This window comes from Chrysoperla carnea, chromosome 5 (genome assembly GCF_905475395.1).
Source record: "Chrysoperla carnea chromosome 5, inChrCarn1.1, whole genome shotgun sequence".
In the NCBI taxonomy this organism is placed as follows: domain Eukaryota; kingdom Metazoa; phylum Arthropoda; class Insecta; order Neuroptera; family Chrysopidae; genus Chrysoperla; species Chrysoperla carnea.
In genome coordinates, this window is record NC_058341.1 from 59,767,896 (window position 1) to 59,890,456 (window position 122,561).

The 122,561-nt window shown below is 29.5% G+C and overlaps 8 protein-coding genes and 1 long non-coding RNA gene across 11 annotated transcripts; 4 read left to right on the forward strand and 5 right to left on the reverse strand.

Moving 5' to 3' along the window:
• The first annotated feature begins 8,701 nt into the window (after positions 1-8,701).
• Positions 8,702-18,028, forward strand: LOC123301267 (zinc transporter 2-like). The gene is made up of 7 exons (XM_044884001.1): positions 8,702-9,004; positions 9,519-9,644; positions 10,211-10,373; positions 11,551-11,704; positions 13,324-13,501; positions 14,954-15,194; positions 17,714-18,028. The coding sequence occupies exons 1-7, from the start codon at positions 8,702-8,704 to the stop codon at positions 17,860-17,862; spliced, it is 1,314 nt and encodes a 437-aa protein (XP_044739936.1). The 3' UTR covers positions 17,863-18,028.
• A 6,146-nt stretch (positions 18,029-24,174) lies between these two features.
• On the forward strand, positions 24,175-26,877 carry LOC123301268 (protein Daple-like). The gene is made up of 2 exons (XM_044884002.1): positions 24,175-25,461; positions 25,522-26,877. The coding sequence occupies exons 1-2, from the start codon at positions 24,175-24,177 to the stop codon at positions 26,875-26,877; spliced, it is 2,643 nt and encodes an 880-aa protein (XP_044739937.1).
• A 2,752-nt stretch (positions 26,878-29,629) lies between these two features.
• Positions 29,630-34,448, reverse strand: LOC123300768 (STE20-related kinase adapter protein alpha). The gene is made up of 7 exons (XM_044883415.1): positions 34,255-34,448; positions 33,506-33,653; positions 32,233-32,317; positions 31,992-32,163; positions 31,626-31,809; positions 30,157-30,429; positions 29,630-29,747 (listed from the first exon to the last, which is right to left on the reverse strand). The coding sequence occupies exons 1-7, from the start codon at positions 34,429-34,431 to the stop codon at positions 29,674-29,676; spliced, it is 1,113 nt and encodes a 370-aa protein (XP_044739350.1). The 5' UTR covers positions 34,432-34,448; the 3' UTR covers positions 29,630-29,673.
• A 2,179-nt stretch (positions 34,449-36,627) lies between these two features.
• On the forward strand, positions 36,628-37,329 carry LOC123301269 (zinc finger protein 1-like; the record flags this gene model as incomplete). The annotated part of the gene is made up of 2 exons (XM_044884003.1): positions 36,628-36,709; positions 36,872-37,329. Coding segments are annotated over exons 1-2 (540 nt in total), but the record flags the coding sequence as incomplete, so codon positions are not given.
• Positions 37,330-45,017: 7,688 nt separating this feature from the next.
• Positions 45,018-48,695, reverse strand: LOC123300769 (protein seele). Its single transcript, XM_044883417.1, has 3 exons — positions 48,544-48,695; positions 48,159-48,472; positions 45,018-45,594 (listed from the first exon to the last, which is right to left on the reverse strand). Exons 1-3 carry the CDS (start codon positions 48,662-48,664, stop codon positions 45,427-45,429), a joined length of 603 nt encoding a protein of 200 aa, XP_044739352.1. The 5' UTR covers positions 48,665-48,695; the 3' UTR covers positions 45,018-45,426.
• Positions 48,696-57,643: 8,948 nt separating this feature from the next.
• Positions 57,644-66,411, forward strand: LOC123300140 (guanine deaminase-like). The gene is made up of 7 exons (XM_044882631.1): positions 57,644-57,792; positions 60,379-60,621; positions 61,717-61,938; positions 62,202-62,309; positions 63,052-63,159; positions 65,491-65,812; positions 66,116-66,411. Exons 1-7 carry the CDS (start codon positions 57,694-57,696, stop codon positions 66,334-66,336), a joined length of 1,323 nt encoding a protein of 440 aa, XP_044738566.1. The 5' UTR covers positions 57,644-57,693; the 3' UTR covers positions 66,337-66,411.
• A 7,861-nt stretch (positions 66,412-74,272) lies between these two features.
• LOC123299719 lies at positions 74,273-79,243 on the reverse strand. 3 transcript variants are annotated; one of them, XM_044882029.1, is made up of 7 exons: positions 79,152-79,243; positions 77,900-78,115; positions 76,849-77,583; positions 75,702-75,866; positions 75,520-75,585; positions 74,903-75,010; positions 74,273-74,836 (listed from the first exon to the last, which is right to left on the reverse strand). In XM_044882029.1, exons 1-3 carry the CDS (start codon positions 79,205-79,207, stop codon positions 77,007-77,009), a joined length of 849 nt encoding a protein of 282 aa, XP_044737964.1. In that variant the 5' UTR covers positions 79,208-79,243; the 3' UTR covers positions 74,273-74,836; positions 74,903-75,010; positions 75,520-75,585; positions 75,702-75,866; positions 76,849-77,006. The 3 variants fall into 3 exon arrangements, with proteins under 3 accessions (XP_044737964.1, XP_044737965.1, XP_044737966.1); XM_044882030.1 differs by having other exon boundaries at positions 75,505-75,585; XM_044882031.1 differs by lacking the exon at positions 79,152-79,243 and adding an exon at positions 78,187-78,252.
• A 1,503-nt stretch (positions 79,244-80,746) lies between these two features.
• On the reverse strand, positions 80,747-81,663 carry LOC123300982. The gene is made up of 3 exons (XR_006535422.1): positions 81,545-81,663; positions 81,123-81,325; positions 80,747-80,766 (listed from the first exon to the last, which is right to left on the reverse strand). It is a non-coding gene; the product is annotated as an uncharacterized LOC123300982 (long non-coding RNA).
• Positions 81,664-94,723: 13,060 nt separating this feature from the next.
• LOC123300049 (zinc transporter foi) lies at positions 94,724-117,422 on the reverse strand. The gene is made up of 8 exons (XM_044882517.1): positions 116,857-117,422; positions 115,978-116,227; positions 110,682-111,109; positions 108,231-108,363; positions 101,855-102,100; positions 101,722-101,794; positions 99,226-99,631; positions 94,724-96,302 (listed from the first exon to the last, which is right to left on the reverse strand). Exons 1-8 carry the CDS (start codon positions 117,385-117,387, stop codon positions 96,153-96,155), a joined length of 2,217 nt encoding a protein of 738 aa, XP_044738452.1. The 5' UTR covers positions 117,388-117,422; the 3' UTR covers positions 94,724-96,152.
• Between the last annotated feature and the right edge of the window lie 5,139 nt (positions 117,423-122,561).

Below are 122,561 nucleotides of genomic sequence, written 5' to 3' on the forward strand. Positions count from 1 at the left end.
TTTGAAGGCGAATATGATGAAAACAATTATGACATAAATTTTTTTATTATTGCCAAATAAAAGGTACTTCTGCATCTAAATAGTCTTTTGAATCAATTTTGAGCATAAAACTCCCTTCATTATATTTGTCCGGAAATTTGGTATAATACTCCATTTCTTCCAACATGCTCGCGTGCATTTTTGTATAAATAATTACGGGCATGTCTCACAACGTGTGGTTTTATGATTTACACAAGTTAATCAGCCACAAGTTCTTTTTCTTTTACGTTAAGGAATATAAATCCAATCCTGTTTACCGCAATACAATAATGATGGTGTTATTTCACTTGAATCCACTACAGCCGTTGCAACTGAACTAACTCAATGAGCGAGCAAACTAAGTTGATGTATTTATATTGTGCTTGTATTTTATAAAGCTCATAAATAATTCATATCAATTATCATTTGTTTATATATGCTTCTCCCTAATTTCTATCAACTTGATAACAACTATTACTCTCTTATCTTATTGGTCAATATCATAACCACAAATAAAAAATATGATATTTTTTATTTCTATTACTTTTACAACAACAAAAAGATTACAAATGGTTCCACACAAATTTCTTTTCGAAGCAAGTGTTTACATTCCAAAAAAACCGTATCCATAAATTTTGCTTCGTTAAATATCGATAAATTTTGTGTCCGATTTCGTGTTCAAATCACAGATTATAATTAATTACATAAATAAATGAAAACAAACACTTGACTGAGTTAATTGTTGAAATACCATGTATAGACAGTGTTGATTACCAGCCATACATACATGTCACACACACATGATTGATACTCCCATATAAAATATACTATACAATATTCGAACCTAATTTGTACCCTCATGGGTAAACAGTAATGTTTTCGAAAAAATGTTTCAAACTAAAGTTGTTTATTTTTTTATAAAAACATTTCTTACATTTAAACTTCTGTTCTATGTCTAACGGTTTGTAAGATGGGTTTTACAGACCCAAGACCCAATTGATCTATGTTACTCATTTACGATCCCGACCTCACTTTTTACGACCTGAGCACGCTGTAAAAATTGCAACTTGATATTTTTTTCGTTTTTGTGTTATCGTAATGACAGGCGTGCAGATTTTATGAAGACCTATACCAAAATTTTGTTCATAGCATCAATATTTTTAAGCGTTACAAACTTGGGACTAAACTTAGTATACCTTGACATATTTCATATACATGGAACCTATAATAAATAGGCAATTCTACTGTACATGAAATGTTGTCATAAAAGCCCCCTGAAGTAAGGCACTTACAGTGAACAATTTAAAAAAAATGGCGGGAATTAGGTACTATTTGAATTATTTCTAATCAGTTTATCTTTTTTTTTAATGTTTTTGTATTTATTTATCTTCTAATAAAATAAAGTGAATTTTTTTAAATAAAATAACAAGTATTTATTGCAAAATTTAAAACAAAATAGCATTTATTTTAATATTAACATTATTATTAACAATTATTTACTAGTTTAATGTAAGTTAATTGCAATGTCCAACCATTTTAATTCGTTAATAGTCCAATAACAATCACAAGTAAACACGATCTAAAGGTAATCAACACGATTAACAAGACCTAAACATTAAAATAAACTCCTAAGCTAAATTAAATAATTAGTTAATGAATAGAGACACAATGAAAACGGCCTAAACACTTAAATAAAGTCCTACACAAATGGCCCACAAAATGTTAATAAATGCAATCAATTGAGAATACACACAAAGAAACTTAACGAATTTTAACGACATACAAACGAATTTTGAAAGACGTATTGTTTATTTAGTTAAAAATATATAAAATATTGTTTCCCCAACAACCATTGAAATAGGTAAATTATTATCCAAACTAATAGATGGCCCTACACGATTACAAAGTGTGGAGCCACCTGGAGTAAAGCACCTTCAGAAAACTAAAATAGTAAAAAAATTTCAAAAAGTTGCAGATCTGTTTTAAATTTAAAATTTTTTATTTATACTTTTTAGTCAGTTTTTGCAATTCACAACTCAGCATTAAAGTCTCTGAATGAACAATAAATCACCCCTATTTCCCCACCCTTAGAGACTACTCTGTAAAAGGTTATGCGTGATCGTACATTTAAAAAAACCATACACGTTGACTTGAGAACCTCCTCTGTTTTGTTTTTTCGTCGGTTAAAAAACAGAGTTTAATTCGAGTGATTTCTTACTGGGGAAGAAGCTTTTTCATGTGAAATCTTTGAAAACAAAATTAATCACAAAGGCACTGTGAATGAAAAAGCACCGATTTTAATGAAACTTTTTTTACGTGTTTATAAGACCTCAAAGAACATTCAGCTAACTTAATCTAGTCATAACGGGGCATATATACGGGAACGGGAATTATCGGTAGTTAATGGACTTGAACAGCAGAAATAAGTCGTTTAATGCGCATTCGCTATTATACTGATGCATAATAAAAAATTACATTACGTTATTGTGTCTTTTTCTTAATTTTTCTGTTGGCACAAAATATTTTAGTGAATGCCTAAAAAAAGTGAATGCCTATTAAATCGCTTATTTTTCCTGAACAAGCCTTTATAAGCCAATAATAAGCCTTTTCGTCATATCAATAGTTTTTTATTTAACAATTCTAATAAAATATTTGTTGGAACTGATTTAATTGGATTTTTTCTGTGCCAAATTCAATTCAATTTGCTTTTTATATTGTTCACTTAAGCTAATAAAGTTATTTCGGCGTTTTTTTATTTCTTCATTAATTTTATCCTAGTTATAATTAGGAAAGTAAATTTATAAATTTATACAGAATGCTAAAAGAATACTCCAAAATTACTCAGGAAAAAAATTTAAATATAAAAGTTAGGAGGGTTCAAAAAGTTTTACTGGGGTATGTTTACATGTTTCGAAGAAAAATTTTTTTTATATTATCCTGTATACAAGAACTTTGAAAATCGACTTCAAGGTCATCCCTCAGTAAAATTATTTGATCTTTGGTCCCTTTAACTATTGCATTTAATTGTTCTTTAAAACCATTATTTCCATTTAATTTTGAGGTACCAGTATTTTCTTACACTCAAAATACCAAGGTAATATTTTCTTTTTTTCACGGTATGCTTTACTATGAGTAGAAAAGTAGCAAATAGGAAAAGATAGTTTTATAAAAATATACTAAGACTATCTTTTTCTTCTTACACTGTATTAAGCCGTGACAACCCCTGGCGGCTTCTAGTGTCAAATTTGATCACATGGTATAATTTCGATCGGATTGCCATCTACAGTGGTAAAGTAGTTTCGGAGTTTATGTGTCGGATTTAAGATGGGTTACATTTTTTAAGATACTTAACCGAAATCTGAACTTTGAACTCAACCTACTACAAATTGATAAAAAGGGCCGATTCTTAATATTTTGCCTAGCATCAGAGGGATATCTGATATAAAAAAAAACAAAATTATAAAAAAACGTTACTCAAAATATTTTTTATACCCATATACCGATTTTTTAATTTTATTTTTTAAGTTTTAGTAGTGTTATGTATTCAAATATATCAATAACTTCTATTAATTTTCAGTGTAGACCAAAATAATTAAAATATTAAAAATGCGTATTTTGGCATAAAAATCGGTATATGGATAATTTGTTTCGATATCCCTAACGCTAGGCAAAATATTAAGAATCCGCCCTATTTTTCATGTTTTAGTAGGCTAAATTTGAAGTTCAGTTAAGTATCTTAAAAATGTGACCTATTACCTTGTATGATTGTCCAAAATTTCATATCAATATTCTTATAAATAACGAAAATATGAGGATGTGTTCATCTTAAAGGTAAAAAAATGTTGATAAAAACAATTATAAAGCTGAAATTATTTGAGCTTCAATTAATTAACGCTGGTATCATTTACTTGACGATAAAAATGTTATATCGAAATCAGACAGTAGGTGCGCTTGTTAAATATTATTTAGTAATCTCTATATATTATAAATGCAAAAGTAAGCATGTTTGTTTGTTTGTTTGTTTGTTTGTTTGTTACACTTTCATTCTAAAACTAGCGAATGGTTTTTAATGAAACTGTACAGCAGTATAGCTCAAATATCAGAATAACACATGAGATATAATTTATAAAGATATATTAATAAAAAAATAAATTTAATTTGACATTACCATAAATTACAGATTTCTGTAAAAATAGTCAATATAAAATATTTCACGGCCATCTTCAACGTGATATACTCAATGAATAATTACTATTATACGTTTAAAAAAATAGAAAACCATACATATATTTTACCGGTGTAAAACAATCCTTACCATTATTTCGAGTGTTATAGAAAGGGGATAAGCGAGAGCAATTTTTATCAATCTTAAACCCAGCGAAGCGGTTGGGTATCACTCTAGTTATTTATAAAACATTATAATATAAATATTATGTTAATATAACTATACTAATATAACATATTATGTTAATATAACTATTTGTTGTTATTGTTAAATATAACCTCTTTGGTTGTTATAGATCCAAATAGGTTAGGGATTAACATAGATCGGTAAGTCACCTTGACGCTTGACGCTCAGATTTGACACTGCTTTTTATGTAGATGGCACTCTGATCGAAATTATACTGAATGTAATCAAATTTGACGCTAAAAGCTAGCGTCATCATGAAAACACACTTAAAGGAAACAAACATATACGTATATGGTATACAGAAAGTTCGATTTACATCTAGGCATATAAATATCACGAGTATGAAGGAGAATACATGCGTTAAGCAATGCATCTAAGTAAGAGGTATTATATACATGTGTTGAAGCTTCGATATGCGTTGTGATAGTTGTAAGACGTTTGGAGAGTGGGAGTTTCATAGTTGAATAGATGAACTACAACAGATAAGCCACGATACAAGTTACTTTTGAAATTTCATATAACACCCATAATACCTCTTAGATGCATTGCATAACGCATTTATTGTGTCATACTCATGATATTTATATGCCTAAATGTAAATCGAACATTCTGTATATACATTATACATTCATAGCATAGGACTGACGATTTGAGTAAAATTGAAGAATACATCTACTTAATGCTAAATATAGCTATAATCAATTTTTGCTTATCGAAAAGGACTTAAAAACTACTTGCAATTATTAAATGTTAACCTAATAAATAATATTTTTATAACATTACTTAGCTAGAGCCTGACGCAATGACTGGAAAAACATGTGCATACAGTATACTCGCTCCGTAAACAATGTGAAACAAAATTAAGAAATTTAGAAATAATTATGGAGTGTTAGAAGTAATGTTCTCTCAGTATTTTGATCACGTGATCAAATTAATCAGTGTCTGTTTTATAATAATTTTTTTCGCTGAACAGAGAACTTTTAAAAATACCGGAGGTGACAATATACTGGACTGCGTTCCGTATTAAACAGTAATCACTACATCTGGCTATAAAGAAACGGTTGCGCACTGTACAAAATTGACGATATACCTTGGCCACAGCTTAGTCGCAATGTATATCGGAACATATCCGAATAGTCGCATCAATGAACGTTTTAGTCGGGAGTCCTCAATGACAGTTCCGATTTTGATGATTTTTTTTTTCAAACTGATTCTTTTTGTATATCATTTTAAATCAGAAACATTTCAGATGGGGGAAATAATCTGGAGGGGGAATAGGCAATGTTGAGACTGATATATTCGAGAAGAAGAAGACATAAGAAAGAATTATTCGAAATTCATTTCCTAAAAGGGTGAAACAGGTAATGAAAGTTTGTATGAAAATATATATAAACCAAAACAAAAATATGAAAATATTTTTGAGTTCACTACTTAACCGATTTTAAAAGTTCTTTCACCTATAGAATGCTACATTATCAGCAAATAAAATGAGCTGTATTTTATTTTCAAAAAAATTAAGTCGCCCCGATCCAAAAGTAAAAATCTATTAAATATTGAAACCGACATTTTTGAGTTCACTACGTAACCGATTTTAAAAATTCGTTCATCTATAAAATGCTACATTATCAGCAAGTGACATGGTTGTATTTTCTTTTGAAAATTATTAGGAATTTGCACAAAAGTTGCTATCCATTAAATAGTGAACAAAAGGGAAGTTAAGAGAATTTATGGCTATAACGTGGAAAACTGCTAGTTATTTATATTGTTTAAACAATATTTGAGCAACTTATATAAAAAATTCATTCTTGCGTGACAATAAAAATTTTTTTTAACTGTTGGTGCAGAATCCTAATTCCTCTTTTTGAAAATAAAATTCAACCCATATTAATTGGTGATAATGTAGCATTCTATAGGTGAAAGAACTTTTAAAATCGGTAAAGTAGTAAACTCAAAAATGACGGTTTATTATATTTTCATGCAAATTTTCATCCCATATTTCACCGTTTTAGGGAATAAATTTCGAAAAATCCTTTCTTATGTGGCACCTGCAGTATAAAATCAATATCTTCTCGAAATTTCAGACTTACATCATTGGCGATTCAGGCTGGGTGCGATATATCAGTCGCGACATTGCCTATTCCCCCTCCAGATTATTTCCTCCATCTTAAATGTTGGACTCCCTAAGAATGGCTATTTTATGTATTCCTTTATCCGACTAGAAGTTTAATAATAATAATTATTCTTATTATTATCCGAAGTTCTATATATTGACATGTCGTATACAATTTGTGTTTTCTAATATCAAGAAACACAAAAACCACCCCGGAAAGCGCATTAAACCGAAAAAAAAATTAATATGACCTTTCTTTCTAGGGATATTCTATAAATACTCCAATCGCTGGCAATGAATTCTGTAACCATGAATGAGTTGACAATAGATTTAGATCATTTTTGATAGTTTTCCTTTATCACTTGTTCTTTTGGTTGGTACTGTTTAGAATTAACAACAAAAAAATCGTTTTATAACTTTTGGTGGACAGAATCTTGAAAATTGTTCTATTTAAGAAAAAAAATTTGGGAACTTAATTTAACTAACAGAGATGACATGTAAGAGTTCTTAGGTCAATTGGATGTAAGGTCATCATTCCCCAAAGGAGAGATAGTGGAAAACTAATCGGACAAACAAGTTTTAAACTATCAAAAATCGTTATACTAAGGAAATAAGGTTATAAAAAAGAAATAATCTAAATCTCTTATCAATCGCTTCAAGACCACAGAATCCTTGCTAGTGACTGGAATCACATAAAAAAGCACACAAACTAATCCAAATTATTAGTTACCAATTCGCGATTTTTTTTCTTCAAAAGTAGTAATTTTTCTTCATAAACTTCTTTTAATATATTCTGTTGCATTATTAAATTGGAATTTTCTTTATGAATGTTTGCTATTATTGCTTTATGCTTAGGAAAACTGTTTGACATTTCTATATTTTGTTTTTCAATTCGTTCAATTTCATTTTGTATATTTTTAATGACTAGAAAAATTAGTATATAAGGAGGTTTCGAACTCATTTACAAACAATTTGTTGATATTACCTGTTACACATTCGTTTGTACAGTTTGTACACATATTTGTTTCGTATTGTTTTTATAACCTAAATTGACCTAAATTAACACTTACTTCTAGTACCATGGAGGTTAGAGAGAAGGATAACGATCGCTACGCGCTAAAGCATGGAGGTTATAAAGAAGGAGAATGATCGCTACGCGCATTAGCGTCCGTGAAAATTTGTAGAATTTATAGTTCATTTTTCAGCCACCAGCCGTGCTGTCGTCGGTAAGTAGTATCTGCGAAGTTAACTGTTTATGAGTACAAGTAGATGAAGTTATTACCATTCAAATTTATAAAGTAGTATAGATAAATTTATAAAGTAGAATTTATAATTTATAATTTATTCATCAGTAAATAATAATAATAATTAATAATAATTTCATTATTTGCTTTTCTTTTATTTTAATTGATATTATATACACGTATATTAAACGTTGATAGATCATTTGAAATTAGCGCACAACATTTTGCCCATATTTTGGGGACAATATTTGCTATAGCGATCGTTCTCCTTCTTTATAACCTCCATTCTATGTATAATATTCTATGGTTTTATGTAAAGCATTTTGTGATTTTGTGATATGAAAATTTGACATTCAATGTATATTTTTTGATAAATGTAGAGTCCGTACAAAACAAAGTGGCACCGAGCAAGAAAGAGTGTATGATGTATATGTATCTCAATGTAAAAAAAAAATGCTCTTTTTAAAACATTCTAAGTGTTACTATTATAACATAACATATGATGAGTACGCTTAGAATGTTTTAACTATGGCACTTTTTTTGACAGTGAGTGTATGTTCACTCGTATCTACACTCTCTCTTGTTCAGTGCCACTTTGTTTTGTACGAACTCTACCTAACCTTAGATGTTAGTGCAACTCTTATACTGTACGGAAATTAGGTGATGCTCAGTCTATGTACTTAATGGTCTAAGAATATTTCCGATGTCAAGAACTCCCTCTTCAATACATATTACATTATTTGTAAATATCATACGTCAAAACCATATGTAAATTAAATGATTAAATAATTTTTTTTTTTTATAAAATACATAATGAAAGATAATAACAGAAATGATAAATATTTTTTTAAAGTATAATTAATCGATGAAGTTAATTTAATAATTTTTAATTCAAGTCAATTAATATATTATTTGAAAATGGAATGCTATTGTGATATACATTTACAAAATGATGATGAATATTTATTGGATGATAAGAATACTCAACCATTATTACAGAATTTCGAAATAAATGTTGATAAACAATGTTCGATATGTAAATATCGTTTACCATCTGAAACAATTCATACAAAACCGAATGGTCCGAAAATATGGTCAAATGAAAATGGCTTCACAAATCATACAGAAATTAATACAATTATACCAAAATATACAACAAATCATAGACCATTTACACCAAATTCATCACGAGATAGTGGTGATTCCACGTTTTTACTAAATGTATGTATTTAATTTTTAAATAATATAATGATATATTCTTTATAGAAAGAATTCTTAGGGTCCATAAAAGATAAGAGACCCTAAACTATCAACTAATAGCGCACATAAAATTGTAAACTGTTTGCATTTAATATTATATTATTTTTATTTTGAAAGATTACTTTCAGTTACTTCGCTGGGCCACTTCATTTTTAAGTACAAAGATTGTGTTAATCTTCATTTCATTTGAAGTCATTATCTCCTTATTGTTCACAATTTCGTTGGTTTTAATTTTTTGGTGTGGAGCCCTAAATTTTTTGAAAACAGCCCATGGTACTCGCTTATAATGCGTGAAATAATTTTTAAAATCGGTTAAGTAATTTTTCAGTTGATTTGTTATTGTACAGATAAACTTTCATCCTCTTTTTCTCATCACCTTTAGAGTTAAAAATTTATTATGTACTTGATGAAAATTTGGCGCACAAGTAACGCGAATATTGACTATTTTAAAGTATGTTAATATGATTTTTTTTAGGAAATAGATATTTCATCTCCGGACGATTACAAAGAGTATCATTGTCATCATACACCTAAAGAAAGATCACAAAAATGGGTGTTCAGGCGGTTATTATTAACTTCAATTTTATGCTTTGTATTTATGGTAAGTACTTGATATTTATCGTTTTGAAATCGAAAAAAATTACAAATTAAGTATTTTATTCCTAATTACGTTTAAAACTCAGTCTGTCCATAATTACTAGATATACTATCACTTCGAATGTTTCCCGAACAGATAATGAAGAAGTAGTCAGTCTTCGGCAGATTCATCTGCTGTAAGTTTTCTCTTCCGTATCCTCTTTGTGTTCTTCTCATATTCTTTGATTATTGAAAGTTCCAAACCTTGCTGTTCATTTTTATTAAAATTTTCCCTTTATGCGGAAATTATATGAATTCGACCGCATACATTTCAATAACTTTACAAATGTCAATATCAACGGACTATAATTTTTTGCATACTTACACAATTAATTTTATGTTTGTTTAAAAACTTCTACGCGCGGTCTCCTTATGCACGTGCTTCTTTGCCTTATGGATAACCCGCCTTTGCTTTGGGAGCAAGTTTTTAATAAGTAATTGCGTAATCAATCGTCCCTTTTTAATTCCAATAAGAAGATAATTCAATAACAAATACAAAAACCATCTTATCTTACAAAAATTGTATTTCAGATAGCAGAATTAGTAGGTGGCTATATTGCTGACAGTTTAGCATTAATGGTGGATTCTGCACATATGTTAATAGACGTACTTGGATGTTTTATGGCATTATCAGCCATATTTATTGGTAAAAAGAAACCTACCAAAAAATATTCATTTGGATATTATCGTGCAGGTTTGTATTGACAAAACTATATATTATCTAACAATGTTCAATTCAATAAGAGCTTTCCAAAGGATCGTTAATACATATAATTAATATTCATAAGTCATCGAAAATGCATTTTCTAAGGATCATCTTAAAGTAATGAATATAAATACTTAATGCAATTTTATTTTTTGGCTATCAAAAGAGGGTTAGTGTAAAGTTAAATCTATGTTTGCCGGGTCGCTATATCGGGCTATCTTTACAACTTTGGTTTTGTTACTTTTAGCCGTAATACCAAAAATAACAAGCCTGGCAGTAAATCTGGTGCGACCTTTGAGATCTATACGAATAACTTTCCAATATATTAAAGAGTTATAAAAAATATAAATATTTGACACATTTTTCGAAAATTTTTTGAAAACGCCTCTACCGAATGTTATGGAATTTTGTTCGGATCGCATTATCGGTAATACGCTTCGATCAACACTTCAACGAAGTCAATACGTACGTACACACACACAGATACATTTTCTCCAAATTGTTGTTAATTGCATCCTAACCATGAAACGTAAAAATATGTTGAAAAATTCGATTTCAAAAATCGCTGGCAAGTTAACAAATATTCCAAAAATAACATTCATTTATTCCCAATTGAAGTATAGAATTCGATGTTTGGGATCCACCAGCCGTTCTCAGAATTGTTTTATTAAACAAAAAATGATCCTTAGTGCACCTTTATTTTTAATTTTAAAATCTTGACTTTACCGCCACATTTCATAAATCACACCGCTATTTATAATAAATTTAATGTAAAAAATTTTAATAGAGTCGATGATAGCCACAGATATTTCAGTAGACGAGGTTTCCAGCTTACTATTCCTCAACATAAATTAAGTACAATAAAAAAAAAAGTATTCAAATTTAAATAAAAATTAAAAGCACACTTATAATGCAATTAATCTACCGAAGCCCAATGTTAAATTTGACAAAATTGCTATTAGAAAACAAAAAGTAGGTTGTTATAAAAAATTAAGCCAAAAAACATAGCGTCAATATGTTTGTCATCCGTTTCGAAGATTAGTTGGATTATTATAGATTTGTGCGTGTATAACTGTGGAATTTTTGGAAAAGTTTGAACTTTTTTAAAAGAGCCACTTCGCCTATTTCATAATTGTAAATATTATATATTTCTTTTTGTTTACAGAATTAATTGGTGCGTTAATTAGTGTTTTATTTATTTGGGGTTTAACTGGTATTTTTGTATTTTGCGCAATTAAAAGAGTTATTACCAATGAATATGAAATACAAAGTCTAACAATGCTTATTGTATCAATAATTGGTCTTATTGTTAACATATTGTAAGTAAAATAAACAATATTATTCCTTCTAAGAAGAAATTATTATAATATTTGAGCCTTTTTAGTAATCTTAAAAAGCGATTATCACCTATGTGACTTTAATATGACGAGCATGCAGTTTTTTGATAAATATATCAAAGCGCATTAATACAGTAGAATCTCGATAAGTTAAAGTCCAAGGGAAACACAAAATATTTTAAGTTATAGAGGTTTTAAGTTATCAAGTGTCTATGTTAGGTAAAGGTTAATATAGAGGTATGTACATGTTTCTATGTAGTTACTGAGGGCCTATACAGAGATTATTTATTTAAGTTATAGAGGTTGCGTCTTTTAAGTTATAGAGGTTTTGGGCTCTGATGGGAAGGGAAAATAGTATTTTTTGAAGTAACAGAGGTTTTTATGTTACAGAGGTTTAAGTTATCGAGATTCTACTGTATTAGTTTTTTGTTCTTCTTAATTGAATAAACAATTCCAGATGTCCCAAAGATATAACTAATATCAAAGAAACCCCATTGAAGTAAAAAATGACGAAAAATGATTGTATGTTACCTATCCTTTGAAGAATTGGCCATTCTTCACTTTTTTCATCGTAAAGAACATTTTTTCTTATCCAAATAGAGCCAATAAAACACAAGGGGGGTACCGCAAATGAGTCTCTCTCCCTAAAACATATATAAAATTTCTCGAACCCGTCTCCTCCATCTTACGTGAGATTCAATCTCGTTTTTCCGAATAATAAAACGTTGTTAGAAAAGGATCAGTTACACTAAAACTCATAGATAGACGTAAATTAAATATTTTTAGTCTTTAGCACAGAGACTTTAGTTCGCAATGTACATACATTATTTCTGATATTAGATTTAAACTCATAAAATCTTACGTAAGAATGGGTTTAAGCAACCCCCTCCCTACATAAGCACATGAATAGATTTTTTTAAACCCACCTCCCACATTAGCACATGAATCGATTTTTGTAACACCCCCGCCCCCCAAATGCTTGCGTAATTAATGAATGACCTCCTAGCACCTAGACCAAGAAGTCTTCAGTACCCTCCTTGAGAACATCCTGTCACCGGATGTTCCCAAGTCTGCGTATAAGAGATGCTATTTTAAGTAGATGAAGCTATAGGATTCTATCGAGGTGAGACGCCACGCAGAAAGTCCACAGCTTCTCTGTCGGAATTCCTCCCAAGATTGATGGATTTAAGGTTTCGGACTTACATTCTTAACCTGTCGCCAAATAACATTTATTGAGGTTTTATCGTCTTCCGTGTAGGCCCTGCAAGTGGAATTATCAGAGATCCCCATGTTATAAAATTGGTAGTTCAATCAACCCTTCTCAACTGTGCTCTAAATCCAAATAGAGCTACTATAGCAATAAAAATGGAACCGGAATACTTCAAATTTTCAATTAAGGTGGCAAAACATCCCTGGAAAATTTTTGAGCTTTACAGGCCCTGCTTTATAAAACATACACAAAATAAAACAAATTTTGAAATAAATATAACTAGGTGGTAAACATCTCTCAAAATACCCAGGACCCAATAATTATTACCTTTTATTAAAGTTTTTAATTTATTTGACATTTAAAAAAGTATGTGATCTGATTTCGTTTTCAGTCAAGTAATTATACTTCATGGATTATGTAGCACAACAAACGACACTTCGCATACTCATATAGAACATGGACATGGACATTCGCATAATATAAATTTAAGAGCTGCAATGTTACATGTAATTGGAGATTTTTGTCAAAGTATTGGAATTGTTGTTGCTGCAATAATTATAATGTTTTATGTAAGTTTTAACTCCTTTCAACATACCATCCATACAAATCTTGGTGATTTTTTTTGTTACTAAATATAGGGTGAGAAAGACAAGATTGTCATTTTAAAAGAGTTGTAAAAATAACACCTTCGATGTTTAGAATTTTTCTTGTATACTACCACAAACTGCATAAAAAATCATTTAAGAAAATTACGATAAAAAAAGAGTCAGTAATGGGGACTGTCGGCGGAAGTAAAAACTTAAAACTTGGGAATAACTGTTTTTTTTTTTTTTTAAATGAATTGTAGCATAAATAATTAAAAATTTATAATTTGTTAATTGAAATTATTAACGCGTGTATAAAAAACGATTATAAATAATAAAAAAGTAACCACACACATTGTTTTCAAGCGGTCACCCATCCTATCGTACCGGGTGAGAACAGTTTTTTTTCAATGTGGTATATACGAAGCGTGACACGAGTTCCATGTTTTTTGTTCACCCAAAAAATGCCCAACGTTGTCAAATGTTTCTGAGATGCAGTGCGTTAATTCTATGCTAACTTGAATTTTTTTAAATGCATTATTAAATAAAATAAGTGAAAGTAAACAATTGACAGAGTTAATTGTTGAAATACTCTGTATAGATGGTGTTGATTATACAATCGTTTGTGTTTTTGCGTCATGTAAGTAAAGAAAGGTAGCCACTCTTACACATAAAGTAATAAGAGTATCTTTTTTCTCACTTCCTCAGTGGACATAGTATATGCTATAATCAAGCAAACACATACATAATATTTGTAACGGATGAATTTGTAATATATTTACAATACCTGTATATACATACTATATGATGTTTCTAACCTAATTTTCACCCTCACGGGTAAACAGTGGTGTTTACGAAAAAAATGTTCTATCTCTAACGTTTTACAAGATGAGTCTTTCCGATCCAAGATCCAATTGACCTATGTTGCTCATTTACAAACTCAACTTCACCTTTTACGCCCTGAACACTCTATACAAATTTCAGCTTGATATATTTTTTCGTTTTTGAGTTATCGTGATCACAGACGGGTAGACAAGCAGACAGACTACCGGAAATGGACTAATTAGGTGATTTTATGAGAACCTATACCAAAATTTTGTTCGTACCATCAATATTTTTTAGTTTACAAACTTGGGTCTAATCTTAGTATACCTTGATATATTTCATATATGCATGGTATAATTACAATATTTTCTATCTAAAATTTATTAAGTTTACGGAAAAATTTTTGTGGAAAACTTTATTCTCGATGATTTCTAATATTTATTACCTGTAACTGCTTAAAAAAATGAGCTTTGGCAAAAAGTATATAAAATGTTTTCAATTTAAAAATGTTCAGGTTTATGAATGCGCTTTTAAATTTTACGCATTAATTCGACTCTGTATATCCTTGATAATCAAATAATGTAGTAATTTAAATTTTTGTTTTTTTTTCAGCCTCATTTACAAATTGTCGATCCAATTTGTACATTTATATTTTCAATAATAGTTTTATTTACAACGCGCACAGTATTTCAAGATACATTAAACGCATTAATGGAAGGTTTTCCATTAACATTAAATCATGACCAAATATTTGCATCATTAATTCGAATACCTGATGTTAAACATATACATAATTTACAAGCTTGGACATTAACTATGGGTGTGCATAATTTAGCTGTACATTTAGCTGTTGGTAAGTGAATTTATTTATAATCTTAGAGCAATTCTGGATTAGTACTAAAATTAACTTCCTTTTATAAATAGAAAGTAAACTTCTATATTTAAATATAAACTTTGCTTTTGCGAAATTATTACCACTAATATTTATCTTCTGCCTATCCTTAATAATAAAATACAAAAATTCTTTGTCTCTTGAAATGCAATCGACTCTCAATTATTCAAATTCCAGGAGGAAAGCGAGAAAAATTAGAACTACTTATTATTTACAGTTCATGCTCTAATTTCCCTGCTTCTACAAAGCGTTATTGTCTAAGATAGACTATCTGATGCATGAAAAAAGGCGACATAATCAAGGAAAATCGATGAACTGATTTTATTAATTTTTAGGACGGTATCCTTATGGTTACTGCAACGCCAAAATAAAAAAAATGCATCAGAGGTTCCATCTTATGCAATAACGCTTTGAAAAAGCGGTGAAATTAGAGCATAAACATTATCGAGTTGCGTAAATAATCGAAATCTTTTAAGCATAACAATTTTACATTCTTCAAATTAATTTCAGCTAACTTTTTTCGTATTTTGATCGGTTTCAATTTGCACAATCGAATTTTTTTCAGGCGTAGAATACCAAATTTTTATCTATGTATAAATCCTGTAGAGCTCTTTTTTCCCATTTTTTTTTTTCTTACAATTTAAAATATCTCACTAGAAACTGCAGTAAACTTATTTAGAAGAATAGATAAACTTTAATTTTCCAAGATTTCGGACACTTTTCCAAAGTTAACCGAAATCCATTTTTTTATATACGTTATTAAGTTTCCGGAAATTGTAGGTTGACGATCAACTTGCAAAAATAGATAGAATTCTTCTCTCGATGGAAAGAGGATGAATAAGAGACAAATCATTTCGTAAAAATAAAGCTTGAAGCCCCATTTACAAGAATTTTCATATATTGTTAAACTAAGCATAGGTAAGCCGTACCCCGTTCACAAAAATTTGTAGAGGTGTGCATATAAGTCAATGACAATGTATGCTGATGGACACCTAAACCGAAAGGCTTCCCAAAGTTTAAAAAAAAAACATCTCCAAACCAATGCATATAGTTCATAAAAAATTTTGTAAGAAGAGGTGCGAATTTAACGCTATATCGGGCAAAATATTCGTCGAACAGAAAATATGTAAAAAACAAATTTTGTTGAAAATTAAATTCACTAAAATTTTGGTTTGCAAATTTTAGTCGTAAAATCAGCAGTAACAAAGTTATAAAAAAAAAATTTCTTTTGGTCGTTATAACAGTTTTTCTTTCTTTCATTATAATAAAAAATGACATCACATTTTCATTCAAAATTTTAGAAAATTTTTTATTTATTTATTAGGGTTTTACAGCGCTGCGAAACTATGTAATAATTAAGTATATATTAGTATAAATGATTAGGCATTATTTTTATAAGAAACATTTTAATGATTGCCATTGCAAGTAAAAAAGCATAAAAATATGCAGCTGTCGAGCTGCCTGTCTCTTTTCGTTCACTACTATCGTATATATAGGGTGGGCCATTTTAACCCATACGTCTAAATATATCGTTTTGTACTTAACTAAATAAATAAAAATTGCAGAGTTTAATGAGGGGAGGGGAGGTATATCATGTTCTAACATCAGATTGGACCTAATTCTTCGGGTTTATTTAATAGCCAATTTAGATTCTATACGGTAAGAGATAGGAAAACATTTTAAATTAGAAAAATGAATAGATTAAAATAGCCCACCCTGTATATAAGTTGATAATAATAATTTCGTGTACTGTTAATTCAAATAATCAATAATAAAGATAATTTTATTGCAAATACGATGGTATATGACTGTGGTAAAAAATGATGCAGGTTTTCAAAGTTTTGATATTTTTAACTTGCCAGTATAGGAAGTTATTGTAACAGTATTAGAAAGTATTGTTCAAAATTAATTATTGACTACTTTCTCCACCACCTACGTGGTATAATCTGGAGGCGCGTCATAGTAATTATTGTACAGAATATCAAAATAGATTCCCTAATCTACTGTGTCTGCAGTCTTTTTGTTCAACCCCGATGCGACTCACAATCTAATTGAGCCTCCGATATTGAATTGTTGAAGAAAGATAGAGAATATGAAGTGGCGTCATTATTGGCAGTTCATCTTAAAAATCATTCTCTTCGTCAAATTTTGTTCATTAAAAACTTTGTTATTTTTTGTTATAAGACTAAAAGTTGCAGAACCAAAATTGTACAGAATTTAATTTGCAAAAAAAATTTTTTTATAAATTTTCTGTGCGAGGTTTGTCCAATATAGCGTAAAAACCATGCACACCCCTGTTTACAAGACTAGAGCCACGGGACAAGAGTTACGACCTCATAAACATGGATTTTACTTTACACTAACCTCTTGAAAACCAAGAAATAAAATTGCACCCTCTGACTTTTACATACCCAAAAAAATGTAACATTCCAGTGGACTAAAATGAAAATAAATAAATAATTTTTGTTTGTTTTGTTTAGATAAATCAGCAGATAAAGAAGCCATTTTAAAGACAGCAACAGTATTGTTAAGGACTGAATATAACATTCATCATTCAACCATACAAGTTGAAACATACAATGAACTTGTTATGTTAAACTGCCAGAATTGTCGCGTACCAGACGATTAACATTTGGCCAATGTTTTAATTTGAGTAGAATTCATTTTTATTTATAAAACTTTAAGTAGCAAAATGATTATATATAATAATCGATTACTATCCGAAGTCAACAAACTTGGTACAATTATCTTTAGTAAAAGTTACCAATTTTTTGTTAATGTGATTTTTTTCATAATCGCCGAAATTTATATGAAAATTCAGCAGAATATAAGAATACATTTATTAATTTTTTTAATTATACTATTTTATATTTTGTCACTTTGTCAAAAATTTGTATTATTCTTACCAAGGAGAAAAATACTTGATTATAGAGTGTTTTACAAACTAAAAATCATGAAGATATTAAGAAGGGGCCCTAACTTTTTGGCAATTTTAGATATAATACACCTTCCTCAATGGATTCACAATTACGTTACTATGTATAATTAAGGATGTACGAGCACCATTAATATGCATTAATATGCAAATTATTGAGATAAACAAATTTTATGAAAGTGGAACGTACTTCGAGGTCGAAATCCAAGAGAAAAGTTTAGGGCTTTATAAGTTTATGTTTTTTTTAGTTTTAGTTTTTAGTAAGAATACCCTGAAAAGGCGTAGCATTTTTCTGAGAGAAGACTAAAATCAGTGAGTATTTGATTTTTTTAAGAAATTAAGCGGGTTGTGAATGTATTTAGTTTGTGAAAAAACTTTATTGAATAACCCAAAGTTTTCTCCAAAGATAATTTTTAAGCTAAATTTTAATAATTTTGAACACTATTATAAGTAAAAAAGACGGTATAATTTCACGATTTCACTTTTTATGAAATTTTATTGATTTATAAACACTTCTATCATAGTTTTTCTATCGAAAAGTGTTTATGGCTATTTTTAATTAAATTAATTTTTTTCATGAACGGTTTTTCCAGGCAAGCCTATACAATTATATTACTTCTGATATCAATTTCGATTGGCTAACAGATCGGTGTAGATTTGTTCATGCCATATGAACAGGTAAGTCAGTATAACTAAACATACCGATCTGTAAACTAATCGAAATTGGTATCAGAAGAAAGATATTTTAATTACAAAATGGTGTTCCAAAAGCTTACCTGCAAGAACCCTTTTATAGAAAAAATTGATTAAAATTAATTTAATTAACAATAGCCATGAACACTTTTCGATAGAAAAACTATGATTGGCGTGATAATAATAATAAATTAATAAAATTATATAAAAAATTTACCTTATCTGGTTGAATCAGATCATCAGATGGATGAAGATCGACCTTATACCGTCTCTTAGACTATATTAATTGTGATTTCAATAAAATGTGTAATATTTATTTTTTTAATTAAAACAACAATTTTAGATTTAGAATTTGGTGACGATTTTAAAAAATATATAATTTTGCACAAATTTAGAAAATAATAATATTATTATTATTGTAGAAATAATAATTTATGAATCTAAACATTCCATTTAAAAAGCATTACAAGCTTTTATATATATATATATTTTTTATTAAGTACTGATTATGATAAAGATTTAATAGTAGGCCGGTATTTAGCCCAAAAAAATGAGCGATACTCTGCGATTTAATAATACTTAACGAGTAGATCAGAGTTCTGACACATTTTTCTGAATAGATACCGGTTTATAATTCTTAAATCCAAATTTTGAATTTGATTCGGTTGCAAAAATAACATCACAAAAATAAGCGAAACAAAAATAACCGCCCATCGATTTACTAGATAATGGCACTATTTTTTATTTTAAATTCTCTTAAAAAATTAATAATAATAAATAAAGTGTATAAGAATAAATGTTTGTCACTTTAAGAGATTATTCTTCTAACATGAGACCAAAAACGGGTCTGTTATAATCCAAAAACTAATCTATTTTAATTAATTTTTGTTACGACAGTGGGGATCGAACCCGAATTGAAAATTTTCCTGAACTTTTCTACAATGTTTTCTCTTCTTTCAATCAAAATCTGTTTAGCAGAATCAGCCAGTTCGATAGCCTCGCCAAGATCCTGGTTTTCTGTTTGGAGTACTCGACTCAAAGACAAAGAGAAAGAATGTACCGAGCTCAAAATATGCATGAATATCTTGAAGAACGGACAGTGAAAATGCGTTTCATAACTGCATTTACAGGACTATATTGTTAGTTCAAATTTTTGTGGAGAGTTTCTCAATGGGTGAGGATGGGGGTTAGGATTACGTTGAATAACTTTTTTTGCAGATGTGGAATCGGTTTGGACTTTTAGGATTTTAATAATGTTCCCAAGATCTGCACCAACTTTCAGCTCTATGCGATGTATTGTAAACCTACCACTATTTTTTCGATTGTTTGATCGGGTTATTAATCTGTGGTGTATTTTGTTTCGCTTATATTAATTTTAAAATTTATACAAAATCTAGTCATTTTTAATTAAATTAGTGTGTGCAATTAAATTTTAATATTGTTTTTACCAACCATCACATTTTAAAAAAAAATTATGTTTATACTTTAGAATTTTAAACTTTTATTATTTAAATTTAGGGTAGACTATAAATCTGTGGGCAGACGAACGTTGATTTAAATGCACGTTTTCTCAAAAACTCTGATTTAAACGACTGCTTTCTAAAATTACACAGTGTTAAGGCCTCTTCGACATCAATAATTCTAGGAACCTGTATTATAATAATTAAGTTAAAATAACCAATAAGTTTAGCAATTTACGCTTACAAATAACTCGAAAAAATACAAATGAATAAAAAAATGAAGACCAGATGTAGAAACTTCTGTAAAAATAAATGTATGTATATGCTAAATTTACATTGGTGATTTTAATTTTTATGTGGTAATGCAGCATATAAATGTGTATAAGAAAGATACTATTATATGTTTGTGTAAACTCTTCAATGACTTCAAATAAGTAGCAAGAAGTCCAATTGAGTTTGTGTGTATAAAATACATTATTTTATACACACATATACATACATAGAAAAGTGGGGATTTTGTGTAAATACATACGCTATTGGACTTCTATCTTTCTTATACACATTGCTTTTTGTATATGTACATATGAACTCTCCCATAATCATTGATTTAGCATCTCAAATGATGTATCAAACAATTTGTATGCGAATAATAAGTACATTAATTATAACAGCGTTCGTCTTAATTTATTTGATAACAGTCAAACTCATTGAAAATAAGTGTACGAAAAATATTGAATTGAAACAAGTTGTTTCTAAAATGAAGTACCTAATTTTTTTGTTAATTTAACAAAAAAATTATTCCGTGTTGGTATCGGCACAAGTTTCATCCACTTGCGCTGAATCATTTCAGAGAAAATATTTGAAAATAATAAAAAAGTATCGTTTTAAATCTTTTTCAATAAATATATTTTACGCTTATAAAAATGAGTAAAAGTTCCTTACTCAAATGATTTTGTTTTGTATGTATTATTGATTGAATGAAATTCAGCAATATTCTACTAGAGATTTATAATATGATATAAAACAAAATTCCATTTAAACATTTTATCTCATCATCTAGGATCTGATATCAGAAAAATATATCGTCATCTAAAAAACGTATTTTAACAATTGTCGTGGTTGGGGATACAAAAGATAACATCTAACTCGCTCTTTTAGCATCCTATATATTTTAAGTATTACCGACAATAATAAATACGAAGGATTTTTCGAATTAAATTTCGATTTTTTCCCTAATTTCATAAAACAATTTTTGTATTACATAAATGGTCTGCACTGTCACCAAATTAGTTACGAGTAACACACACTATTTATAAGAGCAATTACGATTAGCTAATTCATACCGATGATAACTACATGGTAGTCTCAATACGTATTTATCTAATACAAAAATTGTTCTAGGAAATTGGGGAAAAATTAGAAAATTAATCCTTTGTATTAATAATTTTATTTTCATAATAATTGGGATGCTAAATGAAAAAAAATAAAAAATTTAACCAAACTATAGAAAAGTAACTTCTAAGAATCTTGATTAACCATATTTTAGTATTTAGTTTGAGATTGAATGTGATAATTTCTTCTCTCCATTAAGTTTGTCTAGGTGTGAGACTTTTACAAAATATTAATAACTTCTTTCATATTACCTTATTCCAATAGATAAGGAACGGTATATTTTTCTAATATAAGAACCTAGGCTCTCATATCGTATAATAAATATTTTTACCTAATTTTTATTATTATTTTTTGTTAATCACGGTGTTATGTATTTGATTGGTTTTTTAGAAGAAATTTTTTTTAAAATATAATTTAAAATGATTTAATAAATTATTTAATAATTCTTAAGTTTTCTTAATTATGGTGAGTTTCTAATGTTTGCCTTCTTTCCAGATATTTTTGTATATTTTGATGAGTACCACCTTGCTAAAGTCTACATTATTTAAAAGCAGACGCAAATAACAGAATTTAAGTTTGAATATTCGACCATGTTCTGAAAGTATTTGAGTAAAAATTATAAGGAACAAGATGTATTACTCTGATCCGTACACCTGAGACCTTCAAGAATCCACCACTTTTTAGAGGGATACAACGACATCATTCTTCTGATTGACCTAAGGATTTGTTAACGTACCCAGGCTTTAGTAATCTACTACCTAGTGTAGTAATCTTCGAATACTTCTTTGATGAATTTTTTTATTTTATTAGGTAGATGATGAACTTTTATTTCCTATTAAAGTTTCACTCAGAATTATAATGTAAAAAATCTTCTTTTTTTAACTTTGGGGTCAAATATTTCGAAAAATACTCAATTTAAAAAAAATCTGCAGGAAACGTTTAGTCTTAACAACTATTATACAAAGGATCTTTCAACTTTTATATGCAGAAAAGGTTTCACTCGTGGAATTTCAGTTCCAAAATAATACGATTTTTGGAATACGTGGCAGAATTCGTGTAATCTGACATCGGAAACGTATTCAGTGATCAAAAATACTTGATGAAAATTGTAAGCGAAAATAAGCATTTAAAAAAAAATGGGCTACATATGCCCCCACCCTCACTGAAAGGAGCCGTATGTCCTTATGAGTATGTTAAGTTGGCTGAATGTTCATTGGGGTCCTATGAACACGTTACAAAAAGTTTCATGAAAATCGGTGCTGGTGTTTCAACTTTTCCTATACATCCTAAAGTGTCAAAGTTCAAACATACGTTACGCCATTGAAAGCAATTATCACACGTAATATTCGCATGAGGAAGATTTTGATTATATTTTTAAAGATATATATCCAAAAATAACACATATAATATGTTAATAAACTTAACGATGAAACATATAAACAATGTGGGCATGTGCAATAAAAGGTCGAAAGCGCCCGCAATTAAATATATGAAAAAGGAGGTAAAAAGTGGAAATTAATAGTAAGGGGGACTAATAACAAATTTTTAATAAATGAATAAACAACGAAGAGACAAATAATTTTAATTGCCTAACAATTAGGAACTAACTACAAGCAATTGATTCAAAAAATAAAAATTAATTAAGAAAAAATTTGAGTGGGGCCGGGTTCACTGAACCGGACCCACCTATTTTAGATGGATCGTTGTGAGCGAAAATAATGATGTCATTAGCGACGTTCTCTTTGGGGCTATCATGTGAAACGGCTGAAGAAATATTTTGAGCGTTGTGAACGCTTAGTGGAACGCACCCTCTAGTAAAAAAGACTACAGCATTTTTAAATTTAAATTAATATATTATGAAATATAAAAGTTATATTTTTGCAAAACAAAAAAAAAAAAAAAAATAATTTATTTAAACTTTAATCTTTTTAAAATCTTTATCAAATTTTCAATTTTATATATTAAAAAATAAATCAAGTCTGCATAAATAATTAAGAATTTTTATTCAATTTAAAATTCGCGGACTAAACATACATATGTTACGGAAGTATTTCCACACTTTTTGAAACTTGAAAAATATATGTGAAGAAATTGTAAATAAATATAACCTTTTGGAAAAATTCGAAAGTTTCGTTAGATTATATTATTCTACGTTCGGTAGTCGTTTCATTTTCGTTTTTCATAATAAAATATGCAACGGTAACTTAAACTGAGTGTTAATATATATTTGATATGTTCTTTCGAGCTTTTTGATTATTACATTGTGCTTATACATTGCACAAATTTCAATTTAATACTAAAAATTAAAATTAATAGATGATAGCGAATGACATTAATTAATAATCAAGATATTGTAAACAAAAATAATTAGACAATTCGATAGAAAATGTGGAATAAATGTTAGTTTGGAAGATGAGATGAAGCAAATGACAATAAAAAATTAAAAACAGGTGAATTTATAATGTCGAATAATATTGATGATGACCCTAATCAAATCTCAATATCTGAAGATGAATCATCGCAAGACGAGATATTCTTGTCTGCTGACAACAAAGAATCAAAAACATCTAAAGTTGAATCGAAAATGTTGAATAAAAAAGATGAAGATGAGCCTAATCAAATCTTAATATCTGAAGACGAATCATCGCAAGACGAGATATTCTTGTCTGCTGACAACAAAGAATCAAAAACATCTAAAGTTGAATCGAAAATGTTGAATAAAAAAGATGAAGATGAGCCTAATCAAATCTTAATATCTGAAGACGAATCAACGCAAGACGAGATATTCTTGTCTGCTGGCAACAAAGAATCAAAAACATCTAAAGTTGAATCGAAAATGTTGAATAAAAAAGATGAAGATGAGCCTAATCAAATCTTAATATCTGAAGACGAATCAACGCAAGACGAGATATTCTTGTCTGCTGGCAACAAAGAATCAAAAACATCTAAAGTTGAATCAAAAATGTTGAATAAAAAAGATGAAAATGAACCTAATAAAATCTTAATATCTGAAGACGATTCACTCCAAGAAGAGATATTTTTGTTAGGTAATAATAGAGAATCAAAAATACATGAAGATGAATCCAATGAGAAATCAAAAAATTCAACAAAAGCACCGTTAATTCAAGATGAAGCTAATAAGAGTGATTCAGATTTGCTGATATTCAAATCTTCTGGCACTAAAACACTCCAGGAGAAGTCTAATAAAATATTAATAACAAAAAATTTAACCGGCGAGTCACAGGAAATTAATGATAATACTTCGTTGAATTTTCAAGAATTATCTGGCTCGGAAGAAACCTACTATTCAACTCCATCACCAAAAGAAATCGAAGTAGAAAAAACATTCGAAGATCAGATGGTTTTAATAAACCCCACTAGTAATTACCCCATTGCACAAGATGAAAATACATTATTTGTGCCACTACTATCGAGCTCCCAAAAAATAGGAGTTGTTTGTGAAGGTACTCAGACTGAATCACCATATTTGAATCTAAGTGAAGGTTTTGGAAGTTTAGTTATCAACTTTACGCCTGAAATTGAAACTAATAACTGTAACGAATCAAATTCGCAGGAAAATCTACAAAAGAAAAATGTTGAAGATAAAAATACAGATAAACATAAGTTATTAGTCGATAACTTAGAAGCTGGCGAAGGTACTCATACTGAAGTCAACTTTAATTCACCAGAATTTGAAACTAATGATTGTAAAAAATTAAATTCGCACGAAAATCAACAAAAGAAAAAGGTTCTTAAAGAAAAAACTGATAAATATAAGTTATTAGTTGATAAAAATTATGAAAATAAGGTCAAAGAAAATGTTTTTAATACCTCTTTAGAGGAAGGAGAAGATTTAAATTATTTCCCAATTAAACGTCGAAAAACAAATACTACACCGAAAAAAAATAAAAATGAAAAAACAATTGAAGTTATTGGAGAAAAAACTGTGATAAATTTAGAAGCAACACAATCAAAAAATACAAAATTAGTTCGAGAGGAAAGTACAAATTCGAATAATATGGATAGAAATCAGTCGAAAAATAAAGAAGCAAAAACAGCTGAAGTTATTGAAGAAAAAACTCGGATAAATTTAGAACCAACGGAATCAAAAAATACAAATATAGTTCGGGAAGAAAGAACAAATTCGAATAATTTGGATAGAAATCAGCCGAAAAATAAAGAAGCAAAAACAGCTGAAGTTATTGAAGAAAAAACTCGGATAAATTTAGAACCAACGCAATCAAAAAATACAAAATTAGTCCGAGAGGAAAGTACAAATTCGAATAATATGGATAGAAATCAGTCGAAAAATAAAGAAGCAAAAACAGCTGAAGTTATTGAAGAAAAAACTCGGATAAATTTAGAACCAACGCAATCAAAAAATACAAAATTAGTTCGAGAGGAAAGTACAAATTCGAACAATTTGGATAGAAATCAGCCGAAAAATAAAGAAGCAACAACAAATAAAGTCCTTGAAGAAGAAAATGTAGTACATTTACAACAAATACAATTGAAAAATACAAAATTAGTCCGAAAAGAGAGTACAAATGCGACAAATTTGGGTCGAAATCTATCGGAAGATACACATGAGTCAAATTTGGGGCAAACAAAAGTTAAAAAATTATCAGAAAATATTCAGGAGACGAACTCGGAACAAACTCGAACCAAAAATAGAAAGAGATCTTTTGAACAGACTGAAAATTCTTGTGAGCCTTATTTTAAGAAACAACTAACAGAAAAGTCGAGGATTATTATAAAATTTAATCAGGAATCAGCAAGTGGTTTGAAGGAAATTCACTATAATTTGAACAAGGGTGATATTATCGAGCTTAAATCACTAACACAAGAAGCTTCAGCTAGTACAAGTGCATTAAATAATGACTTTAACGTGATCCAAATCCAAAAGACTATTAACAATATCGAAAATCAATTGAACAATTTCGATGAAAACGTAATGCAGGGCCCAAGTGGAGAAAATCCAAACGAGTTTGAATATCGACGTTTAAAGTTCAAATGCTTAGCTTGTCGACATTTGTGCGTACACGAGATCAAAAAACGTATTGGGAAATCTAAGCATATAGTTGTCTGTTCTAGTGAATGCAGGAACTTGATAAGATTTAACCAAGAAAATGAATTAGAATCAATTTCTAGAGTTACAAATTGAATTTCAATTTTAGATCTTAAATCCCTTTCAATTTACTTTTAATGGAGCTGTTCAAATCAGTTATATTCATTAGACCTAACTTAAACGACAACATTTCTAACGACATGCGTCTAAAAATATTTTTGCACGAAAAAGTCCAAAGATGTAGTTTTCAACGATATAAAGCTGTAAAAAATTTTTTAGCACCGTTGGCCGTCTCTGTTATTTGTTATAAATTTTCAAAGTTCGATCGATATTTAACATGTAAAGGATACCAAAAACCAATAATCAAAGATTATTTTTTGCGAATATTTAGTCTAATCCAGAACTGAGTTGTATAAGCGACAACGATGTTGAATTTACTTTGTTTGCTGTGATTATAAAATATGCTGATACACAATATAGACTAAAAATGAAATATATGTGTAAATAAATATATCGATGAAAAATATCTGAAAATCTTATATCAGTTTTGAATGTATTTATTTTAATCAAACTTTGTCCTCTTTGATGGGCCTGGTTGGTCCAAGATGTCGGCTTTTAATATGTCGGGAGGGTATTAAAGAATATACAGATGGACAACGACAATTCTTCAATTAGTTTATCTTCGTCTGGCATGTCATCTGTCGATGAGTAATCGTGTAACTTAAAAAATTGGCCATACTTAGAAAAGCTGTATCTCTGAAACTATCTAAAATGTTACAAAAGAATGAATCTCGACGGACACCGAGCTTTGTTGAATATCGATTCAAATGATTTTGTATTTATTATTCAATTTTAAGTTAATTTTTCCGGAACTTTTGAAAGAGAAATTGCCGGCTATAGAAATTTTTGAAGAACCGACCTTAATAGAAGTATCTCAAATTTCTAACCACTTTCAAATGACTATCAAATAGAACATCTTTTTCTGGACGTGTCAACTCATACATCTAGCTAAGCACACTTATTTTTTCTCAAATATGCTAAGTTAGGTTAAGCGAACATGAGCTGGTTTGAACGCCTTGAATATAATATTACTCCAGGTGCTGTCCATGAGACCCAAATTCAAATCATGCTTAACTCGAGAAGAACAGTGACTTTTTTAGTGCCCTGACCGACTTTTCGGGCCTTCTTTGGCCAAATACGACTTCCTTAAACAGTATGACTTGCATACGGGTCTAATGAATCGTACCTGAAGTATATTATCAACTAATAATTACATTATTTAAGATCTCAACGTAGGTCGACCTACCTTCATCGAGTTTCCAAATGAAATGTATATTTTATGCAAAATATGCATATTTAAACAAAACGTAACAGGGTTGCCACAAAATTGCCGTAAGTTAAATGTCGCTGTGTATGCTGTTAAAAAAATTTGGCCCGCTGGTGCCCCATCGGAGTAACTTAGCTTTAAGGCAAATTTAGCTAAATAGACCTATTTTCAGCTGAACTACATGGTAGAGCATTGTGTCTTTTGGAGCATCTTGTATAATCATGTATAAGAAAACTTGTTCAGAGTAATGAATGAATGTGAGATGGCCATCGTAGCCTGTTCTACGCCATATTTAAAATGTTACATTACATTGTACAAAATATTCATTTCATTAGAGTAGGTCTGGTAGGTCGATCTAGATCGAGATGTTTTACTGTTAATTTATGACTGATACTGAGTGATATTATCTGTTAGAATTTATTATATAATTTATTTTTGATAATTAAATTTTTGTTATAAAAACTATACTTGTTTGAGATTCTTAATTTTTAAGCTACATGAGTTATATTCCTTCATTAGTTGTATTTCCCCGAAAATATAAACTTAAGCATTGTACCGAAGGCCAGCGGGGAATGATGCCCCCTGACCATGGTGTCTAGAACATGATTTACGGAGATATCTCATCTCTTTTAAGATAATATAAAAGGAGGTATTCCAGCTTTTGACATATTGTCAACTAAATTACTTTCATGTTAACTCTCATAATGATCCGTAAGGAAATGAATTTCCCCAAGACATTATCGCGTATTTTCTGGCATTCAAGAAAAATAATGAGTGTTAAACAGCTTCCTGAATACTTTTTTTTAACAGCTCATGAACATTCTGCTGATGCAATAATGATCTTCCATAGCTAGTGAAAACTTTTTCGACTTTTTTCAGAAGTTGATGGTTTCGTAAATTTTTTTAAGTAACCTTTTTTAGTAAAAAACTCTAAATTTCACATTTATCCTTTATCTCCATTGGGGTAGAAATTTGGGGGGGGGGAGGGTGGTATTAAAAGAATGATGATATTTTACTTTTATTTATTTTTAATTGTCCCGATCTCTCAGGGGGTTCCAGTGAATAATTTTGGCGATAAAGGAGGCTTTAATGAGTAATTTTCATTTGTTTACTTGTAAATGTCAAGTTAAAATTATTTTAAAAAAAAAATAATTAGTTAAACTTGTCGCATTAGAAATTGTGAAGATTTTTTCTGAATAAATAAAACGTATTGATTTTTCAATGGATTAGTTTTATTTTCCGTGATTTGAAATCGTAGATGTTGCGATCATCGTCACAAGCCCCATTTTGAGTAATAATCAACACATATTTTGAGACAAGATAATGTAATTTTGGTCATTACTGTCTGGTCTGTTTATAGCACAATTAAGAAACAGCTAACTTTTATAAAAAGAAACAATTTTTACTTATATATAAATATTATTTATTGTAAAATAATTTATAATTTTCCATTTTAAAAATAAATGTCTTGATATGAAAAATTTTTTTAATATATTTTATAAAAGAAATAATATTGCATTATAGGTATCATTTTCTTTTATTTTAAAGTAAATTTTTTAAAGCTCTTAAAAATCCCATTCACATGTGTTTATATCCATTTCTTGCATTTTCTCAGCAGCTAATACTGCTTCCCAATCATCTAAAACAACAATTTATCTTATTAATGAACTTAAGAATGCTTATACAAACTTTTAATCTGTATAGGGAGTCCCATTTTAATATCCCCAATCCGATTTCTCGAAAACTAAGCAAGATAGTAAAAAATGTTTCAATCAAATGTTTTAAGGTTTCTAGATCTAGAAGGTCAAATAACTGAGACTCTGACTAGGACTTGGAATCCCATTTTCAAGAACAAATTGGAGACAACTTTTTTTTTCATAAAATTTTATTCTCTCCATCACTAACCTCTTCTAATGCGACAGTTTTAGGACACTCCATACAGATATCAAAGTTAGAAATTTTTAGATATTAAATTCTCATCGAGATTACTCATTTGAAAATTATAAAATTGCTACTCAATGAAGAATAATCTAAAAGTAAGACCTTACCCGTTTCACTGGAGATTTGATCATTTATTGGCATTACAGGATGCAATAAATCGGGCACAGATTCACCACGTTTACATAATTTAAAAAATGATTGATGCAACAGTTCTGTAGCACTTGGTCTGCGTGTTGGATTCTTTTCTAAACAAATTTCCGTGAATGAATGAAATGCATCGGTAAATTGTCGACTTGAGTAAATTCGTGCTTTTGATTGTAGATTCGAACTACTTGCACCATTTGAATCACCCATTTCACCATTTCTAGGTGATTGAGACACTAAAACAAAACAAACGAAGCGATAAACAAGGTTTTTTTTTTGTAACTTAATACAGGCAAATAACTTGAAAAATAAGTTTTATCTAAACAAATTTTTTCAACCAAATTAATTAATTAATTAGTATATCACAATTTTTTTCTTCGCCCACTTTTATTTTAAACAATACATGTAACAGATTTCGGTCTGTGAGTCCATTATCAAATTGTCCTATTTATCTAAACATGAAGACATGGGCATAAAAAAAATTTTAAGTAATAATTGAGAAACAAACAAGTTGTTCCCTGTTAGTGTGATCAAATTAACTTTTTGAATGATATATTAAATATATTAAAGTTACTAAAATAATTATTTTAAATGACTATTATTTTAAATTACTGTTATTTTAAATTACAACATTACCATAGAATGATGAAGTGATGTGACAGTATGTTTAAAATAATAGTAATTTAAAATAATTATTTTAGTAACTTTTACTAAAGATAAGAGGTTGCAACCTTGGTAGGTATTTCTTTACCTATTGAAGCATATGATCACGTAAAAAAAAGCGCGTTACCGCACCACAACTTTTTTAGGGCCATTTTACAAGTCCTTTTTTTTGCATTCAGCTGCGGTTTGCAAAATGTATACATTCGATCTTGCTGAAATTGTGTGTGATACTACATGGGAACAAAAGCTACAATCTATTTAAATCTCAGCTTTTAATCTTTAAAACCACAAAGTTATGAATTTTGGAAATTTCGAGCAAAATCGATTGTTTTTTGCAATTTGTGGGGACATTGATGGACCAATCAGGTTCATTCGCAGCTCTTTTTTTTTGCCTTTTTACGGTGTCTAAGCTTATTAAAAAGCTTTTTTGTTTTTAACTCAATCCGACGGTATCTGACGCGAAAGACCGGATTAGGTCACTTTACCATTTTTTTTTTGGATCCTTTCCGATCATCAAAAAATGTTCGATTTTAGTTTCTTCAATTTGTATCATAATTGTTTACTTAATTCAATTTTTTTCTCAGAACTCAGAATTATCACTATGTGCCAAAAAAGATTTCTGAAATATATATCAAGGTATACTAAGTTTAGTCCCAAGTTTGTAACACTTAAAAATATTGATGCTAAAAAAATTGTGATACTTAATAATATTTTTATAGTTATTTGATTGTGTCAACATATTTATGGTAAAATGTTCGTAGATAATTACATTCTAAATTTCCTAATCCCTGAAATGTTGAACTATCATACAATGGTGGCGGATGACCGCGTACTTTTTCTGTGAGCATTAAAGTCGTTGGCATGTCGGCAAATGGAACAATACCATTGCCAAGTTCACAGCATGTTATACCTATACTATAAATATCAGACTTTTCATTATATCCTTGTAAATTCTGGAAAGAAAAAGAATATATTAAGTTTTTAATTTTAACTCAAGTAAATTTCTACAAATATAGAATGAGGTAACATTTATTTCGCCATTATGGGCTTATTATATTCTCGGCGAACGAACGATGAGTCAATCCATAAAAGACATGGTAATATTACCGAACTAATATTAGAAGCAAAGAAATACCTGTTCCAAAACTTCTGGACTTAACCAATTTAAATTATTCGCCGTACTATTTGGAAATGAATGTATACGTTTTTGCCATTTTCCATTTTCGACAATTTGACATGCATAACGAAATCCAGTCAAACATGCTTGTCCAGTGGATGATACTAAAATATGACTTGCACGAATTGCTCTACAAATATTAAAAAAGGATTATTGATCTGTAAATACAAAATCAGAAAAATTTTATTTCTACAAATACCTATGAATGTATCCTTTTTTATGTATATAATCTAATCCTTGAATAACATCCCTAATTATAAATGCTATAGCTAATTCTGGCAAGCCTAAATTTAAACAAACAAAAAGAAAATTTTCTAAAAAAATATTGTAAACTGTAATCGTAGAATAATGAAATCTGTTTAACAGATAATGCAGTCAAATTATTAAAAGACCCTGCAAAAACATAATGGGTTTTGGATTCCGGTCAAAATCGATACATTTCAACATTCGTAAGTAATTTGTAAATATGTTATATCTCTAGACATTTTTATCGAAAGGTGACTGCATAGCGTCCAAAATTATCAAGATTCAATGCATCAAGTTCAGAAAGACTTATACAGAACACAATAAATGATAACTTTACCAATGATTTCCAGTATAATTTTCAAGAGAGAGTTGAAGCAAAATTAGCCTCCTACAAGGATTTTGACATTGTCTCTTACTATAATTTCAAGAATTGCTGTCACTTTAATTTAAAGCCTTCTGTATATGGTGGAGAGGAAAATTTTCTATGTGAAGGGCTGCAGAGAAGTCTAATTTCAATAGCGTAAGAACAGACGTCAAAAAAGTGAGATTTAAATTGGATTTGTTCTAAATATAACACTGTCTATACATGGTATTTCAACAATACTAAATTAACAATTTAAAGTTTTTAAAGTCATACGTGACTGAATGCAAAAAAGAACTCAAACATTTTTACATACAATTTATTTTATTTGGGGGAAAATGTTTAGGAACAAAAAATGTTGTTTCTTTTATAACTCACAAATTTATAACTCAAAGCGATTTTCTATCTCTTATCAATTACGAATCCGAGATGACTTTTAAATGACCATATAATTCCAAGACAAATCAAAGTCAAATTCATTTAAGATGTCCCCTTTTGAGCATAAAAATTTTGGTTTCACAAATTTTTCTCTGAGAATTATAGATTCAAAAATATTTAACGTGGTTATAGCTAGAGGTTTCCTATAAAACAAAGTTTTATCGAAAATTTTCTTTGTGTCCTCGTTTATGGTTCACTCTTTATTTTTTGGTTAATTCTACCTGACTCACTTTGTAAAATAAACTAGAAGGGCAGTATAGTTATTAGATAACAACTATATAAATAAGTTTTGAGAATATTTTCGGAGTCTTAGAGTCCCAAGTACTAGAATTTACAGTTTAAGTTTGGTTTGTATTAAAAAAATTTATTTTTTTTTAATAATTAGACTGCATTTAGAGATATATTTACAAAATATTATTTACACAACCTTCAGTAAAATGGTTCTCAATTAAATTTTTGCATGATCCAAAGGCCATTAATGGTGATATTACACAAACTTCTGGACCATTTACGTATGCAGCAAGATATGGCAATATATTTGGATGATGAAATTGTCTAGTTAAAACGATTTCATGCTAAAATTTATATCTTTTAGAACTCTTACTGATTTCAAATTCATGAAATTTGATTCAAGTCTACATCAAAACATTCATAATTAAGGATTCAAAAAATATCTCTTAAAAAATTTAACAATTTATTTTGTTAACTGTACAATAATTTTCACAAAAGCAGAAAGCTCCTTAGACTAGTGGACCAATCCACACTCCAATCATTTCTAAATTGAATCAAACGCGAAATCTCTACTTCATTTTAATTTTATTGCATGCACATATTACATTTTAATTTCTATTTTAATCAACTATAAAATCCCCAATTTTAATTACTTCATTTTATGTGGCGAATTCTGGTAAAATTCCTGGTCAAATCTCGTCGCTACAGTTATTATACTCAGTTATTTTAACTTTTAAAATATAAAAACGTGAAATAATTGAAAAAAATTAAAGATTCGAATTTACGATTACCGAGGTTTATTGTTAACAAATCATATAAATTTGTCGCTATATTTCTGTCTTAACGTTTACTAAATTATTAACAGTCCACTACACGCTGACAATATAAGAAACACTCGAATGAAATCACTTTCGTTTGATGTAGACTTGAAATAAGTATAAGTACCTCAATTAAAACTGTGTCTTCTTTTGCTTTATCCATATTAAATTTTTTAATGGCAACTAGAGTATTTGAAGGAATATGTCTTGATAAATGAATTACGGCTATACCATTACAACAATGTCCTAAGTATGATATACTCTGATAATGTGAATCATTTGTATCATAAGAAGATTCCATCATTATTTTTTTTTATAGTAGTTAATGTCTAATTATTTATTATTTGTTTATAAAAATATTATTTTTGAGTGTATTTTTTTAATACTTTTATTAATGTCAAAATGACATTTTAAAATGATACCGGGTCATAGAATTATATTTTATTAGACTACATACTACAGACTTCTAAATACTAGGACTCTACAAATGTGATTAAGATCAATCACCATTTTTGTGCTAATTCGTCCAGGGTTGCCAGAAAGTTTTCATTCAAGTCGCCCCATCTGTGATCGAAAGTCGCAAAATATTCTGAACAGTCGCCCAATAAAAGTTTGAAAATACCTTAGACATAACAGACTTGAATTTACCAGGTAATTTGAAATTGATTTTTTCTAAATAAAAATGCTGAGAAGAACTAAAATAAATTTGTGTATACTCTTTTATAATATAATAATTTTAGAGTCAATGGAAAAACTCACGAATATGAATTTGATATATTTATTCACTTATTTAAATAAGTGAAATTTATTACTTTTCACACTAAAAAATACAGAGTACAGCAGATTTTCATGCAGCTGTACTGAGGAATGAAAAGCGCCTAATTTGCGACTTGTCGCCCAAACTCAAAAAAGGAGCGTATCCATGAAAAAAAAACGTCCAATTCGCGATAAATCGCCCCATCTGGCAACCCTGAATTCGTCAACGATATTAAAAAAATTATGATAATTATAGTTTAAATAGTTTTTAATGATTTAAGGTGCGATTTTATAATGACTCTTGACCATAGAGGTTATAAATAAGGAGAACGATCGCTACGTGCATGAAGAATGTAGAACAGGAGAACGATCGCTATAGAAAATATTGTCCCCAAAATATGTATAAAATAAGTGAGGCGCTGCGATCAATATGTAGTATCAATAAAAGCGGTCTGTTGTGCGCTAATTTCAAATGATATATCAATTTGTACATTATGCTAACAACAACAGCTAACTTCACAGATACTACTTCTTGTTGACAGCGCGACTGGTGGCTGAAAAATGAACTATAAATTCTACAAATTTTTAGGGACAGGTACGCTAATGCTTTAGTACATAGCGATCTTTCTCCTGTTCTACATTCTTCATGGCTACGTGCTAAAGCGCACCCATGAAGAATGTAGAACAGGAGAACGATCGCTGTAGAAAATATTGTCCCCAAAATATGTATAAAATAAGTGAGGCGCTGCGATCAATATGTAGTATCAATAAAAGCGGTCTGTTGTGCGCTAATTTCAAATGATATATCAATTTGTACATTATGCTAACAACAACAGCTAACTTCACAGATACTACTTCTTGTTGACAGCGCGACTGGTGGCTGAAAAATGAACTATAAATTCTACAAATTTTTAGGGACAGGTACGCTAATGCTTTAGTACATAGCGATCTTTCTCCTGTTCTACATTCTTCATGGCTACGTGCTAAAGCGCACCCATGAAGAATGTAGAACAGGAGAACGATCGCTGTAGAAAATATTGTCCCCAAAATATGTATAAAATAAGTGAGGCGCTGCGATCAATATGTAGTATCAATAAAAGCGGGCTGTTGTGCGCTAATTTCAAATGATATATCAATTTGTACATTATGCTAACAACAACAGCTAACTTCACAGATACTACTTCTTGTTGACAGCGCGACTGGTGGCGAAAAATGAACTATAAATTCTACAAATTTTTAGGGACAGGTACGCTAATGCTTTAGTACATAGCGATCTTTCTCCTGTTCTACATTCTTCATGAGCGCACCTATCCCTGAAAATTGTCACTACAGCTGTCATCAAGAAGTAGTATCTGTGAAGTTAGCTGTTGTTGTTAGCATAATGTACAAATTGATATATCATTTGAAATTAGCGCACAACAGCCCGCTTTTATTGATACTACGTATTGATCGCAGCGCCTCACTTATTTTATCCATATTTCGGGGACAATATTTTCTATAGCGATCGTTCTCCTGCCCATATGCTTCATGGTTCAGGCTGTCATTGTAGGTTATGTTTACTGGAGTTGTGACTTAATGCTTGAACCTTTTGATAAATTTTGATAAGTTTTCGTGATAATAATATTAAATATTAAACAAAATGGCAAATAATTATTTGTTTATTAATAAAAATAATATTAAAGTTGAAAAAGAATTACATACAGAACTAATTATTAAAAGTGAAATATTAGATGAAACTATTTTAATGGAAGGTGGACACATTACAAATGAAGAAGAAGGCAGCAATGATAGTGATAGTGTTGTGAGTGTAAAACATGAACCTGTTAGTGATGAAAATGATAAACACTTGTACACAATTAATTATGAAAACATTAAACTTGAACAAAAATTACATACAGAACTAATTATTAAAGATGAAACTGTTTTAGAAGAAAAATCATTTGTATGTGATGTTTGTAATAAAACATTTACTTCTCAACATAATTTAGTTGTACATAAACGTATTCACACCGGAGAAAAACCATTTTCATGTGATGTTTGTAATAAAACATTTACTCAGAAAGGTGAATTAGTTAGACATAAACGTATTCACAGCGGAGAGAAACCATTTTCATGTGATGTTTGTAATAAAACATTTACTCAGAAAAGTAATTTAGTTAAACATAAACGTATTCACACCGGAGAGAAACCATTTTCATGCGATGTTTGTAATAAAACATTTACTCAGAAAGTTGAATTAGTTAAACATAAACGTATTCAGTCCGGAGAGAAACCATTTTCATGTGATGTTTGTAATAAAACATTTAATGAGAAAAGTAATTTAGTTAAACATAAACGTATTCACACCGGAGAGAAACCATTTTCATGTGATGTTTGTAATAAATCATTTACTCAACAACATCATTTAGTTTTACATAAACGTATTCACACCGGAGAGAAACCATTTTCATGTGATGTTTGTAATAAAACATTTACTCAGAAAGGTGATTTAGTTAGACATAAACGTATTCACACCGGAGAGAAACCATTTTCATGTGATATTTGTAATAAAACATTTAATGAGAAAGGTGAATTAGTTAAACATAAACGTATTCACAATCGATAAAAAGTAGAAACAAATTTGTAAAAAAAGAACATCGCCGTTATTTAATTAATGCTCTTATTGCAAAATGTTATAAAATTATTCATGAATTTTTTTTAAATATTTATATTAGGAGAACATGTTCAACAAACCCTGGTGGAAAAAATATTTGAAGAAAGAATAAGAAATTATGAAAAAGTCTTAGGAACTTTGAATTTCTCAACGTTTTCGGACTAGTCTAATTCAGAGTTATTCAGAGTTCCTAATATTTTTTTAAAGTTTCTAAGACTTTTTCAGAGTTTCCTAAGACTTATCTTTTTTTCAAATATTTTTTCCACCAAGGAAATTCAAAATAAAATTTAACAAAGAACTGTTCAAAAAAAATTCAGGATAAAATTATTGAAAATTTAGAAAAAATGAGAACGTTATCCCGAAAAATAATTTTATACTGTTTAAAATAACCATTATTATTCATTCATATTTATTTTGGGTGAAATATCCCTTGTGCAATATAAATCTGTTCTGGAAGTCAGAATATTTCTTCCGAAAGAGTCTCAATCAATTACCATTTACTGTCATTAAATGATTGATTAATAATTTATTTGATATTTTCAGACTTTTTCAGAGATATTTTTACTTTACATATTCTTTTTCTGAATTTCAAATTAAATATTCTGACTTCCAGAACAGATTTATTTCTTCAAGGAATGTACAAATAAATATATATAATAAAATATTGTTTTTATCAATTTTTCTGGTTTAATTATTAATATTCAATATTATACCTACCTTTATCTTTCATCCTTTACATTGATTTCAGGAATATCAAACAGAACCTACATTTTTAACAAAATATTACTACAATTATGCATTTATAGGTAAGTTTATTGAAAAAAAGGTAAGTAAAAAGAAATTCATGATGGGTAAGTTTAATATGAGTTAAATGAAAAAAGGTCAGTGGAAGGAAATAAGTTTATAGTAAAAAGTTGAGTAAAAGTTATTTATAGTACGTTATTGATTAACCTAATATGTCCAAAGTGGAGTAGTGGGTAGCTCAGTCGTCTCCGGTTACAAAGCACGTCGGTTCGTATCTAGGTTTGCCCCGAAATTTTTTTTATTAATTAAGTAAGAGAGTATATTTTATGTTATTTTAATTTCCACCCCTTGACAGAAGATTGATTTATGACATAAGTAGGAAGGTGGGACTAACATAATTACTTTTTTTCTTATTTTATGAAATAACAATTAATTATTCATAGGTAATAGTTTAAGAAAATAAGTTTATTAGAAAAAGGTGAGTAAAAGTTTTATATAATAACATTATTGATTTGTATAAGATGGGGTAGTGGTTAGCATAATCGGCTTTGGTTATAGAGAACCTCGGTTCGTATCTAGTATTGTGTCGAATAAATTTTTAATTAAATAAGTTATACCGATAAATTGTCACTTTTTTAGATAATTGTTGTGATGAACCATAAGCGACAAATAAGTAAGATTTATATTATTTTAATTCCCACCCCTGACAGAAGAGTGAGTTATGATATAATTAAGAAAGTGGGACTAAACTAATTCCTTTTTTTTTTGTGAAATATCATGTTCTCCTATTACAAAATCTTCTAAAATTTCATTTAACAAGAATTTTAACAAACAACAAAAAGCAAGCAAAATAAGTATTTTTTTAATATTTTGTAATAGGAGAATATGATGGAGCTATATGACATGTTCTCCTATTAAAAAGTTTCAAATTTTAGCGTAAGCAAGCTATTTTTTAATTTTAGTACTACAATTTTAATATTTTGTAATAGGAGAATATGAGTGAGATAAACCTTGTTACATGTTTTCCTATTCAAAAATGATTTATGATTTTAAAGAATATTTATGATTATTTAAGTTCCCACCCCCTGAAATAATAGTGATTTATGACATATATATAAATGACATGATTTATGACAAGAGGGCGGGTTTAACTATAAAAAGAGTGGAAAATTTAAACAACTGTAAAAATTCAATTATTTAAAAGTAAATACAGCACATCTACACCAGGATACGAACCAGGTTACTCTGGCTTCATAGGCAAGTGCTATATCCACACAGCTAACTGGATTATGTGTTATTTATAATTTTGATAATTTTGTGATTGTAATTGTGTGATAACAAAATTGATAATTTTTCTGAAATAAAAAATAGGATAGAAAATTTAAAAAATAAAAACAAAATTTAAAATTTATAAAGATTTTTATTTATTTATATTAATTTAGAAAAAAATGAAAACGTAATCCGGAAAATTGATTTTATACTGTATAAAAATGCCATTTTTATTCATTCATATTTATTTTTTATGAAATATGTACAAATATATATAATAATAAAATAACGTTTTTATCAATATTTCTGGTTTAATTATTAATATTCAATATTATACCTACCTTTATCTTTTATCCTTTACATCGATTTCAGGAATATCAAACAGAACCTACATTTTTAACAAAATATTACTACAATTATTCATTTATAGGTAAGTTTATTGATAAAAGATAAGTAAAAAGAAATATGGAATGGATAAGTTTAATAAAAAAGGTTAGTAAAAGAAAATAAAAACTAAGTTTAAGAAAACAAGTTTACTTAAAATAGGTGAGTAAAAGGTATGTGTATTACATTATTGATAATTAAAACATGTCAAAGTTGGAATAGTGGGAGAACACTAGTCTTGGGTTACACAGTCCCTCGGTTCGTATCCGGCATTGTCACGATTAATTTTTAATTAATTAAGCAATTATTATGCCAGAGAAATCAATTTTACTAACATAATTAATTTTTTTGTTTTTATGAAATAACATGTTCTCCTATTACAAAATCTTATGAAATTTCATTTAACAAGAATAAATTTTAGCATGCACAACAAAAAGGCAAGCAAAATACGTATTTTTTTTTAAATTTTGTAATAGGAGAATATGAGTGAGATAAACTATAGGACATGTTCTCTTATTAAAAAGTATCAAATTTTAACGTAACCAAGCATTTTTTTTATTTTAGAACTACAAAATTTAATATTTTGTAATAGGAGAATATGAGTGAGATCAACTATGGGACATGTTCTCCTATTAAAAAGTATCAAATTTTAGCGTACCAAAGCTATTTTTTAATTTTAGTACTACAATTTGTAATAGGAGAATATGAGTGAGATAAACCTTGTTACATGTTTTCCTATTCAAAAATGATTTATGATTTTAAAGAATATTTATGATTATTTAAGTTCCCACCCCCTGAAATAATAGTGATTTATGACATACGTATAATTAACATGATTTATGACAAGAGGGCGGGTTTAACTATAAAAAGAGTGGAAAATTTAAACAACAGGAAAAATTCAATTATTTTAATGTAAAAATTTAACCACACCAGGATACGAACCGGCGTACCTATGATTCAGACGGAAGTGATATACCCACACAGCCACCCAGCTTATGTTATACCACATAATTAACCTACTACTTACTTACCTTTACTGAATAATTAATTAATTGATAATTTTGTTCTAAAATAAAAATTAGGATAGAAAATTTTAAGAATAAAACAAAATTTAAAATATATAACGATTTTCAGAAAAATTTTATTTAATCTAAAAGTAAAAATGTTAATCCCACCAGGATACGAACTATAGCGTGTTTTAGCTTCATAGTCAAGTGCTATACTCTCTCAGCTAATCGGCTTATATGTAATCTTATAATTAACTTAATACTTTACATTATAAATATTAATATTGATAAAAATAAATAACATAATTAAACATCAGTTTAAATAGTTTAATAAAAACATAGGTTTTGTAAACCTAAAATAAGATAATTCTTTTAAAAGTTCAGAGAAAAAATTATTATTTTGTCGATAATCTCCAAAGCAGAAGTTTTTAAAATTCCATGAAGGTTATAGAACAGGAGAAAGATCGCTATGTACTAAAGCATTAGCGTACCTGTCCCTAAAAATTTGTAGAATTTATAGTTCATTTTTAAGCCACCAGCCGCACTGTCATCAAGAAGTAGTATCTGCGAAGTTAGCTGTTGTTGTTAGCATAATGTACAAATTGATATATCATTTGAAATTAGCGCACAACAGCCCGCTTTTATTGATGCTACGTATTGATCGCAGCGCCTCACTTATTTTATCCATATTTCGGGGACAATATTTTCTATAGCGATCGTTCTCCTGCCTATATGCTTCATGCTATAAACTTATACAGTATTCCTTATAGGTTCTAGAAGTCGCGAATATACAGCGTGTCTACTTAAGTTGGCTCCATATGGAAAACTTTTTATACCATGCATATATGTAATATGCAAGGTATACTAAGTTTAGTCCCAAGTTTGTAACGCTGAAAAATATTGATGCTACGAAAAAATTTTGGTATAGGTGTTCATAGAATCATCTAATTAGTCCATTTTCATTTGTCCGTCCTTCCGTCCGCCTGTGGGCACGATTACTCACAAGCAAAAGATAATAAGCTGAAATTTTTACAGCGTACTCAGGACGTAAAGACTGAGGACGAGTTCGTAAATGAGCAACATAATATGTCAATTGAGTGCAGGGTCAATATTTATAAATATATGGTATACAAAAAATATTTAAGTAGTATTTAATCGATAAGTAAGTGAAAAAACTGTGTAATAGATAAGGTCAATCGTGAATCCCAGTCTATTATGCGGTTTTTTCCCATAATTATTCATTAAATATTACTTAAATGATTATTTAATCCTTTATATTTGTAAATATTGACCCAGAACTAAAGTACGTTAAGCTGAGCGCAACACCTTCTGCGCCCTCTATTTCAAAAACGGTTCAACATACAAAAAAAAGTTTCAGGCGAAATTTGTAGATAATTTTATCCTCTACAACTTTTATAATAAATGCTAATACGATTGAACGCAAAAGAAACGAGATATTTACAAAAAACTGATTTTCGATACCTTTGACCTTGAATATGTAACGACGGGAACGCATTATCATTTGTGACTTTTGAGACAACATTTATACTATCAAAATAAAGGTTTGTACAAAAAATTAGCTTATTCCGTTAGATTCCGAGGTTGATTACTTATTTTGACTTTAAGATGATCGGGTTATACTTTTGCATGGAGACCACTATTTTTCCGAAATGAAATTCTCTGACGTTTCCAGGTTACTAATTCAAAAATTCCCTGACCATAGAAAATCACAAGCGCCATTTGTGTGATAACGAACATAAAAAATCATAATACTAAATGTGAATCATATTTACGATCACAAGCGCAATTTTTTGAAATAATTCGAATAGAAAAAAAAAGTTGTAAAAATTATTTTAGAACTTTGCTACGAAAATAATAAATATTCCTGACTTCTCTTTTTGAACAGAATTTCCTGACTTTTCTAGTATAATTTGAATTCCCTGCCATTTCCAGGTTTTCCAAAAATGGGGCCACCATGTTTTGATGACTGTCTATTTAAGACCGTATTCACAACTTAAGTTTCAGCATAAACTTAACAATTTCTTTAAAAAGTCAGCATTCTAGACGTGTTGCCTTGGGGGCATTAGACTAAATGATAATCATTAAAATAAAAAACAAACACAAATACAGTAGAGTCTCGATAATCCGAACACAAATCACTTAAAAATGATATATGTACTTACATATACACTAGTAAAGTATTTTTGACGAATGAACTTTGCGCCATCTAAACTATTCTTTCTAAAACGGTGGTTTAGCAGAAATAGTAGGAGAGCTGGTAGACATTTTTGGGTAGGTGTTTGAGGCATTCGACAGATAACTCTCCCATAATATCCTAATACAAAAATGCAGACCCGGCTGGAGGGCAGTGTTATCTTTAGAACCCCTATATTATCAAACATATACAATTTTTTGTTACCAAAAATATCTTTGAGGCAACTTACAATTTTATTTAATTAAAGTAAATTTAAATATTAAGAAAATTTAAACATTTTGGTGGGATTTTCTACCTGTCAGGTGTTCAAGAAAATTTCAAGAAAAGTAGTTTTGCAAGCATCTTGTAGGGTTAAAATCCCTCGCAAATGGCCTGGCTTGTTTATTTTCTTTATTATTCAATATTTAAAAAAAAATACAAGTTGCCTCAAAATCAGATACCTCTCTTATAATATCCTATTATATGGGAGAGGTATCTGACGAACTTTCAGAATGCCTCAAACATCTACCCAAAAATATCTACCAGTGCTCGTGCTTAAACGTCATTGTTATATGTTACAAGTGGAATTAAATAATAATTTAATATTCAATAAAATGATTAAAAAAAACGATCGAATCGAAAGTGTTCTGTTGTTAATTGTGAAAACACACACAATAATAATCCAGAATTGCAATTTTAACGTTTTCCTGGATATTCTTATGAATTAGACAGAAAAAATAAATAAATAAAACACGAGATGGCGTTCTACTTTACTAACGTATATATACACTCATTTTAATATACAATTCGAGTAATCAGAATAAATCCACTAATCCGAAGAACCCTAGTTCTTATTGAATCCCGATTATCTAGACTACTGTAATTTTTTAAAAATATTTCTGTAAATAAAATTTATTTAATAAGAATTAAGGCACACTTTTAAAATGTCATAAATTATGGATTATAACTAAACAGATGGAACACTTATTGTACATTGCATCACAGATTGTGTAACAAATATAAAAATGAAAATAATAAAACTCTTGTTCAAAGAATTGATTTTGTTGAATCATTTTTAATTAAATTATTGTCATGTAAAATTAAAACACTAACAATTAATAGGAACGCTGTCCATTTTTTCATTCATTTGACACCATCGGAATTGATCTTCAAAATTTTATATAGAAACTACCTTTTTTTACTGTTTAAATTCATACCCCAAAAGCCAAAGCAAATAAAGTAGTTTCATAATGCAATTTACTGCAGAAATTTTTTTCATATTGGAACATATTTAGGGGTATCCTCCGAGTGTAAAATCAACTTGGCGGGACGCAGGGACGTGAGCTTCAACCGCCATCTTGGAAAACACGTTTTAACAAATATCTCGTGAACCGGGCATCGTACAACAAAAATGGATTGGATCATTTTCATACAGAATAACATTATCTATAAATTTTATTCGAAATTTTTTTCTGTATAATGCATAGGTTCTTATTTATACCGCTCCAAGCTTTTCTTAATATGGTTAATGCTAAATATATAGTTAACGGTTCACGGTATATTAAAAATGGTAATAAGCAAATTTGTAGAACATATAATTCCCAATAAATTTCATCCACAACTTTTTGCCATAATATTCGTAGTTTAAGGCCAATAACCTGACATTTTTGCAGTAAATTGTAGAAAAAAAATGATTAATGGCCTATAGTTCTGAAACTACGAATGTTACGACAAAAAGTTTCAAACGAAATTTACTATACCATTTTTCATGTACGTTGAACCGTTAACGATATATTTAGTAATATCCATATTAAGAAAAGTTTGGAGCGGTATAAATAAAACACCTTGAATTATACAGAAAAAATTTCGAATAAACGTTATACAGAAAAAATTTCGAATAAACGTTATAGAAAATGTTATTCTGTATGAAAATGATCCCAATCATTTTTGTTGTACGATACCCGGTTCACGAGATATTTGATAAAACGTATTTTCCAATATGGCGGCTGAAGCTCATGCCCCTACGTCCCGCCAATTTGGATTTACACTCGGAGGAAACCCCTAAATATGTTCCAATATGAAAAAAAATTTCTGCAGTAAATTGCAGAAAAAAAATTCTCGGTTATTGGCCTATCATGTAAAAGACAAAAATTTATTTAGCTCGGAATATTTTTTTTATAAACCGAATAGTTACGAATTCGACTCCATCGAATGAACTTATAATAGAACAAAAACAGAAACTGTAGAACAAGAGTACTAGAATAAATTAAGTACATTAAAATTACATTATATTTAAAGCTCATCATTTCCAGGAAAATAATAATTTTGGTCGTCTTCGCCCTCATCACTGGAGGGACAAATTTGTGATGTTTTTACACAGACATCTGTTTTCATATCTGATTTATCTTTGATTAAATTTTCTAGTATGATCTCGTCCCATTCTTCGGTAATATTTTCACACTAAAAGATAAAAAAACATTTTCTATAAATTACAACCTTGAAAAAAAATTATATGAGGAAGTGATAATAAATATTAAAGATTGTTAAGGTGTTAAATGTGTTAAAGCTATGGTAAAATTTTTTTCGACAGAGAGTTCAGTGAGTTTTACATGTTTTGAATGGGGAAATCGCGAACTTTGCAGCTGCTTATCTCGCGATATAAACGAACATCTAACATTATTCTAAGTCGGTGAAAAAAAAACCAAATCGGTCGACAAAAGCATTCATGCTGGAAATACCTTAAGAGAATTGGGGGTAATTTTACAAACTAGTTAATTGCGAGTTGGATTCATGTAGAGAGATTTTTGCCATAAATCATCACATTACCTTTTTTGAATAACTAGTAAACCGGAGCATAGGAAAAGTGAGATAACAGCATCGATTTTAATAAAATTTTTTGTAACGTTTTTATAGGACCACAAGGAACATTCAGTCAACTTAACCTAGTCAGAAGGGGGCATAGGGCCTCAGCGGAGAGCATATAAAGCCCTATTTTTTTTGAAATGCTTATTTTGGCTTATAATTTTCATCTAGTAGGTCGCTGATACGAATCTCATGTCAGATTACACGAATTCTGTCACGCATTCCAAAAATCATGCATTTTTGACCCGAAATTCCACTTTTGGTACAAAAACGTAAAAGTATTTATCGTCGAAACTGTTATCTAGGAAATATTTTTGGCCGCTGATTAGGAATCTGATGTCAGATTAACGGATTCTGTCACGTATTTCGAAAATCGTGCCATTTTTTGCCAAAAATTTTACTTTTTTCGTACAAAACCAGGAACTAAATATTTGTCGTCCAAACTTTGCTCTAGGAGGTATTTTTGGCCACTGTTTACGAATCTGATATCCGATTACACGGATTCTATGATGTCTTACAAAAATCGTATCATTTTTTATAAGCACTCAGTTCGCCGTTTTTGTGGCAAAATAATTAAATTCTTGGACAAAAATGGCACGATTTTTGAAAGATGGACAGAATCCGTATAATCGTATAATTTTTATGCTATAAAAATTAAATTCTTGAAAAAAATGCCTCGGTTTTTGGGTTACGTCACAGCATCCGTTTATCTGATATTATATTCGTAATCAGCGACAAAAAAATACCTCCTTGATAACAGTTTGAACGATAAATACTCAGTTTTCCGTTTTCGTTTCAAAAAAATGGAATTTCGGATCAAAAATGACACCATTTTTAGAATACTTGACAGAATTAGTGTAATTTGACATCGGGTTCATATTCAGCGACCAAAAATACTTAATTTGAATAAAATTTGGGCTGCATATGGTCCCCGATGGGGCCCTATGCCTTCTTCTGACTAGGTTAAGTAAGATAAATGTACCTTGGGGTAAAACTGACTTTTGAAACTTTTTTGTAAAATTGACTTAAATTTATGGTAAGTAAAACCACGCATAGTAATGCATGATAAAGGAAATTTGTAAAATATTTTTTTCGTTGTAATACGAATATATAGGTTGTTCCTAAATAATTATAAATAATTTAAGAGCAGGCAAAATATTCTTGGACCAATTTTATGAAGAAAGTTCATATAATAGAGGAAATAAAACCGAAAAAAAAACAGTCTCATCGACTCCTCAACGGTAGATTTTTGCGGATCATACTCATAAGAACTTATGTTTTTTCGATTTGTGCCCATAGGGTGTGACAGAAGTACCCTACTTTCGGATACCACATTCTCATTATTATACCATGTATATGAAATATACATAGTATATTAAGTTTAATCCCAAGTTTGTAACGCTTAAAAATATTGATGCTACGAAAAAAATTTTGCTTTAGGTGTTCGTAGAATTACCTAATTAGTCCATTTCCGTATGTCTGTATGTCTGTCTGTCTGTCGTCTGTCATCATGATTACTCAAAAACAAAAAGAGATATCAAGCTGAAATTTTTATAGTGTGCTTAAGACGTAAAAAGTGAGGTCGAGTTCGTAAATGAGAACGTAGGCCAATTGGGTCTTTTGACCGTAGGACCCATCTTGTAGACCGTTAGAGATAGAATAAATGTTTAAATGTAAAAAATATTCCTTATAAAAAAATAAACAACTTTTGCTTGAAAGATTTTCTTGTAAACATCACTGTTTACCCACGAGGACGCTAATTATGTGTAAATTTCTTAGTATGTATTAATATAGGAATATCAGTTATATGTGTGTGGCTAAATAAGAGTGGAAATCTTTCTTTATTTACGTGACGTCAAAAAACAAACGATTGCGTCTTCAAAACTGTCTTTACATGGTATTTCAACAATTAACTCAGTCAATTGTTTGTTTTTATTTGTTTTACCTCTAAAATAACTATTGTTTGGTGAAAAATTAACAGTTTTTCTTTAATTAACAAGAATATAGTCAACAAATGTTTTAATTTTGATTTTTTTCCTGTCATTCTAGGAGCATTTTTAAGAAAAGTTCCTAAACTGAACTCGAAACGAAACGAAATCTTAAGAACTTCCGCCGGTTTGGTGTCATTAATTATAAATATTAAAAATATGACAATAACTTACGTAAAAACGTAAACTTTTATTTAAATCAGCATCTTGTATAATTGAAATTTGACTCATTTCTGGATTATATCCACCATTTGGTAATACCATTGGTATGATTGTTAACTTATTGTCTTTGGTTCCTCTAACATAATTATCAAATTCTGCACAAATTTTATCCATTAATTCAGTTAAATGTACTTCTGATTTATGTAATGGAACTGTTTTTTGATTATTATTTTTGGCATCCAGGTTATATCTACCAACTGGTACTTTAATATCTTGGTTTAATTTACCTTTTGCAAGTAATAATTCATCTACTACTGCTTCACATACTAAAAAAAAAATAAAAACAAATTTAAAACTATCCACTAAAATCAAGAAAAATGTATATTTTATTTCTTACCTAAACATTTTAATTCAGCTACATCGTATTTAACATCTTGTACAATTTTTTGAGATCGACTTATATTTGGTATAGTTGTAAAAAATATCAATAATATTAAATTTTGTAATATTCGATTCATTTTAAAAATTTGTATAAGTAAAAAAAAAATCATAAATGAATTTGAAATCGAAACGACACGTTTAATATACTTTTTCATACTCTCTAATCAACACGTTTTTAATGTTTGATTGGTGTAAATTAAAACTTGTTTAACGAATCAAATTTCAAATATTTAATTTGCATTTTAATTGTTTCAAATTTCCTACTGTGAATTATAAATAAATTATTAATTATAATATAATAAACAATATAAATTATAAACATAGAAAATGACAATAAAAATCTGTTGTAATAATATGTAATAGTAAAGGCATACAGGTTATGTTTTTGTTTTTTATATCCTGCATTTAATAGCGCCTATAATCCGAAGACGTATTGTCTTTGGGTGACAGCTCGTTCTCAAGGAGGGTACAGAGGATTCTAGATGTTTATTATGATTATCCTGCATTTATGAAATAAGTCAGAGATATTTTAAATTTAGTCCAAGGTTTGTAATGTTTGTAAGGAAATATTTATGGTACAAAAAAAATTCGGTACCTATAATTATAGGTACCGAATTTTTTTGATTATAATCAAAAAATAAATCCATTTCCGTTTTTCCGCCCATCTATCCGATAACGCATAAAGTTTTATCCGATAACGTTCCTAGTTATGGATTCTACTGACCCAACTTTTAAATCGTAGGAGATAGAAGAAAAATTTAAATAACAAAGCAAAGTTTTCTGCTTTTCTTCACCTCTCATTAGGAGGTGGTGGCTATAAATATAGTGTGCTTTTTAAATCGACATATGCGTGAAACTCGAAAAATAAGTTTAATCGAGGAAAATGCTTCAAACGAAAAATGCTATTTTCAAAGGCACACATTTTATATAGGGATATTGAATTTAATAAGTTTTCCGGTTCAATTAAAATCTCCCTATAATTCATAATTGGCAAACATTAGACAAAAACTTTAAATTAAAAAGTTGTTCTTTATAAAAAGACAAAAATTTTTTGCTTGAAACATTTGCTTGTAAACCGAATAGTTTTAGACAGTAATTGATAACAAAAATACCCTATAAGAAACTTAATATCAAGGAAACTACCCTATAGGAAACTTATCAAGGAAACTACCCTATAAGAAACTGCATATACAATCTGTATAACAATTTCCAGCTTTAAAAAATTCATTTAAATAACACGACGTTCATAACAGAATCTTATTCATTTATCTTAATCTTAATCTTAAGTACATAATAATCTTAAGTACAGAATCTTAAGTACATAAAGGCTGACTGACCAGCCCTTGTTCTAACATTTAACTAACTGACAGTCATAACTCTTATTTATATGCAATATACAATCTGTTTATCAATTTTCAGCTTTAATAAATTCATTTAAATACCACAGCAATCAAAATTTGAATCTTTTTTATTTATTGTACATACATAAGGGCTGATTCACCAGCCCTGTTCTAACACCTAGCTGATTGACAGTCATAACTGTTATTTATATAGAATATACAATCTGTATAACAATTTTCAGCTTTAGTAAATTCATTTGAATATCATACGGAAATCATAACTGTTTCGATAGCATATATTTGACTCTTGTCTATCGTTCGCTTGACTGATCGCAGTATGAGTGTGTACACAACTACTATAACCAATCCTCAAATGATCAGCTTTAGTAAATTCAACGAATTTTTATTTGGCCTGGCTCTCCCATTATAAGTAGACTAATATAAACAATAATAATGTAATATGAAAAGGCATCAACAGATAATTGTTAATATTGTATGTTTTGCCTGAAGTAGCAATAAAAATTGTAAAACGTTGCGTTAGACCAGGGCTTCTTAAACTATGGGTCGCGACCCCATTTGGGGTCGCGTAGCAAAATTCTGGGGTCGCGAGAGGTAAAAATACAATTTGACAGAAAATGTTTTTTAACTTGTAGAATTATTGTTATAAAGATAAAATAACAATTATCGTAGATAAATATATCATAAAATCTTCTAGTTCGGAAAGATTGTTAGTACCTGCATTTCTATTAAGAGTATTATAATAACTTGAATAACATTTACTATGAATTATGAAATGTTATTGGAATTAATAAAAAATATAAATTTATTTTTGTCAATCTCTAAAAGCCGAAATAATCCTGAGAAATAATTATCAACAAAATTTCTAGGTATTAATGCTGAAGAAACCGCTTTAACACATATTAAATTCCAATATCGTTCAGCGATAAAAAATGTTGAAGAGGCCTTACGTTCAGCAGTTTCAAACATTCCACCAAGATTTGTTTTGTTACATCACATCCACATCCATCTCATTAAATTTTTAACTTATACTTTAATTTAATACTTACCACGCAACTACTTGAATATATTCGAGAGAATTAAGACGGTCAGAATCCACTTTTATTTTTGAAACTATAATAAATACAATTTTATAATTTTTTGTGCAATTTTTAATTTTAGATTTTTGTATGTTTCAAAACGAATTCTAAACTTATATATTTTCATATGTATATGTATATTGTTACCTAATAAATAAATCATCAAAAAATATTAATTTATTTTTCTTTTATATTTGTATGGGGTCGTCAAGAAACTCTCAATCATAAATGGGGTCGTGAATTACAAAAGTTTAAGAAGCCCTGCGTTAGACAAAAAGTATTAACTTATTTGCCCGCTCCAACAATTATCCTCTTAATAGTTATCATTATATACTTATGAATAATTTGTTCTTCCTTCTGAGCAAGGAACTAAAATGTTTTGCGATATTAATGATACCTACGCTCTTTATTTAAAATTGATTTTCTCGCTAGGCTAAAGAATATACTTTAAAGTATTGTTACGAATAAACAATGAGGATAATCGATAAAATTCTTTCGGGTCAGAAAAAATTTTTTTTTATTTCAAATATTTGTTTAATGATAAACATTATAAAATTACGTTTAAACAAAACGAAGTAAAATTATATTTTTTTTTTTCCTAATAGAAAGTTATTGTTTTTGCTTCGAGAAACGAAATATAAAGTTTTGTCATCATAGTCATAATCAAGCTTGAAACAAGTCAAATTTACAAAATTTAAAAAACCCCCGACAAATGCGATTTAATTTTTGTAAATCGATTTTTGGAAGCTTAGCTATAAAATGTTCTTAAAAAGACGCACAGATAAACACTTTAAACTTATAACACTCCTTCTTAAATCAATATCAAAGTGATGGTCAAGGACATCAAATGAGATAAAAAGAATACTTAGGGAGCTATCATTTTTTGGGACCAATTTTTGGAAATATTTTAATTAAAATTGAGTTTGAGTTGACTTTGTTCTTTTGAATTATTGTTTTGAATTACCTAATTATTTTAACATTTCACTTTTCGAAGTGAATTGAGCCAGGATTATTTGACCATGATCTGACCATTCATATCCATAGTAATTATTTATATGTTAAAATTATGTCATGCCTTTCCTATACTGAATTGATTTTGAAGATCATCGATCAATTTTTTAGTTTTTTGTTTGTAACTTAAAGTTCGTACTTGAAACATAGCTAAGAACACTCTCCGTTAAATTACCTTTAATATGAGACCAAAAAAATTAAAATTGGTTCTTCCGTTTAGACGCTTCGATATCACAGACACACACACATAGCGGTCATACTTATAACACTCCTTTTTTTAGTTCGGAGGTTAAAAAAGCAATAATCTATGGAATATCTAGAGTCTAGACAGGGATGGCGAACCAATGACATGTGACACAATATTTTGGGCAGGCCACCGATCACAAAATTCACTATGGAATTCTATATTATTAGATTCTACGAAAAATGGTTTCCTAAGTTTATTTAAAACAGACGGGGACTTCGTCGCTTAGCTTTAACCGTTTGACAGATGACTCCAGTTTAACATGCAGTCTGCTAAAAGTAACATCTTACAATCCTAATATAAGTTTTATTCTAACGCAACACAGTATTGATGTAAATTACTATGGCTTCTTAACATCAATTTGCTTATGTATTCAATGGTTGCTAAAACCCAATATAAGTCTGTAATCATAGTTTTATTTTAAGGAAGTATAGTATTGATAAAGTTTATAGTGTGGAGATAACGAGCACAATCTCTGTGTTAAAAAAGTGACCTTAAAATTTTATTAAATTAAGATGGCATTGGTGTTCCAGAGGATCATGCATATAAATTATAGACACAGGAAAAGTAGGGACGGAGTATAAAGTTGTATAATACATTTGTATACTTAGTCGGATAAAGGAATAAATAAAATAGCCGTTCTTAGGAGGAGTCCTCAATAACAGCTCCGATTTTGATGATTGTTTTCTTTAAATGATTCTTTTTGAATATTGTTTAAAATCAAAAACCTTTCGGAGAAGGGAAATTATCTGAAGGGGAAAAATGCAATGTCTCGACTGGTATATCAACGGCCACCCTAAGGCGCTAATCGTAGAAGTTTGAAATTTCCAGAGGATATTAATTTTATACTGTAGGTGTCATTTTGTATATGCAAATATATACAAATCTTCATTTTAGAATTCTCTATTTAACCGATTTTCCTTCACCTATAGAATGCTTAGAATGCTACATTATCACAAAATAACATGGGTTTAATTTTATTTTCAAAAAATTTAGGGTTCCGTACCAAAAGTTAAAATCAATTTTTATTGTTTTTAAGTTAAAATACCTTTTTTGTGGAAAAAATCACACAAGAGTGATTTTTTTATATAAGTTGTACAAATATTGTTTTAACAATACAAATAACTAGCAGTTATTCACGTTATAGCCTTCAATTCTCTTACCTTCACATTTTTTCACTAATTAATGGATTTTAACTTTTAGTGCAAATCCCTAATTATTTTGAAAATAAAATACGGCCATGCTACTTGCTAAAAATGTAGCATTCTATAGATGATAGTATGTTTAAAATCGATTACGTAGTGAACTCAAAAATGTAGGTTTCACTATTGAATGGATTTTTACTTTTGGTGCGGAATCCTAATTAAGTGACAAGTAGGGTCGCGTGCTGTTGTTGCGAAATGGAATAGTATTCCTCAAGGATCAATTCGTAGCCCGATTTATTATATCGATGAAAGACTGTAGAAAATCAGGAATTAGAGCAAGATGTAGTAATATTAGTTTTTAAGCGGCATTTAGGTCTTTTTTGTTTTGCATTTTCTGCGAAATTTAGAGTCAAACTTTTTTTTATTCTGTTAATCGATAAAATTGACTTTTATTAATCTTAATTATAATAACATATACCAGTCTAATAAAATTAAATAGCATATCATGGTAATAGAAAAAATTAATGCATCTTTGAAATTTTCCACAGCTGTTTATTAGGTTGTAAACATTTTGTAAAAAAGTGGATCTATCAGGGGTGTACCTAACCAGATTTTTTGGAGGGTAGTTGGGGGTTTAATCAGTTTTTTTACAAATTACAAAAAAACTAAGCGTCAAATAAAAAAAGTTCAATTACAGTTCTAGCTGAAGTTTTTCTGTACATTTTCGTATTTTTTTCGACTTTCTAGCTTCAAATTGACCGAGATATAAAAAGATTTAAAATGAAATTTTTTTGCTTATCCAATCAAATGAAAATGTATGCATCTTGTAAACCGTTAGAGATAGATCAAAAATTTAAATGTAAAAGTTATTCCTTATAAAAAAATTAACAACTTTTATATGAATCATTCTTTCGTAAACAGCACTGTTTACTCTGTCCCTAACGGTTTACAAGATGGATACTTTTTCATTTGATTGAATGAGCAAAAAAATTCTATTTTAAAACTCTCGGTCAACTTTGAAGCTAGAAAGTCGAAAAAAAAGAAAATGTGCACAAATACTTCAGCCAAAACTTCTAATTGAATTTTTTTTTATTTTATACCTAGTTTTTATGCAATTTGTAAAAAAACTGATTAAAACAACTACTCCTCAAAACAGGGAGTTAGGTCCGCCCCTGAGAGGTCGACTTTTTTTTTACGAAGTGTTTACACCCTAATAAACAACTGTAGAAAATTTCAAAGATGCATTAATTTTTAACAATATTATGACTAAAGAACTCCTTTGATACATCAGGACTTCAGGAGTCAGAGGTACTTGAGTTTGCAAAATGTGTGAACTCATGTTTTTCAAATGATTGTTGTTAATTTTTTTCAGATAATTTTTTAGATTAACAATACAGATTTGGGCAGAAACCCCATTGGTCAAATGTTTATTATATTCAGACAATTTATTTTGAGAATTTGTTCTTAATTATAATAATGTTAAGAAGTCGCAATTAAATTTTATTTTAAATTGTCTGAATATTATGAAAGTTTTTTAGAAAATAAGTTACCGTAAATTAACATTATAAGTTTTTATGGGAGTTAATAAAAATGATGTTTTTTTGAAATTTTTCCTAAATAATAAATCTATAAAAAGGATCCCTAACATATTTGTTGTACGATGCCCGACGAGATATTTGGTAAAACGTGTTTTTCAAGATGGCGACTGAAGCTCATGCCCCTACGTCCCGCCAATTTGGATTTGCACTCGGAGGATATCCCTTAACATTTTCCAAGACGAAAAAAATTTCTGCAGTAAATTGCATTATGAGACTATTTTTTTTGTTCTGGCTATTGGGTAGGCCAATAATCGGTATTTTTGACCCGAATTTGCTGCAGAAATTCTTTTCATAATGGAATATGTTTAGGGGTATCCTCCGAGCGTAAAGCCAAATTGGCGGGACGGAGGGGCGTGCGCTTCAGCTGCCATCTTGGAAAACACGTTTTATCAAATATCTCGTGAACCAGGCATCGTACAACAAAAATGGTAGGGATCTTATTTATAGAGAATAACATTTTTTATGTATAATTGAAGGGGTTTTATTTATAAAGCTCCAAACTTTTCTTAATATGGTTATTAATAAATATATAGTTATCGATTCGTCGTACATGAAAAATGGTAATAAACAAATTTATAGAACATATAATTTCCAATAAATTTTGTTACAAACTTTTCGTCGTAACATTTGTAGTTTAAGTGCTATAGGCCATTAACCAGGTTTTTTTTTTTCTGCAATTTACTGCTTTACAAGAAAATGCTATTCTCTATGAAAATGATCCCCAACATTTTTGTTACACGATGCCCGGCTTACGATATATTTGACAAAACATGTTTTCCAAGATGGCGGTTGAAGCTCACGCCCCTGCGTCCCGCCAATTTGGAATTAAACTCGGAGGCTATCCCTAAATATGTTCCAAAACGAAACAAATTTCTGCAGTAAATTGCAGAAAAAAAATACCCGGTTATTGGCCTAAAATAGTTAAAGCTTAAACTATTAGCTGGAGAGCTCAGCGGCTTTTTTGAGTACCTAAATATTTGAGGCAGATTGAAAATATTAAAGTTGATAACTTGCAAATGTGTGGATGGTGAAATCGACAACCTCGCTGGAAGATTGGAGGCGTTAGTGAGCTATGCATTATTTAATTAGCAATTTTTTCTAATTAAAAAATGTTCTTGAGGCATTTTGAAACTTACAACATTTTAAAGTCTAATATTCAATTATACGAATTACCATCGCCTGGCATGATTTGGTGGGGGCTTAAATAGCCTGGCAGGTGATTAAAAGTATATTTTTTTTGCGCGTCCAGCGTTTGACATATTATATGTCAACTAGTACTTTCATGTTAACTCCCATAATAATCATAAATATTTTAATTATATTTTACAGATATCTAAAGTAATCTCAATACTGAGAATAAGTAAATTAGTAATGTAATTTAAAAAACAGGTTGTTTAATATTATAATATTATTGCAAAAATCTAAATAATTTATTTGCGAAGTCTTTGTAGAAGTACACATATATGCACTTCGAGAACTAAAAACAACAAGATTTTGATTCTCTGGTTGCACCGTTAAATCCTTAGATATTCGAATATATTATTATTATTATTATATATATTCGAATATTAGAATATACGTTTACCAATCTTATGTTAATTGTTTTAGTCGCTAAATAAGTACTAAAATAAATATTTATTATTATGGGAGTTAGTTGACAGTCAGTTAGTATGCTGGACCCACTCGTGAATCATCCCAATTTACGTAAAAATCATCAAAAAATTTATTTTTAGATAAACAATTTTTTTACTTTTCTTTATTTTCCCATGCGTAATGTAAAAGAGTTATGTTCTTCCAAAATTGAAAGGTTATAAGGAATTCAATAATTAAATTATCAAATTCGGCTCAGTAGCCGAGCAAGTAAAGGCATCTTTACTTGCTTTGAATACTGGTAGTCATGGTAGTGTGAAAAAAAATTTTCAAAATTTAAAAAATCCCCGACAAATTTTTCGGATACGGAACCCTAAACTCACACTTGAAACATATCTAAAAACATTCTCCATTAAATTTACCTTTTTCCTTAGAGCCTTCTCCAAATTGAACCCATTTTGAAGATCATCGCCTATTTTTTAAATGTTTCGAGGACGGAACTCTAAATTCGCACTTGAAACATAGCTAAGATTTAAATTACCTTTCAAACGAAACAAAAAAAAATCAAAATCGGTTCATTCGTTTAGACGTTACAATACCACAGACAGACAGACGGGCAGACAGACACACACACAAAGCGGTCAAACTTATAACATGCCTTTTTTGGTTTCGGAGTTAAAATAGTTAATGGGGCGGTAAATTGATCACACTGCCGTCGCTTGTATAAGAACGGAGTAACCAACTGCACCCACATCATAAATTTAATTGTATATTCGGATATAGTTTAACAAATTAATCAAGATTAAAAATAATGATGAGAGTGGCCTCCGTTATAGATGTAATCTGAGAAACGGAGGTTAAACCCCATTATTATTTTTAATTAAATTATCCAATAGTTATTGGTCTGGCTGCTTAAGATCATATCCACACGGCTTGTTAAAATTAATTTCCAATCTAAATTTAAAAGTTGGATTAGAAAGATTATAACTATCTTCATTAACAAAGTGATTATTGTGGCACTTGGACACAAAAAACCGCATTTTTATAATTAATAGCGCATCTGATATTTATTGAAATAAAAATGTTTAATTATTTATTTGAAGGAACAATTATTCACTGCCCCGAACGTTTAAAATTAGATGTTATTGAAAATGGATTTTTACATGTTCAGGACAGTAAGGTAAGATTTTTTAATTTTTAATACATACATTTAAAAAATAAAAACTTAGGGCTGACAAAAAATTTTGAGCCTATAACGTAACAGCATACCTAATTTTTTCAATAATTTTGTAAATAGGATGTCTCGTAATGACCTCTTAGGTACATGTGATACAAATTATAAATTCCAAGTAAAAAATTTTTAGAAGCGTTTCTATCCAATTAACCTTCAATGAGGTGGGTTTGTTAATTATCATTTTTCAATTTGGGAATTTTAAGATTGATATTAGTAAAATTGAAATTATTATGAATAACGAAAAAATTTAATTCAAGTATCTTTGAATTCATTTTGCCCACGGGAGCCTGCTTTTAACGCTCCACCTTCTTTTTCCTTAGGGGGTGAAATTTAAAAAAAATAAAATATACGTACATATTTAATCATTATACTCCGTATATATGAAATATATATCAAGGTATACTAAGTTTAGTCCCAAGTTTGAAACGCTAAAAAATTTTGAAGCTACGAACAAAATTTTGGTATAGGTGTTCATAAAATCATTTATTAGTCCATTTCCGTTTGTCTGCCCGTCTCACAGTGGAGTGTTTATACCAAATTTCCAGACAAAATATAATCAAGTGATTTTTTTGCTCAAAATTGATTCAAAAGAGCCATTCTGAGCCACTTTTTTTTTATCGATGCTTCTTTCTTTTGATTCCACGTATTTTGACTTTGGAATTAGAAGTTAAAAATTATTACTGGAAAACTGCCTGCTCCTTTTTATCACTCTCGATTTAAGCTATCTTAATCTCCGTCCTTATCTTAGTCTTAAAAGAAAAGTCGCAACTTCGCGCAAGATTTTTTTTTTCATAAAATGTATAGTGAATATTTAAACTTGCTCTCTTACCCAAAATTTTATCAAGCAAAAAGGGGCACATAAACAAAAAGCTATGAGTTTGATAAATTTAATGAAAAAAGTTACTTTTTAACAGCAAATATGAATCACAAATATTTAAGCATATTAATAGAAACGTTACCATTAAATAAATAAAGCATAAACCTTATAATATAAAAAAATCCTTACTTAATTTCACTAACAAACACAGTAAACTTAAATTGAATGATACGGTATATGGAGAGCAACAACAATAATAACATGCATTCGTAACTAGATTGCGGCTTACCAAACAGGCGGGGGCGAGTTTAAGGTAACTAAAGTGACCTGATTGTGATGAAGTGGTTATCTAATTACACCAAAAAACAATTTTCAATGCAAAACAAAAGAGTTGAGTTTTCTGACTTTTGGTATAAATATTCCACTGTGCGTCTGTCCGTAAGGATAACTCAAAAACGAAAAGAACTATCAATAATTTATCATTATTATCATAATTTATTATAAATAATGCAAGCACTGACATTCACCACTTTCTATATAAGGTATTTCAACAATTAACTCAGTCAGATGATTGTTTTCACTTTTATAATCTAGTTTATTTTAAACGGAAATAATTTTTTTGGTTTTATCATCTTAGTAGATTCAGCATCCAACTTTTAATTTTTCAAATTTTCCACTATATAAAACGGCTCCCGAAAACAACAAAAAATTGTTTGCCAAAAAATCCCTTATGTTTTTCGAAAGTTATGGCACTTTTAAATAAAAAAAATATTCAAACTTAACTCAGCTTCATGCCAAAATTACCGTATTTTGTTAAATAATCTGTCCAAACTGAGCTTTATCTACGTTTAGGCAAGCCCTAGGCCAAGACTATCACGTTCAATTTGTAGTAGGAAGAAATTTCCAAGGAAGGTAGTTGGTAAGACTACCTTCCTTCAACTTATTAGCCACCTCGGTCTCAGGACTTGACTGCAATGGGCTATTTTTTATGGGGATGTGTAAAAATACGGAATCAATAGAAGATAGCACTACAAATAAATCAAGCTTTTATAGATTTTGATGAGGCCAAATCTAAGGTTTGCTCAAGTGAGGTGGGGAGGAAAAACTCAGTTTGAACAGATACTTTTGAAAACTTTTTTTATACATAAATATAAATTTATATTTTTCTGATTTCATAGCCTCAATAATACCGGACCGGTTTTTGTGAAATTAAGCACACATATTGTTATTTGGTCTTCGTTCTGATGTCGATTTCAATGTATCTTTCGTTAAAATTTGAAAATGAGTGAGAATAGATGACAAGATCTGAAATCAAAATTAAAATCGATAAATAAACATGAAAGATATAAGCAATGAAATAATTTTATCTATCTTTTTCTGGGAAAACAACTTTTGATACGTAGTCTTTTGTGGCTGTCGCAAGTTATGACATCAGCGCGTGCAATTTTTCTCCCTTTCTATTTATACATTTAAATCCTTCATATATTCTTAGTTTATGATGCTATCAAAAAATTGATATTCACACGTTGTTTTGGCTCTATAACGAACGTCGATTGAGGCATGATAAAATTTTCGGACAAGGCCTTTTGTTTCTGTTTTTACATTTAAATACATGCCAGCGTGCTGCATCGCATGACTCAAATTTCAAGCTCGAAATTTTAAAGCATGTTTTTAGCCTGTTATTACATTGTACTAAATTTTGAGTTTTCTTTCAGGTAAAATATATTGGAAACATAAAGCCTGAGAATATACCATCAAATACGGTTTATTATAAATTGAATAGATATCAATTTTTAATACCAGGTTTTATTGATACACATATCCATGCACCACAATATCCAAATGTTGGATTAGGTTACGATGCTGAATTATTGGATTGGTTGAAAAAATATACATTTCCAACGGAAGTACATTTTAAAAATGAAAACTATGCTAAACGTATTTATACGTACATTGTGGTAAGGCATGATTTTTGTACTATATATATATGAAATATACCATTGTATACTAAGTTTAGCCCCAAGTTTGTAACGCTGCCTTGGATTAAATGTAAAAAATGTTCCTTATAAAAAATAAACAACCTTTGTTTTAAACATTTTTTCGTAAGCTCTTTATCCGTGAGAGTGTAAATTATATAGTATGTATTATATAATTTACGCTCTCACGGGAATATCAGTTAAGTGTGTGTGACATGTCTGTATGATGTATATTTGGTTATCTTTCTTTACTTGTATGACGTACAAAAACAAACGATTGCATAATCAACACTGTCTTTACATGGTATTTCAACAATTAACTCAGTCAAATGTTTGTTTTCACTTGTTTATAAAAACATTTTTTTTCCATTTTGATTATAAAATTTTCCATTATGATTTATCATAGTAAATAAGTAAACAATTGTGTCAATAATTTCTTTGTGAGTAATTTATTGATACCAGTATTTATTAATGTAATTCATTAGTTTACATATAGTACAGTATGATAAATCATAAGTAACTAAATAAATTTTCCCTTTACATTTTTTGAGATGGCCACATTATTTTACTTGTTAACCGATTTGACAGGAGACAGTTGATTTGCGTTTGGTTTGGTTTTGAGGTCAGGACTGCCGATAAATGTTTGAGCGCCCGTGTGAAATACAGATTGTGGCACCCCTTCTTCAACTTCGTCTCTACGATCATGTAAATTAAACTTACTGGCGTATTTTGCATTTGAATTTATTTTTGTTAAAATAGGGCATAAATTAGGGAAAAAAAAAGTTGCCAAATATTTTAGCTATTTTATTGCATCCCGCGTAGAAACGTTTTTGAACTTTAAAAACATCTATTCGTAAACTTTGAAAGCAAAAAATTTTGAATGAGATGTTTATGATACAAATTCGGTCAATTTTCGTAAAGTAGCAGCTTTTTAGAATTTCGAAAACAGATTGAATTTGTCGCTGTGGTGTGGATTTTTCGATGACAACTGTATTTAACTAACTAATCTTTCTTTTTATAAGTTTAGTGTTTTACGTTCAACGTTTTATAAAAATTTATAAAATTATTTGTTTATAGAGTAGAACTTTAAAAAATGGAACAACCACAGCTGCTTATTATGCAACTATACATCTAAAAAGCACCATTATTTTGGCTGATATAGCTGAGGAAAAAGGCCAACGATCATTTATTGGTTTCAATAATATAACAGATTGTGCACCACCTGAATTATTACAGGAAAGCAATGACGTATCTATAGAGGAAACAGAAAAGTTTATTCAAACAATTTTAGATAAAAATGTAAGTTTAAGTATTATAGAATGGTAATTCAATCTACCCGGTGCCAATGTTTGTCGTATGGGCAAAAAGAATGACTTTTTTTCGTATATTTATAATAAAAAAGGTTTCCATATGTAGCCAACTTAAGTACGCACCCTGTATATTGAAAGAAAATAATAAACATTTTTGTCCTCTTGTAAGCTTTGTGGGTTTTGGTTCCCAAACTTTCTTCAAAATAAATTAAATTTTAATGTTAATTATAATATTTATGTTTTAATTTTTAGAATAAACTTGTCCAACCAATAGTTACACCACGTTCGGCACTTCGCTGTAATGAAGATTTACTAAAACGTTTGGGAGATTTGGCAGAAAAATACCAACTCAATATTCAAGTAAGTATGTAATTAAGTTTAAGTTTAGACCGAATTGCCTATACTGATAGTTTTCAAATTCTTGATCGATTTTGTAAAATATTCTGTAAAATAATAGTATTACCACTCGCCAATAGATGGCAGTAAGAGTCACATTTTTCAGTTTGTTTTAGTTCTTCCGGAAAACACGGATAAAATAACATTTTTAAAAATGAAACCAAGCTAGATCGATTTTTCGCCCCAAAAAACAAACCATTGCATACTAATTTTTATGAAAATTTTTGGAGCAGTTTACGAGATGGCTGAGTAATCTGATAATTTATTATATTTTGTGATAAATTAATGGCCAAACAATTTTATAAATTTAACATAATTTTGTCATATTTAACAAACTAAATAAGTGGTAAGTCCATAACCAGGGTGGGCAGACACCTTGACCTACCCACCTTCCCCCGTACGTCCATGGTTGAAGCGGTCACACCAACTTTTAAAATTGACTGTAGCCGTAAAGAAAAATTGTTGAAAATATTGCCCCTGGTACAATCGATGGGAATGACTCAAGGTATACTAGAGTTTATTTATGATCTATACTACATTCATTTTTCGATTATCATTGCAGTTCCTCCACCCCTTCAAAATTATTTTTCTGAGAAACATTAATTAATTTTTTTTTCAAGAATATCATGTGGGCTGCTCCAATTAATAAGAATGTAGTTTTTAAGTCATGCTTATAATGAAAGCAATCTTTTTGTTTTTTTTCTAGACACATATTAGTGAAAATAAAAAAGAAGTTGAAGCGGCATTGGAAGCATATCCTGGATATAAAAATTTTGCTGACATCTTTGATAGAAACAATCTGTTAACAAAAAAGGTACTTCATATAAAAAATTTCATACAAATTTAATAAATTTCAAGTGGTCACGAATAAAAAAATACACGTTCATTTTGCAAGATGTACGTTATGTATGAATATATAATATATTACACATATAAGGAGAAAAAGTAAAGAATGTCTCAGAAGCCATGTTCACTTTTCCTGAAGCGAAACCTCGGGTGACAAACATTAAATCTGTAACATTCTTTACTTGCTCCCGTGGTATGTATACTATTTTCCTGCTCGACAGAGGCGGAAAGCACAAACTTTGTTTAGCACAGCGGAACGAAAATTAACACTTTCCGCTCGGAGGAGAGAAAAAAACATTCTCTATAGTATATTTATGGACTCTTTTTGATATATTTATTTTACACACGGGGTGCTACACCAGGACAAAGGAACAAACCTATTTGAATTCGGGATCGTACCAAGGGGATCACATTTTTAAAGAAAATAAACCAACAACGTGAAACTATCTACAAATCAAATTCAGAATCTGTAATCTCTAAGGTGCATTTGCATGCTAACGCGTGACACTGAGTTTGAGTGCCAAATTAGTTCACTTGGACAGTTTAGACAGTGCTGTCATCTCGAAATAAACTTAGCAGCGTTAGATCGTAAAGCTAAACATATTTTAGCTTTTTATTCTCAGGATTGATTTTGATAGTTTCTGAAAAAATCGAAGAAATATAAATTGAGTGCGATACGCCAGACAGAATTATTTTCTATTTTATAATTCTACGTGGTTTGAAAACAAGCATCTCGTGACAGGCTAAACTAGGATGTCGATACCAACTGTGATTTAATCAAATGTTACTAGATTTAAATTTAATATGATTTAATTTTACTTCACGTTACTCAATTGATTACGTTTATATAATATCGTTTACGATAATATTTCGCTTTCGGTAAGTGTCCCACTTTGAACGCAAGTGTTTAAAACTGCAGACCCCAACCAAATCCTCTATAGCAGACAAACTCAACCCAACCAACTCGTAATTACAACAAAAGTGATTACAACTACATATGCTAATAAATTAAAAATTAACAAAAAATGGTTTTTAAAAAAATTTAGGCTACTGCTGGATTCGAACTAAGTAATCACTAAAATAACATATTAAATAGCCACGCCTCTACTGACTGAGCTTTCCGAACTTCAAAGTGATAGTCATCCTTTCGTGCGAAGCTCTAGATTTAAATGCAATTCAATTCCTGTCATTGTAATATCTTGTCAATGAAAACGGCTACAGATAAAACTTTAAAGAAATACCAGGCAATTTTAGATGGCTTTTTTTTGGGCGGGAAATTATTATTTTTGTTACCGCGTACAATTAGTACCTAAAATTAAAATTTTGTAGACGGACTCATTCAAACTTTAATCATTAAACATGCGGTATGGATATTTCAAACTGAAATGAGACTGATCGAAAGAGAGTGCACGTTTCATTCTAAATATTTACTAGATAATAGCCTAATTAGCCGAGCGGTCTTAAGCGATAGACTTTAACTGTTTGCCTACTTAGACTTAGGTTGCGGGTTCGAATCCAGGTAGCGGCAGTGTGAGCAATTATAATAAATGGGCGGCAGAATTGATCATATTGTCGTCGCTTGGATAAGAACGAAGTAACCGACTCCACCCACATCAATGACGTGGGTTATGGGCATATATGTCAGAGAAACGGAGGATAAACCACATTATTATATTTAGATAAATACATATTGACCAAAATGGAAGCATAAAATCTGAATCACCGCCATTTAAATCCAATCAAACGGTGGCGCAGTTCGGCAATTTTTTGAAGAATTTTTTATAAGACGTCCACGGGGACACGAGTAATCGTTTATTCCAATAATATATTCGTATAGAAAATTAAAAATTAAAAAATAAAAGTGGGCTTCTCGGTGCTGTCAAATACTAGATTGATGTAGAAAAACTTGTTTGAAAAATTGAAATTTTCATTTTTGCGAATCGGGATTTAAATCTATTTTTTTTTTCCACAAGAATATACTATTGGCAGTTTCTAACCAAAAATATAAACATCTTCCCATAAAAAGTAATAGCCCGCAGCCCTGTGGACGTATTATAAAAAAAACTCCTCATTATAAAGCCGATCAGCAGCACCGTTCGATGAGGTTGAAGTGGCGGTGATTCTAATTTTCCACTACCTTTTTGGTCAGCAGCTCTTTGTCTAATTCATCCATACAGTCTATTATTGGTCGATCTCATTTAAGTTTGAATGATCTATAATTCGATTTTCCAATAACTGTCCATAAAATTCAAAATCTAAATTTTTTACATATAATTTTATGATAGGTAATGTGTTTTAGACAGTTTTAGGGCACGGTATACATTTAGATGAGAATGAAAAAAGGACAATTCTGGAACGAGGTTCCTCAATTGCCCATTGTCCAAATTCAAATGTTTGTTTACATAGTGGATTCTGTGATGTACGTGATTTGCTAAATCGTGGAATAAATGTTGGATTGGGTACTGATATATCCGGTGGTTGTAATCCAACAATACTTGATGCAATAAGATTATCCTTAATAACTTCTAACGGTGTGTCATTTTCGAAGCCAGAGGAGGATAATTATAAACCTATTAATTACGTGGAAGCATTTTATTTGGGTACTCTTGGCGGAGCTGAAGGTAAGTTTTTATGAAATAGTGACATGAAAATAAAGTAAAATTATCATAATGAAGACAAACACGATAGTAAACTGTGCAAGAAATGCGGCAAATTTTCAATTGCACATGAGTGCAATTTAGCAGGAACGAATGCTTTTACACCTTGATTATGTAAAGGACAATCCGCACGAGTTTCACAAACCATATTTTTTTGCAAATGTGGGATTAATTCTCTCTTTTTTCTCAATTTTCCGCACAGTGACAAAAATCTAATTTCCCAATGAGTGAAAAAAAAGTTATACTTACATTTCGTTTTGATTTTAGCATTAAGAATTGATGATCGTGTTGGAAATTTTAATGTGGGCAAAGAATTTGATGCGTTGCTCATCGATTTAAACAGTAAAGACTCTCCAATTGATCTTGATTTAAAATGTGAAGACGATTTTACAACGAAAGAATTATTTCAAAAATTTATTTACTTAGGTGATGATCATAACATAGATAAAGTTTTTGTAGCAGGTCGATGCGTTGTAGAAGACAGGTGACGTGTAAAAGTAGGTCCATGTAATAGAAGGCAAATATACAATTAAATGTAGTTATTTGTAGTTAAATAAATCAAAACTTTTAATTAAATAAACGAATAAATTGTATTACTAGTCTTGACTTCCCTTTACTTAGACTTAGTGTGATCAAATAAAAAAAAAATGGCGTCAATTTTTAGATAATTCTGAGTTCGGAGAAAAAAATTGAATTAAGTAGATAATTATGATACAAAATGAAGAAACTAAAATCGAACATTTTTTGATGGTCGGAAAGGGTCCAAAAAAAATGATAAAGTGGCCTAATCCGGTCTTTTGCGTCAGACACCGTCGGATTGACTTAAAAATAAAAAAGCTTTTAATAAGCTTAGGCACCGTTAAAAGGCAAAAAAAATGAGCTGCGAATGAACCCGATTGGTTCATCGATATCCCCACAAATTGCAAAAAAATCATCGATTTCGTTCGAAATTTCAAATATTCATAACTCTTGTTATTTTAAAGATTAAAAGCTGATATTTAAATAGATTGTAGCTTTTGTTCCCATGAAGTATCACACACAATTTCATCAAGATCGAATGTATACTTTTTGCAAACCGCTGCTGAATGCAAAAAAGGACTTTTGTAAAATGGCGCTAAAAAAGTTGTGGTGCGGTAACGCGGTATTTTTTTTTACGTGATCATATGCTTCAATAGTCAAAGAAATACCTACCAAAGTTCCAACCTCTTATCTTTAGTAAAAGTTACTAAAATAATTATTTTAAATTACTATTATAAGTGATATAGCTATATGCACTGTTATAGTAATATCAATTAGAATGGTAAAAACCATGCATATTTTGTGACGATGAGTATGCAGAATTGACAAAAGAAATTTACAAAATTTAAAAAACCACCGACAAATTTTTCGGCTACGGATTTCTAAACTCGCATTTGAAACATATCTAAGAACACTCTCCATTAAATTTCCCTTCAAACAAAACCAAAAAAATCAAAATCGGTTCATCCGTTCGTGTGGCGCTACGATGCTACAGGCAGACACACACACATAGCGATCAAACTTATAGCACCTCTTTTTTTTAGTTCGGGGGTTAAAAATTAGTCATAACAGCCACCTTTACGCCAAAATTATCCACTGCAAACGCCGGCGTCGATTTGATTGTCCTTAACATGACTACACACCAACGGATATATGTAAGTAAACAGTGTACATATGTAAGTTATGTACACTGAACGATAGAAAAATATTTTTACTTGTATTACAACTTCAGTGATGTACGTAGCGTACTTATACATATTATGATGATTGCAACTTTTCGAACTTTTGAATCGTTATATCTTAGAAACGATAGCTCTTAGGAAAAAAGTATTAAAACATTTTTATATTTATTTATCTGATCTACAATTTTCGCCTGAGCTAATTTTATGATAAAACTTGCCGTTTTGCTGAAAATCACGAAAAACCCGTGTTTGTGAACTCTGACCCATCGTAAACTTTTTTCCACGTCTCGGATCGATGAGGAATTTTTATAGATTTCATTTATTATGGTGTTTTGAACAATCCTACAAAATTTCAGCCGGGTGCGAATTTTTGTTCTTTCCTTCATTTTTTTAAATTTGACTGTATAAGTAATAAATGCGTTCATAAAATCAAGCAATTAGTTCATTTCCGTTTGAATATCTGTGAGCACGATAGCTCAAAAATGAAAAAAATATAGAGATGATGAAATTTTTATAGTGTATTCAAAATGAAATCAGTGGCTTTAAGTTTGTAAACGAGTAACAAACATAAGTCAATATGGGTAATGCATCCATAAAACCCATCTTTTAATTCTTAAAAAATAGAAGAAAAGTTTAAATACAAAAAATGTTTTTGATGAAAAATAGCTTTTTTTGAAACAGTTTTCGTAAAAATCATGGTTCCCCAGTGAGCTCAAATTAGGACAAAACTTTTATTCTCATTTCTCCAAAACTACACAAAATAGAAGGTTGAAAATTTGTAAAGTAGCTTCAAACAGTGAGTATATTGATTTTATTGTCATATCAAACGCATCGGATAATTTTAACGGAGACAAAATTTTTTGTTTAAAAATTATTTTGGAAACATGGATAGATTCAAAAAACGAGACAAAATTTTTATAGAAAATATTTCGAAATAAAAAATATTAAGTTTATAAAAATTCGTAATAAACAAGTACGAATAATAGGAAAAAGCTTGGGCTGAAAAAGGCGCACTGAATATGATGCGAATCTCCTATTTCCGCTGTATACTAGAGATTATATTTCCGCTGTATAATATTATATAGCGATAAAATTATTTAAAACAAGTATTGTTTTTTGCGCAAAATTTTTACTTGATTCAACTTTCTTTCTGAGTACTTCCATCATATTTCTATACTTGCATAATATTATATTGTCATTCAATCACACAGGTTCTGTAATTTTCAATTAACAAAATTAAGAACTGTACATAAAAATGAAAAACTTTTTTTGGTAAAAATACTGACTGATAGTTAATTTCTCCTAAATCGGACAGAGAATATATGAATTTTTCACAAGATGCATAAAAGTATGATTAATTGATCAATAAAATTTCAAATTTATTGGATCATTTTCCTTTGGGTATCGAAATACCACAAAAGATCTGAATCGGAAATATCAGCTCACATAAAAGCTTGTAATAATAATAATAGTTTGTACCTACCTATTTATAATTTGATGCCTTCTAGGGGTATTTTCTTGGATAGGAATGTTGTTGAGTTACATAAAATCGATGAGTAATACTGAAAAACAACCATTTTCCTGCAATATTTGAGATTAAAAAATACACTCGCAAATATTGCATGAAAATGGTCACTCTCTAATATAAATTAGTGAAGATTTCAAAATTTGAATTTCAGACTTCAAGTAATACATTGAAACTACTTTTTTGACTCTACGTTCTCTAGCTAGTGCTAATGTTTTTAATTAGTATTTAATTTGAGATATAAATTGATTTAATTTATAATTCCCACTACTATATTTTATAACGTGTAATATTTTACAAAATGTCAGACATTTCTTTATTCGGACCAGTCTATATAAATTCTCTATGGAGAACTGTTGGTTGTAGTTCTTTATAACCTTCATGGTTGTAGTTATAGTCAAACAACAAAATATAAAAATTCCCTAAAAATTATATTCATGTCTCCATCATAGACTGTAGAGTAAATTTACGTACAGGTCTCTATGTACGCCAGTTAGTCCTTTGAAAATAAACTAACTAGAATTGGCAACAGAGTGAGAATCACCTCTCCAAGATGATTGAGAAGGATAATAAATGACGAAGAATGATTAATAATGCGCATGTCTTAATATACAATATAATATCCTGGCGCGTATTTACAACATAATATTTGCCATTCAAATATTGTTTAATATTTAATCTTTAATAACCTGTGATACATGTCTACTTTACCACATTCTTTGTAAATAAAACAATATTTAACCATTTATTTAGAACTTTAACTATTTTTTAGAATTTATTAAATAAACATTAATTATTGAAGCAGCTGATACCATACTCTGCTGTTGTGTTTCTCTGTAAGCTGTTTGAATCTTTGAAAATACACTACTGGAATCGTCATCAGAATGAGAACCACATCTCCAAGTAGATTGACAAGGATAATAAATGCGGAAGCATGGTTATTAATGCGCATTAACTAAAATTAAAACAGTATATTTTGAACAAATTACTTCTAATTTTTATACCATGTATATATGAAATATACATAGTATATTAAGTTTTTATACCATGTATATATAAAAATACATAGTATATTAAGTTTAGTCCCAAGTTTATAACGCTTAAAAATAATGATGCTAGGAAAAAAATTTTGCCATAGGTGTTTACTAAATCACCTTATTAGTCCATTTCCGGTTGTCCGTCCGTCCGTCTGTGGACACAATAACTCAAAAACGAAAAAAGATATCGAGCTGAAATTTTTACAGCGTATTCAGGACCTAAAAAGTGAGGTCAAGTTCGTAAATGAGCATCATAGGTCAATTGGGTCTTGGGTCCGTAGGACCCATCTTGTAAACCGTTAGAGATATAACAAAAGTTTAAATATAAAAAATGTTCCTTATCAAAAAATAAACAATTTTTGTTTGAAACATTTTTTCGTAAACACCACTGTTTACCCGTGAAGGAGCAAATTAGGTCAAAACTTTAGTTTTCATATTCTGCAAAACTATTAAAGATAGGGAGTTGAAAATTTGCAGGTAGAATCAACTAGTAGTTTTGTATAACACTCTCAAAAAAAAAAAAAAAAAAAAAACATTAGAGAATACTATCGAAAATTTCGAAATTTTCATAATTTTTGAAAGTATCTTCTAGGCGTTTTCACAGGTAAACAGTGATGTTTACAAAAAAATATTTCAAACCAGAGTTGTTTATTTTTTTATTAGAAACATTTTTTACATTGATATTACTGTTCTATCTCTAAAGGCTTACAAGATAGGATCTTTTCCATTTGATTGAATGAGAAAAAATTTTTGAAGGTATTTTCTAGATCTGTTCACTGGTAAACGGTGATGTTTACGAAAAAATATTTCAAGCAAAAGTTGTTTAAAAATATTTCAAACAATAGTTGTTAATTTTTTTATAAGAAATAACTTTTACAATTAAACTTTTGTTCTATCTCCAACGGCTTACAAGATAGATTCTTTTTCATTTGATTGAATGAGCAGTTAATCAATTTGGAAGCTAGAAAGTCGAAAAAAAAATTTACCAAAATCAATTAAAAGGCAGGGGCCATAATTGTGTTGGTAATTTAAACATTTCTAATTTTAAACCTTAGGTTAGGTTTATCATTTAAACGTTAGTTCTACTCTTTTTTATCATTTCAACCATTTTGCAGGCTCTTTTATTAATCTATCGTTCTTTAGAAATTCCCACCTCTATATTTAGCTATAACATGTGTTCGATTATTTAAATTATTAATTCTCAAATGATATTTACGAAATTTAAAAAAAAAAAAAAACCGACAAATGTTTTGGGTACGGAACCCTAATCTCACACTTGAAACATAGCTAAGAACACTCCCTTAAATTACATGTTTCCTTATTGTTCTCTCCAAACTGAACCGATTTGGATTATAATCGCCTCTTTTCTAGTTGTTTCAGGTACGTAACCCTAACCCACACTTGAAACATAACTAAGAACGCTCTCTGTTAAATTACCTTTCAAACAAAAAAAGAAAAATCAAAATCGGTTCATCCGTTTAGGAGCTACGATGCCACAGCTAGGCACCCATAGCGGGGAAACTAATGACACGCCTCTTCGGGGGTTAAAAATCGAGAGCACAATTTTTTAAGAGGTAAACTTTTTCATATATATTAGCTAAACATTCCATATTTTTTTTACTTTTTCATTCACTGTCTCGGATTTCCGAGCTTTTCATGTTTTTAACACTCCAGGATCTGCACTAATAATAATAAGAATTAGGATTAGGGAAAATTCTAAGCGAACGGTTCGAATTCGGAACTACCGTATTTTTATACCCTGTATATATGAAATATATAAAAGGTATATTAAGTTTAGTCCCAAGTTTGTAACGCTTAAAAATATTGATGCTACAAACAAAATTTTGGTATAGGTGTTTATAAAATCACTTCATTAGCCCATTTCCGTCTGTCTGTCTGTCTGTCGTCTGTCATCACGATTACTCAAAAACGAAAAGAGATATCAAGCTGAAAATTTTATAGCGTAAATTTTCAGGGGGGTAAAATTTTTTTTTTAATTTTTTTGGCGGGATAGATTTGATAGGTGAATTTTGAAGGGGTGGGGGGATTTTCACGATTACTCAAAAACGAAAAGAGATATCAAGCTGAAATTTTTATAGCGTGCTTAGGATGTAAAGAGAGGTCAAGTTCGTAAATGAGCAACATAGGTCAATAGGGTCTTGGGTCCGTAGGACCTTGTAATAGCGTGCTAAGGGCGTAAAAAGTTAGGTCAACATTTAAGTTTCCTTAAAGATTGGATTTGTACAAAGAATTTATACAAGACGGAAATATATAAAGAATTAAGAATAAAAAATTATTGATTTTTGAATAATATTAACTTTGTATATTTCCGTCTTATATAATTGTCTGGCTCGCAAGCCGTTTTGTTAGTGTGTAGATTCTTAATTGCAAATATTTGTTTATTATCAAATTGACCAATTCTATGCGATGGTTATAAAAAATACCTTGATTAGATATGTACTGAAACACATTTTCGATTACAAAAGCTTTATCGTTTACCATTTGGAATATTTCGCTTTTGAATGTTCTTAGGTCGACGTTCGCAATTTTCACTTCTACCGATCTGTAATGTTTCTCGACCGTACGACATATTGTTTTAACATCTTTTGAAGGGATTGCTAGCCCCCTCTATTTTTTACGCTTATCAGTAATGTTTCATCGGTAGAAAAAAGCAAACTTTTGCAAAAATCACAATGTGTTTGTTTTGCAACAGTTTTACTTACAAAACTTTCCACACAGTATTTATGTAATCGAAGTCAATATTTTTTTTCTACCCCAGAAACACCTTCTTCACATAAAAGAGAGTCGGGCAAAGGCTTTTTTCCACCACTTCCTACATGGAGAATTTCAACCCCTTCAAAATGAATACAATTTCCGCGTATTGAAACTTCGATTTAATGTCGACCAATAAGTCTTCTATAAACGTTTCTGATAGTAACGTTACTGATAAACGCAGTAGGATTGTTATTAAACCCACCCCTACTGCGCAACGCACTAAAAATACTTCCAAATGATCTTGGCTAAGTTTATATGTTAAAATGTAACGAAATGTTTTGTTTTTTTAATTTAAAACTTTAAATAATTCGATTGCATTAATCAAGCAGATGATAAATCCCAAAAACCCAACTTTTCTTTCAGAATATATCACAGAGCGCCCACTTTCTAATTTCAATTCAAAGAGATATATTTTACACAAGAATTTACACGTTCCGTGATATATTCCAAGTTTTCTTCGCCCAATTTCGTGGCTAACAGATTTTTGGAAAATATCGATCTGCTGTTTAGGATATCAAAGCTGTCGTTTATAACCTCGCAGAATTTGGCCGTAGCTGCCGCTCCTTCGAAACCGTGAATTTTTTTAATGCGCAATATTTTAAAGAATCCGACACACTTTTACTTAACAACTGTGCGGCCAGGCGCACATTCATTTTTTCGGCCTCCCACTTAATATGCCTCTTCTTTAACTTATTGCCGCATTTTAGGCCCTCTCGCTCCTGCAATACATTTAAACTTTCAACGTGGAACCATTTGATTTGTGCTGAGCTACTATTTATCAAATTTTTTTTACTTCCAAATGTATTTCTAATTAACTTTAGCATGTGGCAGGCATCCCAAAAAACGAAAACCTTTCAGAACAATATAAAAATTAGTGAAAATTCCGCCAACTGGGGAAACAAATTCTTATTGCAGTAATCATAGATAATAAATATTTATATTATACTATAGATACGCATCTCTATCATCACCCCGGAAACTTGCAGATTTAGTTCTCACTCGATTCACGAGATAGCGCTTCAATCAATTGACCGCTTTTTTTAAAATACTCAATGCCAAATTCAAAATACAAGTTAAATTTTTGCATTTTTTTTTTTTGTTTTATTGTTTTAGAACATGTTTTGGTATCACATTTTTTATTTGAAATGCTATCGATATCCTTTTTTCCAAATCATGTACTTACACAGTTTTACAAACAGTAAAACCAAAAAATAATTAAACATTTTAAAGAAAAAAAAAAACGCTTTTAAATTATAAAATAAATTTATTGAACAACTGATGTTTTATTTTTATTAATACTTTTTTATCTAATTTTTTAAAATATCTAATAAAAATTTTAAATTGTGTTTCTTACAACTAAAATTCAAAAAACAAACTTACTTAAATACATAAGCATAGTCTCGGAGCATTTTGTATATATTTTGCGAAAATGTGTGTTTGGCCGCAACAATGATTTTTTTTAAATATGTCCTAATTTCAGTTGACATAAATGTTCATCATCTGAAGCAGCATCTTCTTTTCATAAATCATTTCTGCAAGCACGACAACACCTAATTATTTTCTAATCTACTGCCATTGCATTATGCTTTTCTTCTACTCGGTCTACTCCATGTAAATGTTGATTGTCCAAAAGAATAAACTGCTTGAGAGTGTCAAGAGCACCCTCACTATCATGCTGCTTACAGTTTGCTCCCGGGGAATGTGGTGCCATGATTATTCGCTATCATTGTTTTAAATGAATTAACAAATGAACTGTATAAATGCAATATTTTCAGCATAAATTTTTGCAATTTCCAATCTTTTAAAATAGGTTTCATTTCTATCTTTCAACTTTCATGCAACTCTTAACATGTCTTTCGCAATTTGGTAATATTGCCTTGCTTCTTTAAATATAATTCTTTTTTCCTTCTCACATTTCTTTCTTTTACTAAGTACATTTTTTTCTTCAAATCTACCAAAATAAAATATAATTTTTTGATAAAAAAAAAAAAAAAAAAAAACAAGGTTGGGAACAAACCTATTTGAAACGCAGGTCAAGTTAAAGAAACTGCAGTTGATTCGCTGATTTGTTCCTCTTCGATATTTAAATCCACAATCGTTCGACTGGTAGACGCAATAGGTGATCCTAAAAATTGATTTCATTTAAATTTGCCATATCGTTAATAATAAAAATTTATTAAAAAATTTTTTGGTACAATTAAAAAACTTATGTTCTATATACATAATAATATGATTTTAGGTATCAAATAGTGAAAAAGTACAAAAGCTCTTAAATTTCAAAAATAATTCCATTTTTTGTGATTTAATAAAGTATAATTAAATCCAAACAGATTGTAAATGAACAAAATAAGCCTTCTCATGGAAAATAATTGGATGGTGGTTCGCTATCAAAAGCTCTCCTCTAAAATAAACGCTTATAAAAGTTAAATTTTCCAAGCGTTTAAGGAAATAAACTTGTGTTTAATTGCGATTTATACAGTAAAAATAACAAGTTAAAAAATTCATTAATGAATATTTAATATCTCTATAGCTTTTATTTTTATTCTCATAACTATATTGTTATATTTACTTTTAGCTTAAATTAAAACTGTTGGTGCATATCAATTAAATTCGGTATACCTTAAATTGACTCACCAGGTCGTTTTGATGCAGTTTTGTTTCAATTTATGTTCACCGTCTCTGCATGTATAAATTGTGAACCTAAAATAAATAAATATTACCTTATAATCAAATCGTGACTACATTCGTGGGTTATCTGTAAGACCTATTTACAATAGTAAATTAAACATATTTATTACATAAGGATTTTAACTTACTACTTAAGTGGAGGCTAGGAAAAGTATTAGCCTTTAAGTTAGTTTGCAATTTTCTTCTTGAAGCTTGGAAGTTTATTTCGTCGGCGAAATGCATACACGATAGTTTTCGCGTTTAGAATAATCGATGTCCGTTCGACCAATCGCTATCGTCAATTTTTTAAATCGCTGCAAAAGAATGGAGACGGTTTAAAATATCTATGTACTAAATTCGCGAAGCTGTCAGAAGCAAAGTTGAAAGAGGGAGTTTTCACTGGCCCCGGCATAAGAAGGCTTTTAACTGACACCCTAAGGATCCTGACTACAAAACCATTGCTCAACTAGCAGCATAGGAAGCTCAAGGCTGCAAGATAAGCCTGAAGGTCCATTTTTTACACTCCCACAATATTTTCCTGAAAACCTGGGAGCTTACAGTGAAGAACAGGGGGAGCGGCTTCACCAGGATGTCCGCGATATCGATAGACGGTACCAAAGAAGATGGGATGTCACTATGCTTGCAGGCTACTGTAAAATTTTTAATAAACGGGTGCTTTTATCAATTTTTTGTATTTGAATTTGCAAAAAAACCTTACGTGATAGAAAAAAATTGCCATCACTTCTGAAATCAGCGCATTCTAAAACAAATAATTAAGTAAAAATATCTCATGCAGCTGACAACATTTTTTTTTTTTTGCAGGCCTGTGTTATCGTCCTTTTTTTAATTAGTCGATTTTCGTATTTATCTTTAATATTATAATAAATATCGGATATTTTCGACCCTGATCTTTATGAATCAAAATTAAACTCTTCATCCTGGTGTTATGTAAATAAATAATAACTTTACCTTTTATGTTTTGGGTTCATCAATTGCTGCTCAAGTGATTAATCAGAAATAATATATAAAAAAATAACAACAAATTATGTTTTTCATTGCTTGCCTTCCATTTTTACACAAAATTTTCATAATACAATCTCAACATTGTATTATAACGCGAAAAATACTTGTTGTATATCAAATAAATTAGGTTTGAAGGGGTTAAACTCTCAAATTATTCAAAAAATCGACTACAGTAGAACGCCGATTGTCCGAATTGATTGAGACCGGGGTCGATTCGGATAATCAACGAGTTCCAACTTGTTACAACAGAACATAATAAAATTACATACGTACTTGGTTTTAATTTTTGATATTACGCTGATTCCGATAATTGGCGATTCTGGAGGAAATTGCGAAAAATTATTATTTTTATATTTGCAATCGCGCAACCAGGGGACATTATGTTTCTAATGTAATAATGGGCGATATCTTTGTATATGCGAATGAGCCTCTTAAATCAAGTCCTTGCTCTTCAAATGATTTAGAAACGTTTCTAAATATTTTACTTTGGCTTTTAATGATCGATTCTGTCGATTTAAGGCGATAATTTTCTCTTTCTGACTACGTATTTTATCAACTGCCAAACTGAAATGTCTTTTGGCGCGTTGAGGTGTATCAAATCCGTGCTCCATATCGACTTGCGAAACATGAGCAGGGCGCCAGCGTTTTTGGGTTTTAGGTGTTTTCAATACACTACTTCCAGAAGCAACAAAATCCATTTCTGAATTGTCAGATGAAACTAATTCACTTTTTATAGTGTCGGTAGAAACTAATTCAATATTTGAATTAGCACTTAATAATTCCATGTTTGAATTTGATTCTAAGGCCGTATTAGAAGACTCTCCATCAAAATCTGCAACACTGCTTTCAGAAGCAACAAAATCCATTTCTGAATTGTCAGATGAAACTAATTCACTTTTTATAGTGTCGATAGAAACTAATTCCATATTTGAATTAGCACTTAATAATTCCATGTTTGAATTTGATTCTAAGGCCGTATTAGAAGACTCTCCACCAAAATCTAATTTTCTGTAACAATACAAGAAATTTTAATTATTAATATGACAAATAAATGACAAGTCTACAAACTGGAAGGTTAGCTTTCCAATGGCTAAACATTATTTCCATTCAAATTGTTAACAAATTCGGTAATTTTATTTAAAAAGAAGCCTTGAGTGACACAAACAGAAGCTAAATTTTTTACTGAACTCAAAAATTGAGTAAAACATTGCGACTAATTATGTTAAGCTGATGGTTGATCTAGGAATTAAAACTAATAATAATAATAATAATAAATGGATTAACCCGTTTCATGTATATCAATCATAACAAGGGGGTAATTTACCTTTTACGTGGTGTTTTCTTGACTTTCTGAACAGCCAGTAATAACGTAGGGATGGAATCCTTTTTCAATACTTTTTTCCCAGTTAAATGATTAGGAATGTAGTAACAATGATTTTCAAAATGGTTTGAACACACAAGTGTATTTTTAGAAACATCATCTTCTTTTAATCCAAATTCACCAAGCCATTTTTTACGCATATCAACACCGACAGGAAACCTAAATAATAATATTTATATTTAGCATTTTTATTACAATTGACATAATAATTTAAACATGTTAAGGTATACCCATGTTAAATTAGGTATCACTAAAAATACAACAAATTCAGCCTTGGCATACAAGCTCAGATGACATGAAAATTAATTTCATTCAGTGGAAATTTTATTTGTATTTACTTTTGAAGAAAAACTACTATAAAAATATATTTTTTACAACGCCCACTCGGGAAGTAGACTTTTCGAGCGCTGTATGTCACCTTCAAAATACACAATAATCGCATACTTAACTATATGTGTTTCATAAACGCACATGTTCGGTTATAGGTGTTTCATAAACGCACATGTTCGGTTATAGACTACATAATTGTATGTACTACTGACACGCCATCTGTACTAAAAAAAAATAAGTAATCAATCTTAACCCTCATTTATTAAAGTTACCACACTGATTGTGTCAAACGCGAGTGTTACATACAAAAAAACAAAATTAAAAATTGAAATTAAAATGAACGAGCAATAAAAATTTGTATGCAATAAAATTTAAATTTAAAATAAGTAAATAAATCATTTCTCAAATTGATAAATTTCTCTCAAAGTCAACTTCCCGAGCGATTGTTGTAAAAAGTATTGAATGCTACTTGCGGAATAACTAGCAAATATGACAGTCGTGATTACGGCATTCGCTCTAAGGTTATGAGACATTCTTATGAAGACTCGTGTGGTTGTCGCAACTCGCCTACGGCTCGTAGCGACATCTACCACACTCGTCTTCATAAGAATGTCTCATAACCTTACGCTCATGCCGCAACACCACGACTGTCAGATTATTTGCTAGTTATCCCACTTGTAGCATTAATAACTATTAAAATACACTTTTAAAATATATGATTTAGATATTTACAAATTAAAATGTGAAAACGCGAAAAAAACAATCAAAAGTAACTTATTATCCTAAACTAAAATTTTAACCTTAAAATTTACAACATAATAATTGCCATTTAATAAATATTATGTAATAATTAAACTTTACTTACTTGTGATACATGTCTGCTTTAAAACGTTCCTTGCAAATAAAACAATATTTTCCCATTTTTTTAAATTTTTTATCATAGAATTAACGAAAAATTATCTAACAATATTACTCCGTTAGGTTATATATTCTATGAAATATTACTCGCAGAGCATATATAGATCAGAGCAGAGAATATATCAGTAAAACAGAACCGAAAGTCAATGCTAATTTTTATCGCATGCCATCAGATGCCATCTCTGAATGTACAGGCAAACTAAATTAGTATAATCGACTATAAGATCTCTTTATTACCTTACCATATAATAAGGTTCACACCTTGAATAATAGGGTTATTGTCTTGCATAAAAATTGTATTTATCCCATATGCATCACATTAGAAAACTTATAATATTTAAATAACTTTGAAAACGTATTTATAAAATTCAATTATAATAATTAAGTTGTATGTAAATTGTAAAATTGAATTTTTTAGATAATTTTTCAAAGTTAATTAAAGATTATAAGTTTTCTAATGTCATACAAATAGGATAAATACAATTTTCATACAAGCTCATATATTTTATACATTTTAAATTTTTATCTTTTATTTCGTGTATTCATTTTTTAATAACTCAAATTATATAGTCTTTGGAGTCTCTGTTCAAATTTGGTTTATTTTATTCATTAGGAATATAAAATTTATTATCGTGTGAACAGTTTAGTAATGAAATGTGAAAATATTCTGAGCTGTGTTTTGTCATTCACATCAAAAATAACATTTAATTGAAATACTATTTTTACGTAAAGAAAAAAATTGCTCTCCAAATAGACAATTAATCAAAAAATAAAAATTAAGATCATGATATACCGATATTGTAAAATTATTTAGTTAATTTTGGTTGAAAGATACATTTAAAAACATTTCCTTGTTTTATTGAAAAGATTTGAAGTGCAAAATTTTTTTTGTAAAATTGAACACACGAATTTTGTCTAATAAATTCAAAAATAGAAAATTTAATTTAATAGATATATAATTAAGTATAAAATGTATTTTAAGAAACAACTTTTCATTTTATTTTGTGATGAACCTGAAAATAATAAATTGAAACAAAGAGATTCTTTTTAAATAATTTATTTCTGTATTATGGAATATACTTCGCGGCCGAAGAAAAAATCGTGGAAACCAATCAAGATTGAATGTTGTTTCTAGAGTATGTAAAAAATATTTAAATTATAAGAAACATAAACAAAAGAAATAATGATTATTCGTGGTTAGAGGAAAACCACGTAAAAAAACCTCAATCCTTTGGATTAAAATACGTGAAACACAGCACAGCAAAAAGAATGAAAAATATTAAAAATTGATATGTAGAAAAGAAATATTGATATGAAAATATCAAGATTTTTGAAAATTAATTTTACATATTTTCCTAAATATAAAAATAAAATACAGATATAACAATAATTGGCTTTAAACCACTCACTTAAATTGAGCCACTAAAACACTCACTAAAATTGAGAAGCATGAAGACCGACTCCAGGTGGATTTGATGATATTTAAAAACAAACAACAGGGATGTATCGCCCGTTGAATAGAATTGATCTTGGTCCAGAGGCAAGCATGTTGATATATCAACCTAAAAAATAATTTAGGTTAGTAATAGACTCTAAAAATATAGTCTATATTTAAGCGAAAGATTATATTCGCTATTTAATTTATAATCTTGTTACTTTCTCCAATAGCAAATGCATATTGGTTAAGAAAATTCAAAGAAACAAGTTCACGATCTAGAAAATTTTCATCTTTAGAACTGATGGAATACATCTTTTAATAAAGATTTATTAGATGTCTGAATATAAAAATTTCGATTTAAATCAAAAGAATTAAATTTATTAATTTTAAAGTCTAACCAACAGCTTTTAAAAAAATTTGCTACTTCGTTGTTCATTATTCTTCAATATTCTTAGTAAAAAAGATAATAATTTAAAGTACCTTTAATTTTTTACTGCAAAACGTAACTAAGCCCTGTAGATTATAGTGATCATGTGATTTTTGTTTAACCAAATTGAAAATCGAAATTGTATCATCAAGGTAAATTGATTTCAATTGCATGATGTTTCTCAACAAACAACAGATTGGTTATTTTGAATGTAGTCCAATGTAGTTCATATTTTGAATGTAGTTCATACATCAACCTAAAAAATAATTCAGGCTAGTGATAGGTTCTCTAAAAATATTTAACTCAATATGCCGATTTTTAACCGACATATGTATAGAAAAATATATTCGGTGTTTGATTTATAATCTTGTTAAAAGAAGTATTATTTGAAAGTAATGACATTCAATTGGGTTAGAAATGCAATTTTTTTTTGTTCTTGCCTGTTTTCGTTTCTTGGAAAATAAAACATACGTACATTTTCCTCCGTAGCGTTACACACTACACAATTATTAAATTGAAAATTCAATATTTCAAGAAAATATCGAAAACTTATTGATAATGATATAGACTTGATATTGAATAAAAACAAGTTGAAGCATGATTCAAATAACTGAGTATAATAAAAAGAAAAGAAAATGTGAATGATCTCGACATCTATGGAGGTTTTTTTGAGTAGTATATTGATTTTTAGTGACACCTGTGGGCGTTTTTTTGATTTTATTCATAATTAAGCCATCTATGCTTGTTCAGGTGAAATAAAAGTGGCATAAAAGTTGCCTATTAAAGTGAATGTTCTTGTTGACTGATATAGTCTCTGAAATATATGATCTAAGGTTTGAATATTGTGTTGTCTTTGTCTGTTGTCCTCTCTGTGAAGGAAAAATGTTCACACTTGGTACAAGATGGGCCTATCTAGTAGTAGATGATCAAAGAGTTAGTCTCACTGATATATATTAATAAATTGGGGACTCACTAGCGACCTCTGTGCCGATTAGAAGCCATCTTATAAAGGGTATGCAAGGTTGTTTACAAACAGTGACAACAGTCAAAGTTGTGCGCGCTCCATAAAACAATTTGTTTTAGGCCGCAAAAATGCAAAAAAATTGTTACTTTTGTGGAAATAAAAAGTCACCCGACAACGATAGAAATTGTCTCGATGATTACTTTTGATGGTTGTGTATAATGTGGATGACTCATGTGTAAGCCAAAAAAAAGGACGACTCGTGTGGACGCCACTCGCCATATTTTCAGAATCGCATTTAGTTTCGTGAAAGTAACTGTTATTGTTTACCAGATTTAAATACTCAGCAATAGCACTATGTAAAATCTGCACACACTAAAAGCAATTTAAATATTACGTTCTTCAATTCCTATTCTCATTCATCATACTCCTACATTTTTATCAGCAAGAAATTTTCTCATTTTCAGTCATATCTCGATTTTTTTCACTTGACATGAAGATTTATTATTATTTACGACAAGGGAAAATTATTTTGAAACCTTCAATTCATTTCAGCGGACGAACCACATTTAAATTTTCGCTCCATTGTTACTTCGGATACCCTGAACAAAATGGCTTCAAACAGGCACATTTCGCTCAAAGCTGAAAGGATAGCAGTCCCCAATCCATTAATATAGATTAGTGGTTAATCTAGACTTGGCCTCCGTCTTATCAGAGCAAATCTAGCTATAGTGTATATACATGTACCTTAAGAGCAAATTTGCTCCTGCAAGATTTGCTTTAATTTGGCAAACTACAGCGAACTATTTTCACTGAGCCTACATTTTTCTCTACCTTGCTCTATCTAGAGCTAGTATAGAGCTCGCCTGACATTTCGTAGAGCAGTTTCTCTATTCCGTATACTAGCATGTTGAGTCCTCTAGATAGATTTGTTATTCAGTTTAGCTAGATAACGAAAGGTAAAAAAGAAGTTTCAATTTACATAGAAGTGTTTAGATCCCTAGCTATTGTTAATCCAACTCTATCAGATTAGCAACAGCTAAAGACCTTCGTACTAATATGTAAATTGAAACTTCTTTTTTACTTTTCGTTCTCTAGTTTAACTAAAAACCGAATCTATCTATAGAGTTCTACATGCTAGAGTTAGTCTAACTAAATTAAAATTTACTCTAATTAGATCAAATCTAGCTACAGTGTATTTGTACCTTAAGAGTTTTACCCTTTTTTAATATTTTGACAAATACATACTGTCCATTAAAGCCATTAACAATAATGATAAATTAAAAAACTTAAATAAGATTCATTCGGATAAAAATAGTTCTCCTTCTGTTACTACTACTATTACGTTAGGATAATGTGATTGGGAAGTCGCTACCTAGACCCATCGGAGCTGGCAATCACAAACATAAATATTGGGGGTTACGAATTATTAAACATTAGAGAGAATAGTGTAATGAAATTTTGTATAACCAGCGCAGTATTATTTCGATACGTTTTTAAGGATTGTTTTTTTAGTTCTTGGTATAGGTGTTCATAAAATCACCTAATTAGTCCATTTTCGACTGCCTGTCCGTCTGTCAAACCGATAGCTCAAAAACGAAAAAAGATATCAAGTTGAAATTATTAGAGCGTGCTCAGGACATAAAAAGTGAGGTCGAGTTCGTAAATGAGCTACATAGATCAAGTGGGTCTTGCAAAGTTGGTAAACCGTGCGTAAACCTTGTATCAAGTGGGTAAACCTTAGAGATAGAACAAAAGTTTAAATGTAAAAAATATTCCTTATAAAAAAAAAAAAAACTTTAGTTTCAAAAATTTTTCGTAAACATCATTGTTTACCCGTGAGAGTGCAAATTATATAGCATACTAGTAGAACCGACCACGCGTTGCTGTAGCTAAGATATACTTGAAATTCCACCACATAATCTTCGATTAAAGATTGGTTCATCTATTATTTTTCTGCACAATTTGAATCCACCTCGATTATGCATAAGTGCGGATTTAGCAGGAACGTAATGAATACTTTTACCGCTTGCCGAGTGTGTAAAAGACAATCCGTCTGAATTTCGTAAAAAATATTTTTTTGCGAATGCGGGATTAATTCTCTCTTTTTCCGCACAATGACAAAAAGCTGATTTCCCCTTGAGTGCAACAAATTAACTTATCGCAAACAAAATATTAATTTGGGTTCGCAAGTAAATTTGGTTCACGAACGAGCAATTAGCTTTTTGTCTTACTTTTGAAAAAGAGTTATACTAACATTTCGTTTTAATTTTAGCTTAAGAATTGATGATCGTGTTGGGAATTTTAATGTGGGCAAAGAATTTGATACGTTGCTCATCGATTTAAACAGTAAAGACTATCCAATTGATCTTGATTTAAAATGTGAAGGCGATTTTACAACGAAAGAATTATTTCAAAAATTTATTTACTTAGGTGATGATCATAATATAGATAAAGTTTTTGTAGTAGGTCGATGCGTTGTGGAAGACAACGAAAGACAATAAAAGAATGTAATAATAATAATAATTTGTACCTACCTATTTACAATTTTACGCCTTTCTAGAGATATTTTCTTGTATAGGAATGTTGTTGAGTTACATAAAATCGATGAGTAATACTGAAAAACAACCATTTTCATGTGATATTTGAGATAAAAAATACACTCGCAAACATCGCATGACAATGATCACTCTCCAATATAAATTCGTGAAGCTGAAACTTGCATGAATTTGGTTCTTCCAAAATTTTGTATTTGAATTGTTTATGAGATTTTTATGTAATACATTGAAACTACTTTTTTACTCCATGTTCTCTAGCTAGACTGTAGAGCAAATTTACCTAGAGATCTCTATATACGAAAGTTTCAAGTCTAGATTTGATCTCTCTCTTATTAGAGCAAATCCAGCTACAGTGTACATTAAGGGTAAATTTGTTCGAGCAAGATAGCAAACTTCCATAATCGAAAACTTCCTGGGCGTTATGAAAAGTCAATAAGGTGAAAGCATCTTTATCCCATCACATAGATCCGATTACTTTCAAAGTATTCCAATACTCTCTTCTAAGAGAAGAAGGAAGCTAAGAAAGAAGGAAGCTCTCTTTTAAGATCTTTTTTTTTGCTTCCGATCAAGGATGATTCCGAACAAATTTACAAATTTTGGAATTGGATACTCTAATTTAAAAATAGGACTGCGGTAGTTTTAGTGGTTGAAATACTTAAGTTCAACCAGAATGTCTTTTAACTTTCCTAAAACATTTATAACGTTGCTACCAGCTCAATTTAATGATTTATTTGATAAGTATACGACCATATCGTCAGTAAATTGTATGATGTGTATAAAAGCTGTCTGTAACTCGATGGCCATAGTTTAAGAGCGAATTATTTGGAAAATTTTAAGTCGAAAGTACCTGATATACTTTTGTCCAAAACCTAATAGTTATGTTCACTATTAAATGGGGAATATTCATGAAATTTAAAGGTTAAAATATTTTTTTTCCGTAACTTTATTGGCTGGACATTTCAACTAAACCATTATTTTCGTAATTAATACCTTTTTAATTACTTAAAATTAATTAATAAAAGTGCAAATTCGTTGCTTACCTATAACATACTAGTATACTTACTTAAAACATACAAGTTAATTTTTTTATCCGGAGAAGCATCAGTCTAGTTTTAAACTTCCCCCTCGATATCTAAATCGACAGGTTATCACTCGAAGTAATAATCATATCAGGTCAAGAGTTATAAAGGGTGGATACATTTAAAATGATCACACTGTATATAATTATACATAATCATTAATTAGGTATTTGTTTAGAAGAGAACACACCGTATAGTCGATCATAGCACTTCATACGGACATATTTTCGGATGGATATACATGACGGATATGAGCGGACACGGATATCCGCCACATAACTAACGAGAAACAATAAAATTGAGTCTGGCATCTTGGAAATTGGTACAATCAATCTGGCATTTTGACTGGAAAAAATTTCAATGGTGAATCTGAGGTTATAGATCGTTAGGGGGGCATGTAAATAACTTTAAAAAAAATTAAGAGAATTTTTCGTTCTGCTGTTTTTGAGAAAATAAAAAAAAAAATTTTCAAATAAAAAATGTAGAAGACATTGTCAGCTACATTTTATGTCATTGGAGCAACGTCATACGAGTTAAATTACAAAAAGTAGGTGGCGCTAAAGTATCAAAAAAAGGGTTTTTCACGATTTTCATTAAGAAAAAATGATTTTTTTGTAAAAGTGTAAATGAGAAAGTTGTTTTACTCAAAATTAGCTTCAACTTTTATTTAAACAATTTTTTTGTAAAACTTACCGTTTTTGAAATACAGCTTGCTGAAGAGTACACATCGAATTTTATAAACTTCAAAAATTTATAATTATGTTAACGTTTGTTTTTGTTTTCATAAACATTCATATTTTATAAACTTCAAAAATGCACGTGTATTCTATCTATTACATTTATAAATAAATGAGTAAATACCTTGGTGAAAAAATTCTTTTTCGACCATACGCAGTCCTTGAATTACCTCCATCAGCATACGTATCGTGGCACTTGATGTGAACAACGATTGTTTTGCTTTCATCCTTGAGTAATTTTTCGATTGTTAAATCATCTCTGATTATGCTAGCTCATATTAATTTTCCCGACTTTTTGAATCCACAGTTCTTTTTTCACCCACTTCAACAGTTCTATTACACACGAAACAGATATTCATTTTTGGAGAGAAAAATTTTCAGACCTTTACTCTCCAATACTCACATAGGAACTAAAAAATGTACTATTCATAGACAGTTAGGCAGATGTTAGAATCCGGTCCTTTGTTCGTACTATGCCGACTCGCCCGGCGAAAGTGACAAAAGAACCGTTTACTACGGTGCGTTGCATTTTTGGCCTATAGCTCGGAAACGGAAAGTTTTTCATAAAAATTGTTAGAATAAAGTTGAAGCTTATTTTGAATCAAACAACTTTCTCATTTTACAAATTTATCACACTTTTACAAAAAATCATTTTTTCTTAATGAAAATCGTGAAAAACCCTTTTTTTTATACTTTAGCGCCACCTACTTTTTGTAATTTAACTCGTATGACGTTGCTCCAATGACATAAAATGTAGCTGACAATGTCTTCTACATTTTTTATTTGAAATTTTTTTTTTTTTTTTCTCAAAAACAGCGGAACGAAAAATTCTCTTAATTTTTTTTTAAAGTTATTTACATGTCCCCCTAACGATCTATAACCTCAGATTCACCATTGAAATTATTTCCAGGTCCGGCCTTTTTTTCGTCTAGATTGACTGAATCAAATGGGCAAATGTGGAAATAATTAAAATAGAACATGGTATCCTAGGCAACTACATACATAGAGCTATAATTAAGGACGTGCTATGAAAATAACAATAATAGGGAATATTCATGAAATTTAAATTTGGCACGAAAACATATCATCCATACCGTTTTCCCATTAGACCAATTTTTATTTATTTATTTAAATAATCGGGCAACCTCCCTTAAAATTCTCAGAATTGAATTGGACTTAATCTAACTTCATATAAAAAAAATCAAGCTATTTATTTAAAACACACAGTGACACTTTCTTAAAGTTCCTATGTTTGAGAACCATATTTTATTTAGTCTCCTATCTGTATCCTTACCTATACCATCCATATATAAAAGTTAAAAGGTAAAATAAATAAAACAATTCACTAATAATTGTATATAAGTATTCATATTGTAAATAATTAACAAAAAAAAAAACACAATTATATTTTTTAGTATATAATAATAGTAGATAATTATTGTAAATACTGTTTTCTCGGATGTGTTATTTCAGTAAACACCATTTTTTTTTAAATATATACTTACTAAAATCTACTACTAATAAAATGAAAAATACAAAAAATATAGATATTCTAAATATATTCCTAATAAATTCCTCAAATATTTTATTGTATCAACATTTAAACTGTTTCAAATGAAAAAAAAATTTATTATTCAATTTTGTGTTATAAAATCATCACTTTTCTGTATTTTTCTATAGGCGAAGCCAACAGACATATTTTCACACTTATATTGTAAAATGAGAAATTTGAACAGTCCAAAATTCTTAGATCCGAATTTCGGGCAGAACTTTAATATGGTTGACGCGAACAGTTTCCTATACACTTTTTATATCATGTGTCTCATTTTAAACAATCCAGCTAAAAAAATTTTAAGTCATTTTTTCGTTAACCTTATAATTTCAACGGAAATCCATTACAAAAAAGATGGATTCTGTTATTTGAAATTTGGTTCTGTTACTATTTCCAAAAAATGAGCGAATTAAACGTACCTTCTTAAGAGTATAGGACAGATTTTTAATATCGTTTTCTATCGTAGTTATTAATATTTCCAACAAAAGTTGTGTGCTATTTTATAAAGAACAACTTTTTAATTTAAAGTTTTCCTTTACCCCTTATTAGATCAGAGCATGAATTGATTTTTCAAGAATATTACAAGTCAAGGTTAAATTTACGGCTTCTGTGAGGGGTGTTCACCTCCAAGTAAAACAACTTTTACTCGATGAAAAAATTTTCAGTTGGATTGCATAAATTGGGACACCTGGTATTTCTTTTTTTCATCCCTGTGCATTCCATTCTTTATCTTATGGCGTAATACACCTACATTATGTCTAGCTATTGACAAAAGTTCATTTAAAACATCGAATACACGATCAATATGTATTGTCAATAAAAGTTTGTCAATAATGATAAATAAATATTGACAATCTGTTAAGTTATAACTTACTTGTATATCAGTGAAATATATCATCAAAATAAGATTGTCAATCCTGAGACAGACAATCCTTCAATTTTACTCAGACAGTTTAATTTTTATCGTCAATATTAAAATATCTTGATTTTCAGCAAATTAATCCATCAATATTGATTGTATTTTTCTATAGGCGAAGCCAACAGACATATTTGGTAATATGTCTGTTAAAAGGTAATCAATATCTATCATATTGATTACCTTTCACTACTTCTACAACAACTTATATTGATCGTGTAAATGCCACTTTACAAAAAAAAAAGCGACTTATCAGAAATACTTTTTATTAAAATAAAAACAGCACCGATGTAAGTATGGGTGCAAAATAATTATTTCGAGTGCAATCGCTTAAAATGTTGGATTACTCCAGCCCTAAAAGGGTAGACATCAATTCTCAGAGAGTTTCTATATCTTAATAAATGTGAAGAATGAATTTTGATAGTTTCAAAATACAGTGTTAAAAATCCTTTGTCGATGTGAGATGTCTATGTTTAGAGGTAATTTGGTAGATGACTGATATCGAATTTTCCACATTATCCATGAAAATGTAAAAGTAGCCTTGATACCATAAAAAAATTTGAAACATAAATTAAAATTGATTAAAAAACGAAAAAGTTTTAGAATTTTTTATGTAATCTTCATAAAAATGCTCAATAATGACGTCACTTTTAAAGTATCTTCCTCTTTGTTTAGTTACGAGTTTTAAACGTTCATATTTTCCGTCCTTTTAAAGATTTTTAATCCAACTTCACTTTTCTGCCCGTGCAGTGAAAAGTTCTTAACTTTATTTTACCTTCTTATGATTATTGCAGTGTGACTGGAAATCCGTAGCAACATCAATGAGTTAAAATGACAGAAAAACTTTTTTTTTATATTTTAAATTGCAATTTGATCCGCTCTGAAAAATTTAATATCTGTTGGCCCTAAGCATTTTGCACCCAAACTTGTTGGCTCTAAGCATTCTGCGCAAACTCAATTTCAACACAAATTTAAACATTGATGTGATGCATAATTATTATAATTCAATTTTTTTTTAAATTTCAATCAGCCTTTATTTAAGATGATTCTTTGGTTCCACAAAAATTTTCCCTATGGGGTTGGTTTCATTCGTTGACAAAATCATTTTTAAAGTTACAACACAAAGAATTAAATATTATTTTCTCTCTAACATGTTTAATATCCAGTCTTGTTTTTGTTAGATATCTTTTTTTTATGTACATACTTGAGACATTTAAGATGTACTCAAGTCTTTTGATCGTGTTTGATATGTTATGTACGCATCATAAAAAGATGGCGCATCTTCCATACTCCACTGAATAAAAATTTTTGACCTTTACTTTCGCGTTCATAACTATTTTTTGGCACAAGGCTTCCTTAGGCATAAAAACATATCCAGAAAGATGTTACGGTGTAAACCTACGGTGGTTAAAACTTCGTTATAAGGCATATAACGATATAGCCGTTAAAATGCCAGTATTTTCTACAAGAAAATCGTTTTGTGTCAATAACAAATCGTTTCTTATTGTACTTCGTTGGAAATTGTTTTATGTTACTTAAATAATTTAACGTGGCATATTTTTTGGTTTTATTTAGAAACTCTAGGTAAATGTATCCAGTATCACGTTTTTAAAGTTACATACTTCTTATATTTCGTCACCGAGAAAACTGATATTCTCTTCGTAATACCCGTTGCTATGTTTGTCTCAATCCGAGACTAAAATAAAGTGCACTAAAGTAATAGAGAAGTTACATGTTTTTTAATTTTATTATTTTTCGAAAGTTTACTAAAAATGACTAAGAAAAATTTTTAAAAACTGTTTTTTCAATTGATTTTTCATGCAATTATACAATTAATATAGTTTTTCTAAACTGTTCAAACGCCAGTGACGTCAACTTATCACTTGAGTAACACCACCGCACGGAGATAAGATGATAAAATAACGTGCAGAATGATGAATGGTTTGTCTTTCAACTTGTTTTCAATATATTAAAACATAATTTTACATAGAAACAAGCCGAAAAATTAGAATTTAACGTGATTCCGATTGGCTCCCAGCTTAAAAGGATATGAAAACGTCACAACCAATCACAAATGATTTTTTTTATTTAAAAAAAATATTGTTTGAATATAAATTTAGATGAATTCTTTCATTTATCTGTTTATTCTTTCAATGCAACTTCTCTATTTTGCTTGGTTTGTTTCAAATCGAACATTGCAAACAAAATTTAATAGCTTCCTGTTCACATTTTTTTAAGATTTTGTGACAGAATTACCCCCAAAATTTGGTGTTTTTTGTTTCAATCAAAATTTTTTGATACACAATGCTTACGGTTTAAGATTAATTCTTGATAAAACGAATGTTTGCCTTTAAAATGAAATAACTCAACATTGACACATTTATAATTGATTTTATTTTATTTAATTTATTTTTTGATCCGTAAATCACATTTCGAACACGATCATACTAATTTTCTTTCAAAAAATTTTATTATTTTCATGAAAATGAAATACAAAATGGCTGATGATGATGTTGAGCCTTCCCATTTTTTGATTCTAAATAGTTTACCCAAATAATATTATAGTTTTTAAGTACTATGTACAATATTATACAATGCTTATAAATTTAAAAAACACTTATTTTCTTTGAATATTACCAAAAGAAAAATTGATTAATTAGGCTGTAGTCTTATAAAATATTTTAGTTTTTCATTAATGCAAATGATCGAGCATGAGAGTTTAGGAAAAGTATTTAAACAAACGTATAAATTCTATTATACAAGGTGATTTTTTTTTTAAATTTCCAATCATATTTTTCGAAAAGGGAATGAAAAAAAAAACAAATTGGAGCGATGTTTGACCATAAAGCCACTCCCGTATAAAAACAAAAACTAAATATTTTCATTCTCGATAGTTAAAAAAATTGGGCCCATATATCTTTATGAGTTTCCATTTCGTTTTCGAAAACTAAGGGTGGAAATATCTTTAAAAAATTACACTGTAGAAAATGACTCGAGTCAGTAAATACAATATAATCTTGCATAATCAATCTTTCGAGAAACTTTTTTTAATATTCTTGATAGTATCTATCTAAAATCTTGTTTCCACGGCGCTTCGATCAACAAGTCTAGATTAAGATATATATCGATCATTTAATTTGGTGTTTTGATATCAAACCATTTTATTTGGCAAGCAAATCTGAGTTATACTAATTACCATAACAATTCTCCATTTTGTAATAGCACGAGATACGACGGTCTTTTAAGCAGAATCATTGAGCAAATAACCTTGCAAACAAGAGGTAAGAAATTGTCGTAGATAATGCTTAAGAAAATTTTTACTAACTCTAGATCCCAGTAATTAAAAAATCGTCGTGTTTTTTTTTTGGACACGTAATAGGGAGACAGGAAATAAAATTTAGTGATTTCTTAATTGTATATTTTAAAATTACCACTGTCTATGTGTTTCGAATATTGGTATCGTACTAGAATTACCCTAAGACGATATTTTTAACATAAGGCAAACTTTTACCTTTGGTGGAATTACTATTTCACCTCAATTATAGGAAACGTATGTTTACGAAAACAAATATTACAATATTTGAAATTATATATTTGTTTCTAGAAAACGCTTAATGCTATATAAAAATAATATTAATTATTCTCATTCAAATTAAAAATTCGCAAATTCACAAAGATATTGATTACTCGCAATGAAAATGTCTCTGAAAAATGCATAAACTTTTCCACAAAAAATGGAATTTAATGTGCGTTCAATAATTAAAGCTCGATTATATCGCATATACTGACCGTTTAAAAGATTATAAGTAATTTGTGCGTAAAACAAATTCAGTATTTTATCAGATCAAAATTTTGATTTGAATCGATTTAACCCCTATCACTCCTTTCTGTTTTAAGATATAAAAAAAAAACAGAATTCTGATTAAGACTGAGGACAAAATACAAGCTAAAAAACATAGAAGCTACCACTAGATTTGATCGATTATGAAAATTAGGTCGTTTGAAAATTAGGGGCTCAGACACCTGGTTTTTAGGTTGTAAACTAATTTGCAACTTGCTACAAACCAATTTTATTTCCCTACCCACATGATTGCAATTTAGTTGATTTCGTTAATTCGGTTTAGTCAGTAAAAAACCAATTTGCAATTAAAAAGTTCCATTCGTTTCTAAATAAATATTCATGGAAACTAACTGGTTGTAAATTGCTTTTCAAATGGCTTAGCCTATACTAAAGAAATAGAGAACCATCGTTTTATTGTACTATTTTGGTGAGGTGAAAATATAAACTATAAGTACACCAAGAAAAATTATATTACCAAAAATTTTTTTTTAATGTTTCCGTTTTTTTTTTTTTTAACAATGTAAAAAATAATTAAATACACTTAATTATTAAAAAATATTATTATCATAAAAGAAAAATATTCAAGTTGTTTAAAATAAAATAATGGGCACAAAATAAATATTGGTGTATGTAAATTCAAGTTAATGAACCAAAAAAAATAAATTTGTAAAATAAACATTAACTCTAGGTTTGACTCTGTGATTTAAAACAAAAATTATTTTTTTAAATAGGCGAGATAAATTAAAGGACCCCGCACATTTTATGATAATTTTCGTCTTAACTTGAAGTGCGGAACAAATGTTCTTACGGGCACGATTTTTTTCAACGAAAAACGGAAGGAAAATGTTGCTCAAAATCAGACTTTCATGTCGATCTTTACGACATTTGGAGGTTATACGGCGGCTTTTTTTTTATTTTCCGAACACCAGAAACTACCACATATTCATATTCATATATAGTCGGTACAGATTTTAAATTTTGCAACACATTCATGCAGTTGACAATTGTCCACGTGAAGGGGATTCAGGAAACATACGAACGAAGTGAGTATTTTTCCGATCAAGTGGACAATTCGTCTAATTTTTTTATTCTTTTTGTGCACGGTTTCATTTAACAACAATTAGATAATATCTCATCTATCGATTGGTGCATACCTGTTTTACACAGATAATAGATCATATCAAATTTTTTTGAAAGAATCCATTCCCTTATTTTCAAACTCTAAAAACTGTTAAACAAACGAGGCTTTAATTGATTTTTTTTCTTGTATTTATATGTACTCTTTATTTTATTTCAAAAACAACAACAACAAAAACTGTCTGCAAACAAGGTTGTCAGATTTATTTACACTTGGAATACACAATCAGTTATTTTAAATATTTGCTGCCAATGAACAGAACCGACACACTTATTGCAAAAAAAATGCAGAACATTCTCAATAATTTAAAACCTTTTTTATTAACTTTGAAATGTGGTGTACATAGTCGTCCAATATTTTATGTTTATCATTTTCTTAACTAGGGTTTGATGAATTTTGATTATTTTTGTTATTTTTATTTTATTAAAATTATCAAAAGTTTTGAATTAGTTGTGAATATAGTTCCTAAATCGTAAATTAAACTTTTTTACTTCATGTTAGTACAAGTCTACATAATCGCAATCATCTACGTGAAAATAGCTTCTTAAGAAAAACGCTTGTTAGGGTCGATCGTCGTAGATAATTTTATAAGATTTCCGTCAAAAATAAACTTTTTTTTTTTTTTTTTTTTTTTTTTTTTTGAGCTTGACAATTGACAAAATTTTCAAATTAAATCGTGAAGTACTTAAAACATTATGAACTTTGATTTATTCAAAGTAAGTTTTTCTTTTCTTTTATACACCATCGCAGATATCATTATTTTTTTTCTCGAAAGTATTTTGGAACAAATTCATACATCGAGAACTTTTTACCTAATTCTTACAATCAGAATTTTTGCAAATTTTTTGAAAGAAAATAGAGCTCTTATTATTGTCGATTTTCTTTTTTATACGTAAACAAAATATTTCTATTATGAAATCCTAAATATTTCTAATACGAAATCCATACTTTAATTTTTTATTTTAGAATACTCCAACTGCAAAATGCTGTTTTTGTAGTTTATGTAGACAAAATGAAATATTACAATAAAATGAAAGCTCATTTTGTTTTAAATTAAATATAATAGTTTTTCCTTAAAATATTCCAAAAATCACTTTTTTTCTTTTTTTAGGGATATAATAGAATGTTAGCTTGAGGCAGTCCCTCCAAAAGTAAGAACAGTGGATCCCCGGTAATTTGTCGGATTATAGAGTACTACCTAAGACTCCCTATAGTTCGGAATTTTTTACAAAACAGTACCTTGTAATCCGACAAATCCAATGATAAGATTCTATATGCTATATTCAATAATAGCTATATTACCATCTTTTAATAAAAAAAAAAAACTAGTTCGGATTACAAGAGGCGTCGGATTAGCCAGGGGCCGGATTATCAGGGGGTTTACTGTACACATTTGAGAGTACCGTTTTGAACTTTGATGATGTATTTGGTTAACAAACCAAACCAAAATAAATATAGCCAAATATAGCCAACCTTAATTATTTAATCTTAGATAATTATTCCTTCGCAGGATTGTCGAATATATACATTCATGTTTTAAAATCTCGGAACAAATTCCCTGGACGAAAACTTTTGAGGTTGGAAAAAGTAATAAATACACCACATTTTTGTGAATAAAAAATTCATATAATCGAATTCCTTATTTTTCGTATAATATTTCTTATATTATACTCCTCATCAATTCTTCTGCGACAACACTCAATCTGACAACCATGCTTACAAATTAAAAAAAAAAAAAAAAAGAAAGAAAGAACTATCAAAAAACTTAAATGCGTTTGCCAATAATATTATTATTATCATTTAAAATAAAAACGAACACAATAGGAATAATTTGCACCATATTTAGAGCAATAAATATAAATCGGTAAGCTAAATTCCATCTTGTGTATGTTGGTTTAGCTTTAATGCTTGCTTGCTGCTGTTGCGTGAAATGGAGTTAGTAGTTTTAAAAAAAAAAATTGTGACAAAAACAAAACAAAAACAAAAAAACATACGACGAAATTTAACCTACAATGAATTACAGATTAAGAGTTTTAAATGTATTTTTATATGTGCTTTTAGACAACATAATCTTCGTAGCGGTTTTTTATTTTCGAATAATATAGTGTAGTACCTAAGTAGCACCAGAATAACTTTGTTATTATAATTATAATGAAACTGCTTTTATTTTGAATTGTGTAATGTAATTAGATTTCATCGTTAACTTGTAAGTGTGTGAGTGTATGGGAGAACGAACATGTGTAATTCACTTTAATGTTTTTTTACTGTCTCTATAGAGTTAAGTAGATTTTGGTTTTTTTATTAATCTTCACCAAACATTCCCTTAATGTCATTTTCATATAATGCAATTAATGTCATTACACCAAGACCAGTCATAAGGCCAAGAAATTGTAGTAGACATTGTAATAATGAACCACCTTCTTTTGAATGACTTGATGTTAATTCCGGTATCTGAAAAAATTATGATAATTTTGATAATACTTCAAATTATATCAACTGATTGAAGAAGAATACAAGAAATAAAAGTGTAGGTTCATATGAGGAATGCCATCAAATTGAGTTATGGAATAGATTACATAACACTAGAACATCGTGTGGATAATTATTTTATTTAAGCTAATGATCGACAAATTAATCATATGGACTCGTCTATTAATCATATGGAAATTATAAATAATGCAGAGTGCTTTAAAGACTATATAGAAAATATTGTGTCTTCAAATGGGTAAGACTACGCTTTACCACACAGAGTGGTACAAAGAATACAAGTATTTACAAAATTAAAAAAAAAAAAAACCCGACAAAATTTTCGGCTACGGAACCCTAAACTCGCACTTGAAATATAGCTAAGAACACTCTCAAACATTTTAAATTTAAATTACCTTTCAAACAATACCAAATAAATCAAAATCGGCTTATCCCTTTAGGCGCTACGATGCCACAGACACACACACATACCGGTCAAACTTATAACACCCCTTTTTTTAAGTTCGGGGGTTAAATAAGATAGAAGAGAAGGTCGCGTATACATATTCGCGTATACGAATGCAATCGGTGTGTGGGTCATGTAAACACCACTGTTTTTACAACAAAATCAGTAAATGTTATTACGCTGTTTATACACAGAGCACAATGGCGCAGTGGAAGTGTGCTAGGTTCATTATAGAAAGGTCTTTAGATCGAAACTATGCTATGTTAACATAATTTTTTTAAACAAAATTATGGAAGTGAACAGTGTTTATAATCGGAGAGCTGATGATGCAAATTTCATGAAGTGTTTGAGCATAGTATCTACTTAATAGCTTAGCATTTATGCATGTGTTTGTCTGAACCATCGGTGGACATCAGGTACTGCGCAGAGTGTAAAAAAATATGGCCCAAAAAAAGTGTTTGAATCATAGGCATAACCATGGAGGTTATAAAGAAGGAGAACGATCGCTATGTACTAAAGCATTAGCGCACCTGCCCCTGAAAATTTGTAGAATTTATAGTTCATTTTTCATCCACCAGCCGCGCTGTCGTCGGTAAGTAGTATATTAGCGCACAACAGCTCGCATTTAATGAGACAACTTAGCGATCCCAGCGCCTCACTTATTTTGTCCATATTTTGGGGACAATATTTTCTATTGCGATCGTTCTCCTTCCTTAAAACCTTCATGCGCATAACATTAATCGAAAGTTTAGGTTATTTTAAATCAAAAATAAATAAGACATTTTTAAAGGGGGCTAAAATTTAAGAAAGCCACACTAAAGTTGATTTTTTTAAAAGTACAATATAAAATGCTTGAATCACGCTACCACTTAAACAGCGTGTTAATTATATATAATAAAAAATATTTACAAAAAGGCAGACACTTTTGCCGGGCTTTAAGTACCCACGATCTCAAGATCATCACATAATCCGTCAATCATATTTGCAATGTGATAAGGCAGTCCATCGACCTCTACTCTATTCGAAACCACTGCAGCTACCACCAACACCTTGGCATGGAATGCTGTCTTTTCTTCCTTGTGGTTGCCCTCTAACAGCAAACCGCTACAAAAGTGTCTGCCTTTTAGTAATTATTTTTTATTAATGTAATTAACACGATGTTTAAAGGGTAGCGTGAATCACCTTATACTGTAGCCTTCTTCTCTATTTTATGCTCTTTGGAGTGGTAGATAAGTCCATTTACCTTAACTACGAAGGGTAGAGATAAGGAGAACTATTTCTGTACATAAAAAAGGGCCATCGAAAAAGAGCAAATTGGTGACGCCACGTTAGCAAGTAATATAATTGCTGCTGTAAGTTTTAAAGAAGTGTTAAAAATAGTAAGAGTAAGATAAAGATCCAAAGAACTTGTTAGAAAAGGATAGAGAAGTGCATATCTAACACAAAGTAATAAGAATAAGAAAAAGATCTAAACAAGTTATTGGAGAAGGAAAGAGAAGTTCACATCAAACACAAAGTAATAAGTAAAATAATGATCTAAGCAAAATGTTAGAGAAGGCTAGAGACATATTCATATCATTCTCGCTTGCTACGCTAGGGCTATTTTGGTGGGTTTTGTAATTGCGTTGAATGTGATAGAGAGGAGAGTTCAGTTACAAAATCGCTTAAGTTTTTACGTTAATAGAATAAAAAATATCAAGTCTGAAATTTAGATTGAATAAACTATTAACTGCAAAAGAGATACTCTTCGACATTTGGACTTCGGCTAGACGCAGAATTTTCTAGAAAAAATTATCTTAAAAAAAACTAATATTTTTTAAAGATAATTTAACAACTCAATATAAATTAGTTCAATTATTGTGTTGAAAGTATTCCCATCCAGTAATTAAAATTATAAATTTCAATATCAAGATATTTTACCTATGTCAACCGTTTTTCATTAAAAATCACTTGTTCAAAATCTTTTCAGATACTTAAGGTTTTTGATCGGATAACATTAGCTATCAAAAAAATCGCACATTTTAGAAAAAAATTTAATTTTTCGAAATTTCAAACATCTAAATTTCCGATAAAAATATACTAATTGGGATCACATAAGAACGAGGGATCACATAAATTCGAGTGGTTTTACTTTCCAGTTATTTAATCAAACGTTGAAAACTTTTATCACCCCTTACAGCTTTGTGTCGAAGATTGGAAGAAGGATGAGTTAAGATATCTCTAACTTTTCTCACCCTTCCAATCCTCGACACAAGGCGGTGGCGAATGATAAAAAATTTTCCGATTTGACCACTTTTCTCAGAGGTATAGCTATTTATAATTTTAAGAAAATTAAAATGTACCATTTTTTTATGCAATCGTATAAATATAAATTATTAATTTTAAAGTTTTTAAAACTGAAATCAACCAAACTATACTAGATTAAAAAATAAATAAACTTACCATATCAACTAAGGCAATGTAAATAAACATCCCAGCAGCCGCAGCAAATACCCATTCACTGGCAGTATCACTGTGTCCAATAGCAACACCCAATAAACATCCAAAGAAGCACAATACTGAGGATAGTAAATTGTAAAAAATTGCTTGTTTGGCACTCATGCCAGCTTTTAACAGTACAGCAAAATCACCAATTTCATGTGGTAATTCATGACAAAATACTGCCACCGATGTTGAAAATCCGCCAGCAATTCCAGATGCAAATGCAGCACCAATTGCCATACCATCTGTAAAATTGTGTAAACCATCGCCCATAATCACCATCCATGCGACAGATGACAGTGAATCGGGTGCAGAATGGACATGACCATGTGCGTGTGAATGACCATGATGTTTACTTTCATGTGCCCTAAAAATTATTAAAAACGTGTATTACAATTTTAAATTAATGCTATTTAAGGATTAGCAAATTGGTAAAATATGAAGAACAAGAGTTGTAGACTGACTTGCACAATTGAAGGAAGCACTCAGGTGAAAAAATATTTTTTTCCTTACAATTTGATATGTATTTTAAAGGAAATGAAGCAACGGAACTAACCTTGGATTCATCAATCATGAGAGTATAAATACAGTGAATGAACCGGAAAAAGTGTTGACAGTGGAAAAGTTGAGAAATTAGCACTTATTTTAATGAAACTTTTTTTAACGTGTTTATAGAACCCCAAGAAATAAGCCAACCTAACCTAGACATAGGAAGGCCTATGTATTCCAAATTTTTTTTGAAATGCTTATTTTGGCTTAATATCTAGTAAGTATTATTGGTCGCTGAATACAAATCTGATGTCACATTACACTAATATTGTGACGTTTTCCGAAAATCATGCCATTTTAGGCCAAAAATTTCACTTTTTTGGCACAAAAATTTCATAAAAAAACACACACAACTCTCTTTCACAACTCTCAAGTTTTAGCCTAATTTGCTACCTCAAGCTAAAACAATAATATTTAAAAATGTTTCAAACAAAAGTTGTTTATTTTTTATAAGGAATGTTTTTTTTAAACTTTTGTTTTATCTCTTACGGAATACAAGATGGCGGACAGACAGACGGACAAACGGAAATGGGCTAATTAAGTGATTTTATGAACAGCTATATCAAAATGTTGTTCATTTCATCAATATTTCTAAGCGTTACAAAATTGAGGCTAAAATTAGTTTAACTTGATATATATTTAACTAGCTGGGAACTACCCGCTTTGCTGGGCAACATCCCCACTTGCACCCCTCCCTCCACATTTCCTTGCGTTGGATAACAGTTTTGTAATGTACACGTCATGCTCTTTTATTTGATACCCCACTTAGGTATATTTGTAAATATTCGATATTTCCTTCCCACTTTCTCGCTACACCTTTCTACCCTCCGAAGGTTAAAAAAATTTCTAAATGTAATTTAAAACATTCTGAGCAAGTTTTGAACTATTAAAAGCCATAATTGAAAAATATGAATTTTTTATTCATGAACACCCCCGCAACCCCCCTTGTGGGTGGAATTTCGTAAAATCCGTTCTTAGCTGACCTCTACTTGGCAAAAGGAATATTCCTGCCAAATTTCAATTCTCTAGGTCTTATAGTTTCAGAGATATCGTGATGAGTGACTATCTATCTATATCTATAGAAAGTCTCCTATATATATAAGATATACAGGATGAGCCACTTTAATCTATACACCTAAATATCTCGTTTTTTAGTTAATCAAACAGAAGTTTGATGGGGACATCCTGTTCTGACATCAGATTGAACCCACTTCATCGGATTTCTTTAATAGCCAATTTAGATCCTAAACGTTAAGAGATAAATAACACTTTAAATTAGAAAGTTGATCCTCATAAAAAAACTAACAATTTTTGTATAAAACATTTGTTCGAAAAACGTTAGCTTCCGGAGGAAATGCGACTTAAATGTATGTTATTACTGCGTTTAATCGGAAGAAAATACGCTTAAAGTTTATCGATAACTGTAAGTCAAAGTCATGGACTTAAGCGAATGTCCTCTATTGCTCTTGACGACTTTTGGCTAAAGCTTTTTTCCGTAGTGTGTTTCCTTTCGATTAAATGCAATAATGGTATATTTTTAAGTTGCATTTCCTCCGAAATCTAACGTTTGTCGAAAACATGTTTAAACAAAAATTGTTAGTTTTTTATAAAAATCAACTTTTAATTTAAAGTGTTATTCTATGTTTAGGAATAAATCACAACCTGAAGTCAGAACACGATGTCCCCGTCAAACTTTTGTTTAAGTTATTTTTTGATTGGTTAACTACAAAACGAGATATTTAGGTGTATAGATTAAAATGGCCCACTTTTTATATAGGTTATAATTATAATAACTAATCACAAACTGTATGAGCAAGCTCCTTATATCTGGCTGAATAACAATCAACCAAAAATTTAATTTTATTGTCTTAACTGTGACTCTAGCAACTTTACAATCTAATAACTTACCTTAATATAACAGTGTAACTCTCTTCTTCGCTAACTGGTAAAACATGTCCGCCATGAGATGGTAAATCACCAACTAAAGAATTATGAAAATTATTTTCAAACATAATATTTGTTTCTCTATGTGGTGTAGTACCTGTATTATTTGGTATTTCCAACATTGGTAAATCCGATGATAATAATTCATTTTGATTTGTTTCAATTGTTTTATTATTATGATTATTTAAATGTGGTTTTTGTTGGAAATTATTTACATCTAACTCTTCATATTCACCTAATGTTGTAATTTTTGTATCGTTATGGCCAGATGATTCATTATGGATTGTGTTACTACTTCCACCACTTTTATGTGCTACATTATTGCCACGATTATGATGATCATCTGAAACAAAAAGGAAAGTATTAATTTAAAATTAGAAGAAAGTTTAGTTTATGAAGAATTCACTAAGAACAAATTGCCAAGCAAACTTATTAGTGTTTATATCTTAAATATCGAATAAAAAAATGAAATTATGAAAAGAAAATGATACAAACATAGTATCTAGTTCAAATATTATTTTAAACACAAAATGCCAGTAAAACCTTCAACAAGGTTTTCTAAGCCCTTATTGCAACTTACAATTTTCCTAAAATTTTGAGAAACTTAATTTGGACTGTATTTAACATATTTGTAAAAAAAATTGCCTATATGTATTTAAAAACTTTTTGAATAAAAATATTTTCTGTATATACAAAATTTATAGGCCTTGTTGAGGGTAGAGCAAGCGCTAGATAGAGTTGAGTGTGCAAAAATCGGGGACAGCATTTTGTCAATTGAATTAGGAACAGGAGGAGTTTACAAAAATTGTACCAATGTGGTTTCTGGCAACATCCAGAATATTATTCTATAAGCTTTCCTGAACAATAACAATTGACCAAATTCGTTCCTCGATTTTTGAACAATCAACTCTATCTAGCGCCTGCTCCATGGCGTTTTATGGTTAAAATAATACTTGAACTATATATTTATATTATTTTCTTTCCATACTTTCATTTTTGTAATCAATTTTGAAGATATAAACAACATCAAAATCCTAAAAAATCGGCGAATATACATGTGTATGTCGCAGCCAACTAGCTTTCTTAGCCGTCCAATTAACAGCCTATACTTTTTTATTAAACGGCACCGTTGAACTATCGGCCTACATGATATTTATCCGCAGCGTCTAATCCAACATTTAAAGAACAGGTTGGCTGATGCTTAGGCTATTCATACAATAGAATTATCATTTGGCAAAAAAAAAGAAGAAATTTTTGATATCAGAAAATGTTTATTTTCGTAATTTAAAATATAACATTTTTATGTATTAGGCAAATTGGAATTAAATAAATTTTATTTTCTACAACATTGTTTATAAAATTTCAAACGATAATTAACGTAGCTAATGATGGAACATTGGATTATCAAAAACTGTCGAAAATTTCTTTTTTGGAAGAAACTTTTCCGAATTGAATTTTGTCAAAATTAAAATATCTTCAGTTTTTTTAACCACCTAAAAACAGTTCCAGAAATAGTAACTTTTTGTGGTCAGAAATGGATCGTTTTTAAGGATTGCAATGGACATTACAGTCTAAATGTATCCCATTTCGATATCTACTACAACTTAAGCCAACATTCACTACCCCGAAAAAAGTATATAGCAATGTTTCTTTAGGCTAGTAAAACGATGTGGGAAAATTCTGAAAATATTTAATATATTTTTTAAAGTCAGATTATTTTTAAAATTGAATTATTTAAGGATTAAGAAAATGAAGATTGAAAACTGATTAAAATTACTAAATTGTGGACTTTTAGCTTCGTTTATTTTATCTTTTGTATTGAAAAAAAAAATGTATTATAATTTTAAAATTAAATAAAAATTGATGCCTACAAAAACATTTTTTTCGTTAATTATTAGGATTACTTTACTATTTTGCAATAAGTAAACAATACTGATAAAATAATTTTAAAAAGTGTTACACGGTTATTTCAAGTATTTGCTATGTGTACACATAAAGTTATCGTAACTACAACATAAAATTGTCCGAAAATCGAATTTATTTTATCATTTAAAATTTTTAAGATAAAATTTTAAATAGATTCATATATATGCGAAACGAAAATTTTTACAGTTTTTAACTACTTTTTTATTTTTTATTTACACGTATAGCACACTTTATAATAAGTCGACTTTGCTTCACTTATAATACAATGTTGGTCCATTTGGGAACTAGGCAATCTTAAAAGTTCAAATTTTGAATGTTCTTTTAATATTTGAATCCGGAGCACACGTTTTCTCTAAGTATTTCAAAAAAAACTTTAATAATTTTGAGTTAAGACCCAAATAATGAAAAACTTAAAAATGCGATTTGTTATGAAAATCGGTATATGGGTATAAAATATTCTAATCAACTTTTTTAATAGTTTTTTTTTTCGATATTCTAACCATCTATGACCCTATGAATATAACCCTAAAAGACTAGTTTTTTTATGAAACCATTTCAGAACGTTTTTAAAGTAGACTAAATTTGCTACAATATGAGACTAAAATGGACTTTGTAGACTCAATACTTTCCGAGATAAAGGCTTTCAAAATGTATCGACGTAACTTTATACATCAGAGCTAATGTCAAATACGGTAGTTCTGATTTTTAGCAGGCTTGTTTATGATGTTGGTCGATGAACGCAACTTTGTCAAAAATCGAAAAAACCTGTGTAAATTTCAGCTTTTTCCAGTTTTTGTCAATTATAACCCTAAAGTGGTAGTTTTTGAAGTAGACTAAATTTGCTGTAATATGAGACTAGAATGGTCACTGAAGACCCAATAGTTTCCGAGAAAAAGCTGTTCAAAATTCATCATTTTTAATAACTTCTCAATCTTTTGCAATATTTCAGACGTCACTCCAACTACTCTAGCGGGAGGTATTTCCACTTACCTCAGACGGAGTGTGCTGGTGTTGTTCAGGGTCAAAATTCATTCAAAACGACATAATATATTGCAGAAAATTACGAAGTTTGAAAAAATGATAAATTTTGAATGGATTTATCTAGGAAACTATTGTGTCTACAGAGAGGATTTAGTCTCATATTGTAACAAATTTAGTCTACTTTAAAAATATTTTGAAAAGGTACTTCAAAAACTACCCGTTTAGCAGCTCGAGGGCACAAACTTGGATTATTTATTAGACCAACATCATAAACAAGTCTGCAAAAAATCGGAACTACCGGTTTTGATGCAGACTGCTCCGTACTTTCAAACGACAAGGTTACTGTATTATGCACTGTATTAGTAAGAAAGAATATTTTGCAATTCCACCCCTAAGACAAGCAAATGGGACATATGTTTGATTATCCTAGAAATAGGAGTCAAGTTTATGTTTAGCGGGCAGACAAAACGGAGGATGGGCTAGGTGTACCACCATCAAAAAAGAGATAAGCGTATACATTAACTCGGTGCATTAGTTTTATTTCAGGGAGTTACCATAGTAACGACACACTATTAATATAATTTTATGGATGAAAATGAAAGTCTACACTCTATGGTTTGTAATTTAAATAATTGTTAAATTACATTTAAAAAATATTAATAAGAAAAAATAAGAATTTATGGATATTTAGGTAAATATTTTATAAATGTTTTATTTTCTTTTTTACATACGAGGTTTCAATACGAATTGTATTTTTACAAATTATTAAATAATATTATAAAGCTTCCAAGTGACTAAGAACGTTTAAAAAAACAGTTAATTTTTCAAATATTATAGATTAAATAAATTATCGTAAAAATATTTATACGAATTTTGTCGTTAGAGATAACAACGATTTAAATAAGTATTATTATTAGAAATATACATTTTGTTTTATTTCATAAGTGGTTTAAATAATATTAAAAAGAATTTGAAGATAACAGCTTATTCAGTAAAAAGTATTAAGTCACTTATTGTAATTTAATGCTTAAAAAAAATTAACAAAATATTCATAGTAAAGGCGCTCATACAAACGTTTGCAAATGATTTTAATTAATTCCGACTTAATTTATATTCAAAAACAAGTGAACATAAAAGGTGGCCGACTTGATTTTTGAAATACTCTGTATAGACAGTGTTGGTTATCATTTATTAATTTATAAATAAAAAATAATAATTAATAAAATCAAAAAACCTGACTCCGTAAAATAAATACAGAGAAGAAAAACCAAGTCCTGTAGTTTATATAACGATTTTAACAGCTGGGACCCATTTAAATATAGACTGGCTCAAATCTTTCCAATAATGAGACCAGGCCTGACTGTTAAAAAAGTTAGAACTAACAATGAGTATGGTACTAATAAAAACTGATTTTTAATAGTACCAGATGGCCAGGTATTCCAAAAATGTAATTGTAATAAGTCAAAATAGTCAGTAGTCTGTGAATCAGTGTTGCAAAAATAGATTTACTTGTTTTAAAAACCAGCTTTGTTTGCGGATCCAAATGCCATGGAAGTATAACTTACGTTAACAAATAATATTTTAATTATTTACATGTGTAATTTATTTTAAAGCTACGTTATTTGATCTCATGATTACCAAATAACAATATCTTTTATATTTTTTTTGTCAAATGGTCACCCTATTATATGAATGGCCTAAGCATCAGCCAACCAGTTCATTAGTCCAACGGTGCTGTTTAGTTAAAAGCCTAGGCTGTTAGCTGAACGGCTAGTTAAGCTAGTTGAAAGCAATACATACACTTTTTCGTTTTTATTTACATGAATAAATAACGGACTTGGCCACATAATAAAGTAAATAGTTCTTTCGAGAATTTGAAGACATTTAACTTAGTTCGACATTTTCATATCAAAAATTTCTTAAAAATGACCTACATTTAAATTATTTTTCATATAAAGTGGATATTTGCGCCATCTAGTAGTGGGAATAAAAACGAAAATGTGTATATATTACAAGAATATGTCATTTTGCAATAGGAATGGATCACTTTTAACAAATAATTTTGTCAATTTTGAATATTATAAAAAATGATACAAAATATCAAAATGGAATCAGCATTTAAAATTGATAATTATGTGTATATTTCTGTGTCAACCTGTACAGTGGCGCGGTGTTTATCAATACCAAAAAAAAAACAATAAGCATTTTTAGTGTTATCAATAAACAAAATAATTGCTTCTAATCGGATAGACTTTTTTATTTTAAAATGACCATTTTTTGTTTCGAGCAGTATGCTAAAAAACTGTTCAAGAAAATACCATAATAGTCTGCAGTACAGAGGGGGGGGTATGGTTTCGTGACTAACACTCTTAGGAAACTTCGTGAGTGGCTTCATTTCAGTGTAACCTACAACGTTTTCATTTGGAAAACTTTGGAAATTGAGGCGTTTTCAATGTGGAAAAATGGTCACCAAAGTTTTGTCCTAATTTGCACCCTCACGGGTAAACAGTAATGTTTACGAAAAAATTCAAACAAAAGTTTATTGCTGTTCTATTTACGAACTTAGCCACACTTTACGTCCTAAGCAGGCTTTAAATTTCAGCTTGATATCTCTTTTCATTTTTGAGTTATCGTATTTACAGACAGACAACCTGAAATGAACTAATTACGTGATTTTATAAACATTTTTAGTAATCGGCGGCTAGACTTTTAAATATTTGATCCAAACGATGGCAGTTTAAATATCATAGATGTGCGGCCAAGCGTAGTTTTAGTGAGTCATTTCAGGAAGGTTGGAAATTTTTTGTGAGCCAATTCCGCGTTTTCAAAGCAAGGGACTTTGATTTTAATCGAAAAATGTTCCAAAAAAATATATAGTCGATGTCCGCAGCGCTAAATATGTCAATTCTATCTCATCAGGAAACTAATTTCAGAATGGCTGAAAATCTGCTCACATTAAGAATTAACTCTAAAAATCACATCGTCCGTAATTGTAAATGGCGGAGAAGCGATTTTTAAACTTAACTATTCATGTGAGCAGATTTCAGACATTCTGAAAACAGTTTCCTGATGAGACGGAATCGACATATTTAGCACTGAGGACTAGCTAAACCCTCCTCCCACTCTTATTGCTGGCGATCTCGCATAGACTATATTTTTTTGGGGTATCTGACGATTAAAATCGGTACTATCTTTTCTGTAATCAGTTCAAACTTGAGACAGACGCTAAATGTTTGGCACTCTATTGGGGCCAGAATCCCCCGCTTTGAGAACGCAAAACAGGCTTGCGATTGAGAACGCGATGCTGACTAACGCCTATGAAATTTTCAGCTTTTCTGAAATGACCAAAAACTATGCTTGGCCGCACATCTATCAGTTTATACAATATAGTGCATTTATTTAAAAAAAGAACTTAAAATAATTAAAAAGAGATTACTAAAAACAATTAAAGCATTCTAAATGAGGTCAATTTTAATGATGTATCTTATCAAACTCTTATTAAATTAGTTTAAAATTACAAGTTTAAATTTAGAAAAAATGTAATTTGAAATCATTATGAATCTTACCTTGAGTTTCTGTAGCAATTTCATCGTAACAATATGGATAGGAACTATATTTATGTTTACATAATTTCTCACCGACAGAATTTTGTCCAATTGACGAATCATTATCTCTCATAACACGTACGCGTGCTGGAAGCTACAACAAATAAATATAGAATTAAAATTTTTAAAAACCTATGAATGTTTAATAAGGAATAAAATGGTGTCCAAAATCAGCGCAGAGAACATACATGGCTTCCATTTTTACATATTATTCCTAAATTAGTTAATAATGGTATTGGCCACAAAAATCATTGAGATTCCATTAAATATTGAAGTGATTCTAAAAATTTAAATGATGGGGAGGGGGGAGCGTTAGGCAGACAAACTTCACTACAGTAGGGCCTCGTCAATAATCCGAATAACCCAAAATTTTCCAATAATGAGACCAGGCCTGACTGTTTAGCTGTTCTATATTTTCGTTATTTATAGGATTATCGATTTGAAATGCACAGTCATACAAAGTGATGAGTCACATTTTTTAGGATGCTTAGCCAAAATCTGAACTTTATAATAAAAAATTTTAAAATGTGAATTTTGCCATGAAAATCGGTATATGGGTGTAAAAAAATATTCTAAGCACCTTTTTTAAATAATTTTTTTCGATATCTCTAACCATTTCTGACGCTAGGCAATATGTTAAGAATCGGCCCTATTTGTAAATTTGTAGTAGGCTGAGTTTTAAGTCCAGATTTCGGTTAAGCATCTTAAAAAATGTGACCCATTACCCTGTATGCCTGTGTAAATTTAAAATCGATATTCCTTTAAATAACGAAAATATGAGGGTGTCCGCGATGTAGTACGCGGAAATTTTAACCACAAATAATAATCAAAGGTCGGCATGCTATAGTAGTAGATAAAACAAAAAGACAGAGCGACAAACGGCATAAGAAAAATCGACAATAACACTATGTGTATCACTAAAAAATGAATGAAACGATACTGCGCGGTATTGCGATCTACAGAAATATGTCTGTTAGCAAGAAACTATCGAGGCCCTACTGCATATAAAAATCGTATTTACTTGCACTAAAAATAACTATGGTGAACTCTTTTGAAAACCGTAATTTATTTGACAATTCCGATTAATTATCTTACAATCGTTGTAAGATAAGTAATTAATATATTCCCTTATATTCGTGACAACAGAGTGCACAATTCAAAATTTATTTGTTGTTTTTTTTTGTTTATATTTTTAACAAGACAGGCAAGACCCGTTTTTTGGTAAAAAAATATTCGCCATAAATTAATGTTTGAATACGTTGTTTTTGAAAAAAAAATTGTTAAGAACCGTTTTCGAGATATACAGGGTTATTGACGTGAAACGACATGAAAGATTATGGCTAAACTGCTTGATTTTAAGAAACTTTTCTCTCTGAAATATATGTCCGAAAAGTAGATGTACAGGATGTCCGAAAAACACGAAAAATGTCAGTTTTTTTAAGGGAACACTCTGTATATCATTTTATTATCAAGTTCTACGAAGTGAGGGTTTACCTCACTTAAAATTTACGGTTTTGGAAACATTCTTCATTTTCTGAAAATTTAGCAGCAATTTTAACGTGTAAATACTAAAAGCTTATATTCGTTTTTCATAAAAAATTCAACTTGAAATCGACTTATCAATTGAGTTTTGGTTCGCAATTGTGAATAATTGAACTACATATACAGGTTGTCCTAAAATTATGACTAAAGAATTACAAGTTTTAAACAGTAATAATTTGTTTAACTTAAATAGAACACTCTGTATTTTGTGTCAACAGCAGATGTAACATGTAATACTTTATCAAATGGTTTAAACATTTCTATAGCTAATTATTTACGTTTTCATGTTAATCTGAAAAAAACCGAAATTTTCACGGTTTTTTTGATGTTTGACAAAGTTGCATTCGGCGCTCGGTTACAAACTTGGATTTTTCATTGGACCAACATCATAAATAAGTCTGCAAAAAATCAGAACTACCGGATTTGACGCAAGCTCTGATGTGTAATTACTGGACTAGTACGGTTACATTCCTTACAAAATTATACGACATTTTTCCTCTGCCATTTTTTTCACAAACGGCAGGAAAAAAGTCTTACGGTCTTTCTATCTTAATTATTACACGGGTATTGGTATAAAAATGAGTGAACTCCAAGCGCAGCTACTAAATTGGAGCTCTGTACTATCTTTTGTAAAGGCGCATCGGCTCGATATTGACCAAAGGGCTAAAAGAGAGAAACAGGCAAGGTAAAGGGTGGAAGAGTTTGAGGAGATGTGTTAATTAAAAAATCTGGCGGTCGGTAAAAAAGATGCTAAGCTTCTATCTCCTTTCCACTACCACTCTAGTGCATACTTTTCGTGAGGCGGGTGTCATATTTTTCAGGGGAAACTTTTATTCTACATAGTCTCCAAGACTATATTTATAAACTTACCTTATGTTTTTTTTGTCGGCGTTTACGCCATTCAGCACCAAGTGTTAAAAACTTCTCCACAAAATAAAAGAATATAATGCCTAACATTGCAACAAAACCCTTCCACATATTTTGATTATGTTGAAATGTTTGTGATGTAGATGCTGCTGATAATGGTGGTATCGCTGATGATGATGCACTATCACTACTACTATATCTATAGGATGATGAATGTGGATGTGGATGATAAGTTGGATGATGATGATGTGGTAACATTGCATGTGGTAACAGATGTAACAAAGCATCACCACACAATGTACCAATTGCTAATGCAACTAAAAATTGTAATAGTTGATGATAAAAATGTTTTTGCATAAATGGTATTATAATAACACCTAATAAACCACATGCACTTATTATTATCACTGATATTGTTGCGTACAGCCATACTGGAAAATAAAATAAAAGAAAATCAATTAATTTAAATATTTGATTATCTGTGAACGAGAGCAGTATTTAGTACTTCTCGTAATCTTTAAATTTAAGGTATTTCGGTACCGAAAAAATGAAAATGATTTGAAATTTTATACATCAATATTATGATTCAGTCAAATTATACATGCAAAGGGGGTGAAACCTTGCATCAAATCAGGCATTTTTGTTAAATCCAAGTTTTCGACCTCGGCAAACGACCGAAATATGCCGAAAAATAAGAAAAAGAGATGGTATAACTCTAACTTATCTAAGAGCAAGATATATTCGAAAACTACGCCAACTTGTAAAATCTCAGGCAAATCGACCAATATTATTCCGGGCAAGGCATAATTATTCCTTTTTTCATCTTTGATGGCGGAACCCTAAAAACTAACCATTGCTGCTGTAAAATGTTCATATTTCAAAAATTAAAATTTTAAACATGAAATTAATCCAATTTAAAATCAATATTTTTGTCATCATATGTCATTATGCTGTTAAAGGCATACAGGGTGGACCATTTTAATCTATTATGGCTAATGCCTTTGTTTTTAATTAACCAATCAAAAAATTACTTTAAAAAAAGTTGCAAAGTTTGATGAGAGGCATCATGTTCTGACATCAGATTGAACCTAATAGGGTATTATCGTTAATCAAAAATAAATTATGAAATTTGAAAAAAGTTAAAATTTATGTAAAAATATACTTAAATATTCTGATTTCGAGTCATAAAAGCATATTTTTTCTTTAAAATATTAAAATTAAAAATCGTAATTTTTAAAATGTATATCACGTGACCTAGACAAGGCTTGCTGTGATTTCATATCGCTATGAGCCATAGACCATCAATTAGTTTAGTGTAGGCAGCTGGGTATAATATATCCATAGATAATAAGTATTTATATTTATTATAATCAGATGTCTATGAATATATCTGTCAAACTTATTTGTGTTATTTCGTGTAACGATACCGATATTACGTCATGAAATTGGATGCCCGCGTTTTTGACAGTTTAAAAAAATTTTAAAATTTAATTTTAGTTTTTGGCAAGAAAGCGTGTGTATTTTTCCGAAATAAATTTTTGGTGACTTTTTATTTTCAAAATCAACATTTTAATGTACTTTTTCAAAAATAGTATAATACCCTATTTTTCGGGTTGCTTTAATAGTTAATTTAGATCATAAAAGGTAAGAGATAGAATAACACTTTAAACTAGAAAGTTAATCCTCATAAAAAAACTAACATTTATTATTTAAAACATTTTTTCGAAAATCGTTAACTTTGAGAAAAATATGTCGTTATTGCTTTAGCCAAAAGTTGTCAAGGGCAATATAGAACATTCGCCTGTGAATCTTCAATTGATCTTGAAAATTTACCTGAGCGTAAAAGTTATTAACACAAACGGATGAACTTTATTGTCCTTGATAACTTTTGCTTAAACCATTTTTCTAAAATCATAGTATTTTCTTCCTACTAAATGCTAGTTTTTTTTTATGAGGATCAACTTTCTAATTGTAAGTTTTATTGTTTTATTCTATCTCTTACCGTTTAGAATTTAAAATGACTATTAAAGCAACTCGGAGAACTTGGTTCAATCTGATGTCAAAACATGATGCCCACCATCAAACTCTGCAACTTTCGTTTAAGTTATTTTTTGATTGGTTAACTACAAAATGAGCTATTAGTCTTTATATATTAAAATGGCCACCCTGTATACTACAAATAATATTAAAAAAATTTGGGGAATCCCAAATCCAAATAACAATATTAAATTAATTAATAAAATAAATGCCGCTTCTTTTAAATGGAAATTTCCATTAATTGAAATCGTATACACAGAAATTAAGTATGAACCTTGAGACGTAATGAAGGTTCCGTAAATTTGTTTAAATTTAATTTAAAATTATTAATTAATATGGGAACATTTAATGAGATCAAATTTTTGTGACGTTATTGAAAAGTCTGTTGTATACATCTTTTGTATCGCAATTTGCGTCGCATTTCGAACAAGAGGATAAGAAATATATTTTTTTTTAATTTTAGGCAGAAAGTTTTTATTTATTATAAAAAGTCCTGTAGTACAAGAGGCGGTATAAATAAGGTCGATCTTCACCCCATTGATAACCAAATGAGACATATTTTTAATAAAATTTTATTTATTTTTAAAAACTCCTATCATAGTTTTTCTATCGAAAAGTGTTCATGGCTATTTTGAATTAAATTAATTTTTTCCATGAACGGTTTCTTTTTAGATAAGCCTATACCATTATTTTCGTAATTAAACTATCTTTTTTCGATATAAAATTCAATTGATTACTGATTGATTACTATTAATACGGCTTATATTAAACTAACGAAAATACACGAATGAGCCCGAAAAGTTAATATTTTCTGGCTTACATTTTTACTCTCGTAATGAGAGATATTCTCACAATTTCTGAAGTACTTGAAAAAAAAACATTTTGAAATTGTAGATAGGTTGAAAAAACTGAAAAATGTTGAAAATAGATAAAATTATATGAAGATAGAAAAAGTTTTAACCATATATACCATTTGAAAAACGTGAGACCTGAAGGTTTAACTTTACAATCTTTGAAAAGTATGGCATAATGATTTTCGTGAATGACAGAAGAGAAATTCTTTTTTAAAAAGATCAGCTCGATATTGTGTAAATTTTATCTCAGAAAAATTTGAAAAGTTTAGAAACATATGTCTAAAAAAAGTATTTTTTTCATTGCATTACAAATTTTTGAATGAAAGCACGTTTAAAAACCCAGAAATATTTGTGTGTTACAGTGTCCGCCCCCCCAGTGCCCAATCGTCTCCTACTGATTTTTTTGAAACATTGTATTAAAGATGATTTATTTTGAATTAGCCCTGATATATCAGATTGTAGAATAAACAATGAATTTTGAATAATTATACTTTTAACAAATTCGCTGTTTAAAAATAATTAATATTCTAATAATGTTCGACAGTATTTGCACAACTTGAAAATACTTTAAAGAAAAAAAAAAAGTTTCACCCATTGTCTAAACACTTACCGGTCGAATGCATTACATTTGTTATATAAAACATAACTTTTCAAAATTACATTATTATTTTTATCAAAAAAAAAATTTTGACATTTACACAAATATATAAAATTTTTGAATTAATTTTTAAATACTTTTTTTTCTCCATTTATGGGAAATTGAAAATTTGCCTATTCAATTAAAATTTGAGGATTAAATTTTGAGACAAATTACTGCTTTTTAAGTTTGATTTACTCCTTTTTAAGGTAAGGAAAAATTGATTTTGAAAATTTTAGAAAAAATCAATTCAATAATTAGGGAAATTTGGAAAATGTCCATAATGCATTTTTGTAGATTAGCTATCTTATTAATTGTTTAAGAAAATTAAATTGGAAAACTGAGTTTTCTATTAAACTATCGGATTATATGCCTGAAGTAAGAGATAGAGGAAAACTTGCTTGCTAGTAGGATTGCTCTTCAAGAAAACTAAGTATTCGTAAAAAACAGATTTTAGAGGTTAAACGAAATATGAAAAAAATTGGGGAAGGAAAGTGAAGCCCCCGAAAAGGTTCTTTAGCCCCCAATAAAAGGTTTTAAGGACTCCAAAAAGATTATTTAGCCTACAGCAATACTTCGGTACGAGGTTGTTAAAAACAAATAACAACTATGCCAAATTCAAACATGTAGCACTTTTTTTCCTAATAGAATATAGAATTATAGATATTTAATTTTATTGTACTATTATAAATAATTTTAATAAATTTTATACTTTAAGTTTAACGGTAATGAATAAATTTTTTATTTTATGATTATTTTTAAATGAAATTTCTAATGAAAAGGTTTCTACCTGATCATATCTTCTGAATTACAACTCCCCTCTGACAATCCTCTGATGAATTTGTGTTTACAAATCAAATCTTCTCTCTCTGTATCTTTCGACAATAAAGGAGCTTTATCAGACATTCCGATTTTCAATTTTTTTATGTAGAGGTATAGTATAGAAGACATTGTAAATTTTGCTTTTCAAGCCTCTCAGTGGCATAGAATAAAATAAAGTCCTTATCTTTTATAGTCTTGGAGAAAATGGACACCAAAATTTGGCTTACATTGTGCCTTCGCGGGTAAACAGTGATGTTTACGAAAAAATTAATTTTTTTATAAGGAACATTTTTTATATTAAAACTTTTGTTCTATCTTTAACGGTTTACGAGATAAAGTTTTGCAAAAAATTGTGTCACTTGAAAAAATAGACAAACTTATACTACTATAAAAATCACCTTTATCTCAAATTGATAAAAATTTACCCTTCTTCAAAATACTATTTGATGAAAAACCAGTCCTTCCAAGTCAAAATCGACAAAATCTGAAAGTTAAAATTTTCAAAGGTTTTCTTATTTTTCGGAATGATCCGGTGGTTTTCCGAGGTCGAAAACTTAGATTTAACATAGCCTTTACAATGCAAACAACATATAAAAAAAATAAAAATGTCTTATTTGATGCAAAGGTCCAATGTTTAATTTGATTGAATTATTATGTTTATCAATCGATTTTAATTTTGATTTCAGATCTTGTCATTTAGTCTCGAACATTTTCTAATTTTAACGAAAGATACATTGAAATCGACAGCGAACAAAGGCCTATTTGTAAATATAAATAAAGCAAGATAAAATGTCGGATAAATTTATAGCCTTATAAAAAAATACTATTTATGAAAAATATATTCAAGGCTCTTGTTTATTAACGTGGCGTAATTCCCAAATACGCTTTCCCGTTAGACATATCGAAAACGTACTTTATAAAGAAATAATAATAATAATTGAATAATTACTTGCTGGTACCGCACTTCCGTAATCATTTTTCGTGGATGATTCTGTATGATGCCTTGTAATTGTTTTCGCGTCTGCAGCCTCTGGTTCAAGTACACAACCATTTCGTTCTTCTGATGTATCAGCAGCTAATTGATAAACAAGTAACGGACATACTTGTCGAAAATTTTCTATGGATAAGTCTGTTTTATTTAAATTTTCATCAAATTCTTGATATGTTAATGTCGCTAGAATGTTTTCCCCTTTCACACACTAGAAGAAATAGAATTTTTTTAATAGTTTGAGAAACTGAGATTTCCGTGGGGTAAAAAAAAACGATAGCTCAAACCATAAAATGTAAAAGTGAATTTTTGTACTGAAAGTGAAATTTGCAGCAGAACCTGGCTAATTAAGAGGATATTGGATATAGTATGTGATAAAACTTGTTAACCCTGCCACAACTCCCATGGAAAATTTCCTTTTTGGTACATGGTTTGTTACAGATACATTGATGTAAAATTTGCATGGGAATGAAGGGAGAATCAATTTGAATGTCTTCCAGCTGATATCTAGGGGAAAACGGGTTAAAAAATAACCCAAAAACTCTTAAATATAATTTACTTTTTGGTAAAAATGTCCAAAATGTTAATGTTTTTCAATGATATTTACAAAAATATTTATTTTTAAAAAGCGCGCGCAAAATCTGAAACTGCGCTGTGAAAAACTAAACAAGCCGCTACTGTAAGTATTAAAAACAGGAGTGTATTCTACTTTTATGGATATCTTTTGATTAATAAACATTAAAAAAATTCGCTTGGTAATCGGATTTCGGACACTAGATCTTTGAATATAAAATATGATACATATTATAGCAGTATTAAACATAAAAATATGAAACTTACCGTTTTATTATTCGAGTCTGAATTTTGATGAAACATGTTGTATAAATGTAATCGTTTAATCAAATTTTTAAAATCGTCTAAATGTATAAGATCTCCCGTCTGATTAAATATATGAAAAATTCTTCTTACATAGTAATGTTCATCTAATAATTCCGTAGATTTTTTCACCCGTTTATGTCGAATTAATTGTTCGTCACTTTTTACAAAAGTATTCGTAGTTATATTCGTTTTATTATTATTCGAATTCGATGTGATCTGTTCATCACTTAAAACATTTTTAAAACTATTTGGTCGTTTTATCCATACATCATTATCAATTGAATTCGGTGAATCCATATTATTTTTGGATAACACAGTTCCATGATCACTTGATTTTATTCGATCCGGTATATTTATTCTATTCGGATCGGCTAAACCATTATTGTAATGTTTAAGAATTTTTTGATCAACAATCTCCGTATGTGCTGAGCACGGGGTATGTGTTGCACATATTAGACAAAATACACAAACGGTCATAAAATGTTGAGACATTGTATCAAAATTTTTTAAATCATTTATAAATATTACAAAACACCACCTAAAATTAATATTTTTATACACTTAATTCATATTCGAGAAAATTTTTTAATTCATTTTAAAAAACGCCAACTAAAAATTTATATCAAAACTCTATCATATGCTACTTGTCAAAAAATAATTTAATTAATTAATTAATAATAATTAAAAACACTCACAAAATTGATTAAACTTCACAAAATTATTTATTAAACTCATCAACTCCTAACTGAACCAGTGCTGTAGAATACAACATTTTTTTTAAAATATGATATTCAAACAACTACTTTTTTTAATTTTAGAAAACTTGTTAAATTATTTTATTTTGCAATCGACACGTCATTAGCCAACCAAAATCGTTAAAATTATTTATTATTTTTAAGGCATAACACAGACCTTCGTAATTAAGGTTAATTATTTCACAAATAAATTCAGTCTCATTCAGACATACGAAGTTTTGTTTGATTTATACTTATTTGTCCATTTAGCAAAAGCAAGCAAGAGAGAGCGAGCAAAAGAACGCTTCACACATATAACACAAATATAATATATAGATGTCTATAAATATCGATTTTACAGGTATCCAATTTATCTGTGTAGAAGAAATGCAACGCGGTACCAATTCCATCTATGGACTGAACTCTGTACACCCGACTATACCATTTATATGGAACAGTTACAGGCAAGTATGCATTTACGAATTCAACAAAGACTTTGAAGGTTCCGTATACACAGTATTCATAAAAATTGAAAATTAAGTAGGTACATGAAATTGCACAGTCATATTTATACTCGAGAATCATGTGGTTTTATTTACCCTTACCAAAACTGAAAAATATTACAAATTACTCCGTGTTTGGTTTCCGATCTTAGATCCAAAGGAAATGATTCTGGTTTTTCCGCATATATATACCGTTTCATTGAAGTTCGGAACGGTTAAACAGGCTCCAGTGAGCTTTCTGTGAGCATAAACAAATTACAAACTTTAAATTCAACCATCAGCTTTCTCATTTAAATGTTTAAAGGTGAAACTTGTTCCGTATATGTAATTTGAAACATAGTTCAAGTGATTTTATTTTGTAAGGTCCTTTTCCCTTCATGCAATTAATTAAAGGTCATTTTCCGTGATTATTTGCATTCATATCATTCTGATTGGCAAATTGATGATAAAAAATTAATTTGCTAGTTTCAAATAGATTGTAACCAAAATTTTTTTTCATGTGAGCGGGCCTTAATTAATTCTAATTGAAGATGGGAAGATAAATTTGGGATTTTGAAAATATGGTTTTTCTCATTATCTCCACTTTAAACGAAAATATAGTCTTTTATTTTATTTTCTAGTTTAATCGGAAATAAACTTTGATAAAATTTTATAGGTGTTATTTAACAAATATTTTGTTTCGAATTTCACTAAAATATTTGTTAAGTAATGCCTTTTGGAGATTCAAACAGGATATTTAAATATACATAATAAATACTAGATACAAAATGCTACTTTGCGCAAAACACTGAGCTGAACTCTACTTATTTAAATATGAAATGGAGAGAAAGATGTAAACATTATCTTAGAACATACAATTAAATGATATGAAAAGAAAATTTCTATTAATTGACTTACGAACTAGAGCTGTGAATGATATAAAATAGATTATATGTTCTATGATTTTTTTTTTGTGTGGAGACAGATGTTTATACGTTATACCCTCTGCAACCGCCATTAAACTACCACCTACAGTTTGTTGAAGTCGGGAATAAAGTAAGGAAAAGAAAAAAAAAGTTTTTACCCCTTTTTAACCCCGTTAGGCGATGAGTTTCAATAAAATACGAAACACGTCTTCCATCAATTCTGTTAAAGAATGTTTATTCAAAATTTGAGGTAGATTGAACCAAGGAATCACATTGTCCCATTCGTATTATAATCTGTCCATATCGCACGCTGTGCACCGTTTATATAGTTACAATCAACAGTCTAGCAAATTCTAGAACTGTCATGTATGTTCTATTGCCTATTATATTACATATATATTACATACTTGTATAAGTTTTCTATCTTTGTTTACCTAATATAAAACGATCATGTTTATTTCTTTTTAGAATTGTCTAGATTACATTTGCTTTTAATATAGCATGTGTGTGAACGGATTATAAACAGTGCAAGTGTTTTCTTTTGTGGATGGCACAGAAAATTAGATATAAAATAACGATATATTGTGTTTCAATAGAATTATTTTGTTTATGCATTTAAAAAATAACTTACCTACGTATCAGTTTATCGCATATCATAATTTTGTAAATTAAAAAAAAAAAAGAACAAAATATTTTAATTAATAAACAACTATAAATTTATGAAGGAAGTATTTTGAAAAATCAGTTCGGTCCCGTTGTACAGTTTGATACCACTCGACACATAAGTATACTTTAGTCGTGGTGGACATAACTTTTAAAGGTCAGACCTATGACTTGCTAATTAAGCAACATACGATGCTATCTAGGAAATTTATTTTTAATAACTCAGTTAGTAATTTTTTAGTATTACTAACCGAGAAATTCTAAATTTTTAAATCTTAAGTTTAGTTCATAGTCAAGGCACTTTTTTACTTTTTGATAAAATCAAATTTTACAAGTTTTTTGGATGTCCTCACTTTACATCCTCCAATCCTCACTTGCTTAACCTTTTGCTTATGATAAATATGTCTATTTCATTATTAAGTGAGAAGCTCCCGATTTGTTATTATAATCAAATTAATTGCAGTCGAGAAATTAAAAGCTTTGTATATTTCTTTCATCCCCTTTTATGTCGACGTTTTTATACCACGATTTAGTTGTAAATCTAGCCTGGATCTTTGAAATAATACAAATTGAAGTGTCTATATAATTCCTGAATCGAGTGAGTATCTGTTATCAATTTTTCATCATTTATGTGGAAGTTACCATGCTATATAAATTTCCTACATATAGTTTGATAGACATACACACAAGCATATTTTATTGTAAATTGTGTAGGTAACCGTAAGAAAATACAAAATTTTTTTTTTTAATTTTTTGAGGTGAGAATAACAACTTTTTTTTCAGAAAGTTAACGAAGTTTTATTAAATACTGATTCTATTTTGTTTGCCAGTTTATATACATTAAACGCTGCACATAGGACGATTATTAATAATTAGGCGGCCAAAAGTCAATTTTTTAAAAGAAAAGGTTATCAACCAAAAGTGGCCAAAATAGAAAGAGAAAAACACCAGTAACCAGAATTTACCCCTCCCACCTAAAAAAGATGCACTGTGTGCTTGCACTCGCAGTTCAAACTTGATCTTCGCTACAACTGTATGACATTGTTCTTAGTTATCTCAATTGACGAAATTAAAGAAAACTAGTTTTTGTATTTTCTATTTGATATTTGGCAAGGATTGTGATGGATTCAAGTAATTCAGGTAAGAGTTATTATATTCTAATGTATTTTAAGCGTGTTAACTTCATTTTATGGTATCTGTTCAATTTTAAAAGAGGGTATGTTAGAAAAATGTATTTTTTGTTAATTTTCTTGTTCAAACATTATTTAGTTATATTATCGCCTCCTCTCGCCTAATAATTTTTTTAGTTTTAAATATTTTACATATTTGGGTAGCTAACAACACATTTTTTAGGTGCGGATGGCCGCGGATGGCCGACTTAGAGGATTTTTAAGATTGAAAGTCATACGAAAAAAAAATTAATTTTTTCTTTAAAATTTAATAAAGTGCATTTTTTTTACTTTAGGTACCTCTGGCGTAAAAATAGTGACCCGACGTTATCTTTACGATAAAATGCAACTGCAAGATTTGCCTAATTTGGATGAAAAACTAAATTATCTAGAAAATTACCTTTTGGACTGTTATGGTGACACATGTGATAATAAAAACAGTTTGAAACAAAAATAAGCATATTTAAAAATGTCTATGAAAGAAAAATGGTCGAAAGCTCATTATTTAGTAGTAGCATCCTTAAATACGAGTAAGACAGAGACTACATCTTCTTATTATTAGAGATACTGAGATAGGTATAAGAGTCATGTACCCGAGCGGACTTGGATAAAGAGACTCACAATAAGTTTTATGACACACAATAAAGCTATAACAATAGTGACTTCGACCTAAAATATCATACTTGCTTTGGCCTATACCTCAGGCACGGATAAGTTGTTTTAGGTCGAAGTCACTATTGTTATAACTTTATTATGTGTCATAAGCTTTATTGCGTGTCTTTTTATCCAAGTCCGCATTGCTTATAGAGGAGGAAGTGAGACGGGTATACAACTCTTCTACCTATTTCAGTTTCTCTAATAGTAATGAGGTAAGTAGAAAAAAATGTTGTCTCTCTGTCTTACTCGTATTTTAGGTTGTCGTTGGTTAGGTTATCGCTGTCCTACCCGTATTTTAAGTAAGGAGGCCGAGTTATACATTATTTTGAAATACATGCAATAAAAATTGATATAATTACTTACATAATAAAAAATATGGTAATACTAGCTGTTACGCGCCAGCTTTGCGTGGCGTAAAATATACCCGCTTTGCTGGGCAACATCCCCACTTGCACCCCTCCCTCCACATTTCCTCGCGTTGGATAACATTTTTGTAATGTACACGTCATGCTCTTTTATTTGATACCCCACTTAGGTATATTTGTAAATATTCGATATTTCCTTCCCACTTTCTCGCTACACCTTTCTACCCTCCGAAGGTTAAAAAAATTTCTAAATGTAATTTAAAACATTCTGACCAAGTTTTGAACTATTAAAAGCCATAATTTAAAAATATGAATTTTTTATTCATGAACACCCTCGCAACCCCCCTTGTGGGTGAAATTTTGTAAAATCCGTTCTTAGCTGACCTCTACTTGGCAAAAGGAATATTCCTGCCAAATTTCAAGTCTCTAGGTCTTATAGTTCCAGAGATATCGTGATGAGTGACTATCTATCTATATAGATCTATAGAAAGTCTCCTATATATTTATAGATTCTTACTTTTTGTTGAATTATTTGCGTTTTTGTTCAGTAAAACATCATAATTATACAAAGAATAATATGAAATGATAAAATAAAGGTAAAAAAAGCAAAATACACTGTAAAATAATTTTGGCCACCTAAATCGTCCAAATCGTCCTATGTGCGCTGATT

Coding starts and splice junctions, on each gene's coding strand:
- LOC123301267 (XM_044884001.1), top strand. CDS start 8,702: ATGGAATGCTATTGTGATATACATTTACAAAATGATGATGAATATTTA. Junction 9,645..10,210: donor TTTTATGCTTTGTATTTATG/GTAAGTACTTGA, acceptor ATTGTATTTCAG/ATAGCAGAATTAGTAGGTGG. Junction 13,502..14,953: donor CAATAATTATAATGTTTTAT/GTAAGTTTTAAC, acceptor TTTTTTTTTCAG/CCTCATTTACAAATTGTCGA.
- LOC123300049 (XM_044882517.1), bottom strand. CDS start 117,387: ATGTCTCAACATTTTATGACCGTTTGTGTATTTTGTCTAATATGTGCA. Junction 116,228..116,856: donor CAGACTCGAATAATAAAACG/GTAAGTTTCATA, acceptor TATTTCTTCTAG/TGTGTGAAAGGGGAAAACAT. Junction 102,101..108,230: donor AATTGCTACAGAAACTCAAG/GTAAGATTCATA, acceptor TTTTTGTTTCAG/ATGATCATCATAATCGTGGC.
- LOC123300140 (XM_044882631.1), top strand. CDS start 57,694: ATGTTTAATTATTTATTTGAAGGAACAATTATTCACTGCCCCGAACGT. Junction 63,160..65,490: donor ACAATCTGTTAACAAAAAAG/GTACTTCATATA, acceptor AATGTGTTTTAG/ACAGTTTTAGGGCACGGTAT. Junction 65,813..66,115: donor TACTCTTGGCGGAGCTGAAG/GTAAGTTTTTAT, acceptor TTTTGATTTTAG/CATTAAGAATTGATGATCGT.
- LOC123300768 (XM_044883415.1), bottom strand. CDS start 34,431: ATGATGGAATCTTCTTATGATACAAATGATTCACATTATCAGAGTATA. Junction 32,164..32,232: donor AAAAAAGGATACATTCATAG/GTATTTGTAGAA, acceptor TAATATTTGTAG/AGCAATTCGTGCAAGTCATA. Junction 29,748..30,156: donor TCAAATCTCCAGTGAAACGG/GTAAGGTCTTAC, acceptor TTGTTGTTTTAG/ATGATTGGGAAGCAGTATTA.
- LOC123300769 (XM_044883417.1), bottom strand. CDS start 48,664: ATGAATCGAATATTACAAAATTTAATATTATTGATATTTTTTACAACT. Junction 48,473..48,543: donor AGCTGAATTAAAATGTTTAG/GTAAGAAATAAA, acceptor TTTTTTTTTTAG/TATGTGAAGCAGTAGTAGAT. Junction 45,595..48,158: donor ATAAAAGTTTACGTTTTTAC/GTAAGTTATTGT, acceptor TTTATCTTTTAG/TGTGAAAATATTACCGAAGA.
- LOC123299719 (XM_044882029.1), bottom strand. CDS start 79,207: ATGGGAAAATATTGTTTTATTTGCAAGGAACGTTTTAAAGCAGACATG. Junction 78,116..79,151: donor AAAGCAGACATGTATCACAA/GTAAGTAAAGTT, acceptor ATTATTATTTAG/GTTTCCTGTCGGTGTTGATA. Junction 77,584..77,899: donor AAGAAAACACCACGTAAAAG/GTAAATTACCCC, acceptor GTATTGTTACAG/AAAATTAGATTTTGGTGGAG.
- LOC123301268 (XM_044884002.1), top strand. CDS start 24,175: ATGTCGAATAATATTGATGATGACCCTAATCAAATCTCAATATCTGAA. Junction 25,462..25,521: donor AAAATCAACAAAAGAAAAAG/GTTCTTAAAGAA, acceptor TATGAAAATAAG/GTCAAAGAAAATGTTTTTAA.